Source organism: Artemia sp. Qi Xiang Cuo, chromosome 15 (genome assembly GCF_049724085.1).
Source record: "Artemia sp. Qi Xiang Cuo chromosome 15, ASM4972408v1, whole genome shotgun sequence".
In the NCBI taxonomy this organism is placed as follows: Eukaryota; Metazoa; Arthropoda; class Branchiopoda; order Anostraca; family Artemiidae; genus Artemia; species Artemia sp. Qi Xiang Cuo.
In genome coordinates this window covers 31,443,272-31,587,450 of record NC_142808.1, presented here as the reverse complement: position 1 = coordinate 31,587,450, position 144,179 = coordinate 31,443,272, and the positions used below count along the sequence as shown (strand labels likewise).

The 144,179-nt window shown below is 35.4% G+C and overlaps 1 protein-coding gene across 3 annotated transcripts; it reads left to right on the top strand.

Moving 5' to 3' along the window:
• The first annotated feature begins 33,389 nt into the window (after positions 1-33,389).
• On the top strand, positions 33,390-95,186 carry LOC148943552 (GATA-binding factor C-like). Of its 3 annotated transcripts, none has more exons than XM_089101504.1 (6): positions 33,390-33,693; positions 53,870-54,328; positions 62,792-62,937; positions 70,681-70,806; positions 90,426-90,767; positions 93,678-95,186. In XM_089101504.1, exons 1-6 carry the CDS (start codon positions 33,480-33,482, stop codon positions 93,708-93,710), a joined length of 1,320 nt encoding a protein of 439 aa, XP_088957630.1. In that variant the 5' UTR covers positions 33,390-33,479; the 3' UTR covers positions 93,711-95,186. The 3 variants fall into 3 exon arrangements, with proteins under 3 accessions (XP_088957630.1, XP_088957628.1, XP_088957629.1); XM_089101502.1 differs by having other exon boundaries at positions 53,870-54,490; XM_089101503.1 differs by lacking the exon at positions 33,390-33,693 and adding an exon at positions 48,159-48,299 and having other exon boundaries at positions 53,870-54,490.
• The last annotated feature ends 48,993 nt before the right edge of the window (positions 95,187-144,179 follow it).

Sequence of the window (144,179 nt, the reverse complement as noted above, 5' to 3'; positions counted from 1 at the left end):
AAATTACGATATTTATGCACAGTTTCAACTAACTACGGCTAAGTATCTTAAAAGGTTAGGTATTTTTCTTGCGAGAACACAAAAGATCATTAAGTGGTATTAATGAAAATGATGATAATCAACCGAAAACCGTCAACGAGAACACCGATTAACAATCACCAAAGTGTCACAATGCCGTCAGTGTGTCAACGCCCCTCGGAAAATAGGGGGGTAATGGTCAACTGCGAAGATATTTAGCCTACAGAAAAAAATTGCCCATTGTTCCTTTAGTAGCCACGCAATTAGACTAAAAATTATGATATTTATGCACAGTTTCAACTAACTACGGCTAAGTATCTTAAAGGCGAGCCATTTTCTTGCGAGAACACAAAAATCAGAACACATCACACACAAAAACTTACACACACACAAAAACTTACACACACACAAAAACTTACACACACACAAAAATTTACACACACACAAAAACTTACCCACACACACAAAAACTTACACACACACAAAAACTTACACACACACACAAAAACTAAAACACACACACACACAAAAAAAACACACACACAAACATACACACAAAAAAAAAATTACACAAAAACAAAAAAATACACACACACAAAAACTTACACACACACACACAATTAGACAAAAATTACGATATTTATGCACAGTTTCAACTAACTAAGGCTAAGTATCGTAAAAGGCGATGTATTTGTCTTGCGAGAACACAAAAAATCATTAAGTGGTATTAATGAAAATGATGATAATCAACCAAAAACCGTCAACGAGAACACCGATTAACCATCACCAAAGTGTCACCATGCCGTCAGTGTGTCAACACACCTCGGAAAATAGGGGGTAAAGGTCAATTGTGAAGATATTTAGCCTAAGAAACTAGAATATGACATTACAACCCTTCGCTAATAACTAGTGAAAACCAAGAACTCAAACGCAGATGAACTACTGTTCGCTATTTACTACATTGCAACTACTGTTGCAACATGATAACATGATAATCATTTCTAATTTTAACAATTCCTTGCATACATCCTTCAAACATAATAAACTCAGCCTTGGAGAGATTTGAGATTGAACACTAAATTAAACAAATGAAAGAATTCACATTTTAGAGTTAAAAAGTGCGCACAGAAAAAAAAGTAAATATAATAGTCGTTTAAAATCCACAACCCCCCCCCACCCCCCACCCCCCCAACCAAACTCAAAAATTTCTGGGGGAACGTATTTTCAAGGTTTTCTTCTAAGTGAACGGTCTTACCTTTTCAGGAGTGAGGAGTCCTTCACAATTGATTGGGAATAAAAGTCAAACATATGCACAAAGAGCAAGAAGTTTCAGTTTTGCTTATTACTTACAACTGAAAACATATTTTTAATTTTATGTTTTACCATTTTTTCAAATCATGCCATAAATATCCGTTTGAATAGACCCTCACTTATCAGTTTAACACGATTCGAGTACCGGTTCGATTCGAACAGCAAACATTCTTTCTAATCTTTAGACTTTTCAAGCATAATAAACTTGATTACGATATGTAATTTGTAGGACCGGTCGTCTTTTCCTTCAAAAACTTTCTCGTACAGCTAACCGTTGATGTGAAACTATAAAACTAATTCATTTTAAATATTTGCAATTAAAATAAAAAGCAAATTCTGTGTGGATGTACTAGCTACCACAAACACAGAAGGGCTGAATTCACATTTTAGAGACAAAAAGTGCACACAAAAAAAGCAAATATAATAGCAATTTAAAATCTCCCCCTCCCCAAACTCAAAAATTTCAGGGGGGGGGGGGCATATTTTCATTGTAGTTTGTATATTTTCTTTAGAAAACGCATCGAAAAGCCATATCAAGAGCTAAATTTGTGAGTTTTTTTTCACTGACAATTCCTTTTTTTTTGCCAAGCCTTAACCTCCCTAATTGAAAGATATGAATTACAATCAAGGAACATAGTTCATCATATTTTACATATTTTTGGATGGAAAACACACTGAAAAGACATGTTATTGAACTTACATCAAACGTTGGAGGGCATACATTTGAAGAACCTTCCATTATTTTCTATCTTGTTCTATATTTCAGCCTATGCTGAATTTTAAACCTTTCAAAGTCCTTGAAATATACTAACCTAACAGTTATTTATTCACTAAATAGTGCAAACTGATGAATTTAGAACAATAATTACCTTTATATATATCACTTAACACTCAATGGAATTGCCACTTATCACTCACGGAGAAAGGATTCAAAACAATACTTCTTACATCACATAGTCTAATTGCGTCAAACAAGACCTCTTCAATGCAGATTAATTAATTGTTACGCCCGATTTTGTTTTGGACATAAGAAAGCGTCGATGGGAGTGAGAATTTCTGTAAAACTATCAAAGATTGATCAACTCTGTGATTTCACAGTTCTTGTGTAATCAGAAAGAAAACAGAAGAATAATTGATAAAAGATATTTTGAAATATGCTCCAAAATCAGAGCTATTACAACTTAAATGACGCGAGGGGGGGGGATCAGGTATAAGAATAGCCTGGAGGTATCATGTTTATAAGATCTAAGTACACACAAAAGGAGTCATCGTAGAATCTTTGAACAGGGCTCATTTGATTGATAATTAAAGTGGCTAGCCCCAAATTCACAGCAGCAAATGTGTAAACTATGGTTTTAACTTTGATATACAAGACTATAAAGAAAAGTTCTTAGGTATGGGGCTGCGCCCCGCCTCAACCTTCGCTCTTGAAATTCCTCCCCCCCCCAACTCAACTTTTCTAGAAAGAAACGTTCTTGGGTTTGGGGCTGCCCCCCACCTCAACCCTCGCTCTTGAAATTCCCCCCCCCCAACTCAACGTTTCCAGAGGATTTCAAAATCCCCCCCCTCCCAACTCAAAAATTTATGGGAACGTATTTTCATCATATTTAAATATTTACCTTCGTACGCATAACTGAGGTTAGATTAGATTAGGTGAGAGACAGGCAAAAAGTTAGGTGTCTAGTTAGGTTAGGTTAGATTATGTTAGGTTAGGTTAATTTAGGTTAGACTAGGTTAGCCTACGTACGCGCGGCTACGTAGGCTAACCTAGTCTAACCTAAATTAACCTAACCTAACATAATCTAACCTAACCTAACCATACACCTAACTTTTTGCCTGTCTCTCACCTAATCTAATCTAACCTAAGTGATGCGTACGTGGGTAAATATTTAAATATGATGAAAATACGTTCCTAAAAATTTTTGAGTTTGGAGGGGGGGGATACTCAAAATTTCTAGGAACGTATTTTCATCATATTTAAATATTTACCTACGTAAGCATCACTTAGGTTAGATTAGATTAGGTGAGAGACAGACAAAAAGTTAGGTGTATGGTTAGGTTAGGTTAGATTATGTTAGGTTAATTTAGGTTAGACTAGGTTAGCCTACGTACGCCGCGCGTACGTAGGCTCACCTATTCTAACCTAAATTAAACTAACCTAACATAATCTAACCTAACCTAACCATACACCTAACTTTTTTTCTGTCTCTCACCTAATCTAATCTAACCTAAGTGATGCGTACGTGGGTAAATATTTAAATATGATGAAAATACGTTCCTAGAAATTTTTGAGTTTGGATGGGGGGGGGGGTATTTTGAAATCCTCTGGAAAAGTTGAGTTGGGGGGTGGGGATTTCAAGAGCGAGGGTTGAGGCGGGGGGCAGCCCCACACCAAAGAACTTTTCTTTCTAGTCTTGCATATCAAAGTTAAAAACCATAGTTTTTACGCCCCCTCCTGTGAATTGGGTGCTAGCCACTTTAATTACCAATCAAATGAGCCCTTTTCAAAGTTTCTGTGATGACTCCTTCTGTGAGTACTTAGATAATATAAAAATGATACATCCAGGATATTCTTAAACCTGATTCCCCCCCCCCCCGCGCGTCATTTAAGTTGCAATAGCTCTGATTTTGGGGCATATTTCAAAATATCTTTTATCAATTATTCTTCTTTTTTCTTTCTGATTACACAAGAACTGTGTTTTATAGTTTCACATCAACGGTTAGCTGTACGAGAAAGTTTTTGAAGGAAAAGACGACCGGTCCTACAAATTACATATCGTAATCAAGTTTATTATGCTTGAAAAGTCTAAAGATTAGAAAGAATGTTTGCTGTTCGAATCGAACCGGTACTCGAATCGTGTTAAACTGATAAGTGAGGGTCTATTCAAACGGATATTTATGGCATGATTTGAAAAAATGGCAAAACATCAAATTAAAAATAATTTTTCAGTTGTATTTAAGAACAAACAATAAAACTTCTTGCTCTTGGCGAATAAGTTTGAATTTTATTCCCAATCAAATGTGAACGACTCCTCACTCCTGAAAAGGTAAGACCGTTCACTTAGAAGAAAACCTTGAAAATACATTCCCCCAGAAATTTTTGAGTTTGGTTGGGGGGGTGGGGGGTTGGGGGGGGGTGGATTTTAAACGACTATTATATTTGCTTTTTTTTTCTGTGCGCACTTTTTAACTCTAAAATGTGAATTCTTTCATTTTTTTAATTTAGTGTTCAATCTCAAATCTCTCCAAGGCTGAGTTTATTATGTTTGAAGGATGTATGCAAGGAATTGTTAAAATTAGAAATGATTATCATGTTATCATGTTGCAACAGTAGTTGCAATGTAGTAAATAGCGAACAGTAGTTCATCTGCGTTTGAGTTCTTGGTTTTCACTAGTTATTAGCGAAGGGTTGTAATGTCATATTCTAGTTTCTTAGGCTAAATATCTTCGCAATTGACCTTTACCCCTATTTTCCGAGGGGTGTTGACACAGTGTCGGCATTGTGACACTTTGGTGATGGTTAATTGGTGTTCTCGTTGACATTTTTCTGTTGATTATCATCACTTTCATTAAGACTCCATAATGATTTTTTGTCTTCTTGCCAGAAAAATACATCTACTTTTAAAATACTTAGACGTAACTACTTGAAACTGTTCATAAATTTTTTAAATTTTGTCTCAATTTATATGAGTGTGTGTATATAAGTGTGTGTGTGTGTGTGATTTTTTTTTTCTGTAAGTTTTTGTGTGTGTGTATGTTTTTGTGTGTGTAAGTTTTTTGTTTGTGTGTGTGTGTGTTTTTGTGCGTGTTGGTATTTTTTTTTTTGTTTGTAAGTTTTTTGTGTGTGTGGGTAAGTTTTTTTGTGTTTGTAAATTTTTGTATGTGTGTAAGTTTTTGTGTGTGTGTAAGTTTTTGTGTGTGTGTGTGTAAGTTCTTGTGTGTGTGTGTTCTGATTTTTGTGTTCTAGCAAGAAAATTTCTCGTCTTTAACATACTTAGCCGTAGTTAGTTAAAACTGTGCATAAATATCATAATTTTTAGTCTAATTGCGTGGCTACTAAAGGAACAATGAGCAATTTTTTTCTGTAGGCTAAATATCTTCGCAGTTGACCTTTACCCCCCCTATTTTCCGAGGGGTGTTGACACACTGACGGCATTGTGACACTTTGGTGATGGTTAATCGGTGTTCTCGCTGACGGTTTTTGGTTGATTATCATCATTTTCATTAATACCACTTAATGATTTTTTGTGTTCTCGCAAGAAAAATACCTAGCCTTTTAAGATACTTAGCCGTAGTTAGTTGAAACTGTGCATAAATATCTTAATTTTTGTCTAATTGTCTGTGTGTGTAAATTTGTGTATATGTGTGTGTGTGTAAGTTTTTGTGTTTGTGTGTGCGTGTGTATGTGTAAGTTTTTGTGTGTGTATGTTTTTGTGTGTGTGTAAGTTTTTGTGTGTGTGTGTGTGTGTGTGTGTAAGTTTTTTTGTGTGTATGTGTAAGTTTATGTGTGTGTGTGAGTTTTGGAGTGTGTGTGTAAGTTTTTGTGTGTGTGTAAGTTTTTTTGTGTGTGGGTTTATGTTTTTATGTGTGTGTAAGTTTTTGTGTGTGGGTGTAAGTTTTTGTGTGTGTGTGTAAGTTTTTGTGTGTGTGTGTAAGTTTTTGTGTGTGTAAGGTTTTGTGTAATTGTGTAAGTTTGTGTGTGTGTGTGTTCTGATTTTTGTATTCTCGCAACAAAATGGCTCGCCTTTAACATACTTAGCCGTAGTTAGTTGAAACTGTGCATAAATATCATAATTTTTAGTCTAATTGCGTGGCTACTAAAGGAACAATGAGCAATTGTTTTCTGTAGGCTAAATATCTTCGCAGTTGATCATTACCCCCCTATTTTCCGAGGGGTGTTGACACACTGACGGCATTGTGACACTTTGTGATGGTTAATCGGTGTTCTCGTTGACGGTTTTCGGTTGATTATCATCATTTTCATTAATACCACTTAATGATTTTTTGTGTTCTCGCAAGAAAAATACCTCGCCTTTTAAGATACTTAGCCGTAGTTAGTTGAAACTGTGCATAAATATCGTAATTTTTGTCTAATTGTGTGTGTGTGTGTAAATTTGTGTGTGTGTGTGTGTGTGTGTGTAAGTTTTTGTGTTTGTGTGTGGGTGTGTAAGTTTTTGTGTGTGTAAGTTTTTGTGTGTGTAAGTTTGTTTGTGTGTGTGTAAGTTTTTTTTTTGTTTTTTTTTGTTTGTGTTTGTTTAAGTTTTTTTTTGTGTGTGGTTAATTTTTTTTGTGTGTGTTAGTTTTCGTGTGTGTGTTATTTTTTGTATGTGTGTTTAAGTTTTTGTGTGTGTGTAAGTTTTGGCGTGTGTGTGTAAGTTTTTGTGTCTGTGTGTTTGTAAGTTTTTGTGTGTGTGTGTAAGTTTTTGTGTGTGTGTAATTTTTTTTGTGTGTGTGTGTAAGTTTTTGTGTGTGTGTGTAAGTTTTTGTGTGTGTGTTTAAGTTTTTCTGTGTGTGTGTAAGTTTTTGTGTGTGTGAGTTTTTGTGTGTGTGTGTAAGTTTTTGTGTGTGTGTCTTTAAGTTTTTTTGTGTGTGTTTTAGTTTTGGCGTGTGTGCGTGTAAGTTTTTTTTTGTGTGTGTATGTTTTTGTGTGCGTGTTAGATTTTGTGTGTGTGTGTGTGTGTAAGTTTTTGTGGGTGTGTGAGTGTTTTTTGTTGGTGTGTGTGTGTGTTTTATTTTTTGTGTTTGGGTGTTAGATTGTGTGTCTGTGTAATTTTTTGTTTGTTTATGATTTTTGGTCTGTGTAAGTTTTTGTGTGAGTAAATTTGTGTGTGTGTGTGTGCAAGTTTTTTTTTTGCGTGTGTAATTTTTTGTGTGCGTAAGTTTTTGTGTGTGTGTAAGTTTTTTTGTGTAAGTTTTTTGTATGTGTCTGTAAGTTTTTGTGTAAGTGTGTAAGTTTTTGTGTGGGTGTTAGTTTTTGTGTGTGTGTGTAAGTTTTTGTGTGTGTGTGTGAGTGTGTGTGTGTGTGTAAGTTTGTGTGTGTGTGTGTGTGTGTGTGTGTGTGTGTAAGTTTGTGTGTGTGTGTGTGTGTTTAAGTTTTTTTGTGTGTGCACATTTTGAAGTTTGAAAATATTTATATTATTTGGAAAAATGGAAATGATCAATAACTAATTTCTTTTTCATTGAAAAAATTCAGAATAGAAGTTGAACTTTTCTTCACTTCGTTGAGAAAATTAAAAATTGAAGTAGAACTTTTTATCTTCTGGGAAAATATTCACAAGTATGCTTTAGCTTTTTCTATCTACTACGGAAAAATTTAGAATAGAACTTTGAATTTCTTTTATGTCTTTGGTGAACTTAAAGCTGAAGTGGAAGATTTTTATTTTCTCTGGAGAAATTACAATTGGAGTATGTTCTTTGGTAAAGTTCAGAAGAGAACTTGAACTTTTCTATCTTCCGTGAAAAATTAGGAACAGTATATAAAATTTTTTCATCTCTTTAAGAAAAATTTTATCCTAAATGAAAATTTTTTATATTATTCTGAAAAAATTGAATTGATTAATAACTAATTTCTTTTTCATTGAGAAAATTCAGAAGAGAACTTTAACTTTTCATAACTTCATTGATAAAATTTAAAATTGAAATATAACTGCTCATCTTCCGAGAAAATATTCGCAACTATGATATAGCTTTTTCTTCTTCTAAGGAAAAATTTAGAATCTGTAAAATTGGTTTAAGAAGGTTATTAAGAAAAGAACTTGTACTGAAAAGATATAATAAAGCCTTTTGGAAAGTATTGCTTGATGTTTGGGTGTGCAAAAAAGTCGTAAAGTAAAGTTGGGGGGAAAAGATAGGTACTTCAACATGTAAAATGGGCTTAGGAAGGATCTTAAGAAAAAAACATGTTCTGAAATGCCTTTGAAAAGTATTGCATGATATTGGGTAATTCAAAAAGCCTTATAGTAAAGTTGTGGGGGGAAAGATAACTACTTCAAGTTGTAAAATTGGTTTATGAAGGACATTAAGAAAAAAACTTGTTCTGAAAAAATATAATAAAGCCCTTTGAAATGTGGGGACCCTTCTGTGTCTCAAATGCACAAAAAAGTATTAACAAAATGGGGATGGGGCTCTTTGGGGACCCGGAGAGGGCGTTTGGGGATCCGGAGGGCTCTTGAGGGCTGGGTGGTCCTTTGGGGGCAGGGGAGGGCATTTGGGGGCCCGGGGAGGGCCTTTGGGGGTTCGGGGGCCCTTTGGGAGCCTGGGGGACCTTTGAGGACCGGGGGTGGGCCTTTGGGGGCCGGGGGAGGGCGTTTGGGGATCCGGGGGCCCTTTTGGGAGCTTGGGGGACCTTTGAGTCCCGGGGGCTTCCTTTTGGGTTGGGGTCGGGGGATTGGAACCCTTTGGGGTTGGGGTTGGGGGATCGGATTTCTTTGGGGTTGGGGTAGGGGAGCTCACGACACTGTTAAAATACAACTTGTGTATTATAACGACCACAGAGTTTTACCCTTAAATTCTCTTCTAAAATCATCTTTTAAATCATCTTTTAAAATGTCTCTAACTGTTTCGCCGAAATAATTCCCTAAAATAATAATTTGTTCTGAAAAGATATAATAAAGCCTTAAAAAGTATTAAAATGGAGGCTCAGGAGCCTTTGGGGCACCGGGGGCCCTTTGGGAAGCCTGAGAACCTTGGCGGGCGGGGGGGTCCTTGGGGGGTTGGGGTAGGGGGATCGTATCGCTTTGGGTTTTGGGTAGGGGACCTCACGACACTATTCAAATACAACTTGTGTATTATAACGACCACAGAGTTTCACCCTCAAATCTTCTTCTAAAATCATCTTTTAAATCATCTTTTAAAATGTCTCTAACTGTTTCGCCGAAATAATTCCATAACCTGTATAAAACGGTTTCGCCCAAATAATCCCTAAACATAATTTCAGCGTGTTCCTTTTGTTTTTGGCATCTCTGCGCTGACGCATTTCAAATTACTAAGAAACCTGATTCCCGCGCTAAATCAATTCATCGCTAAGATGTTTCTTGGAGAATTGTTTCCATGGCGTTTGGTTATTAATATCTTTTGGAGTTCGACCAGTAGAGTTGTTTCCGAGGCAAAGACATTAATGACTTGGATCTATTCCTGGAGAATCATTTCTAGGCGAAAATTTTAAAGTGTGACAGATGATGTCATTGGTTGATTGATCTGTCAAGAAAAGGGAATTAATTTGTTGTTTCTAAGGGGAATTATTGATTCACGATAGGGGAATTGAGGTCGACAGCACAGGTGTTCCAAATTTCTGGAAACTCATAACATTTGCCTCGAGCAACAACATGAAGGAAGTGTCATTGACCTGCCCCCATTAGACTCAATAATCCATCAAAGTGAGAAAGTTCCTGTTTTTCCATTCTCACTGACAACAAACAGCCATTAAAGTGAGAAAGTTTCTGTTTTTCCATTCTCACTGACAAAATCCATAAAAACAGACATAAATGTGAGAAAGTTCCTGTTTTTTCATTCTCACTGACAAAAACCATAAAAACATCCATAAATGTGACAAAATTCCTGGTTTTTCAAGTGAGAAAAATACTGTTTTTTCATTCTCACTGACAAAAACCAAAAAAACATGCATAAATTATGTAAAAAAGTTGTAGGTGGCAGTGGAGATTGTGTCAAAACAGAGCGGCATTTTCATTAAAAATTGACAGAAGTCAGTAGACACTTTAAACCACAATAGAGAATGGCTAAAATTTAACGAAAAGATAATTATTTCAATTTGCGAGAATTTGGTTGTAAAACAGTGAGGGGGGGGGGGTTAGGTTTTGAGGGTAAAAACAAAATGTTTAAGTTTTCCTTCGATTATAAAGATTGTAAAGTGATGTTTGTATTATATGGGGGGGAGGGATTTACCTAAATATAGTAGAGGGTAACCGATGAAAATAATTTTATTTCGAAAATAAAAAATTTACTCACATTGCTAATTGTGGCTGCCAAGGCTTCAAGTTCATCAATAACATTCATTGTTGTTTCAATTGTGTCACAATACTTTCTGATAATTTAATCACATTGCATTTCCGTTATATACGAAATCTCAAGGGTGAATTGTTATGTAATGGGGAAAACCATATGTAACAAGACCTCTGATTGGCTGAAAAGGGGGATGTATCCGACTCGCTGATTAGATGAGAAGGAAACACGTGATGTAACTGTTTCCGGGAAACTCATAACATTTGCTGAGAGCAACAACATGAAGGAAGTGTCATTAACCTGCCCCCATTAGACTCAATGATCCATGAACGTGACAAAGTTCCTGTTATTCAAATTCTCACTGACAAAAACCATAAATCATCCATAACCATCCATGAAAAACATTAAATAAATCGACCAACACACATAACCGTCCATGAAAACAGACATAAATGTGACAAAATTCCTGTTTTTCAAGTGAGAAACATACTGTTTTTTCATTCTCACTGACAAAAACCATAAATCATCCATAACCATCCATGAAAAACATGAAATAAATCGACCAACACACATAACCATCCAAGAAAACAGACATAAATGTGACAAAATTCCTGTTTTTCAAATTCTCACTGACAAAAACCATAAACCACGTGGGTCGCGTGGGAGGCTATGCCCATATTTGGTGTTAAAAAAAGTTGTAGGTGGCAGCAGGGGTGAATCGTCGGATCAATTGAGGCCCTTCTACTGGAACGGGTATAGAACAGCACTCTCAAACAAGTTGTCGAGAATCCAACCCATGGAAGCTCCAACAGCAGAAGAAATTGACCGATTGGTCGACGATAGCGCATCCATCATCAGAGAAACTGCTAGTGAAATCTTGGAAATTCAGACCCATTCGGATATACCGTGGATCACCCCGAAATCATTGATCAATGTGTGCAGAAGCGCGCCCATGCTAACAAGGTAGATCGACAAAGTAAGGACGAGTACAAGAGGCTGAAGCGCCTAGTAGAAAAGAGAACTCGGCAAGCTTTACGACACTACTCCAATGAAAAATGTCGTGAGTGTGAAGAAGCCCTTCAAAAAGGTAATAGCCACTTCATGTACAAGAAAGTCCGTGAACTGTCAAAAAAGAAGTCCTCGACGCTCCTACACTGTTAGATAGCCATGGGCTCCCAATCACGGACTCAGAGGAAAGACGAGAACGATGGAAGGATCACCTCAGCGAAAAACTGAACCCCACTATAACGCCCGACCCGAATATCTTATATCTTTCTCGCTACCACAGTACCCAGTAGACCCAAGCCCTCCTTCACTAAGAGATGAAGTACTCTTAGCAATAAAATCTCTAAAAATGACTAAAGCCCTAGGCCCGGATGGTATTCAGTCAGAACTATTAAAAACAAGCCCAGAAGAACTGGTTAATATCTATCACAAAGTCATAGCAAGTGTCTGGGAAGCGGGCCACTTCCCCAGAGCTTGGGCGAAAGCCACTATTGTCCCCCTTTTTAAAAAGGGGGAAAAGGGCGATTGTAACAATTACATACCAACAAGTTTAACTAGCCAACCGGCGAAGATTCTTACAAATATTCTCCTTGACCGTCTGAAATCTCTGACAAACCGTATCTTAGAGGAATACCAAGCTGGCTTTCGAAAAGACCGCTCTACCATAGACCAGATTTTCTCCACTCAGCAAATGATGGAGAAGTATATCGAGTTTGTGAAAGACCTGCTACTACTCTTCATTGATTTCAAGCAGGCTTTTGACTTGATATGGTGAGATGAATTATGGCACATCTTGCTACACTATGGAGCCCGTGAAAACATAGTAATCCTGATAAGAGACATGTATTCTCATTCGTCAGCCAAGTCCAGACGCCCGAGGGATTGACAAAGGAGTTTCTGACATCAGCGGACGTTTTTCAAGGTTGCCTCTTGTCACCCCACCTCTTTAACCTATTCCTCAACGCTGCGCTATGATTTGCTGAAACTGTTGACGGTGCAGAGATGGGAGGGAAGCTTATCGATAAACTGGTATAAGCAGATGACATCGAGAAATTCAATAGTCAAGAGCATATACTCCAAGCTGACACCGACGATCTAGTGTCAGCAACCGAGGCCTTTGGGATGGTCGTTAATACAGCCAAAATCAAGGTTATGTGGGTGTCTAGAGACCCTGTTCCAAGAAACGCGCAGATAAAAGGAGAGCCAGTAGGAAATGTTGACTCGTTTGTCTACCTAGGGAGCCTCCTAACTTCTGATAAAGACTGCTCGAAATCAATCAAACGAAAACTCGGCCTGGCAAGCCCCAGCTTCAAGAACCTCTTGCCAATCCGGAAAAACAAGACTCTGTCAAGTTCTCTGGAGGTGCGACTCTTCAACTCTCTCATAATCCCAATAGCTTTATACTCAAGTGAAACTTGCTCAATAAGGGCTGATGATGAGCGAAGAATATCCGCTTTTGAAACTAAATGCTTTAGACACATTGTGGGGATTATCTACATGGACCGGGTCTCAAATGAAGACCTCCGAAAACTACTCCGTTGTCCCCGCACTATCATGGACCGGGTCAGAAGCAAACAACTCCGCTGGCTTGGCCATACCCAGTGAATGTCGGCCAACCAGCTTCCAAAATTCACATTCGAAGGACGGGTTCACGGCACTCGCCCCAGAGGCCGACCTCGTAAGAGATGGACCGACAATTTTCCGGCCCACAACCTCCCCCAGCTACTTCGTCTAGCGCCAGACAGATCGAACTTCCGTCGCCACATTCATCATTTGCTCAGAAAAGAAGAAGCCCCAACAGAGCCACAAAGGCCGGACAGGACTTAAGTAAAAAAAAGTCATAAGAGATATTGCACATATTTATGTCTTTCATATAAATTCCACCATCATCAAGTTCCAAATGGCACTAAAAAAGGCGCTTTTGGTGTCGTGTATCAAGTGGAAAAGCTGGGGCTATTGGGCTAGCAGAACTTATAAAAGTGATGTTTAATGACTCATTTAAAAGCTATTGCTCTTATATATGTTCTTTTTTTTTATCAATTTTACATTCGTAAATGCGATATAGCACTGAAAACAAATCTTATGGTGCCACTTATTAAGTGGAAAAGCTCTGAAGTACAAAACAGGTATCATTGTAATAGTTATCTTCCAGAATCTTTAACTGGAGGTTCACAAGAACCCCTCCCGTACGCTCCCCTCCCAGCCCCCTTAGTAAGTTTCATAAATCTTTTCATAAAAGTTTGCACATCAGTAAGCTACTGAAACATAAGCAGGCTACCACGCCGTCGTAGATTGATGTTTAATGGCTCAATTATAAGCTATTGCTTATATTTACCAGGTTTTTAAAAATCCCACTATGTATTAGATTTCAAAGATTTTAATGTTAACTAGTTTCTGAGGAGAATTTGCAATGAACTCTTTGTCATGGTTGAAATATTAGCTGCAACCTAGTAAAGAGCGAACCACAGCGCATAGTAACTAAAAGTTAAAAAATGTTAAAACACTCGTTTTCTTCTTTATTCCAGGCCTAGCGGGTTACTAGAACATCATAGAGAGATGCTTAAGAGCTCATTCAAAAGATATTTTTCATATGTACGTGATTTATATAAATTTCACCGTGTGCAAGTGCCATATGGCACGAAAAAAGGCATTTTTATGCCGTTTCTCAAGGGATGGGGTTAGCGGGCTACCAGGACATTTTAGATAAATTTTTGATAGCTCATATAAAAAACATTGCTCATATTTACATTCGTCATGTAAATTCCACTACCTGAAGTTTCAAATGGCACTAAAAACAGCACTTTTGGTGCCATGTCTCAAGTGGTAAAGCTGGGGCTAGCGGGTTACCAGAACTTTTTAGAGTGACGATAATGGGTCGTTTGAAAACTTTTCCTCATATCTACGTGCTTTTTATCAATTCTACCGTTCGTAAGTGAGATACAGCACTCAAAACAAAACTTTTGGTGCCAGTTTTTGAGTGGAGAATCTTGAAAGCATAAAACGGTATCATTGTAATAATTATGGTCCAAAACCCTTAACTGGAGGTTTGCAAGAACATCTCCCGCAAATTCCTCCAACAGGCCCCCTTGGTATGCTACACAATTAAAGTCCTACAAACACAAATCTATTAAATTACATTATTAGAGGCGTGGTTCAGCTAGTACAGCGCTGGACTTCAAATTAGATTATCATGCGTTCGATACCAGCTTGGATTTTTTTTTTTCAATCATGGTTTGTCCCTTCTTATGATTACTTTTCAGATTATCCACTATTTTTGCAAATATGAGGGACTCATTTTTAAGATCATATCTCGGGATGCCTCATTTTAAACCTATTACTCATATATACGTGCTTTTTATCAATTATACCATCCAAAAGTGCCATATAGCACTAAAAATGGCACTTTTGGTACAACTTCTTAATTGGAAGAGTTTGGAAGCATAAAATGATACCATTGCAATAATTATGGTCCAAAGCCCCTAACTGGAGGTTTATTATACCCCTCACATATACTCCCCTCCAGACCCTCTTAGTAAGTTTTGTAAATCGCCTACTCATCTTAAAACTAAAAGATTATTGCGAAAAAAATTAACTAAAACTAAAAACTTTTCAACTGAAAATCTACCAAAAATTTAGCTTGAACGATCAACAGTTTTGAATTGAACCTTTAAACTTCACTCTGCGATGAAGCCTGTATGCTAGTTCTAACGGCGTTAGTTGAGGGGAAAGGACGTTCTTGCCCCCTTAGTTTTTTCTCATGCCTTGGTTTTGAAAAACACCTTTTTTTGGTCATTTCATTGCAAAAGATACTTTTTTCATGAAAAAAATGGGGGAAACAACCGAAAGTGCACTTTATGGGAATGTGCTATCAAGTCAAATTTGTGAGAAGCGATTAGGTATAAATATAAGCTTTTAATGAGCCCTTAAGCCGCTCTCTTTTGTTACAGTAGCCTTCTAGTTTCTGCTAGTCAGTAGGTGATAAGGCCCTGTCTTCATTATGGCTTTTTCAGGGGAAGTCGGTCGAGTAAAAACTGCTGTTTGCTCATCGAAAAACAAATGTTTCTGAAAAATATGTATTGCTTATCTCCTCTAGATCGGTGATAATAAGAAACTACAGTAAAAATAAGTTTCCAACTGAAACTAAGGAGTGCCATTAAAACTTAAAACGAAGATACATTATTCCGTATAAATAAAAAAGATCATGGCAACGTTGTTTCTACCTTAAATTTTAATCAAAACGAACAAAGATTAATTTAAAAAAACAAAGTTTTTCCGCAGGAAGTAAAGTGCAAAGTTCAAACTTAAAACGAACAAAAATTATTACTTCACAGCCTATCTAACATATATCAATAAAACTAGTATAAATAAAGAAACTAATTGTGCTTCCCTATGCTTTTAGGATTATGCAAAACTAGTGATTTACTGAAGACACAAAAGTCAAGTATAAAAAACAAGATTATTTATTTAAGAGTCAAAAGTGAGTATGTAGCCTGACAACACTAGACGAAACGATAAAGCTTTTCATAGTCTTACACTAGTTTTGACATCAGTAACTTTCACTATACAATTAAAATTATCTTAAAAACATAGACGTAAAATTAAATATTCTTCTAATAACTACGAAATAATTGAACAGTATTAAGACATATTGGGCGGCTTTATCAAGCATCATGTTGGTCTCGCCAGCTAAAATGCCAAGATTGGGTAATATACAGTCTTAAATTGTAAGAAATATGCTTTAGTATTACTTGAAACGAAGATCAAACAAGACCCAATGTGAACTCTGGAAATCCGATTATTTCTCTATATACAACAGTGAATTTCAAAGCTATGCTACGAATTCTAAAGCTATTATGTAGTCCTAATTCTATCAAGATTGCTTTGATTCGATCTTTTGTAAAAATTTATTATGACATGTCCTTTTCAGAATCAAAACGAGAGCCAGACATTGAACTGAGCCATTGTGCAGAAGTAATACCAAATTAAACGTAAAAAAATAAAGCAAAATCCTAAAATGGATTGTTACTTTATCTTAAAAGGGATTGACAATATTTGTATTCTGTAAATTTATCCTAAATTGGTTTGCTTTTACTGTACCAAAACTCCTATATTATTTTGTGTTTTCAGTAAAGCGCTAGTTTTGTATAATCCTAAAAGCATAGAGAAACATAATTAGTTGTTTATTTATACTAGTTTTATTGATATATGCTAGATAGGCTGTGAAATACTAATTTTTGTTCGTTTTAAGTTTCAACTTCCCTCTTTACTTCCCTCGGAAAAACTTTGTTTTTTAAATTAATTTATTTAGAGGGATAACCCATGGTTTTTCAAATCTAATTTTACAGATGTCTCTGCGGAAAAAAAACTCTAATGAATGTTCAACGAATTTTAAGAATGAATTTTTATTTTGAACTCTTGTTATTTTCTCTGGATGTAACCTTTCTTAAATTATTTTGCACTTTTTGAAGTTTTTACTCTGTTTTAATATCTTGTATGTTCATTGGAAGATGCGAATTCAGCTCATCAAGAGTTACAATAGTCCAATAAAAAGAATAAACAATAAATAATCTTATCTAGTGGTTACGTCAAGTTTTAGTTTCTTTCCGCTAGAATGTATTTGAGCTTGTTTACATTTAAACCTCTATGTTCGAAATCTCACTATATAACTTTCTAAATAAGTGATAAAACTTTTCAAATATTGTTCTGAACATCGGCCTCTATCTTTCGATATTTCGTTCAGTATATTGATATCAAGAATCTCCAAACATTACTTTATTCATTGCCTTAGAAATAGCACAATATCCACTTGAATATTCCTGATATTCTTTAAGTTTTAATTATAGGATGCATATACCGAAAATTACGTTTTCACATCACGCTTTCGTTTGCAATCCGCTTTGTCTGAAGACGAGTTGTTATTTTTGTTTTGCACAGAGGATTCAAAATTACTTCAAAATTTTGACTGATTCAAAAGCTACCCTTTATTGAATTATTCTGTCTGTACCTGGCGCCAATTATTAGCCCTCGTTTATTAGTAGACTTCAGGGAGTGCTCACTCCTAATTGACAGCTCATCATTATTTCAAGCAATACTTAGCTTCTTCGTGAATTGCTACACGCTTTACAGTTACATAGCAACGTAAACATGACGAAGATAATATGCTACATCTTATTCTTTGATAAGATACTTGATTATGTTTTGTCTAAAAGGAAATAGGTTGGATAATGCATCTTTAAGTAGCTTTCGTTTACCTATGATTAAGCGAACATTAGGATTGCTATGGCTCTATTTGGGCTAAGAGGCTTATAATTGCATCGCTAAGTATAAAATGATGTGTAAAATTTTCCAAACTTCCTCACCTTATTACGCTAATTTTGAGGAGTGAGGTATGCATACAGGGTGGGGAGCAGCGGCGTAATTTCGTAAAAATCCGTGGGGGGGAGAGCAAAGTTGGAGCCAATTTTCCCAAATCAAGTAAAAATGACAGTGAAAACTTAAATTCGAGTCATATAGTAATGACATACTAAAGAAAACTGATTTGTTTCTGTGGATGATTGAATTATGCAGGCTTGCTTAGTTTTGACAAGATTTTTGGAGGAACCAAATTTCAGCTGGGGGAAAATTGGGGTCTGGGGACAAACTGAAGTCTGGGAGGGGTCGTTGCTCCCCTGTCCCATAGAAAATTACGTCCCTGGTGGGGAGCCTTTCACCCAAGATTTTACCATCCACTTTTATTTATTATATTTTCCTCACAATTCCCTTATTTGTGTTTTATATTATTGTGCGATTAATCACACCTTTCGAAATGTTTTCAGGCCCCCCTGAAATAAAATTTCGTGTACGTTTCTGTTAGTAGACTCCTTTTATAATCTACATCGGTATGGGCCGGAAAAATATTTGTTTTTACTCTGTTTTCAACGAGAAATGATACGGCTGAACCTCATTTTTTGTTAATGCGATCTAACAGAATAAATAGATTTTGGATTTTATTTTGGACGTGGATCATGGTTCCCCTTAGTTTTGGGAAATATTTTTGCACTGTGGGAGGGGGTAAAGCCGTGCCTACCCCTCTTCTGGATGTCTGTGGCTAAGTGAAATGTTATGCCATAAAAATGGATAACCGTATTATTGGACTCTAAACAGTCTTTTCGCCGAATTCAAGCTACAGATTAGACAAGCTACGTAAAAATTTTGCAAGTTCTTTTACAAGGAAAACGGGTAACATGTCCACTTTCTTTCAAGAAAGAAAAAAAAAAAAAAAAAAAAAAAAAAAAAAAGCTGGTACGTAGACAAGAATTAATTTTGGTCTGGCGGGACCTCAGGAAAACGCAAAGATAGGGTGATTACTGTATTATTGTATAACGCAAAGATATGGTGATATAGTATGGTAGGTATTATATTTAAAATAGGTTGATTGTAAAACATTTTCGAAACCCCGCGCCATCTGCCTGCTTTAAGGCCCAAATAAAAGCTAATGATATGCAGCATGCACAATTATTCATTCTGTTTTGCTTTTCGTGTGGGTATTTGAAACACAATTTTCCATTATATCTATAAATGTTTAGCGATCATTAGCAAGGATAGTATGATATTGTTATTGACAAGAATAATCCAATTTTCCCAAGAAAAAACCGTGAAACCCATTTGCTAGAGTTGTGAAATTTTAGGGTATCTTAGATAATAGTTTCTGAAAACAATTCCCTAAGCTTAAAAACAAATCGTAATCGTAAGTAATATCTACACAAAAAAAAGACTGGCAAATTATAAGTAAAACATCGCATTTTCAAGGATACTTACTGGAGAGTAGTTTTGTTTACCCTTTACGTCAGGAGGCATGTAATCTTTTTTTTTTCATGAATTAAATAAAAAAAAACAAATTTTTTCAATTGAAAGTAAGGAGCAACATTAAAACTCAAAACGAACAGAAATTATTCTGTATATGAAGGGATTGTCCCCTCCTTAATACCTTGCTCTTCACGTCAAAGTTTTTAGCACTTTTAAAACAGCTTCCTAGACTAATTAAACGACCCTTGTGTCTCAGGAGTCGTTCTTAAAAAATTGGGACAAACAGTCAAACTTTAACCTAAAGAGCAAGGCATTGAGGAGGAGGCAATCCCTTCATATACGGAATCATTTCTGTTCGTTTTGAATTGTAATGTTGCTCCTTACTTTCAGTTGAAAAAAAATTATTTTTTTATTTGATTTCTGATTGTTTATCAAATAATGCTGGTAAATCTGGTTTGCCCTCTATGAAAAATTCCCTCCCCTCACGGGAAACTCCTCCGTGGAAATTCTCTCCCACAAAAAATAAACCCCACTTAATATTACTTCCAACTAATTCTATCCTCACTGAAAATCCCCCTCCCCCTCTTCGCAAAATTTCTTGCAGACGAATCGGTCACAACTCTACTTTTTCTTGTCACAATTCTAGTTTTTAAAACAATAAAAAACTTTAGCGTAAAGAGCGGGGCGTTGAGGAGGGGACGGCCCCTTTCATATACAGAATAGTTTCTGTTTGTTTTAAGTTTTAATGTCGCTCCCTACTCTCAATTAAAGAAACTTTTTTTTTGTATTTTTTATTTAATTTCTCAATTTTTTTTTCAACTAATGCATGTTCAAATTTGGCTCACCGCACATGAAAAAAAAGCATATTAATTTTGGCAGATTTATTCCGGATATGAAGGGTTGCCCCCTCCTCAATACCTTGCTCTTTGCGTTAAAGCTGTTAGCACTTTTACTAAAGCTTCCCATTCTAATTAAATGCTCCCCGTGATTCAGTTTTAGTAAACACTCAAACTTTAGCGTAAAGGAGGGGGCAACCTTTCATATATGGCATAATTTCTGTTCTTTTTTTTCAATAATGCCGGTAAATCTGGCTCACCCTCTATGAAATATACCCCTTCTCCTCATGGATAACTTCTCTGTGGAAATTTCATCCAACGTAAAATACACCCCTCCCCCGTCAAATCCCCTCCAGACAGTTCCATCCTCGCTGAGAATAAGACAGTTCCATCTCCTTTTAAAGTTGCTTGTGGACGATTCATCCTGAAAAATTATCCTTAGCATTCTTTCATTAGAATAAGAGTTTAATCTCTAATTGGTTTCTCGATCACTCCAGAAATGCCTCCTTCCGTAGAAATTGTTTCCCACAAAATAAAACACGCGGAAAAAAAAACTGTATAATTCCCCGGAATATCTCCACGCACAAAATTCGGCAAAGAGAATTTAAGACTATTAAAAAGAATTTCGTATAGTAATTCTGTCCAAACCTCCAATGTAACATTTCCCCTGGAATATTCACTCCCCATAACCACTCCCCCAAGGAAGATTCTCCCCATTGAAATCTGCCCCAAGCAAAACCCCTCCCCCCCCCAAAAAATGGCTATATGCTTCCCAATAACAAATACTATATGCAAACAATGCGCAAAGTTCACAACATGCAGCCCTTCCCCCGGGGACTGTGGGGGTAATTTTACACCTAAAGACATACTTATTAGATTTTTCGACTATGGTGAACAAAATGGCTATCTCAAACATTTTATCGTATGACTTCTGGAAAAAATTTGCGTGGGAGGGGGCCTAGCTGACCTCCAATTTGTCTGGTCACTTAAAAAGTGCACTAGAACTTTTAATTTCCGTTCGAATGAGCCCTCTTGCGACATTCTAGGACCACTGAGTCTGTACAATCACCCCTGGGAAAAACGAAAAAAAAGGAGCATCCGTGATCTTTCTTCTGGCAAAAAATACAAAATTCTTGACTTTCGTAGGTAAGAGCTTGGAACTTCTACAGAAGGGTTCTCTGATGCGCTGAATCTGATGGTGTGATTTTCATTAAGATTCTATGACTTTAAAGGGGTGTTCCTCCTTTTTTCACAAATAAGGCAAATATTCTGAGGCTCGTAAATTTTGATGGGTAAGACTAAAATTGATAAAAATTTATATATTTGAAATCAGCATAATAATTCAATTCTTTTGATGTATCTATTCGTATCAAAAGTCCGTTTATTAGAGTTTTGGTTACTATTGAGTCGGTTCGCTCCTCACTTATAGTTCGTTACCACGAACAGTTTGGTTAAGCGAATCCACTGATTCCATCTGACCAAAGAAATGGGCCAATAGTAGCAGGAGACCTACGGAATAAAATCTGAAGAGTCCTAAGAAATCCCTGCCTTCGGTAACCAAAGCTGATCTTATGATTATTAAGTCAAGTGCATATAAATTAAAAAAGTAGTGAGTGAACTTAGCAAGCAGAGACAAATTTGTTCCTCCAGCTCTCGTACTCTTGAAAGCAAGGATTTAATCTTCAAACTCACAAATACAGCCCGTACAATTCTACTGCAATTCTGCCTCTGACCCAAAGCCATAGATCAGGAAAAATCTTTCTAGATCCATATTAGGTGACTGAAGAATAATAGGCTATATAAAGGAAGATGGAAGTGCTGTACTCTGTTAGAACCCTATCTAGTGACGAAAAGACTGTACCCACGGAGGAGGGTACAGTTCTGGGCATTTGCACTTCTTGATTTCCAAGATATTATTTCCCCAAAGTTTTGAATGACCATTACAATTATTCGATGATTGCCAGAAAGCGGAGAGCCTTATCTTACATTCCGTTTGATCAAGAGGCGGTATTCTTTTATTTGTTGATCATAAGAGATATTTCTGAACCTTCAAAGCGTGTGGCTCCTTCATAGATTCCCTGCAAGTAGATTTTTTTTTTTTGTAGTTTCCAAAGAAAATAACTCCTGATATAAACGTCACAGAGGAAAAAAATAATCGGAAAACAATTAAAATTTTGGATTTTCAACTGTTGTGAATACCGACACAGTGGGGCCATAGCGTATTTGTGTAATGTTGTTTTTAATACTGAATCTGTAATACCCTTAGAGCTCTCAAAACAAATCATTAAGAACATATTGGAAAAGACGCGGACTTTTTTTGAACGACATGAGGCTGTTTTGAAGAAACAAAAGTTGAGATTTATTGGGACTTTTAAAAATTAAAAGCTAGCTGCTACCATCATAGCAATTACTCTGGAAGTTATAAATGAAAGAAAATTCTATACATACAATTACAGAAACCCTCATCAAACCTTGTTTATTAAAGTCGATAAAAGTAGTTCTGAGGGACAGTAAAACGTTTAATGTATCTATATCCAACAGAACAATTCAGAAAGGAAATTCAGACATGTGCGTAGATGCGGTGGAGGAAATTTTTCTGAAATGAAGAGTCCAGAGATGCTTGTTCTTGTTCCCAAACACCCGTTCTTGTGAGACATATCTACATAGAGCATACTAAAGAAGATTTTCTGTTTTGTAGAAAATCAAAACTATACGAAAGGTAATTCACTGGGATGATGAAATCAGTTTTTGAAAGCAGTGGCTTACAGTTGAAAATTTGTGAGGAGTACAGATCGATAGAGCTCCAGTCATGCTTGGATCAAGCAAAGGAAATGTATTCACCATTTGTTCTTGCTGCCAAGACTCTTGGTAGCTTGGTTTAAAAGGCTCGTCAGCCAAGTATTTGAATTAAAAATGAAGTGAGGCAGCTCCTAGAAATGAAAGGCAAACACGAGTCTAAGAGACTATTTAATGATGAGACCTAGATTTAGAGATTGGATTATTTATCTGACATGTTGGAACAGCTAAACTTAAAACTACAAGGTAAAGAAACTCAAAATATATATCTCAGAGAAAATATTGGAGCTTTCATATAAAGGTTACAAAATTGGTGCCGAGAAGTAAACCTTGGGAACTTTGCCATATTTGAGCACCTTCTCACTAAAACTGGACAATAGGATATATGAATTATAGTTCATCTGTGCGAAGCAATTGATATCTCCAAGCCCTTGAATCTCAACATTATTTCCCAGATTTTCTTAGCAAGATGCAGCTTTAGTTTGAGACTCATTTCATGTATGCTTGGTGTTGCCGACATTCTCGATGAAGAACAGGGTGATTTTTTAGAGTTACAAAATGATTCCTCGGTGTATAACACATTTCAAAAAAGATATTTCAATTTTGGGTGTATTGCATCATACATTTCCAAAGGTTTTCATGTTACTATTCTAAATATTAGTGCCATGTTCTTCTATTTACCTCTGCCGGTCAAGATAAAACCCTTGAATTAGCTGGATATTCAAGATGACAAAAAGTCGCCCTGATCAAAACTCAACCAAGAAATAAAGCTTGTTGAGCAGACGAAAGCTCAATTGTCTTTGATGTCTGTTATTTTCATTTGAGATTCGTAGTAATGCTTGTTGTCTTATCTCTTCTATTTTGTTATTCCATGCCTTTTGCTTTAGCCGTTTGGATTCGTTCAAAATTGTTTCCAACAAAAAAAATATGCATACATACATGCATAGATAAATATGAAGTTGCTCGTTTAAAGGAAGTATATATATATATACATTATTTTTTAGTTTTAAGTCACGAGGTGTTAATTAAGAAATTTCAATTGAGTTAAGAAATTTTGGCGTGAATAGAGTTCCTCCTTCCTGTTCGTGCATCAAAGAATCATCCATGTTATAGAATCTGTTTTCTTTAGGGATTCGTTGTAATTCTCGCTGTTGCTTCTCTTCTAACCGCAGATTTTATTTACGATTCGATGTGTTCGCTGTGATGCTGCTTGTGACATGTCCTCTAGACGCAGATCTTGTTTGCGCATCATTTTCATGCATCATTACCTCTGGCTTTGGAATGTTCTAATGCCTATGCCCTCTGAAGTATCTAAAGTACGCCTTGGCAAAATTACCGTTTAATTTTTTTAAGTTCAAGGGTGGCAAATCAGCAATTTCAGTTGTATTAAAAAATTCTGTCGTGAAGTCAATTCCTCCCTCCTGCTTATCCTTTACAGGCAATAAAATCACGGTGCTTATTCAACTGTAATTTTCAGAAATATGTAAATTTCCCAATAGCATAATTTTCGTGTTATTCTTTAGTTTTAAGTCTCATTTCCATTTGAAACTAACCGTAAAATTTCGTTGCACAACATTTTCGTTTATGTGATTTGTTGTTGTTTCTTCTTCTATGGCTTTTTCATTAGCTGTTCAGAGTCATTTGTCATCTTGTATTATTTTGCACGTGTCATGGATACTAAATATTAATTACTCCTTCTTGTTTATCTCCTTCTTTATATATATATATATATATATATATATATATATATATATATATATATATATATATATATATATATATATATATATATATATATATATATATATATATATATATATATATATATATATATATATATATATATATATATATGTATATAATTATATATATACATTTAAATCATCTGTTTTGTGTTTGGTGATTTATCAAATATTACGGAGAAAAGAGGGGCCATAAACACTTTCGAAAGCTTTTGAAAGGGTTAAAATAAAGGAAAGGTCGGAGACCATTGGTCTAAGTGCGTATCAATTATGCTAAAGAGGAGCCATAGACAATTTATTCCTGTTATTTTTTTTTAGGAAAGTGTTGAGACCAGACCTGTCCTTGCTGAGGAATCCCTCTGCACAAGACCTGGCGCAGCGTGCAGGCACCTCGAGAAAAATGTTGGGAAAATACTGAAAATTCAAGATGTTCCGGGTATTTTGTCCGATGACTAGCATGTTAAGATTTCATTACCAATAGGGAAAGCTGCTGACCAGTGACATCATTTTGTAGGTTAGGGGCATTGTCGCTTCAATAAGACTAAAGAATTTCTCATTACTTTATTGGAAAAAAAGTGTGCCTGGAAAAGGTTAGAAGCAAGGTCTTCCATAACCCCCTCCCGTCTTCCCAAGAAAAATGTTTGGCTTATACCCATTCCCATCTCCAAAGAAAAACAAATGAAGTCCCTCCTCTTGACCTTCCTCTTACGAGCATGGACCTAGTAAGTCTATATTTATAAGTTGAGAGAACATGTAATAATCCTAGTATGAATCTCTTACTAGGTTGCTAGCTACCGCTGCAACCCGGACTTAAAAAGTTTGGATATTTGCTGACTTCTCCAAAGCGTATCACCCGTTTTTTTTCTGGCTGGCCGAATTAATTCAAAAGTTATAATTTTTATCAAAATGTAAGTTCGGCAGGCTATCTCTAAAAGTCTTCAAAATTCTCCCGTTTTCAAACCACTGGTCGTTTAGAACAACGAAAATTTAAATCATTTTTCATATTTTTCGTCTGCTGTAAAATGTTTGTCTTGTAAAGTCAACTCAACTGCACTGATCTAGGACTTCTCGTTTTCTGAGATTGTAAAATTACATGCGATCTTTTCTGGGGGCTAAACCAACCTTTTTCGAAACTGTCAAACATTCTCCACAAGTATTTGAGGACATTAGGAATTAGCCCAGTGTCTGAAATAAGGAGAAAGATGTCCTATTGTCTATAATTCCTGTTACTATATGGCCGTTGTCGTGCTCTGTTTGTTGATTTTAACCTTTTATAGAAAATTAAAACCTATTTTACACAATGTGGATTCTCTAATTTAAAAATTGGTATATAAGCAAGGCCGGAGGAGGGTTAGGTGTATCCAGGGGAGGAGGGTTAGGGGGTTCGATCTCCCCCCGAAATTTTTTTCCGACACGTAAAAACGAAACAAAAATGAATATAAACACATTTTTGATGTGCTTGAAAAAAAATTGTAAGCCCCCCCCGAAAATAATTATGTTGTACCCCCCCCCCCCCAGCCTTTGAAGAAGAATTCTGGATGCGGCCCTGTATATATGAATGTCATCCTTCCACGATCTTCACGCAGAATTAATCCAAACAAGCGTTCAAGTTCCAAACGCTATTGTTAAAAATGCTGCTGTGCTCTTTTTCAACTGCCATCTCATTATGTAAACTGAAAAAGGAAATAAATAAAGGGTCCCTAGTTCCCATGGATTTCGGTGACTCTCATTGGTTAAAATGTTGTAGAGTCATTTGGGTAAAACAATTCCAGTCGTAGTTACGGTAAACCACAATACTGCTTTTTGTCATGCAATTATACGGCAGGCATTTCCGTTGCATTTTAGTGCTCATGCCATTCGGACAGTTTAATGGGCTCTTTTTGCTTTTTTATGTTTTGGCTCAGGATGTAGTCACCTAATGGACCTTGCTTTGGATATTTTCTAAAACCTATCTATGGGTTTTGCCAAGAAGCATGTTACTACTAGCAAATGGCTAGCCCAAGGTGTATAAAGGACTTTTAATAAGTAGCCTATGCAACATTCGGTCATCAGAGTGGGGTCAATACAAAATGGAATGGGTGATAACTTGAGCTGAAATGCAACTATTACCTGTCGATAATATGACAAATTATATGTAACTTTCGATACTTTGCTCAAACGAAGGTCTTCCTTACATTTGTCAAAGGAGGCTTTGAATATTTACGAGGAATAACTTAAGATGTTTTATAGAGAGAAAGGCTCTAAAAGGAATTTATAACTTGATAAGATTTCTTGAAAAAGTTTCTTAGGAATCTTATGAATCTGAAATAAGGGCGTATCCAAGATTTTTGTTTGGGCAGAGGGGGGAGGACTTATAAAACGCATCAAAATTTTGTTTCTATGCATTTTTGTTATGTTTTTACGAGTCTAATACAAGCAGTAACGGTCCAACGCACCGTGAAAGATAAGACCTCACATGAAATAAGCTAAGCCTGAAATTAAAAAAAAAAAAAAAAAAAAATATTAACACGAAAATACGCTGGGAAATCCTAACCCTAATTCTCCCACGATTTTTATGGTGTTTATTTCATGGGTTCCGAGATATGTGGGCTTTTTGCAAAAACCATCATATGTTTATTATTTTTAGCATATACTGTGGAAATATTCATATATTTTGGGAATTTGTGTCAATCGTTCGTATGAAGGAGCTGTAAATAAAAACTCTAAAAAAGAATATTTCCATAAAAATATATAAATCAAAACAATTAACATTTTATAGTGATTCGAAATATGTAGAATGTATTAAGTTTAAACTTGTTCGTCAAGGTCCTGAGAGAACCTACTTAATTTTATAAAAAGAGGAGAAACACCTCAAAATAGGGATCAATCTTGATTAAAATAACACCATCAGATTCAGCATATCAGAGAGCCCTGTTACATGAGTTTCAAATTCCCACCTGCAAAAATGCAAAATTTTGTATTTTGTCGAGAGTGATGGTCAAGGATGTGTGCTTATTTGTTTTTTCCCACGGGTGATCAAGCCCATCGCCTTAGAATATTGAAAGGGAGCTCAGTCGAATGGAAATCTAAAATTACCCTGCCATTTTTAAGCAGTAAAAGAGAAAATCCGACCCATTCCCCCTGAAAAATTTCCTCCCGGGGGAAATTACCCCTCCCCGACGATTTCCCCTGGAAAATTCTCCCAACATGTAAAATTGAGCAACCAAAGGAAATTAAGACAAATAAAAAAGAATGATTAACAGAAGGGATTAGGAATAGGATATTCCAGCTATGTAGCCTATGAAGGGTGTGCAAAAGCACGGGGTGGCTGCCCCCCTCATTGCACTTCCTGACTGGGGGGTCACGAAACGGAGATCAGAACCACCGGTTTCGATTTTGAGGGTCTATAGTGCCGTCATACTTACTTACTTATACTTATTCTAACTATGTTTTAAAACTCATGCAAAATAAATGGTGCAGAATCAAAGAGTTTATAGTATACAGGTGACTCGGGTCAATAGTAATCAGAACTCTAGAAAACAGGAATTTTGATGACGATTTATACACTAAAAGAATCGACTTTTTATGCTGATTCCAAATACATATAGTTCATAAAGTGTAATACTACGCATCAAACGCTAGAGAAGATTTGGCCGATTTCCTAAAAATTTAGAAAACACCACCAAAAAGGCAATTGATTTTAATGAAACTCCTATCTATGGAAATGCGGAATTTTGTGGTTTTTTTCCAGGAGAAACATACCGTATACGTGTTTACTTTTTCTCAAGGGTGATCGTATCACACCAATGGTCCTAGAAGATAGGGAGGGGGGTCATTCAAATGGAAATTAAAAGTTCTAGAGCCCTTTAAAAGTGACCAAAAAGATTGTGCCATGTGGAAAGCGGCGTTTTCTGCCATTTTGTGGCACAAAACTACTATTTTGCCCATGGAGGAGCAAGTTGCGAGCAATTAAAAATTCTAAATTAGCCAATCGGTTGAAAAGTATCAAAAAATTGTATATTAAGCTTTCCAGTTGCCGAGGAAGTAAAACCAAATGGTTTCGCATTCTTTCCGGATAAGTCACTTAGTCAATACAAGTAAAGGTACTTCAGACTGGAAAACCTTCTGATTTATGCCTAGCGGACGACACCCAATACTTCTTTTTGTGAACGGGGCTTGACGACCAAAGAAATTAAGTTATTATTAATAGTAATGTCACCCAAATTAATCAGTAAAAATGATAAGCCAGTCGGCAAATCCACCCCACCCCCCAACAAATCCACTTCGCGGAAAGTAAACACTCGCACTTCTTAGTCTTTATCGGTCGTCTCTGTGCACATCCGTCAGTCTTTTGCACTTGCCACTAATTGTACACTATCAAATTTATTTTCTGTAACCTTTATCTTAATCTGCTATGATGACTCAACCACCGAAAACACGAAATAAGAATTTAAACATTTACTTCTATAAGACATTTTACATCACTCATTCTGCCTGTATTTTGGAATTTAGGTAGAATATTCAAAATCCCTACTCTTTTTCATTATTTGTACTTGGTATACTTTCTTTTTGGCTGCACAATTTTGTAGTGAGGTGTGTGTGTGCAATCTCCCATGGGGGGGGGGGGGGGGTGAAGCAATACTCCTTTCACCGTAAAAGAAATTATATCGCAGAAAACTGATATTTCTTCCATTTTGAGGCCTAAAACAACATTTTAACTGATAAGGTAAGCTTTATTCATAACAAAATATACAATATTACCCTTTACTATACCCCAAAGGCCCTTTGGAAAGGCCGTATCCAGGGGGGTTGCTCCCCCCCCCCTCAAAATGTTTGTCTGACTCGTAAAAACGTATAAAAATGGATATAAACAAATTTCTTATGCGTTTTTTTCGTGTACACCCCCCACCGAAAAAAGTCTTGTGTAAACAGACCCCGGATAACATCCTGGATACCGCCCTTCCCTTTGGCCTATGAAAAAGAAGAAAAAACCAGTCAATAACTCAGAGAAAAAAAAATCACTTACTCACACAGACGAAAGAGCAAAAAGAAAAAAACTATAGAACACAGAAACTAAATCGATTAGATAAACTAAGAAAATGAAATAGATTAAATAAACTCCAATACAATAAAATATAGAAAATCAAATAAATAGATTGAAATAGCTTCTAAGAAGGCAAAATATTTAATCTTTTTAACAAACTGAAGAGTGGCACTTCGAGCTGATTCAGGCAACTTTTTCTATACAATATGAGTCGCCATTAAAGGATTGAAATCTAACCTTGCACTAGGAGTAAAAGGAATTTGAATATGATTTGTTATATTGCGAGATGAGAATTATTTTGGGAATGACAATGATAATGGCGAGGAATAATGACGTCATTATCATCGATATTGATAATGACGAGGAATGACGAATGAAATGATAATGAGGGAATGACAAGGCATAAAAGCCATAAAATGACGTTTTGACCCCAAATTTATTTTTCACAGATGCTGTGAATTGAAATTGAATTCAACTACTTATAGTGACGCTTTTTGACTAATTGAAACTTATTATTTGTTTGTATGTTGTTAGGTAATTGTTACAATACTGTGCGTCAGAAACAATATGATAAAGGGCACGACAAGAATCAGGGAACTTTGCCCCCTCTTCGAACAGGTGGAGGCTATTCATTGCCATCCATTGAACAGACCATTGAATCCCCCGAAATTTACCTTAGATGATAAAATGAATAGCGAATCTAAAATAACTAGGTTTCGAAATGAAGATGACAGAACTTTCAAAAACTCAATTCGATTGTAAATTTGTCTGCGTAACTAGAGTAAGTTTCCAGATGTTATGGCTGAACATTGCATTCACGTCAATAGCCAAGGCCATACCCAGGATTTTTGATCGGGAAGGTGGGTTAAATTTTTTTAAAGCATCAAAAAATATTTCTATGTGCCATTTTGTTATGTTTTTACGAGTCCGACAAAAATTTAGGGTGGTTCAAACCCTGAACCCCTCCTCCCAGGATACTGCGTTGTCAGTAGCTAATAGATTCTTTATGTTATTTTAATTAAAATCATCACGGTCACTTTTCTGACGATGAACCCCACGTCCCATCTCCTGATCCTGATGGTCCCATTTATAGCCAGGATACATCAAAAACTAAAAGAAAGCAGTAAAACAACGAAATGCTTAGTTTGTAATATGCCGGATATTACTATTAATCCGATCATCATGTTTCTACCGATTGTTATCCGCTATTTTAAAATCTTTTCAAATAATAATTTTATCCAATTTTGCAATGAATCACAGCCAAACCAAGATTTTATCAAGTCGAGACTTTAAAATCCGTTTTAGCCAACAATTTACGACCTACCACGAGATTCAGTTCACAGATAAAGATACTATTATGGCACAACAAGTGACTATCAAGGGGGGGGGGGGGTATATTGCAGGGGCGTAATTTGTTATGGGGCAAGGAGAGGGGGTAACTGCACACCTACAGGCCCAATCCCCCCAGACCCCAGTTTGCCCCAGCATCTGAAGTTTAGTTTCTTCAAAAATCTTGTCTAAACTAAGATAAGCCTGCATAATTAAAGCATCCATAAGAAACGGGTTAGTTTTCTTTAGTTTATCTTTGCCTTTATGGTAGGCCTACTATATGACCCATTTTTCACTGTAATTTTCACTTGAATTAGGGAAATTGGCTCAAACTTTGCCCCCCCCCCGTATTTTGACGAAATTACGCCACTGGTGTATTATCAGAAAAACAACCGTGATATAGGCCTATGTAAAGAGCAAAAAATAAGGTATCTAACGGTGGCTTAGCAATTTTATTTTATTGGCGTGCTTCCTTCAGAAGCAAAGGCGTCGTTTTAGGGGGGGGGGGCAGTTGCTCTCAAATAATGTGGAAAAACAAATTATTATAGCGTATATCCCATGTTCAAGGCCGTACCCAGTATTTTTTTTTCGGAGGGAATTTTACTAAAAGAAAATTCGGGGGGGGGGAGGGGGCTTACACAAAAAAAACTCAAAAAACGCATACAACATTTGTTTATATCTGTTTTTGTTAAGTTTTTACGAGTCAGACAAACATTTCGGAAGGGGCCCCCCTCTGGGCACGGCCTTGCCCATGTCCCTTGAATATACAGATATGGACCCCCTGCCCCCCCCCCCCAATAAAATGCTGCAGATTGATCAGAAGTGATCAAGCACTAAATATTTAGGCCTACTTTTTCTGGCATTCTTGCTAATATTTCTTTAAAAATTGATATTCCATAAAATTTTTCATGACAGCTTTTCATTTGCTCTACATTTTAATATTCAAATACTTATTTAATATTTAATATAATGCCTTATAAATAATTAAAATTTCACTAAAGCTTCCGCATGTTATTTCCGTATTTAAGTTATTGGAATCATTTGCACTTGCTAAATTATACTATGGATGAGCTTTTATCCTATTCAGCATAAATAATATTAAACAAGTACTTTTCACACTGTCTGGGCTTTTCACACTGGGGTGAAAGTGGGAAGGTCAGGCATCAACCTCCATGTCCATTAAAAAAACAATATTTTACAACACTAAGAAAAGCAAAAATATTTTTGGATGATTTTCTTTTCTAAACCTTGACCAGGAATAAAATTATCGATGGCTGTCCCCTCCTTGAAAAATATTTACGCATGAAAAGTTGAGAGTACCAGAACGTATCCATTTTTTTGGATGGCGCTCCCTCCCATAGGGTAGGGGGTAATTTTTTTTTAGATTTCTATTATATAACATTAAAAGAGTCAACTAGACCAGGTAAGCCCCCCCCTGGAATTCAGCCTATGGGCGTTCATGCCGGTACTCTATTCTGATCTATACACTTCATAAATATTTCTATTGATAATAAATCATAACTATAATAATAATATTAAATTATTCATAAATTGACAAGTGCCAATACATATAGCCTACTACAGCTTGAAATCATCCAAATTTAATAACTATGTATTTGTTGATTACTGGAGCTTCTGGTTAACTACTACAAAGCAGTGGCGGATCCAGGGGGAGGGCGAGGGGGGCGCGTGCCCCACCCCTAACGTAGTCTAAACTAGTGTAATTTACTTAATTAACGCAATTTTGCGTTAAATAAACTTGCTCCTAACGCAAGTTTTCAGAGCCCCCTATTTTGCCCCCCCCCCCTAAGAAAATCCTGGATCTACCCCTGCTACAAAGGTCCTTGCGTCGGCATTGTGGCAGTTGGTGTGCAAATTTATAATAATTTGCCAGCATTCTAGGAAAAAGTCAGCAGGCTTTTCCATGAAAAATTAGCTTATGATTCACACGTGTATTCTCTTTAAAATCTTGAACAAATCCAACGTCTCCCTGTTTTTCAAGTCCAGAATAATAAATAACAAGTGGAAAATGCAATTTATTATTCTTTAATTATTTTGAGTTTCTAAGTTTTATTTCAACAACGCTGACAAAACAGCACAAAAGAGACACTTTTATTTAAACCAACAACTATGCTTTTAAATAGTTACTTTTTGTTAATTTCTGTGCATCAAGTTTTGCTTATTGAGGGAAATCGACTTCAAATCGATATTTAAGCAAAATTCAGAATTCTATTACCATGCTAAGACTTTTCAATTAAAGTTAGTATTATTACTGTGGTATCTGACATTTTGATTCCAAGATCTGATTTGCAACCTTACTTCAAACACATTCTATAAATTTAGACTATCATTGAACTTCTAGACTTACGATGGGACGATAAAATCACTAGCGCAACTCCTTATCAAACATAGAAAAGATTCGACCAATCACACGTCTGCGATTATAAGGACTTGGAGCCATGCTGACAAATAATAGCCAATGAAAATGGAGAATCATCTCTTAGAAGCAGAGGGCGTGGTCAAGATCTCACAGCGGCTAAACTGATAACATTGCCCGGTAGTTCGACTTACGAACGGTGGCTGATAAGAGATAAGATCCTAAGTCTTATGTTGATCCGGTATTATTTTTATTGCTACTAGTTCAGATAAGAGGTTACTGTGCGAACTTTCAAAAATATGGCTCTAATGGAACCTTATAGAAATTATTATGAGAGCCAAGCAAGGCCAGGTGATGTAAGTGCTGGAGAAGATATGGAAAGTTTTTTCCATCCTATACACGGCCATGGAATGGTTGCTGATGTGAATGGCCAAAGAGGCCCTCCCGGAATGCGATATTTTGCCCATCAAGCTGCTGCCGCTGCAGCCCAGATGTCTGCATATAATACACACGGTATGATATAATTTGGTTTTTATTAACATTACATTGCTAACACAATTACTTGTAAAGGGCTAATATTATCACTAACTTCAATATACATTTAAAAGCCTTAACACTATGGATCAACTAATCCTTAAAATCATATTTCCATTAAAGCCTGAACACACTCTTAATTCCAAACTAGGTTAAATAAGTAAACCAAAGGGACATGTTCATACCCAAACCCGTCATCCCTCCGAAGCTCCGCGCCGACCAAAGTGAGAGAAAATTCTCTCACTTTATATATTGCCCACCCTGGGAAGACATCTTCCCTCAATTTATTCAACTTCTTATAAAAACCCCACGACTGAATGATTAATTTTGACCATTTTGTTTGAAATTTGGGAATTAGAGTTGAGTTGCATATATTTTTGAATTTTCCGATATCTCTTTTTAGTTGATTCACCTTTAAACTTGTCTCCCATTATTGGCTTTAATTTCCACCAGGGGCATAATTTCCCAAATTACTGGGGAGGGGCAAACCAGACGTCGGTTTGCACCTTCCCAGTTTATCCGCCCCCTGCTGAAATTTAGTTTCCTCAAAAATTTTGTGAAAACTAAGATAAGCCTTCATAATCCAAATATCCACACAAGGCCGTATCCACAGCAACGAGTTAGTTTTATTTAATATATTCTTACCTTTACGGTACTATATGGCTACATTGTCATTTTTCCCTTGATTTGGAAAAATTGGCTCCAACTTTGTCCCCCCCCCCCGATTTTGATGAAATTATGCCACTGATTTCCACTTTGAATTTATATGAATCTTTAAAATACGATACAGAATAGGACATGTCAGGAAATCAGAAATTTTAAGTCAGACACAAATAGTAAGCAACATGTTTTTATTCATCAGGTTATAATGTTTCCTTCCATTATTATACATTTTTTAAAATCATTTTAAGTAACATTTTATCCACATTCTATTGTAATTTACTCAGGTGAAACAAACCCGTTTGAACGAAGAACCTTTGGCGTATCACAAGATCCAATTAATGGGGAAGTATATTTTAGGGCTATGTTTGGAACCATAATAAGAGGGGGGTGCATTGTCAGAAAAGTGGTCATGATATTTAGAAACAGCATAAAACACGCAATCTAATGGTGCTAAATTTGTTTGTTTAGCATATCCTTCATAAGTGGCCAATCGCTTGGTATCTACCCTGGTCAAACAGTTCGTGGTAACGGACTGTAAGTAAGGAGTGATGCGGCTCAATAGTAACCGAAACTCTAAAATACGGAATTTTGATACCAATAGATATATCAAGTTTTATAACACGCAATAAAAGTCAAAGAATTTTAATGAAAATCACACCATCAGATGCAAAGTATTAGAGAACCCTGCTATAGAGACTTCAAGCTCATATCTGTAAAAATGTAGAATTTTATAATTTTTGGCCAAAAGAAAGATCACAGATGCGTGTTTATTTTATTTTTTCCCAGAGGTGATATAATCGTATGGACCCAGTGGTCCTAGAATATCGGGAGAGGACAAATAGAACGGAAATTATAAGTTCTAGTGTCCTTTTTAAGTGAATAAAAATACTGGAGGGCAACCAGGCCCCCTCAGACGCACCTTTTCTTCTAAAATCACCCACAATCCTCCCCTTTCCTTGTGTACATGTCGATCCTGAAAATAGTCGCTGTGTCTCATTGACCAGTATTCGTTGGATTTCTCTTCTTTCACAAGCCCAAAATCTGTTTTCTAATAAAAATTTCAACGAACATTGAAAACCCCGTGTGCGTTTGCATACGCAATGGTTATGGACCTTCGCCTTCCTATCAAGATTCTAGTGATTTGAAGTTCAACCCCCCCCCCTCTCTTTCCACCCGAAATCAATTTCTGTACGCTTGCCGCGTATTACAGTAATATTTTCTTTTACCTGTATGCTTTCTTAGGAAGTATGTAATTATAAAGTTACTCGTAGGCTATATGTGGCTTAATGTACAAATGGGTTATGTTTTTCTTCAAAGTTAGTTGAAATGAAATGAATATATGGAACAAAATGGCTGTCTCACAATTTTGATCCGGGAACTTTGGGAAAAATGAGCGTGGGATGGGGGCCTAGTTGCCCTCCATTTTTTGTTTATTTAAAAAGCGCACTAGAACTTTTAATTTTCGTTCGAATGAGCCCTCCTACGATATTTTAGCACCACTGGGTCGATACAATCACACCTGGGAGAAACCAAACCAACAAACAAAAAAAAAACAAACCAAATAAACATGCATCCATGATCTTTCTTCTGGCAAAAATACAAAACTCCACATTTTTGCAGATAGGAGCTTGAGACGTCTACAGTAGGGTTCTCTGATACGCTGGATCTGATGGTGGGGTTTTCATTAAAAATCTATGACTCTTAAGGGGTGTTTCCCCCTTTTTGCGGAAATAAGGCAAATTTTCTCAGGCGTGAAACTTTTGATTGGTAAGAATAAACTTAATGAGACTTATATATTTGAACCCAGCATAAAAATCTGATTCTTTTGATGTATCTATTGGTATCAAAATTTAGTTTTTTAGAGTTTCAGTTACTATTGAGCCGGGTCGCTCCTTACTTACAGTTCGTTACCACGAACTCTGTGATTCATTTTAGTTTTCCTTCCGTTTGCTCTGTTGCTTGGCTGGCATTTACTGCTTTTATTGATCTGTTTTGTCCGTGGGTTAACAGCTTTTGAATCAAATAAATTAAAAAATAGAACCCGTCGGTAAGCTAGTGATGTTTTGCAAATTTTCAAGACTTGTTTTCCTGCAATGTAGGTCCGGTTTACATTCATTTGCATTAGGTTTTATGGTAGTCTATAGCAGTGGAAGTCAAACTGTGGTACGCGTACCCCTTGGGGGTACGCACAAATTTTTAAGGGGTACGCGGCCGGCCAACAAAAATAATAAAACAAGCGTTTAACTGACAATTGTATTTATATTTTAGCTGTAGTTTACCGGTAACTGAGAAGGAATGCCTACAATTTTGTGTCGGTAAAAAGGGGTACGGCGTCGAAATAAGTTTGAGATCCTGTAGAGTTTATAACCAAGCTCGTTTAGAGTAATATCCAAGAGCTCTTTTTAGAGTTTGTGTTTTGCAGTAGCCATGGAACAGGAACACTGTGCAAAAGTGAACAGTTTAGTCAATTAACTTTATATAATACATCGTTTATCTGCTATTTTAATGAAGAAAAGTCAAAAGCAATGCTGCTTGTTTTGGACAATAGTCAGGAGTGTCATTTGAAGGGGGCAGTCCCCCCCCCCCCGCAATAATGCAGATAAAAAAATAATTATATATCCCATGCCCCTTGACTATCCGGATATTGACCCCCCTCCCTTCCCCAATAAAAATGTAGGAGATCCGCCCCTGACAATAGTAATGGAATTTTTACGAAAAACACAGATTTGTTCAATACGTAATAGATATTTTCAATACAAATGGCAAAAAATTAAAATTTGTAGTAGCCTATAACATTACTGAACAATTTGCCTGGGTGACGGTAACTAAATTTAAAGTTTTTCTCATGACTGTGAAACAGCTATGGCTAAATAATGTTAAATTTGATAATGAAACCTATTTAGATAGCCCCCCCCATAAAAGTAGGAAGTATTTCCATAGCAGAACGCAATGACGAATATAAACATTGTCACTCCTTTGTTTGCGTCTTTTCATGCTGGGAATTTAAATTTTGGAAATTGATTTTTTTTTTTTTTTTTTTTTTTTGTATGGGAAATGAAAGAGTTTGGACAAATTTTATATAATTTGTTATAGTGTGGAAACAGGAACGACTCCAATCACTATTTTATGTTTACCGTAAGAAATTTCTTGTATTTGTAACACATATTTTAAGATTTGCTTCTGGAAAGTTTAAGCTTTAACTACGTTTAGCTTCGTTCAGCCTGATTGTTTTTATTCTATTTGCTACCAAAAGTTGATCTATCTTTAAAACAAAATTCATTGCGTAGTTGTGTATTAAGCCATATTTAACATCATAATAATATGCTTTGAAGTAGTAAAACAGCCGCAAAAATATTTAACAGAACATATTGTAATAATAACCACGGGAATTCCAAATTCACCAAATCTTCTTACAGGAAAAAAAATAGTCTCTTGCTTGTTTGATCGGATTAATTGCTTTAGATACAGGACAGGTTATGAAATGCTACTACTACTATAGACAACTAACCGCAGCTCCAAATATCCCGAGGCCAACACTGCTATGCATGCTTCTCCATCCCAATCTGTTGAAAGCTTCAGTTTTAACCCCCTCCCATAGAGCTTCAATTTTCCTTAAGTTCTTTCTTAGGACAGATTCCCAACGCATTACGGGACTACGTTCTTTTCGGTCTTCTCCAGGCTGATGGCAAAGAAACATTTTGTCATCCTTCTTTCGTAAGTTGTGTAAACCATCATAACTTTCTTTCATTATAGCCCTAGAAACGGAGAAACGGGGGGATTTTTTTTGGAAAACAAAACATCAACTGCGCATTAGTTAAAAATCATTTCGGAGTTCAATCCATAATTTTACACTTGCTCTTTTCATATTGTTCCTTTCCTTACAACTTTTTCTCTTTCTCTTTGGCAAGTCCTGACTTTGGGTTTAATTCACACTGTTGTCGCTTGTTTAAATGTAAATGAACTTCCTTTCTCGCTTTGGGCTTTCTTTATTTCCTTTTTTCCTGTTAGTATTGTGTTTTATGCCCATTTTATACATTTATCATCTTTACTCGCTACTTATTTTTTATCTACCCAGTCTTTCCTTTTCTTCTATTATGAGATATAGGGATGAAATACTACGTAAATCTTATGCTAAGAAAATGGAACAAAAGGGTTTTTCCAAAATAAAGATAGATGTTTCATAATACGTATTTTGTGTTCTATTTGATCTCTTTATTTTTCAGTGTTATTTATATTATATTTGTATTGTGTGATCGTGAAGTTTTTATGTGTAGCTTAATTGATACTCAATATTAGCCTATTAGTATACGTGTGATCACTTTTTTGTTCGCAAATACTGACATATTGGGTAAAGTTTTAGCAAATAAAATTTATAGAATGTAAGTACTGCAACCTCTTTAAGGTGGTATTAGGCTACTGAAACCAGTATGGTTTGACGTAATATTTAAGACCTCTGTAATAAGAGGCATATTTTTTTTTAGAAAGATATCGCATTTGTGTATTCGTTTATCGTAGCGATCTCGCCTAAAATAAGAGGCGTATTTTTTTTTTTTTTTTTAGGAAGATATCGCAGTTTTGCCAAAACCGCATGCTATTGCTATACCCTTCTTTGTAGCATCAATCGGGATTGGGACAGAGGGGTGTGTGCCCCCTAGATCACCCCCCCCCCCAGATTTTGAGAAATATCTTTCTTTGGAGAATCTTTATTTTAAAATGCCTTGTTTGATATTTTCAGCAAAAAATTTAAAAGAAAACCGAAAAGTTGGCCCCTGTAGATTTTGTAAAATAAATTTTTAAATCCATCCCTCTAAGTTTTGCAGGATTGCCGCCATTGACTGTTCTTGAAGGAGAGGATGGTCGGGTAATTTATGTTCAACTTAAAGGGGGGCGACAACGAAGAATTCATTAATCTACCCATTTGAAACCTTCAAAATGTTTTTTTTTTGGGGGGGGACATCCAACCTAATTATAGATCACGGTCCTTGACGGTTATTGGAAACACCCAAGAAGTGAAGTTAGGTTGATCCTAATTAATAAAAACAAAACATGATGATAAAATAGTGCCTTTGAAACAAAATTATGGAAACCTAACGTAACTTAACCCAACCCAACCCCCCCTCCCTTTAATGTGCAAGTATAGGGCCTAAATTATACAAATCCAATGTATTCTGTCTAAGTCCAATACATTGTATCATCCATCACTTTTTTAGCTATGAAATCGGTTTTCTGAGATGTAACTGAAGCGTAATTCTTAAATGTGTTTCCAATAACCGACAATTACCTACATCAAAACTAATTATAGAAAACCTGGACATTGTCTAGCAGCATTTTGACACAGACAGTTTTTTATGCTTTTCGACGAAAACAATTTAAAGCTTAACTAGGTTCGTACAATTCTGTTATGGCAACACATGGAACTTACAAGACTTCTGTAGGCCAACTACTGCTTTACATTATACTTCCTAGCCAACACTTTTTGGGCTTCAACTCCGTTTCCCGCTTAAAATATAAAACGTTCTTTAAGAGGAAAACAGAGTAGGCCTGTTGACTATTTGTACTTATATTTCAAGGAGGATTTTTAAAATAAAATAAAGTAAGTGTCGTTGCTACTGACATGGACACTAGCCAGTTTTCCATTTTATGTACTTACTAAGGAAATCTGGTACTTATGCATAATATGGTACCCACAAAAGAAGTTTGGTTAATGCTAATGAAATATAATAAAATAGGATGAATATATATTAGTTTAGAAACAAATTTGGGCTATATATTTGCACATTAGGGGGGAAGGGGTGGGAGGTAAAGCATATATTAAATACGTAGCCTAACCTAGGTACTTCCCCCCCCCTAAACCCCAAAAACCAACAGTTTAAATATCGTAAACATAGTGAAAACCACGCTTTGTATTCCATTTCTCTATTGCAAATATCTGTTTGGTGGGTTTTGTCTCTCGTTTCCTTGAAACAGTTATAGCGGTGAGTACCAGATAGTGCACAAGCACCGGAAATCTTGTCGTACAGGCGAAAATCGTAAACACCTTAAGATTTCGGAGTTAAGATCCCGAATGCATCTATTCCATTGGTTCTTGCTTCATTTTTTATTTGTCAGTTCATAAGACATTCCATTAAGTTTTGAATTGATGGGCTAGGTATATGTAATCAGTCACGGTTTTATTTATTTATTTTTTTGTACCAAATCAGACATTTGTGAATATAAGTGAACTTGGAACAATTTAGTCAAAGATATTACTATCTAATTAAGGGTTTATTCATAACTGTTTTCAACTTACTGCTTTTGTTTCTATGCTGAAAAAATCGTTTCTAGACACAAATAACTCATCGAAAACATGTCATGTCAAATGATGAGTATACACATTGCATTTTTTGTTCCTTTGGATGGATGTCTATATATTCTCCCTCCCCCTCTCTACCTTAGTTATTGCTAAAAACATTAAACGTAGTGATACCTTTTATTTATTGGAAGCTATAGAAATGTCATGATATGGCTGTAAAGGTTTTTAAGTTGCCAACGAATTTAAAGTAACATGTACAAAATTAATTGTGCCATTGCTATTGTAGATTTTATTTACGGTTGTAGTTTGTATTTCAAGGCTACCGTGGCCTATATAGCAAGAAAAATATAAAATTTATACTGCTAATATCAAAATTTGTTGCTTTTCACATGGCAACATTGCTGAAACTAGCTTAAAGCAGAAGATTACAGATTTTTCTTGTTAAAATCCTAAAAGAACAAAATGAGATTTATTTCATCTACCTTCCTTTTTTAAAGTTGTTTTAAAACTAACTTTTTTTACATGGATACCTTCTGACAGCATGTAAAATATTTTCTGCTAATATTTTTTCCTAAAATATTTTCTAACAAATAACAAAGTCATTAAAATTTAAAAATTGTTAAGAAAAAGTTAAAAAAAATGTTAAAAATTGTCATTCTCTAATGTTCAAGACATTCAGAAAAAAAATCATCAGTTTATACTTTCAGTTTAGTAGGAATCAATCAATCTTATTTCGTTGCAAAGTTACTTAAAACTCATTCTGATACTTACATGCATATCTAATGTAAATTTGAAGGTCTAAGGGGGGCAGCTTCCCCCCCCCCCCTGCCCCCTCCCTACGCCGATGGATACTTATTTAGTAGCATCTTTCCTGCTACGCCAATGTCCAGGACTTATTCTTGCGCTACAAATGACATCATTTAAAGAATTTACGATTTACAAGAACATTAAATAAATATCGCCACTGGTGTATTTCTTTAGGCATAGTCTAGTAATCAATACTCTTTTTCCTTATCGTTTTACCGGATGGTAAATTAATAAAGCCTTTTCAGTAGCTAGAAAGAATGACAATTTGCATATTATTGTTTTATTCAAAATATGTGTTCAACGATACACCAAAAATTGAATGAATTTTAAGTGGACTCGGGGAGTTTCATGGCCAACGGATAATTTATGGCAACCTATAGTCACATTTTCCAACTTGTATGTTTTTATGTGAGTTTCAGAAAAGCAATCGCTTTAAATGGTTATATAATTAACTAGGATGGTAACAATATCCAGTTTAAAGGTAGTCAAATACACTTTTAGTATTTATGTTTCAAGGGGTATACAAAACGGTCGAAATTTGGCAATAAAATTTGACAGTTATGGATCTGCAAACGGCTCTTTCTTCAGTTTTTAACACTGTTTATTAAATTAACTTTGGAGTACTTTTTTGAAAATGAAGATATTTTAAAGCTATTTATAAAGTGTCTGAATGCTATTTTCCTAGTTTTTTTTTTAAATGGGTTCTTATTTTAATCTCAGAATCACACATTTTTGAATACGGATATGTTTTCAACTTGATTACAGCGGCTTCATAATACTCCTAAGCAAGACTTTGAACCTCCCCAGGATACGATTTACTCGTCAAAAATTACTAAAAACTACCGAAAATTAACAAAAGTGTATTTTACTACTACTACTAACAATTCCCTGCAGCATCAAGTCGCCTGAGGCCAACAAAGCTGCGAACGATCTGCCTCAGTCTATCTGAAGCTCACACTTCTACCTCAGTCTATCTAAAGCTCATACCTCTACCTCAATCTATCTAAAGCTCAAAGATCTACCTCAGTCTATCTAAAGCTCATACCTTTACCTCAGTCTATCTAAAGCTCACACCTCTACCTCAGTCTATCTAAAGCTCATACCTCTACCTCAGTCTATCTAAAGCTCATATCTATAATTCCTATTATGAAGGTCGAATTTCCTTTAAATCCTTTTGTATGACCAGGGTCGTATCCAGGATTTTTTTTCGGGGGGGGGGGGGGTTAAAGAAGGGATTTTTTCAGGGGGAGAGGTACAAAAAGTTTTAAAAATTCATCGACAATTTGTTTTTATTAATTTTTTGCGAGTCAGACATACATTTCGGGAGGGAGGGGGTTAAACCCTACCCCTGAATAGGGCCTTGTGTACGATCTATTCTCGCCTTATTCGGGGATGACCTGCTTTTCGTTTAGCCTAAGATAGATGACCATAAAGCACAATATTTGGGCTTTCTGTCATAGGTAAACGTATCCTAGCTATCTCGACCTTTCTTTCATTAACAAACGTGGCAACGAACTGTAAGGAGCAACTGGGGCCCATTAGCAACTGAAAGTCTAAAACAAGAATTTAATTAATACATCACAGCAATTAGGTTTTTATGCTGATTCTAAATATATGCGAAATACTAATTCATTAAGTTTAATGTTACCCATCAAAAGCTACGAATCTGAGAAAATTTACCTGATTTTTGAAAAACGGGGGGAAACAACCCCAAGAAGATAAGCGATCTTAATGAAAATCACACCTTCAGGTTCAGTATGTGAGAGAACCCTGTTGCAAAAGTTTCAAGCCCCTCTACAAAAAAAGTGGAAATTCTGCTTTTTTGCCAGAAGAAAGATTTGTTTAGGCCTATTTGTTTTTCTTCTTTTTTTCCATGGGTCATCGTATCGAACCAATGATCCTAGAAAACTAGAAGACTTATCTAATCAAAAATTGGAAGTTCTAGTACCTTTTTTAGTGGCCAAAATTTCAGAGGGTAGCCGGTACCCCTCCCACGCTCCTTTTCCCCCCAATGACATCTGATCCGAATTTTGAGATAGCCATTTGATTCAGTATAGTTTAAAAGTCCAATAACTGCCTCTGGGGATGACATGACCCCCATAGCCTCTGGGAAAAGAGATAGCCTCTGGGAAAAGAGTAAGCCATAAAATTTGCCCCTTGTTAACATATAGTATTTGTTATTGTATAATATAGCCTACGGAAATCTTTCGGGTGGGATTTCTCAAGGGGAGAATTTTCTGTGGGTAGGAAAATTTACACGGGGAATTTTTCAAGTTAAATTTTATACGGAGGGAGTGGGGTAGAACGGTCAAAAGTTAAGGAATTTGTCCATTGTTTACATATAATATTTGTTATTTCGAGGGGATATTTCATAGGAAAATGTCCAGGATTTTCGTGGACATTCTTTCGAGGGGTATTTTCATGGTAAAATTCTCCACGGAGTAAGAAATTCCCGGCATGATTAAAAAAAAACACGAGGAAATTGACTTTAAAAACTCAAATAAAAGGAAGGAGAATTTTTCAGAGGGAATTTTCAACAAGGAGGGTATGGCCCGGGGGAAATATTTCGGAAGGGGGTCATTTTTTTTGCGAGAGAATTTTTCGTGAAGAAGTGATTTTCCGAAGGTGAATCTTCACGGAGAGAGGAGGTGGGTTTGTCAGATTTGAAGAACGATCAGAAATTAAATAAAAAAAAATACAGGTTGTTTCAACTGAAAGTAACATTAAAACTTAAAACGAACAGAAATTATTCCGTATATGAGAGGAATGTCCCTCGCTCTGTACGCTAAAATTTGACTTTTAAGCCCAATTCTTTAAGAACGACTCCTGAAACACAAGGGCCGTTCAAATGGAATAAGAAGCTTTCTTGAAGCACTAGAAGATTCTAGCATAATAAGCAAGGGTTGATGCAGGAGCCGCCCCCCCCCCTCATATACGAAATAATCTCTGTTCGTTTTAATGTGTAATATTGCTCCTCACGTTCAGTCGAAAACGCTGATTGTTTTTTAATTTAATAGAAAGTGGGGTCGAACCACGCTTTTCGTGCAACTTATTGTTTGACATTTATTGTTTAACATCTATTGTTTGACATACGGTGAGTCAAAGGGGTACCAAAAACTATCCTTAGAGAGTTCCTACGGAAAATATGAAACGTTACATCGTCAAAAAACAACTATTGTATTGACATTTTGACTGGAAAATGCGTATAATATGTTTAAAATAGGGTAGTCAATAGTATGTTGACCTAAGAATAAACATAGTGAAGAAAGGGCTTGAGAGAATTGAGACTCTATTTTGGTTGAAAATGACGTGACAAATATATTGCTGGGTTGAGTACAAAAAATCATTAAATTTCGATTATTAAAGTTTGTGTTGCGTCAAATTGACGGACTTGTCAATACAGTAGTTTTGTTGATGTTTAGAAAAGTGAATTGAGCCATTAAATCACAAGGACATCGATCTTATTTTGATCTAAATCCCCTATACGCACTATCATCTGCAAGGGTCAGTCGCACTCGACGTTAATTCCACTTAAAATTAGAAACTGACAATTTTGATTACCATTCGGTCTTAACTATTAAACAAAGTGCGTGACGTTTATATCCATACACGCCCACGGAGAGGGAGAGGAGGGGAAAATATAGCCTAAGCCCTACGTTATTTTTTATACTTGTCAGTGATCTCGCAATAAACTATTAATGGCTTCCTTCTCCGATGAAGCAAAACGAGAGCTGGATTTTATTTCCTGGGAGGGGGAACATATCTTAGAAAACAACAATAATAATAGAAAATTAAAAAAGGTATAGAAAAAATAATAATTTCAGAGGGACATGGTTTTGAAAGCACCCCCCCCCTCCCTCCTCCAAAAAGCGGACCTGCCTCAGATAAATACAATAATGCAATTTGTTGCATAAATATGTTGCCTTGTAATGTTTTCAGTAGTTTCATGACTAACGAAATGGGCCTATTAGGCTATTAAGATATGTGTGGATGACAGGGCCGTATCCTGAAATTTTTCCGTGGGGGTACAAGAGATTTTTTCGGGGGGGGGGTGTAAAAAAACTTTTAAAACGCATCAAAAATTTGTTTATATGCATTTTTGCTGCATTTTTTTACGAGTCGGACAAACATTTTGTTTTTTTTTGGGGGGGGGGGTCATACCACCTAACCCCTGGATACAGCATTGGTGGACGATTCACTTTTTACAAAACAAATGTAGGTTTTCATAAATACTAGCCTATTATTGTTGAGTAGATGCCGCTTCAGATTCCCGATAAATCTCCTTTCTAGCTCTTACCATTTTAGCGTTTTCCTGTCCATTCACAATTCTCCTATTGGGGGTGAACTTGAAATCTCTTTTCTGGACATATAAGTTGACAACACAAACAATATTAAAGCAAAAAAAGGGTTATTGTTAATAGGTCGTTTATATTCAGCCTTAAAGAGTTGATTGCTACTTCGCAACTCTTTCCATTTTCGTTTAGGGAGGATTCTTTACAAGGTGTTAGGCCACAGCGGGACAACCGCTATGATGTCAATAAATAAAGAATCAAGGAATGCACTTCATTTATCGGGCTATAAACTCCAACGGATTACCAATTGCGATTTAGTTCGTCAACTACTGATTTACAAGCAATTCTTGAATGATGAATGTAATGACGGCCCAGCATGCCGTTATTCATTTCAAGTCAAAATAGTTAACTTGGATCAATCAGTTCTTTTTCATTTTCTCGATCTTTAAATTTTTATAGTGTCTATGGGCAATAGTTCACACGAAGCATCTATCGTCGACATCCAATATGTCAGGGGTAGCCTATCTTGCTTAATGTAAAAGTTGCATGCAATAAGTTAATACTGAGGGCCGCAACACAAATTAGGAAGATTAAAACTGTTCTTGCTTGCCTTTCACATTAACTATTAGGAGAAAACAAGTTGTACAAACGTATTGTCGTTTTCACTCCTAAAAGGCGTATCTGATATTTTCACACTTCTGAGATTTGCTAATCAGTTCTGAAAGGGAAGATTAACTGAGCAGTGTGTGTAATCCCTCTTTGATCTTCTTGATCTATATTCTCCTGCTGATCATCACTTGGACACAACATAGCAAACGGTTTTTAGCAATTATCTTGGAAGTGTGAAAATATTAGGTTAGCCTACAATCTTAAGCAGGGGCAAATCTCCAAAATTTTGATTGGAGGGGGGCAAGAGGGGGTCCATATCCTGATAGTTAAGAGGCACGTGATATATAATACTTTTTTCTCCACATTGTTGGATGGGGCAAGTACCCCCCCCCCCCTTAACGACGCCCCTGACCTTAAGGTCTGACAGCAATGACTTGTTCACGAGCCTCATATTAAAAAAGCGGGGATTTGCCCGTGACCTACAATTTGGCTACCTTGCCTCTATTGCTCTCCCTCCTGGCTGCGTGCCTTTTTGACTCATTTCACAATGAAACTCAAACCAATTTTCTCATTAATTACCGTAACAAATAAATAAATAGACTAAAGCAAAATTATCTGGTAAGGTCAGTGACATAGCCTTTGTAAATCCCTGCTTTCTTTTCATTTTTTTCATTTCTAGACATAGCCCAAGGCCGTACCCAGAGGGAGGCAGGGTGGTTTGACCCCCCCCCCCGAAATGTTTGTTTGACTGTTTACGTTGAAATGTTCACGTTGAAAAACGTAACAAAAATGGATACAAATAAATTTTGTATATGCGTTTTTTGAGTTTTTTTGTGTGACTCCCCCCCCCCCCGAAAAAAAATCTTTCAGTAAAACCCCCTCCGAAAAAAAATCCTGGGTACTGCCTTGACATAGCCAAAATAGTATTTATGTGTGTCAGCATGTTTGACATGTTTTGTTAGGGGAGGGGGTCAAAATTTTAGGGAATACATGCCCCACCCTTCAATTGACTTCATTGACCCTCACACATTGCTTGTTTCACTTTTACTTTTTTTTCTAATTTTTGTTTGAGTAGGCTAGGCAAAATTATTGCAAACTGAGTAAAAAGTCGGAACACAATGTGATGCAAGTTGTAAATTCGTATTATACAAAGTCATTCAACGACGCAAATAATGTTTTTATTACTTAAAATATATCTTTGTTAACCTTTCTCTTCTTTTTGAGACAACTCATCTCATACATTCATCTCATCTCACTCATCTCATACATTAAAGTTTTTTTCCATTTAGACTCTATAATTGTCACGTGCACAAGTCCAGAGTTTATTTCATGGCAAATCTAAGTGTTACAGTTTAATCATCTAGTTTGATATTTTATTCATATGAGCTGCTGCCGGACAAACTTGACCCCAGTGATTTTTGCACCCCACGACTCATTCCAGTCCCAATATCCCACCCTCTGTTAAATTTATAATAAATCTTCTACTGGTAGTCGCTGTCTAAATGGAGATTGCTCTGCGTGTAGTAATTGTAGAGTTAGGTTCAAGTTTTAAAGGAGTGATTCATTCTTGTGAATAAATTTTCAGCCTCCCAAGCAGATACTTTGAACGAGTTTATCCAAGTTCTTTCTCAAGGGAATTACCCAATTGATATTCAAAAACTAAGTGTTATTCAATTTAATTGAGCGTGCACCAATGATTTTCTTTTTTTTAATTTGTTAGATGGTCAGTGTTTAAGCAGAGGTTTAAGAGAGATGATGAAGTAATTTTACGGATTCTTTAATCGAAAAGGGGGATTTAAAATAAATGGAGAGGTCAACTGACCATACATGGAATAATGGGGCAGCTTGGAGTTATGTTAACGAACCATATACACAGAATAACGGAGCAGGTTGGAGTTATGTTAACGAACCGTATGTTAACGGTAAGATATTATTCTTGGTTAGGCATTGTGAGAATATTTACCGACCATTTTATTATCTGTCTTAAAACTATAATCTTGTTTTAATTCTCATTTTGAAGAGTTTCTCGCAAGGGCGGATCCAGGATTTTTTTTCGGGGGGGGGGGTACTAATTTTTGACTCAGTTTTCGACTAATTTTACTGATTTTTACCTAGGTTTTACTAATTTTCGACTTATTTTCGACTCGGTCAAAAATTTCGGGGGGGGGGGTGTTCAAACCGGGTAACCTCCCCCCCCCTGGATACGACCTTGGTTTCTCGGATGTCCAAGGTTGTCAACTGTTAGGAATGAACAGGATTTTCCAGTTTTGCACCACTCAATCCTGAGAAAATTTAAACACCAATGTTTACCAATACATGATACCAATATACAGGTAATATATATATATATATATATATATATATATATATATATATATATATATATATATATATATATATATATATATATATGCCAGTCCCCTCTGAACTTTCGCACTGTACGCTCAGTGTTGTTAATTCACCAAAAAGTGGCGGGCGGGGCGAAAACTTTTGAAAATCTAGGGGGGGGGGGGTTTCGCTCTTTTTTCAATGAAAATACCAAAAAAGATGTCCTTCAATGAAAACATTGAAAAAGAGATATTTTCAAAATGCAGGGTGTTCACAATATAAGCAAAATACTACATAAGCACAATACAATATAAGCAATATATTTTCAAAAAACAATCGCCTCCCCTCCTCTTCCACAAATTGTCGTCCTGGTTTACATTGAAAGTTAACTTTCCATCTTCTTGAAACATTTTAGAATGCACAAAATATATGGTTACAGGTGTTTTGTTTACTGACTGTATTGTAAAGCTAATATACATAAACAATTTATTAAAGCAAATACAATTAAATAAACTTTTAGATCCTTGAAGTATTCTGTTTCAAAAAAGTTAAATGATGGCCCGCATTGCTCTTGCGTTAGAGTATTCATCTTAACAATAGCCATTTAGAACTTTACCGCAAAGACTGAGGAGGGGGAAAGAGTAAAATTGACAATAATAGATTTTCAGTCTGTAATTTAAAAATTCTTTTAAGGAATTGGAGTGTCCACGGACAAATAGTGTCCTTAGTGGATGTCACCAACCCGTTTTATCCTAGTCCAAAAATTTGGAGATGTCGCACGCATAGTCCAAATATCTTCCTTAAAATGAATGGATTGCAGGGGGCTAAATCTCGTCCTTTGCTCACCATTCTGGTAGGAAGTACCGAGGTATCTCTTAGTTGCCGCCACCTGGTGTATATCTCTGAGCGCTACATGTTCCGCACTGTTCTAGCATGTGTGGCACAATTCCGCTACACGTGGCACAGTCCCCACAATACTTGGTACACTTTCTCAGCACCTGGCAGGCGCCACCTGGTATACATTATTTCTGGAATTCTGAACCCCTTCGTGAAAAAAGGTTACGGAAAGTTTGAAGATTTGAGCCCAAAGGGCATTTTTAGTAAACATGTGAATATAATCTTTCCTATATTCACAACATTTCACTATAAGACGGGAGCTGTAATCCCCTCAGCACTTATATTGCACACTCATTCCAAAGATGTTCTTCCATAATTGGGAGGCTAGGTGTTAAAGTGCCCCTCTCCTATTCCTCTATTTTGATTTTTTGTGGGTTTCATGACCTTTCAAGGAAGTTGGATAAATAGGACCCGAAATGCACCTTTTGAGGCACCCACCACAGAATACCACCACAGAATAATCCGCTAACCTCCTTCTCTCTCCGTAGCCAATATTTGACGTTCACCTACGTAATGTTGCTCATAAATGAATCGACAATGAATCAACTAGATTTTTAAAAATTCCTTTTTTGGGATATTTCTAAATAAAAAAAACTTTTTTGTGGTAAATTTTCATACATTAAGTAAAAAATAACAACAAAATGCCCCCTCCCCCCAGGTTTTGAAAAATACGTTTTGCCCCCCTTCTGCCACATTTTCGTGAATTTGAGGTTTGCGTCCTGTTAAACATTTTCAAACAATATCCGTGAGTCTGGTTGCATATACAAATATATCGAAATTTTTGGGATCGAGAAGAATATTTTAGCCTCTCAGAGACCAATTTGACTGAGACTGCTTTTTGTAGTTCTCAGTATCAAAGTGCTTGATTGACTTTTAAGCCTGTAGACAGATATTCCCAATAAATAATGGTTGATCCAAAGAATAAAAGTACCTTTTTGCTTCATCGAGCACTAAGTGATACTCTTGAAGCAAATTTGACGTTCAGACTAAAATGCACTTAAGAACATCTTCCATATTCAGAAACATAAGCAAGCACCGACCAGAGCATTGGTGTTTTAATGGGAATTTCTCCGTTGTTTGTGTTACGGACTTCTGGCCTTCAGGTCAATAATTTATGCTGCACTAACCCGTTAGGTGTTGGCCCTTTTCTAAAGAATCGGCTAAATTCACATTTATTTATTGCAAAAGGGTTCTATGAATGAAAGTCGCCAATGCGCGCCGACCCTTAAGGCTGCCCGAAAGAACCAATTGTTTAAAATAAGGGCATTATTTGCCTGCTAGAAAGATTTACGATTTTTCACCGGTGCATGGACAAAAATAGCAGAATATTGTTTGTAATTGCGGAACAATGTTGCTCCTGCTGCCTCCACGTCAAAGAAATTACATTTTTCATTTATTGTTGTCTCTGTTTTTTTTTTTACTTACATGATGAAAATAACTATCCAAGTCCATAATACGTGGCAGGGTTCTAATAGTTTGTTTTGAATTGGATCACAACCAGCCCCCCCCCCCTGTAAAGGCGAAGTTATAGCTTTCCTGAAAATTGAACTGTTTGCAAAGGATAAATCAGTGAAACTCAAGGAATTTGTTTGCAATCGTGCAACTATTTTCAGCTTTCGTGTTTAAATCTGGAATAGTCTGTCTATTTGCTGACTGTAGCCCTTTTCCCCATGGGGGAAACTGTGAGAACTGAATCGCAGGAATATAACCGGCTAAATCAACTTGCCCCAAGAGCTGAAGATTGTCAACGTCCTTACGTTTTCTTACAAGGGGAAGTTCTGCCTGTCCTGAAAATTTACTGGTTCTCACCTGGCCGATGAGCAGAATTTGTTTATAATTATGTAACAATTTATCACCTTCTACTGTCGTGCATTATGTCTTGACTCGGTTTATTTCTTATCTGTGACTTATTTTTCTTAGTGGTGGTTTTAGGCCTGGGCAGGGGTTAGGGGGCAGCTGTCTTCCCCCATTTTTTGACATCTGAAACTAAATTCCTTTCATTTTATATTTTACACTTCTATGGTATACCCTCCCCTCCCCCAGATTATGAGGCCTAAAACCGCTTCTGATTTTTCCACAAGGAAACCCAGCAAGACTAGTACGGAGATTTTGTTAAAACCTCATGTCTTCAAAATTTAATTGTTGTACAATGTAACGATTAAATGGGTTTTGAAACAAGTAACTTCGTCTGGGGTTCCCAACTTGTAATACCAGTTTCTCTAGTCGAATAACTAAAAACTTTTAGTAGAAACTTGATACGATTTTAGAGTATCGATTGCTTTTGAATTAAAAAAAGGAAAAAAATGTTGTGCCTACTGAATCTGGATTCTTGGGCTTAAGCCCGGAGTTCTTGTAATCGTAAAAGAGAAAATGTATTAAATAACAGTAGCGAAGCTGTGAATCAAAAATTAATTACTTCTTTAGGTACAGGTTCAATCGAAACCAACAGTGATTATTTTATAGTATTGACAGACACATATGCAGAAGCAGAGTGGGGGTGTATTTTGGAAAAGAGAGCGCATTTTTGAAAATGCAGAAGCATGTGAATTGTATGAAATCAAAGAATTTACGAAAATCTACTGACATTTAGATTCCTGGGAGCGGGATGAGCACTCCTTTTGTACCTGCTGGCCTGCATATTAAATGAAATATCGTAAGAAAGCCGAATATTTCTGGGGGTTGGGTGGAAACCTCCCTTGTACGCTGAGGTCAGCATAAATTCAGAAGGTGTTGGGTTAAATTTATTACTACACTGAGGTTTATAGCCCACCCTTTTTGGCCCAGCATGCTGTATGAGCTTGCTCGATCGTCCGGCTTTTTTCTGTATCTTTTTTTCGGTTCTTAAGATACTTAGATGAAGATATGCATGCACGTATTTATTTTGGAGAGGGGTGAATTCGAAAAAATGTATTATGTTATGAATTTTAGCATATAATGCATAAGGTTATATTTAGGTAATCGTAGAGCTAGAGGTAATGAATTCATTTCACCCGATCTTTTGTAATTTATAAAAGAAAAAAAAACGCTTATGTGACTAGGGAAAAAATAAATTTGATAAATATTAGTCATATAAAAAATAAACTAAGATACGTCCTTTGCATTTCGGACATGACATTTTTTTCCCCTCAGATTCTAAGCTTTAGGATAGTCAAAGTGAGTTTAGCGCACCAGCATCAAGTTTGCTCATGCTTATTGAGAGAAAAAGTCTATAAAAGCCATGCGAGAAATGTAATTTACTTTTTTGTGAACAAAAGACATCCCATTTCGCTATCATCATTGCAAAAAAAACATTTTAAATTTGCTAGCGGTTCTAAACTTGGAAAGGCCACCTCAATAATCACTAGTATTCGCAATCGAAGTACTTTTCACAGAACCGTTCAATTGCATGGCTTTATCCTGGCGCCCATAGTACAATGACTGTCGTCTAATGAGTTTTTTTGTGGTCCGTACATGGTGTTCAGCTTAGTCAAACAAAAATTTAGTTTTGGTCCCCAAAAACCCGGTTGTAAGATGGTTGAATGTGTCGTTAGTTGTCTCTTAAAATCGTCAAAGTTTGGGGCCATAAAAGCAGTCACATTTGCCTTTTCAAAAAACGGCGCCGAGTAAAATGAAAACGGGTTCCCAGATTTCTATTCAATAGAATGTCAACCATGGTCGTAAAACATGCAAATTTTATGATTATAATTTGCAAATTTTTTTCACAATTTGACATCTTACTCGAATATGTAAATAAATTTATTTAGCATTTGCAAAATACGTGTGAAACTCAGCATTCCTTTAAAAGAACACATAGTTTTTAAAATATACTCTGTAAAATTGAATTTAACCGCGTAAACCCATTTTTCTATGTCATTCAGATGCTTTAAAACAACATATGGAAATGTAATTTAGTATACTTTTTTTGGAAACGGGTCCCTGAAATTCTCATTTTCTGTTCAGTGTTTTTTTTTCTGTTTTACCTGTTCACCATTTAAGACAAATATCCTCGCTATTTCCTCAATTTATTCATAAAAGATTATCAAAATAGTAAAAAAAAATCTCAAATTAGTCTTGCCCCTCTTCCCGAATATGAAGTGGTGACTCGACTTTTGAAAAGAATTAACAACATTTAATCTCTTCTTTTTATGTGTATGTGTTTAAGCAAGGTATGTTTAAGTTTTATAATTTAGTAGCCTAGTTAGTTCTAAGAATAGCTTCACACCGCTGTGGTGGTGTGAAATATTTAAAAAAGTATTTTAGTTAGTTTATGGCTTTTATTTCTTTTTAGCTGCTCGTCTCAGCGGTTCTCAAATGTGCCGTCCTTCTCCTCACATGCTGACGCCTTGGTTGCAGAGTGATTCAAAGTCTATGATGGGAGTTAATGCTCACCAAGGTCATCCAGGATGGGGCACTCACTTTTCCATGACGTCGCCATCATATAAAGCAAGTCATCCTCATGGTAGTCCACCGTCAAGTTTCTTTCCACCAACACCCCCTGATGAAAATCCCGATTTACCAAATAATCAGTTAATTCAACGAAATGGAAGTCCTTCTTCTGATGACAGTAGTTCAGAAATAGAACAAGCGAACTGTAAAGAAGAAGTAGGTTATGGTGGAACAGCACCTATTGACTTGAAGACTCAAGGACTTTGTGGATTAAATTCTGAATTCAGCAAAACAGCAGGAATGGTTTTTGGTAGCTTTCATGGATCCTTTTCAGCTTGTGCTGTCACCAAGCCCCGAGAAGGTACATCTCCTTACCCATCCCCAGGGAATGCAACAGGGTCAGGTTATTATAATGGGGATTTACATCCTGCTGCATATGGGTTTCACCCTGGTGCTGCAGCGGCACTTAATTCTAAGTCACTTCAAACTGCAAGAGCCAGAACGAAAACGAGGTCAAGTGCCGGTAAGACTACCTTATAGAGCACTGCTTACATTTGGTGACGGAAAAAATTTCACTAATTTAGTTCAGTTGATTAGTAAAATGCACAATTTAACAGCATTATCAGCAATGTAGTAAGCTGCATTTTATCGATGAAACGTGGTAAATTTGAAATTATATTTGTGCTAAAAACCTAATCAGACATGTATAAGAGTAACGATACTAGAGTATTAATGTTAAACAGAATTAAATGCAAAGTATAGAAAAGCTAAGGTCCGTCTCACTTCTGCCAAGGCCGTAGAGACAGATTCAGGCATCCATTTTATGGATACAGAATCCATTTTATAATTCAGTTTTCTCTTGAAAGAAAATGCTAAGTCTTTGAGATTAATAAAAGCTATATGTAAGAATATAGAGAAGGGCCATTCCCATTTTCAAGACCATTGATATCTATTGTTTTTTATGGAGTTTTTTTTTGTCCTTCTCCTTTAATTCAATGGAAGAACTTTTTTGGAAGAAATAAATGAACTAAAAAATCAGAAAAATTATTAATTTGATAAATCCCTTCGAGCAGCTCGATTCGACGTAAAGTACAGTCCCAAAATATTAGCTAACAAAAACAAAACAGGATTTTTTTACATTTCCAACCTTTTTAAGTTAGATGTATGCTTTTAGCCCTTGTGGAGATGGCTGGATTAACTTTGCTTCTTTTAGTATTTTTTAAGTAAAATATTTTTCAATTTATGATATATTAAACCATTCACGATAAAATGCAGTTTTAGAGGGTAGATGTAGCATTATGCCGTCGTTTTCTTCTCTGGCTTCCAAATGCACACTAAGGTAAAGATATTCAAATTTAGCAGGTGCCCAGTAGAGAAGGCTATAGGACCGGGCACTCTTTGCGTAATTTTTATATGATTTGCTAATTTTTGGTTATTTGGTAATCCCCCTCCCCCCAAAAAAAACAAAAAAAAAGAAACAAGTTTTGGTTTACTTTCCTGGACTGTGTTTATATGCATAATTACATTACTATAGACTAATAAGATTACAGCAGCATGCCATGATTTAATTTTTTCTATTTTTTTCCAAATCGATCATTGGAAAGTCTTTAATTCTCCATAAATTGAGGTCCTTTCTTTCCTAAATTTGAATGCCTAGAAACCATTCTGATATTCAAGGTTGTCTACAGAGAAAGCTGTGAAGGGACCCTCCTCCTAGAAGAGACCCGTAAGAAGTAGAGAACTTTATAACAATAAAAAAAGTTGTATTTTCCAGCTAATAAAAATTATATTCAGTCAAGACCGCCGTATCCAGGGGAAGGATTGACGGAGTTTGACCCTCCCTCCCTTCCCAAAGGTCTTTTCGAACTCGCTAGTTAGAAAATACAAATTAATAGATTTTTAATGTGTTTTTGATGTTTTTGCTGTTCCCTTCTGAAGGTTTGATCATAATATCCATGTCAAGCACAAAACGCCTCTTAGAGCACATGGAAGCCAAATATCATGCTTTGCAACACAAGAAATTAATAGTACTTGGCGAGGGCAAGGCTATACCTACTTTTAAAAGAGGTCTGTTGTGCCCCAATTTTTACAGACACTTTCAAGAATTGTTTCAAATCTTATTTCGACTCACAAAAGAACTTGAACATTCGAGACTTTTCATGCAGTAGGATTTTCACGCAGTTTGGCACAAGATATTGACTGCGTCCGTAGATTTCCAAATGTCTCTGTTTGGCAATTTCATTCGAAGATTCAGAGCATAATGTACCGGCAGAATTCGTACAAGCATTCGGTAAGGCAGTTTTTTACAAAACAGAAGAAGCCGTACCTGAAACTTGGATAGGGGTATTGGTGACATCATTCTAATCAGTCAGACTGGCCAGTGGCGTCAATTCACAAAATTTAGGGGAGCGATTGTTTTTCGAAATTGCTGTTTTAAAAAATTATCCCTGAAAATGCCGATCTTTCAATGAAAATATCCAAGAAAAAGGTATATTTCAAAATTAATGGGGACAAGCCCCCCTTCCCAATTGATGCACCTGGGGCTGCCACCAAACGTTTTGCATTTTCTAAGAAGATCATCAGGTCTTCGCAATAGTTCAGCAACTTTAGAAACAAACCTGCTGGTGTATGTGCACCATTATTATAATTATTATTCTCTTGTTTTCATGAACAAAACTTCATAATATGCATCTCTTTATTGTGCAGACATCTATCATAAAAAAGAAAAAAGGCGAAAGTGCAAAAATTTTGTAAGAGCTGTATGCAGAATTTTGCTCTTGGTAAATTTAGAAGTTTCAGAAAGCAAAGTTACTGAAAAAAAATATTAAAAAATTGGAAGTCTTCTAATTTTCAGGGGGTGGGTGGGGGGCTAAACCAATTCGTTTGGCTGTTTAATTATGTGCGTTTGTATTAGTGACATACACTGTTGTAAAGATTAGTCGGAAGCAACATATATGAAATCTGAGAAATGCGGGTCTATATGATCTAGAATTGATGGAATAGGAGATAAAACCACTTAAATTCGTGCCATATAGATCGCACGCGAACGACACGGGGGGCCACACATATGGGTGGTTTATTGGGTTGAAATTTTAATTTGAAGGTTCTTTTGTATTTTTATCAGTTTTTCTAGTGGGCATTAGACCATTCGGAAGGAAATTAGACGCTATCGAGTTTTGACTCCTGTTTCCGCTGCCTCATAAACTATTAGATAATTGTGAGGGAAATTCTTAGAAAATCTTAATAATTGGCTATGAAAATAAGAATGAAATATAAATTTGGGTGGTCTTATGGCATATTACTTAATTGCTCATGGGGTCTGTCCCATATCCTAAAATTCTCCGTTTAATTTCAAAATATAATTTTTTTTACACTATTAGATGAGGGTAACACGGTAAAAAATACAAAATCGCAGTGTATTGGATCATATAAATGACTTGCATGCGTGCAAGATTTTTGCCAGGGGGTAGGGGGAGAGGGTAGGGTTGATTGTCAAAGCAAAGTAATAAATGAATACTACATGCATAGCTCAAACTACGATACAGTTAGAAAAAATTGTAATAATTTTGTGATTTGCTAAAATTTTCTATTATTTCAGGAGTTGGGTCTTAAAATATTCCATTATTACTGCTACTCTAGTTACAACTCTACTTACAAATTGGTTTACCAGAACTTTCAAAAATGTTATGAAAACACAGAATCCTCAAAACTGTTTTGAGAACTATCTACTTAAAGAGTTCTAGAATTATCATTAAAATGTCTACTTACAGAGTTCTCAGAAACGTTTTGAGAACTCGACTTACAAATTGATTTACCAGAACTTTGTGCTCCAGAACTATATGCAATATTTTCTATGAAAATTTTAAAATGCACCCAAACTATTAAGCACCGTAGTTCATTGCCAAAATATTGCTTTTATTGATAACAATATGTATTTAAAAGCATTTAACCAGCAAACGAATGGTGTAGAAACAAGATCGATAAATTCGATTTAACTAGAGAAAATCAATTAAGTAAGGCATAAGGAATGACTGAATGTATCGTTTTTATTAAGTTATTAAATAAAAAAAAAACAAGTTTTTTTAGCTGAAAGTAAGGAGCGACATTAAAACTTTAAACGAACAGAAATTATTCCGTATATGAAAGGGGCTGTCCCCTCCTCAACGCCTCGCGCTTTACGCTAAAGTTTTTCATTGTTTAAAAAAAAAATAGTTGTGTGAAAGTCAAACTTTAGCATAAAGAGTGAGGCGTTGAGGAGCGGTCAGCCCCTTTCATACACCGAATAATTTCTTTTCGTTTTAAGTTTTAATGTCGCTCCTTACTTTCACTTAAAAAAAACTTGTTTTTTTAAATTTAATTTTTGAACTTTTTTGAATAAATGCAGGTTTTGATTTTGTCCCACCGTATATGAATAATTAAAACAAAATTTGCATACCAATATTACTTTTATTTGGTTAAATGGCTTTCTCAAAACTTGTTTAATTTTATTTACGAACGTTTTTATTAGTAATAAATATTTGTAACTTACGAATTAACTTACGTAACGAACTTCTATATTCATATTTATTTAATACGTATATTAAGGGGTTCACCCCCTAGTCAACACCTTGCTCTTTACGCTAAAGTTCAAATTTTGTTCCAATTCTTTAAAAATGACCGCTTAATCACAAAGGCCGTTAATTAGAATAAATAGCTCTTATGAAATTACTAAAATATATTTGGCTTAAAAAGCGAGGTATTGACTAGGGGGTGAACCCAATCATATATGTAATATTTTCTGTTCGTTTAAAGTTTTGATGTTGCTGCTGTTGTAGTTGAAAAACTTGCTTTTTTATATTTAATTTCTGATATTTTTTTAAATAATGCTGGGAAGTCCGGCGTCCCCTTCATAGCAATGTTCCGTCCCCCACGAAAACTTCCTTCATGGAAAGATCCTCCCACATAGCCCCATATCCACCCCCCCACCCCCACTACCAGGAAAAATCTCCCCTGAAAACGTCTGTATACTTCCAAAAATACAACACTATATGTTAACATTGGGTAAAGTTCATAACTTTCAGCCCTCCCCCCGGGAACTTCGGGGGATTAAGTCATCCTAAAAGACATAATTATAATATTTTCTAATATGCTGAACAAAATGGCTATCTCAAAATTTGGATCAGGTGACTGGGAAAAAAATGAGCGTGGGAGGGGGCCTAGTTGCCCTCCATTTTTTTTTGTCACTGAAAAAAGTCACTAGAACTTTTAATTTCCATTCCAATTAGCCCTCCCACGATATTCTAGGACCACTGGATCAATGTGATCACCCCTGGAAAAAAAAACAAAGAAACATGCACCCGTGATCTTTGTTCTGGCAAAAAATACATAATTCCACATTTTTGCAGATAGGTGCGTGACACGCCAACGGTAGGGCTCTCTGATACGCTGAATCTTATGGTATGGATTTCATTAAGGCTCTGTAACTTTTAGGGGGTCTTTCTCCCTTTTTTCGAAAATCAGCCAAATTTTTTTCAGGCGCGTTACTTTTGATGGGTAGGAATAAACTTGATGAAACTTATATATTTGAAATCAGCATTAAATTTGATTCTTTTGATGTATCTATTTGTATCAAAATACCGTTTTCTAGAGTTTCGGTTACCATTGAGCCGGGTCGCTCCTTCCTTACAGTTCGTTATCACGAACTGTTTGATATAAAATTGTCTAATTCTGACTCCTATCTTAACAGGGAATCTTCATTATATTTTGTTTTGCAAGGATCATTACTTATTTCTAAATTTCATTAGTTTTTGGCTGAATTATTTAGAGCTTTTACATTTTCCCATATGTTCTGGCAATATCTTTTTTACAGAAATGGGGGAAATTTTGGTACTTTAGTATTAGATAGTACCCAACGCGATGTATTGTATAGGGACATGCTAAAGTAAACTAGTCAAACAGGTATCTATCATTGGATAAATGGATCGCATACGTGGTTTTTCACTGCGTTTACAATATTTAAACTATTGTTTTTTGGGGTTTAGGGGGGGGGAAGGTACCTAGGTTAGGTATTTAATATGTGCTCTGCTTTACCCCCCCCCTAATGGGCAAATATATAGCCCAAATTTGTTTCGAAACTGTTATATTTTCATCCTATCTTGTTTATTTCATTAGCATTAACGGAACTTTACTTCTTGCGTTGGGTACCAGCTAATATCAAAGTACCGAAATTTTTCACAAAAACGTTTTAAAAGCTAAACATGTTGAAAATAAATAAAAAAAACTGAACTTTAAATTAAATTTTAACCAGTTAAAAATTGTTAGATTTAAAGAGCTTTCGGAGCAACATTCAATGAAATTAGGTTAATAACATGCACCTCTGATTGATGTAGTGCTTAACCCCTTGGCAAGACCTAGTTTCAGGTATAAATGTGAAACTGTCAACTTAGCGCAATGTTAGACTTTGACCACGAAATAAGGGGATTTCTAAATTAGCTTTGGACTTAAAGTCACGTGACTTCCGTATCCACTTTCACTTTTTGTCCCATAGGATGTGGATTTGCATGACTTCATGGCCTATCTTTTTTTAAATCATTCGACCTTGTCCGCTGTCACAAAATCAACTTCACTTGATTTTTGACTGTTCTGTCAGCATCCATAATAATTATAATAATAACTGAACAAAATACTATATATATACTATATATTTAGTATGTCTTTTTGTATATGGCTTTAGTTGGCTTTTAAATACAGATTATTATTATTATATTATTATTTGAAGCTTTTATAAAAGCCATGCTCAGATAAAATTCAAGTATAAAGGATATAATACTAAGTAAATTTTACTTCATTTAACATTCTTCCCTATAATACGAAGTTTCCTACTGCCACTACTAGGATATCTAGGTTCCATTATCCTTTTGAACCCGCAAACAAATAAAAAAATGGAACCTCTTATGAGAGAAAGCTGTCTTCACTGATGGAAATAAATTAAAATTAAGCCATAAATACTCGAATAACGCGTCTCCTTTTGGGAATTGACGCAACTCTATTTTCATGGAAAAAGGGAAAGTGCAATAATAACGATAATAAAGTTCATTATAAATTTCCAATATTGTATTTTATAGTAAAAATATGAGTACAGCATAGCCAACAATTTTTAAATTTCAATCTTAGCGGTTATTGATTATAAAAGCAATATGGAAAATAACTCCTATTCTTCTGAAAACTTTGTTGATTTGAATTGTTAGAATGTCAAGGCACGAGTTTCAAAATTAAGCCAAATAAATAATGTCAAACCTAGGAAAGAGGGGGAATAATCAGTAATGGTATTGTTTGCGGTAAAGGGCTGACACGTGGTTTGATAGACCATAAATGCAGCAGTTCCGACTTACGTATAAAGGGTTAATTGTTACTTTATTCTATTGAAAACACATGCTTTTTATCTATCCATATAGCCTACTGAACGATATTTACTTAGAACTTTTTGGGTCTTCTCTTTTTTTGAGTTGGCATTGGTTTCAGACAAAATTCTGAGTTTAACCACGAAGGGTTGAATCTGTCAGGTGGGTACACTGACCTTAAGGTCCTTTTGCTCTACCACTGCAAGAATAATTTCTATGAACTGCACATGACCTCCAAGGCTAAACGGGACTTGGCCGACAAGCAATGGAATTTAGTCGACATGTATAGATGTCTACGGGGGCGGATCTAGAGCAAAATCTTGGGGGAGGCCCAATGTGACAAGGGCGCCAATCAATAAAATATTGGGGGGGGGCAATGTGACAAAGGTGTCAATAATTAATCAAATTGACAAATTTATTCTAAAATAAGAATGAAAAATAGAAAAAAAGGGAAAGAGTGCGCCAGGAAAATCTTGGGGGGCCTGCAGTCCCCCCAGCTCCCTGGATCCGCCAGTGGATATCTATGCGAGGAAACATATGAACCGCTTCTGCTTGCATACACCATTCTTCGATGAGACAATATACAACGCATCTACAGTATTGCTGAAAGACAGTGTTTAAACTTGTCAGAAGCTAGAGAAATTCATTTCAGGAATGGTCAGAGAAGATATAAATGAAGCTGATTTATTCAGTCTATTTTGACCGAGCCAGGTCAGTTGAGAATGGGCAAGAAGTTATTTTCTAGGGGAAGGGACTGATGAAGGAATTCCAAAAAAATATTTTCTAGGTGAAGGGACTGATGAAGGAATTCAAAAAAATTCCGAAGTTATATATGCATATTAGGAAATCAATACAATTGCGGGATTTTAGGAATCTGGCTATTAAAGGTGAATTTTTTTCAATCATTAGGTACCACGTGCAACAGGCACGTATGTAGAGGGGGAGACAGGGTGGGTTTTGTAATTTGTTGGTTTTGTAATTGTATATTTCCCGTTAGCCCCCCCTGCCAAAATGCTAGTCCCCGGTCTACAATAAATCCTTGTGTATGTGCCTTTTGTACGACTTATTTCGGACGTCCTAGCCAAAACACGTCCCCGAAAAATAAGTTCTAAGCTATGGCAAAATTTAGATTACTAGGCTAAATTCAAATTATGTAGATATCAGATTCTTAATCGGAATAAATTGAAAAGGAAATATGTAAGTTTCTAAGACCCGACCAATGCCAGTAACATCACTTTACAATTTATAAAAAGCCCCAAATACATATCTTTTTATTCGTCTGAGCATGATGGTTAATGCCATATTGAATCACTTAGCTCTTAAAGTACGTATGTCTACATGAAACAAAGAGGCTCGTGCTTGAAGCAACTTTTTGTTCTGTCGATTATTTTATCACCGCTAAGTATTTCACGAGAATTTGTTATAAATTTAAATTGATTTTGCAGAAGGACGAGAATGTGTCAACTGCGGTGCAACCTCCACACCCCTGTGGCGTCGTGACGGGACGGGACACTATCTATGCAATGCATGCGGCCTCTACTACAAAATGAATGGACAAAACAGGCCTCTAATCAAACCGAAAAGAAGACTGGTAAGTATTTGAGCAATCCATTTAGATTAATACCCAATAATAAAGTTAAGGTGTGCTTGCTAGTTCTGGTCAAACCAAGTAGGTGGCCGTTACAATCTGGGCGTCGCCTTTTTATTTAACTTATTTTGTTTACACCAGGGAAACTTAAAAAAGAAGTGACCTAATTCTAGCATTCTCAAATTGGTTAAAAATTATGGTACTGTTCTGTTAGCTGGAAGACACGCGAGAAGTGAAGTTTGGTTAATGCTAATAAAATAAAACAAAATAGGATAAAAATATAGTTTATAAACAAATTTCGGCTATATATTTACATATGGGGGGGGGGGGGGTCAGGGGAAAAACATAGCATATATTAAATACTTAACCTAACTTAGGTACCTTTTTAGCCCCTTCAACCCCGTTTCCAACCCGTTTTATTCAATTCCACTCTAACAACTGTTTTATGACCGGGTATCTGTCCCGGTATCTGTAGCATCTCCAGTTTGACACTCCATATATAGTATATAAAAGAGTACGTTTAATACACTAGTATCAGAAATATAAACAAAATCAACAAAAAAGAGATAAAAAAAACTACCAACAAAAATTTTTCATCTCGCCTGTTAAACACTACCACAATCCTTACATAAAAAAAAGTATGAGCCATTACTATTTTACAGGCGAGTTTCCATTTCAGAAAATTGTATTTGACCGAGAAAAAATGAAAGAAATAGAAGATATTTAATAACTTTGCAGACCCAATTGATTTATATACCAGAATCAATGATTGTAGCCTACTAGGTGCGTCTGATTTAAAACTGCGTTACAAGAAGCGGGTTTTGATTTTGAACACCTGATTAAAGATATTTCGGCACTTGTCAATTAGCTGGAACCCACGCAAGAAGTCAAATTTGGGTAATGCTAATGAAATAAAACAAAATAGGATGAAAATATAATGGTTTAGAAACAAATTTGGGCTATATATTTGCACATTAGGGGGGGGGGGTAAAGCATAGAATATTTCAAATACGTAACCTAACCTAGCCTAACCTAGTTATCTTTTTCCCCCCTAAACCCCCAAAAACAGAAGTTAAGATATTGTAAACGCAATGACAAACCACGGTTTGCAACCCAATTCTCTATTTTAAGAAACCCGTTTGACTAGTTTCTTAAGCATATTCCGTATAAAATATATCGCGTGGGTTCCCGCTAATTGACAAGTACCGATATTTCACTAGTAATAGAAAACCAGGGGCGTCGTTTGGGGGGGGGGGGGGGGGTAAAGGAGGTAGTCACCCCCACCAATAATTTGGAGAAAAAATCATTATATAGCCCATGCCGCTTGACTATCCGGATATGGACCCCTCTTGCCCCCCACTAAAAGTGCTGGAGATTTGCCACTGTAGAAAACCCAAAGCTCGGCAATAACAGCTGTTCGGACTTCCTTATTAAGTTTATCTGCTTTGGAAAATCTTATTGGCCCTACCCCCTAATTTTATTTACTCATCTAAATATTAATATTTGTATTAATATTTCACGCTTGCTAGTTACTCGTAAGCTAACTCTATCTACTTTCAGGTTTTTTGGTCTTGGCAAATGTTTGATTGTTCTTGTTTTAAATGCAGAAAATCTGGTAAAAGAAGACTTGGTCCCTGACCCGTCAGTGCCGATATTATCTCGAATTTCTGTAGAGCTCAGACTCTGTTTGTCAACCTTTACCATCAAGCTTATTGACTAATGATAAGCAGATTAATTATTTTAAAGTCACTTTAAAATCCATTAGCTTAGGATTGATTACCACATTGTTTCGGGTTAAAAACAAGACTAAGCAAACAAGGAGTCAAATTTTCCATAAACGTGGTGGCAATTGCTATTATTTCGCCTGTCAAAATTTTAAATCTGTCACGGTCATAGAATGGGTAATTACCAGTTTGGGGCGCTAATGATCACCCGAAAGGACAATTTTCATCGAAAACCTGACTTTCCTTAATTGTTAGGTTAAGGCGCCCGTATATTGCTACTGGCTGCCAGTATACCTGTAGAGTTTAGCAGGGGTCTTGCTACCTTGACACAACGGGGGTTGTCGCGACTGTCTTTTGATTTATCATAGGGTATATAGTCTAAGGGCCCACTGAAGCTACCTGTGGTGTAACTATTAGGTATCTAACTTGGGGTAATTGTGACACACTCCGGTGACTAATATGATAAACTAACCTTTTGCCAATTATTCAAATTCCAGAAATACGATTACCCATAAAACACAATTTTGCATCTGTCGCGATTTAATAATTTAGGGAAAGGGTTTTGTGTCGTGAAATTTGAATATTGAACATTTATACACCCCTCTGTGCCTTTTGCCAAGTTGTTAGAGTCAATGCAACTCCTATAAATTATGTTTTTGAATGTCCTATAGAATTTTCCATTGAGGCTTGTTTGAAAAATGTCGTGTCAGTTTCGTTCCACACTTTTATTGCTTAATTCGTGGTCGTTATTCTAAAACGAGTGATTTAACTATCTATTTATTGGGAATTTAAATGGAATTGCTTAATGTGAAATCAAATCTAGGTGCAAGTGATTTTTCAGTACCCTTCTTTTCATTGAAAATTAGTTAATAGGTTGCATAGTTTTTTTGGTAGATCTGTTTAATTGATAAGTCTGTCCCTCCGAAAAATTTGATTTTTCTGTAAATCATTTTTCACTACCCCTTTTTTATGAAAAGTAAATTATTTGCCCGTTTGCTTTTATTTCGGTGTTTAGTCGATAATGAACAGAATTGAAAGTCCAAAACTCGATATTCTTTTTGTTTTTGAATTGTTACATTTATTTTTTTGCATTAAGCACCATACTTTTTCTAGCAATTTCTGCACCCGAATTTTTTTTCTTCCTTTGTGATAGCAGGTAACTGTACGAAAAATGCCATTTATTTTATTGCACCAGTTTTAGAACATTTACAGTGTTTGTCAACTTTGTTGAAATTGTGTTCGAATTTGTCGAAACAGTGTTCAGGTTGTTTGTTAAACGCTTTGCCAGGCCTGTTATTTTTGTATGGTCATCAATGACTTTCCGGCTATTAAAGCAACATTAAATTTTTTTTTCTGCTTATGTTTTTACGACAATTTAAGTTTATATATATATATATATATATATATATATATATATATATATATATATATATATATATATATATATATATATATATATATATATATATATATATGTATATATAAATATATATATATATATATATATATATATATATATATATATATATATATATATATATATATATATGTATATATATATATATATATATATATATATATATATATATATATATATATATATATATATATATATATATATATATATATATTGCATAGGCTGCGGAGCAATAGTTTATGTTCATTTTAAGTTTCAATTTTACTCTTTATTTCCATCAGGAAAACTTTGTTTTATAAAAATATTGCAAGAAACTAATTGAAAAATTAATTTTTTAACCATCTCTCTACGATTTCCCTGTAGTGGCTGCTGTATAGTAGATTGTCTTTGTTTGTTAAGGGGTGGGACAGTAAACCATCAGTCAACGGGTTTTTTATTATGCCAATTTCAATGGCGCACTTCTATTTTGATTTGAGGTCACGTCATATTTCAGGGGCATCAGGCTCTTTTTGAAAATTTCAAAAATTGGTGTTCGTAATTGGAAAAAAATTATTCTGTCAAATCTTCTTCTTAACAATAGTTCTTAGGAATAAATTCCTAAAAACTTCTAAGGAAAAATTCCTAAGGCGTTAAAATAAAGTGACATGTCAGTGTGACAATATGAGTGACAACAAACTTTCTGTTAAAGGTTTTTGACGATCACAATTTCAGTGGTGTGTTTTTATTTATTTGACATCAGTCGTTTTAGGTTGAAATTCTCAAACATTTGTTTTCATAAGTAAAGAATAGTGTTCTCCTAAATTCGTATAATAGATGCTGTTTCCAAATTAACGTCAGCTAGATTTTTTTTCGCTTAATAGTTTCTTTGAAAGTGTGTTTAAAAAAAATGCCCTAGAAAGCAAAATTTCAGTAAATGTAATGGTAGTTTTAAGATGAAACTTCAGCTCCCTGAAAGTTATCCTACCTATAGTGTTTATCCATCGTGTTCTTAAATGATTGATCCATTCCAGACGTAGTAACCGAAATTGTTCTGTGAATTTTGTTGCTGATTACAATCGCCAACGTTTAATAACTTCACTTGTAATGGAGATTAAGTATGAACGGGAAAATGGCGCCCCACAAAAACAATATACATGTGAAGCGCTATTTTAACAATTAAAGTTAATGGAAATACTTAACATATTTTTAATTTTGAAGTGGCTATTTTCTTCAAATATGTCAGAATCCAGTATAGTCATTTTCAATCTGTCTAGTGCATACCTCACTCCCAAAAAAGCAATAATAAGTTAATACATTCTTAGGTTTTATTTATGCATATAAGAAGTGTTAATAACAGGTTACTATGTCCTATGTTGGCCAGGGTAGCAATCTGACCACTCTAAATCTGACTTTTTATATGACCACTAATTTGCAGGTTTAGACCGCATGATGCTAAAAAAAATATACAGCAGGTTGAATGATGCGTTCCTCGTGCTTTTTTCATTATCATTTTTTTGCATGTATCTTAGAATGCATAAGCGAATCTCCTGTTGACATTTCCTTCCTATTGAGCTACGTTTTATGCTTCCTGGATAAGGTGCTGATGAACAGGAACGGATTAAAATCTCAGGGATGATACTGGGAGACTATTTGCTGTAAAATAAACAGGGTCGCAAGATAAGGACCCGTTGCCTTTGCGTCTACCCCGAAGGAAGAGGGTTTATAGGCTCAATTTAACAAGGAAGAGGTATGAGAGATTGCCTTGTAATAGGTAGGACTGAACTATGATATCGAGCAAGCCTGAGGAAGTAAGAAGACGTGACATCGGGTCTAATTATCACATTTGGGGTCTTAATGTGTAATATTATTTGATTCATTTATCTGCCAGAATCGCCAGACAAGGACTTGCAGCCTTCGTGACTGCCAGGAGGGTGTATTGTTTGGTGACTGAATTTTATATGCAGTGTAAACCTCTATGTAGTTCTTTATTTGTATGCCTTTTATATTGGCAGATATAATGGTTTACATAAATTCCAAAGATAGACGATAAACGTTGGTACATGGTCTTTATTAAATAACGTGAGAATACACATAGAGAAAATAAGGTAGCACAAGAACAACTAGCTACGACGGAGGCGAAAGATGGACTGCCTTTAGAAATGAGCCAAGAATGTAACTTTCCTGGAACGGAAGTTCCAGCTATTGGTTGTTCAACCATGCCTGGGAACGGGCCCTTTTCAACGACTAGCTTTAATCCCAAAAGCCCCCCCTGGACTATTTTTGTTGACATATACATGACCATCTCTCTTTGAAGCAAGACACCCGGCAAATGCTACTTGAATTTGTGTTCCAAATACTTTACAGATTCTCCTCCCTGTTTTAAGTTAAATTTCCCAAATTTGGCTTATCCCCTTATGATTAAACCCTCAAACTTTAATTGAATTCAAAACATTCAATACCCTTCTCAAATTATTCACTCCTCACCTACTAACATTCTACAGCATGAAATAGTAACAATTACATTATATAAACACTACACAATACTTGTATAAGTAAAAATTTATATAGTATAAACGAACCACACCAATAACAGTAGTCGGAAACTGGATATTTTAACACTTCATTTCTCTTCGTATACTTTAAAATAGACTTGTTCCCCATACCCCTGAATTTGATGAGGACAAAGAAAGTTTTAAGGGATTATGCATAAACTTTTAATTAGGGCAAAAGGAATGACCGGGAAAGGCTAATTAATCCTGAAAATACCAGCGACAGATAAATGAAATTGCAGAAACTCTAAAAATCATACCATGCAGCAATGACGTTAAGATATTATTCCCAATAAAATCCTCGGGGTTTTATTGCTGCGGAACGCCTCGGTTTAGACCTATTTGGCTTTTCTCTACTAGCTTGTGGTTCGACAAATGGCAGTACTACTGTTGATATCTCTACATAACTATTAGCGCTACGCATTAAAACCATTCCGTGAGGCATCAATCTCATCCCACTGGACCTCAAAACCAGCACCCTTTTCCTGGGTATCCAAACCGCCCTGTGAGGCATCAGTACCATCTCGCAGTGCAGCAACAAAAATCATCCCGTGAGGCCTCAGTACCATCCCACGGGACCTCAAACCCAGCTCCCTTATCCTGGGTAGCCAAACCACCCTGCGAGGAATCAGTACCAACTCGCAGTGCAACAAAAAAAACCATCCCGAGAGGCATCAGTACCATCCCACGGGACGTCAAAACCAGCTCCTTTTTCTTGGGTAGCCAAACCGCCCTGCGAGGAATCCGTACCAACTCGCAGTGCAACAAAAAAACCATCCCGTGAGGCATCAGTACCATCCCACGGGACCTCAAAACCAGCTCCCTTTCCATGGGTAGCCAAACCGCCCTGCGAGGAATCAGTACCATCTCGCAGTGCCTTCTCATTATCATTGAGTCCAAATTTCACCCTCGTCAGCGCAAAAAGAAATTCATCGGAAAAAGAAGACGTGTCTCCTTTCCCCACTATCTGTTCTATCTGTTCATATTGTATTGCAACCTTATACGCATTACCTAAACAAAAAAAAAATTCTGCACTATTCTCTAACAAATACCGTTTGTAGGACGGTCTGATCCACTCCTTGAATAAATTTAGAGCAAATCTTCCAAGAACTACACCATCATCCCTGGCTTCTAAGGACACCCTACATGACCTTCCTAATTTTTGCATCCTTCTATAGAATAGATATACTGGCAGATATAATGGTTTACATAAATTCCAAAGATAGAAGATAAACGTTGGTACATGGTCTTTATTAAATAACGTGAGAATACACATAGAGAAAATAAGGTAGCACAAGAACAACTAGCTACGACGGAGGCGAAAGATGGACTGCCTTTAGAAATGAGCCAAGAATGTAACTTTCCTGGAACGGAAGTTCCAGCTATTGGTTGTTCAACCATGCCTGGGAACGGACCCTTTCCCACGACTAGCTTTAGTCCCAAAGCCCCCCCATGGACTGTTCTCGTTGACATATACATGGCCAAATCTCTAAGAAACGAGACACCAGAAAAAGCCTTCTCGAATTTATGTTCCAAATACTTTACAGCAGCATAGGCAGAAGGGCCTAGCAACAATATTTCACTGATACCTGTATTTGCTGAAAGTTCGTTGGATGAAATTTACTAAGTTTTTCTAAATATACAAACCACTGTATGCATCATAGAAGAGCAATTACTTGTTAGTACAGGGGTCTTCTGAAAACCGTCAATCAGTATCAGTAATTAAACATTTGTATTTTGAAACTGTTCTATTTGGGTTCTAACTTCTAGTTTGTTTATTCCAAAGTTAAAGGTGTTTTTAGGCCTATATTGTATACCGCAAAATGGGAATGTTTTGTGCACCTTGAAATGATGGTGTGAATAAAGCCTTGCTGTGTTCTATCTAGACTCTTGATACCAGTGTTCCCACATATTTTACGATTATAAGTTTGTTTTGGTTTTTGCACCAAGCAAATCATTTTTTTCGTAAGGACTCTGGATAGTCGCTTGAAAATTGTTTCATAGGAATTTTTTCAATATGACAGAATGCTTCAAAGTGGAACTTAAAAGTTACCTAACAAAATATATATTTTTTTAGTCAGCCGCGAGGAGGGCAGGGACAACTTGTGCGAATTGTAAGACGACCATGACTACTCTTTGGCGACGAAACCCGAACGGAGAACCAGTTTGCAATGCCTGTGGTCTCTATTTCAAACTACATAATGTAAGTTGCTCTTCTTTTTAAGTTGCCTTTACTTTTGCTTTACTTTCGAAAGGAGCAAAAATCGGCTTCTTCTGCACCAAAATACTCAGCCACACATGTGTAATTGTTTTAGTGGGGCCTGAAATAGACAAATTCTATGGGAAAAATTTGAAAAATCCTTTGGAGCTCCTGATAACCATGCTGGTTATCAAAAGGGCGTGTCAGCAACATTTCAGGATCGAGTGAGCGTATAAAGTTGAAACTATAGAGGGAGGCCATCTACCCATCTTTGACACATAAAAAATAAAGAAGCGTTGCAATCTATTTGTCACTTTTTGTCAGATATCCATACCTCCTAAAAAAATAAATAAACTCCTGTGTCCAAGCCTGGCTACTCGTTGGTAAAAACAAATTATAGGCTATATTATAGACATGCCTAAGTTAACACAGCCATACATGTGTAATAGTTTTAAGGGGGCCTGAAAAAGACAAATTCAATGGAAATACAAGAAAATATTTGAAAAATTTCTTGGAGCTCGAGAATTTGTGGAGGAAGCATGGGCCCAAAGGTTTTCTTACTTACGTGACTGAGCTAAGTACCAAATCCTATGTTCCGGCTTAAGTTGTTTTGGAGTAGCCTATAATTTGTTTTTACCAACGAGTAGCCAGGCTTGTACACAGGAGTTTATTTATTTTTTCAGGAGGTAGGGATATCTGACAAAAACTGACAAATAGACGGGTGGTATAGAAAATAGACGGACATATAGAGAAACTTGTGGAAATTTCACTATTTTGTGTGAGGTAAGACCAGAAGGTTTGGAAACTGCTCGTAAACCTGTCTTGAACCTTTAAATTTTAATATCCGAGTGTCTTCCCAACACAAACCGGGTTTGATAAAATGGAATGAGGGATGGTAATTAAATACGCTATTAACAGGAATTATCGCAAATTTAAGCAAGTAATGGATTGTATTTCATTTAAATACTAAGATAAGGCAAAACAAAAAATGAACAAAAAAATATATTTAACGTAGAAATGCACTAAGCACTACCTGAATCGTCTAGACTACTCTGTTTTCCAATTTGTATTTTTCAAAAGGTCTAAGCTATAAATTGTAAAAAACAATTTCCATCAAGCCAATATTAATAATTATTTTAGAACACTATTTTAAAAAGACTTATGGATTTATTGGGCTAATATCTTGTCTTATGAATAAGGGACCAAAACAATGATGTTTATTTTTGCTGGCATGTCTGTCTAAGCAGGTTTGACATATTTTGCCCGTGTAATTTGATTCAAACAACCCACATGTCTACACTGGTGGTCAACCATATTAATCAGTCGGACAGACACTTAGATCGAAAAGTGCCCATTGGAAAATTTAAGTCGTTTTCGAGTGATTGATTATTCAATCGAAATTTGAAGTTGTGACATTTTTGCCAGTCACTCTGTATATGTTTTATACTTTGTTCTTTGAAAAATAAAATACTTAACATGAGGATTCAAAACTCTGATAGGTGATTTGTCCAATATAAAAACAGTATTTCTAATATAAGGTCTTACTTAGGATTTGGATTCAGGGAGAGGGTAGGGAGGGAGGGGGCAACTACAAAATGTTCATTTTGTTCAACTAATGAATTGGAAAGTCTTTTTTTTATTCATTAATACCACTCCCCCTGATGGGGTTTGGAGTTTTTTTCCAAATAGGGATTCTACTAATACCGGGATATAGCTTGCACGAATTTGAGCTGATCTGAATTTTTTGTATAACTTTTCAGCCAATAAGGAAATTCCATGAAAAATCTGATTGGCTCAAATTAGCGCTAGCTAAATCTGGGTTTTAACAAATCTTATTATGAATGGGACTTTACGGTACGCAATGTTAATACATCTAATTATTGGACACATAAATACGTACTAGTGTGTATTACATCTACACTAGTAAAGTAAACTTCTTCCTTGCTTAACAGAGCTTGAGGCTAACGGTACTCATTTAATTAGCAAAAAATACCTTAATGGAATTTTTTCCGTGATTAACTCCTTAAAGTTTTGAATCTACGATTATCGAGGGCAAGACCATATCCGGGGGGTTTGACCCCCACCCTCCCGAAATGTCTGTCCAACTCATCAAAACGTAGCAAAAGTGCATTCAAAAAATTTTTTAATGTGTTTTTAAGTTTTTTTGTAAACCCCTTCCCCAAAAAAACACCCCCCCCCCCAACAAAAAAAATCTGGATACGGCCCTGATTGAAACTAAGGTTATCAAGGACTAGGAAGAAAAACAATATGATTGAGCTTTTGCAAAATGTGTCTTTATCTGCTTCATTTGAAAACTTGCGTAAAAAATAAAGGGACTATATAATATATTACATGAGGCTACCCAAGGAGCTTATGCAACTTTTGACCTACCACTAACGGATTAAGAACATCTTATGATTGGATTGGAAATCCTAAGATCTTGGGGAAAACTCTAAGCAATTCTATGACCATCTCCCATTATTAAGAGGCACAGCTCTGTAAGTTTCGGAAGCAAGCTAGTGTCCCTTCTAAATGAACCATCGCTAACTGGCGTGGTTCTAAAATCTGTCACAGATAAAAAATTCAAAACCTCAACAGACTATTAGTTTCAATTCTCCTAAAACTGGAGATAAACTGGTAAAGATCAAGTTATCATCACTTACAACCGGAACAATGAATATCAAGTCCGTGCCGACACTAAGTGCCGCCCTCATTTAAGCACCCTGTTGTCAGATTTTTATACAGCGGCCGAGAAATTATTACGTCCCCGGCGTCCTTGCGTCGCGACTCGGCGTCTCTCAGGAGCATGGCTCTTTGTAGCTCTTATTACAATGCTTCCAGATCTTGGAAAATTTGCGGCATTAGTTTTTCTCAGGGTTTGAGATCTGATAAGTGTCATACTTGTCATAGATGACATGATGTCCGCAAGTCAGTGGAGGAAAGATAACATGATGGCTATGAAAATAGAATGTTTCTCTTTTGTGCATCTGTCATCCACCGTGAGCCTCGCCGTGGAATGATGCACAATAATTTTAAAAACTAAGTTTCTGCTTTACAAAACTAAGTCTTTCTTTGCTAGATCTTAGTGATTCTGTCAGTTTATCAAAAGATTAAACTTTAATAGCAACTTTATTGTTATGATAAAGCTACAAAAAAAACATAATTATACTAAATTGTTAAGTTGTCATTTTCCTTAAGCGTAGAAAATGGCAATAGATCAGACACTACTGTAAACCTCCCATCTTTCGCCTTCGTCTTAGTTGGTTGTTCTTCTGTTACTGTTACTGTTACATGTTTTGTTACTGAATTCCACTTAAAAGCAAAAAAACGTTTTGTTTAGTGTTTTGGGGATTTCAATTTATCCTGCTCTCATTTTGAAAGTATCATAATTTATTATCAACTATCATAATCTCTGAAATTTTACGGAAGAGCAAGAAATCTTTTATTTGATTTTGTATTTCTGAATTATCTTCCTGTGTCAAAGCTATTAGCAAATATTTTCGTTACAAATTTGATGCATTGTTCCACTCGGAGAATAATCGTTTCAATGACTTATTTCCCTAAAATGGGTTTCGTAAAGCAACACAGAATATCTTTTATATTCTGTGCTAACTTCCATCTGCTAGTTCTGCAATCTTTTTTTATTGATGTTTAGTCGTTTAGCACGCTCAGTCATGGCTAATTGGGTCCTTTCCCTACTTCACTTTACACATAATCCATTTCTCCGAGTTTCCGCGCATCGACGTGTGTAATGAGGAAGATACAGGATTCCTGGAGTTTTGAAGTCATGCTCACGCGTTAAATGGTGATTGATAAGAGTAGCCTTTAGCCCCATTTGTCCGGTATACCTTCAAAGCCAAAATATTCGGATTTCTTCTTACTGGACAACATCCGATATGCTGCTTTTTCTTAAATGGGTTAAACGAAGGCGATCTGTCTTTGCCAATGATTTAATCATATTTTAATTTAATTGTATAGCATGAATAAGTAGGAATCTGAACATTTTACACCCTTTTTCTATTTAAAATATATCATTCATGTTTTTATATTTTCTATTTGTGACCCCCCCTAAAATTTTTAGCCCTCCTTCTATGAAATAAGTAGCTGTCCTTTAATCCAAAATCATTTAGTCCTTTCTTGTTTAATTTCTGTAACTGATAGGCCTAATAAACCTTGAAAATATGGATTATTATGCTGGAATTATGTGCATAGATGACAAGATTTTACACAGTATAGAAAATAAAAAGAACGAAAGGGAAAGTTCAGATTCATGCAACTTCCCAGTAAGGCCGTATCCAGGGTGGGGGTTTACCGGGTTTTGAACACCCCCTCCCCCTAATTTTTGTCTGACTCGTAAAAAGGTAAAGAAAATGCATATAAACAAGTTTTGATGCGTTTTTTATTTTTATTTTTAAAATTTAATTTTCGTTTTACAAAAGTTTTGGCCGCCCAAAACCAAACGAATACCCAAGACAGGTACCCCTGGAAGGGCCATCTTCGTGGAGGGCACATTCCAAAGCTCAAAAGTTAATTATAGGAAAAACATGGGAAATTATTGGATGAGATAGTAGAATGTATTGAGATTTGGGAGGTGGTGAAAGAGGACCTAGCTGTTGAGCAATTGTCGTTCAAGATTGCTAGGCTGCGCTAAAAATGGTATTGCTTTTTGAAAGAGAATGAACAAAAAGGGAGACGCTGAGTGGCGTTTCTGACGTCACCATTAAGTGGCGTAGTGGCGTTTCATTTTTTGCGGCTTGGTTTTAAATATATTTTTGGAATTTGGTTTAATTTATTGGATTGTCCTACATCTTTTTTTGTTTGGGGGTGGGGGAGGGGGGTATCATAAAAATCCATTTTCGTTTGGGTCTTTTAATTATTGTTTTTTTTTCTCTTCCTTGTTTTGTTTTGTGTGTGTGTGTGTGTTGAGTATTTGAAATGTTTAAATGCATTATGTTGAAAATACTTTTTTTTTCTTTTTTTTTAGTTTTTATGCTATTTCGTTTTTTACCCTATTTTTTTCCTGGCCACAGAGCCTTATAGGGTGTTCTATATTGAAGTGTTTTTGTCTTAAATTTATTGGTTGATTAAATTGATTGATTGATGGATCATAGGGTAGTCCACACGGAATAAATTGATTGCTTGGTAGTCCCCTGTTTAGTTTTTGATTTTTGAATTTTTTTTTCTCTCTTCTTTTTTTATGTGGATCATTGTATTTTATGATTTTTTTTTCTTGTTTATTTTTTCTGTTTATTTTTTTCTTTTTTTTCTCTTGTGTTGAGTCTCTTAAAGGTGTGAATGTATGATGTTGAAAATGTTTTTGTTTTTTCTGTATTTGTTTCATTTTTGTTTCTCCCCTGTTTTTTTCCTGGCCATAGAGCCTTACGGGGGAGTTTATATTGAGGTATATTTTGTTAAGTTTATTGATTGAATAAATTGATTGATCGATTGACCTACAGACGGAGCTGGGCTGAGAACCATGCATGATATGGTGCTTTTAACTTGAATCCATCTTTAAGAACGAACGTATTTTGATTTTGGACAACTATTTTCCTGACACTCCAAGATACTTTTACACTTTTAATGGAAACGCATAAATATTGAGAAACGTTTAATTAATTTTTTAACTTTTTCTGCATCCCGGTTCACTCCGTTTTCAATTAAAAATATTACAGGAAACTAACCAGTTTCTTGGTTGCCGGAAAACTATCAATTCAAAATCCTATCCGGTTACATACTATTTGCATATTCCCTGATTTGCGAATTGCATGACTTCTTACTCGCTATTTCATCCGTATTAATTATTGGTCTCTTCTGTGGTAGTGGCACTGCTTGTCTATTTCATTTTTTCTCTCATGTTTTTAACGAACTGTGTGGTCGACCATGTTAAGTTAGCCTTCACTAATATATTAAATTAACTTGGTACTGTGATGTGTCTTGTGAGGATTTGCTTTCCCTTTCTAGAACGTAGCTGTGGGTCAGTGCCAGTCAGGTTCTGAACGTTGTTAAAGACAGTTTTTTGTAAGGGACTTTTTCTCTTGTCTCCCTTGACGGAAAATGGTTAACTTATCGAAGATTTTTTTTTAGAATCATGCTAAAGCATTTGAAAATAGACATGTTTCGGTGAAAAAGGTAACAACCTTCAGATAAAGATAGAATGATAAACAAGCCATAATATTTTTGCTTTTTTTGAAGGAGATTATTATTAGCGACTGGTGATTGGCTGCTTAGTCTTCCCGACCAACGTCGGTATTTTGGAAAAAGTTTGGTGTAAATTGATAAAACTTCAGTGAAATCGCCGGACTTCGTGCAATAATTTTATCATCACATTTTTTTCTGAATGAATGAGCCCATTAGAGAGATGGGGGGGGGAATTCCTCCCATGTGAGACACTGAAATTGCGGTTTAAGGACTCGTAAACTTTGTTTTGAGGACTCGTATTTACGACTTTGCTGTATCAGAACACCTATGGAGGAAAGAAGAAATTCAAATAATTTTTTGACAAGAAGTGCACTCAAACCACCTGCTCTAATCCTTTTGAAAATGATTAGCCTTGTACACAAGGGCACATTCAGGATTTTTGTTGTTTTTGGGGGGATTTTTTTTGGGGGGGGGGGTGTACAAAAAACGCATCAAAAATTTGTTTTTGTATATTTTTGTTACGTTTTTACGTGTTGGACAAAAATTTCAGGGGGTTCAAACCCTGCACCCCCTTCCTCCCTGCATACGGCTTTGCTGGATACACATGCGTATCAGTCCCATCTTTGAAGATTGTTGTTGTTAATTATGTTTAGGAATTGGGCTAACCAAATATAGATATAAAGGTATATGTTTCTCGAATTCTTTAACAAATTGCTTTTCATAATGTGTTTTGTTTCGCCGTTTCTGTTTCAAGTCGGAGTGAGGAGAATTTTAGTTTGGTGATTTCCTGCGGGGAAACCAAAACTCCGTAAATGTCTATTTGTAAGCAATCAGGAAAAAATATTTTTGCGCCGATATATTTTATTGATCCTTCGTATGAGAGGGAAAGGGGTATGGCCCCACTTTTGCTCCCATTGACAAAGACCCTATTAAGTATTAAAAAAGAAAAACATATTACAGGTCAATGAGTTTTGCATACATTTTTGCTTTTAGAAGCATACTTGTTACACTTTTAGATGTTGATGCCAAAAAATAAGTATTTAATGTTTTTCTTTTACTTCTGTTTCATACAATCACATTTGTCTGTCATTTCAGCTGCATTAACTCACGATGAGAATCCTACATAAGAAATAATTATCCTTATTTGCCTTAGATTTATACCCATGGGTTTAAAAGCTTATTTATGTACCACGTTTTAGACCTTCTCAAACGCCATGCCTGGTTGGTTATAATCCTCACCAATCCTTAAGATGAACCTTAAGAGGTATAACGGTATTACGGCACACGTCTCGAGTTACACAGAAGATCCATCCTACCTGTCAATAGGAACTGGGGAAACAACTTGAAAAATTCCGAGTCTCGCGACGAGTTCTTTCAGACGACGCATCAGATAAACCTCTTCATTCAATGTATCATCTTTTCAAAAAAAGAACTATGAATAGGTCTGCATTCCTTTGCAACTTGTCACACTATAGGTCGCCCTTTGCTACTGTATACAGGGGGGCGACACTTCAATGCGGGTTTACTCATACACAGTAACCCCCCGATGAGTATGTTTTTCAGGGACAATTGGGGTTAGTATTGTGATCCTTGAGGATGAAGGGTCAATATAGTGAACAATGGCCTGACGACTTTTAAATGATAGTTCAACATGTGGTTATTGTTATATTGTAAATCGAACGCTTCATTCATCCGTAATATAACTACACAGATCAGTTAATCCCAAGGCACGACTAATCTTCGTCGTCTTTATTTGTTGAATGATTGAAAATTATAATAAACGTAATTGAATCCTTTTCAGACACACTTTAGGCTGTAGAAGTCTAATAGGAAATAAAAGATTTGTTCCAAACGGAATTTGGAAAAGTCAAATATCATTTTTTTTTTTTTTGGCAAGGGGGCTGCCTTCTAACAAATAGATATTGTAGGAGAAGAATAACAAGATATTAGAGGATAAATCGGGAACATATGAAACTTCCATGGTGGAGGACACGGGCCCAAACTTGTTTGTTGTTTTTGGTTATTATTTCTGAAGGCTTTTACTTTATTTCCGCTATAATTTTCATTTACTTTGTAGACGTATTATATTTCCATGTTTTTCTTTGTGGGCTTATTAGCGGATTATAAATAAGTATGTTAGCAATTACAAGTTAAAAAAGTACTAGCATACAGATTAAGAATTATAATAAATGCAATCAATTTTTTTCAGATAAATTATGCTATTGTAGTGTAATAGAGTAATATGTACTAACAGAGAGGAAGGATATTATAGATATGATACTAAAAAAAAGTAAATAAAATGTAGGCCTACATGCATAAAGTTGCTATTCCTGAGATGGACACTCCGAGCTTCTTTTAACGATATTTAACAAAAAGTTATAAAAGTTACCGCATTTATATATTTTACAAGAGCCATAAATAACAAGTATATACACTAAAAATTCAAGTAAATGTTATTGAATTTTTTTTCAGGTAAACAATAGGCTACGGCAGTCTAACAGAGTAATGTGTACACAACTAGCAGGAGAGAAAACCATTTTAGATATGATAGACTTAAAGTCAACCATGAAAGAGCAAAAAGTAAAAAAAGAATGTAAAAAAAAGTCAAAAAAGAAAGAGAAAAAAATATGCATAAAATATAAAGTCGCTATTTCTGAGATGGACACTCTGAGTTTTTCGAACGTTATTTAAAAGATGTAAGTAAATCTAGCGCCAGCTGGGCTTTCAGTCAAGTATTTTAAAATTACTTGGGCACTTGTCTAGAATCCAGTAGTTACGCGAGAAAGACCGAGATGCTACATGAAAAACAGATTTTCTCTGGCTTGTGAGGTGTTGCTCATTCCGTGACAAAGATTTAAACTTTAGCTTTTTGGGTTTAGGGGGACTAAAAGGTACCTAGGTTGGGTTAGTTGCGTATTTAATATATACTATGCTTTACCCCCCCCCCCTAATATGCAAATACGTAGCCCAAATTTGTTTCTGAACTATTATATTTTTCATCCTATTTTGTTTTCTTTCACTAGCATTAACGAAACTTCACTTATATAACGTGACTACTGGATTCTAGACAAGTACATTACTTGTTCTGCTATTTGGAGTCGAAGCCGTAAAAGCGGCACCGAGTTTTAAATGGTATAGAAAATCTTAGAGAAAAAATTTGACCTATTTTTTATCTAAAATCAATCATAATACCTGACTTTTAGATAAATTACAACTCTTATCTTTAATGGCAGAAACCAGTGAATTTCTACTGCTTTTGACAGTTGAAGTTCAGCTGCTAGTCGGGAAATATTCCGTGAAATTTAGACTTTGTAAATTGATAAGAGAGAATTTAGATAAAATTTCTACTCGGGTCTAGAGATAGATGACACAAAATACCAATTTGATATTTAAATGCTCCCATTTCGTATGTATACATTTTGTATATCGCTGCATGTTTGAGGCCTAATCCAAACGGAGTTATGGCCTTCAGTGTTTGGAATGGGTATACACTGGTTTTTAAACAGCCTCCATTGGCATCTTCAAGAAAACAAATATTTTCAAACCCTTTATTGAAGCTAAATCCGATAGTTCTGCTATTCAACCAAGCCTTTCAATAAGTCCTCCACCTACTCATATCTTCTTTTTGGAATCATTTTGTACACTTTCTTCGTAATTTTCGACTTATTCGTTCTAGGAGATAAAGGTTTGATTTTAATCGGATGTTGTCATTTAATTTTGGCGTTGGTCTTTAAACCATTCTGATTAGCAACAATGTTACATTGGACATTCTTTAATCGAAGAAAGAAAAGAACGCTAATTAAGCCGGCATTTGCGAAGTATTTCGCCCCCATGGTTTCATCTAAAAGAGTTAGAGTCAGAATGCGCATGATCACAGTACACCCGCAGTTTGCTCAAAATGTCGGCTCCGGTGACTTGCTTACATGCAGTGAGCAAAAAACACAAAATCATCCAACATCATCTACCAACTCGTCTGCAAACAGTGCTCTTCATGCTACTTGTTTCCTTTCTTTATGATCTGGTAATGACTAGCAGCAGAACATAACGAAGAGTTTCTGCCTCATCATCAACAATCTTGCCCTGCCCTAGTTATACACGGCCTATATGTTAAGCCTTTAGATTTATCGGCTAATTTTTATCCGATTTTTTTACAAACCGCCTGTGATTATGTCATGAATATTAAAAAAAGCTGGAGGTATTACAAAAAAGCAGAAGGTGATGCAATTGATGCAAAATACACTTTCACGTCTCATAAAGTGTTTCCGATATAGTGGCACTTTCGGTCACATACCTGGAAGTGAGTAACTCACCTGTTATTTGCCATTTTCAATCCCTCCCCCAAAAAAGAGCTCTAGCCTGTACGCCTGGCTCCTAAGGTCAATAAGTGACTTTGGTTATACTTCAATAATGCTTTAGAACACATAATCTAGTGGTTTTTATTTCCAACTGGAATAACTCCAGTAGCTTTATCATTTTCTGCTGAATCATTTGAAATATAATACTTTACCAATTAATTTAAATCTAGATTGATGGGTTCAGCTATCAGACCCTCAATCAGATTCATAAGACAGGGTCACAGAAACTAACTATTCCTGTTGCTTCGTTTATTTCTGGTAAAGTTGTCTATATGAAGAATTGCCTGGATAATGTATGTTTCTGCTACGATTTGCCAAAGGGCTACTTTAAAGTATGCGCACCAATTTCAGGGTGGTATTTGTAGTCTAACCCCGCTTTTGGGAACGTGTGCTAGAGTCAGTGGCGGATCCAGAGGAGAGGGGTGCCCTCCTAAAGTAGTGTAACTTACTTAATTAACGCAAGATTGTGTTAATTAAACTTGCTCCTAACCCAAGTTTATCGGATCAACCTTTTTTGAGCCCCCCCCCCCAAAAAAAAAATCCTGGATTCGCCCCTGGCTAGAGTCTGTTCTAATCCAAATTAGTGAGCTTCAGTCAACATAGAAAAGGGAAAAACCAGCCACCAACATTTCAAAGAAACATGGATCAAGAGTTCTTTTTTGAAATCTTTCAGTTCTTAAATAGTATCATTTCGGGGTAGAAGGAAAGTGGGTACTAGTGCATTAAACGTACTCTTTTATATACTGTATATGGAATGTCAAACTGGAGATGCTACAAATACCGGGACAAATACCCGGTACTAAAACAGTTGTTAAAGTGGAATTGAGTGAAACGGATGATCTAATATGAATGTTAAAATTACAATTTGGAATTTGCCATTTATGTAAGTCTTATAATTTTGTTCATAAACCATTATAACCGGGTATCTGTCTCTCGTTAGGTTACGTATTTAATATATGCTATGCTTTACCCCCACCCCTCTCCGACCCCCTAGTGTGCAACTATATAGCCCAAATTTATTTCTGAACTATTATATATTCATCATTTTTATTTTAGTCCATTAGCATTAACCAAACTTGACTTCTTTAGCAGTATATAAAAGAGTACGTTTAATACACCAGTACCGGAAAATGTCCTTGGTATTCCAATAATTTCTAATTTAGTTAATTGAATTATTTCTAACGGTTTTGAGAAGTTTTGTCATCTCACCCTGGGAAAAGAAAATAAAAGTTATTATTTTTCTGAAACCTTACGATACACACACCAGCTAGGATTTCTGAAGTAGCAACAAGACACTAAAAACTACGAAACAAAATCCTTTTAAACATATTTTGTAAAATTCAATGAATGAATAAATGTACAGAAGAGATTATTGCAGATATATTTTAAGTTACAACCTTCCACTAACACCGATGACGAATCATTAAATTGTACAAAATAGAGACTATTTTCGATCTCCTTAACAAGGTACACGTCGAGTTGTTTTGCTTATTCGAAATTCATGATCAGATTAGTGTTTTTAAGTCCTAAATTCAAGAATATTGTTTGTCCAAATTTTTCAAAATACCTTTCGGACATTTTTTATCATGGTTTGAAACCAAGGATCCAAATCAGTAGCATAATTTTTTGTACTTGTTGCGCTTCCAGGCTCTTCCCGGGATCCAAAATTTGTCGGCATGCAGCTTTTCATGGCAGACTTTCAAGTGGTGTTAATTTTTTTGGAGCATGTCATTGGTTCCATATGAATACGTATTCGAAATTTCGTTCTGGAGAGGGGCACAACTTCAACGAAAAGATAAAAATGCATGAATTTACCAAACATAAAAAGAAAAGATAGTTTTAATCGTCAAGAACAAAGTGTGGGCCTGAAAACCCCCTTACATACATATCCGGTTGCTTATTCTTTTTTGATTTTTAAAAACCAAGCTTGTCAACTATTCCCTGCCTCAGTTGCTGCAGCCTTTTCCACCTATCCTGATTGATCAAGATTCCTGGTACTCTTGCATTATGCGGGCCTTTCTAAAAAGTCAAGTTTGGTTAATGCTAATGAAATAAAATAGGATGAATATATAATGTTTTAGAAACAAATTTGGGCCATATGTTTGCACATTAGGGGGGGGGGGGGTAAAGCATAATATATAAAATACGTAACCTACCCTAACCTAGGTACCTCCCCCCCTAAACCCCAAAAACCACAGTTTAATATCGTATACGCAATGAAAACCACGCTATCATTGTCTAGTCAATAGCGGTAAACATGTCAAAACCGGGTTTTATCATTGCCTACTCTATAACGGTAAACATGTCAAAAACGGGTTTCATCATTACCTATTCTATAGTAGTTAACCCGAGAGGCCCGCATAATGCAAGAGTACCAGATTCCTCAAAAGCGGATCCCCAGAACCTTAAATTCCGTTTTATTGAAATTTATTCAAATAAAATTTATTGGTTTAAATTTTGCAGAAGTTCTCGAAGACAAGTATTTATTTTAAGGTTTTATAAGGATTAAAGGTTGAACAACAGTGGTCTAGATTTTGCTCTAAATATGAAAACATTTAACTAAAGTAATTCCAAGGTTTTCAACGAGAAATTGTCTCTGATAACATTACTTAAGTTGAAATTTCAACTCTAATTGATTCATCCTGGAAATCTCAGCTGACGTTAAAGAAGGAAACATTAAATAATGTCTACTCACCAATGGTGATAGATTATCAATATATATTATATTTTTTCGTGGGCTTTTATTTTAGTGTAGGCCTACCCATGTTGTGGTACCCTCTAACGCTCCTCCTGCCAAGTATTTTTTTGTTTTTTTATTAAAAGAGTTAATTTTCGTTATTATTATGATTATGACGTGATGTATTATAAGACATTTGAAAATGGCAGGAACTGGCTAAACTACTTTTAAGAAAGCATCTGTGAAAAAAAATCATTTATATTTATGTAGATCTTAGTGTTATTTATGTAGATTCAGTTTAGTCACTGAATAGCGGAAAGAAAAAATAATCCATATTCTTTTGTAATATGGGGGAATATATTTGTTAATCCCCTCCCCCCCCCTCGATAGTAAGACCTATAAGATGGTAATTATTTAGATGAACATTTAAGTTTTCAAGCACATAGCACAAACATGGGCGCCCATAAGCTGAATTTTAGAGGGGGGCTTACCTGGTCTAATCGGCACTTCCAATGTTGAATGATAGAAATATCAAAACAAACATACAAAAATATAAGGCACCAACATTCAGCCAGGGGGGGAGGCTCGAACCCCCCTCTCCCCCCCCCATATGGGCGCTCATGAGTACATACATAAATACATTTTCCTATACCCTCCCGCAAAGCACCACGGAATGGAATGGAGAGAAAAGTATTTTTAAGTATTTTTGCAAGCAAAAAACAAGATATTAGACGTTATGGCAAATCCAAATACAAATTTGAGGTACTTGTCTGTTAAACGAAACATACTCAAGAATTACGCTCTGCAAGACAAAAACCGGTTTGCCTAATGGTTACTCCTAATGAAATATACCGAAATAGGTACAAACAAGTACCAAATTTGATAAAACCTATCGTTCCAGTGCCCTCATTTCAGGGGTATGGACTTGAACCTCATCTGAGAAAGATCAGATAGTACCTTATACATTTTTCCTTAGCAGCACCGTAGCCGCCAAGCGGATTTTACTCTTAATGTGGGCTAAAAGCATGAAACGGAAAAATATGAGGAAATAGCTTGACAGAACGGATCGACATTTGGCTAAGAGCCTCGTACAAAGCCATATTCGAAGGCTTTGATACCTGTTTTATCACTTCCACAATTTTCTGGATCTCTTTCTCTATACCCCTTGATCAACAAGGAAATTATGGGAACTCCTTGACAGAAGCTCTCAAAGGACCACTTGAATTCATCCTATTTTTCGATGCAAACAATAACAGTTGAGTTTATGGTCCCACAGTTATTTTCCTAGATTAATTGAAACTTGATACTGTGACAAGCAGTTATACTTTGAATGCGACAAGGGTTTCCCAGTCTTAAGAACGTGACTGAATAACAACCTAAGATCCTCGTCTTTATTTGAGCACGTACAATTGCAATAATAATTTGGCAGTGTTATTAAAGAGTTCGTGGTAAAGAACTGTAAGTAAGGAGTGACTCGGCCCAATAGTAACCGAAAATCTAAAAAAAGAATTTGATAATAATTGTCTCATCAAACAATTAGCTTTTTAAGCTGATTCCAAATATATAAAATTCTTTAATTTCAATATTAAAAATCAAAAGCTATCAGCCTGAGAAAATTTGCCTGATCTTGGAAGAAGGAGAAAAAACCTACAGAAATTCAAACGATCTTAATAAAATCACACCATTAAATTCAGCATATCAGAAAACCCAACTGTAAAGGTTTCAAGCTCCTTTCTACTGAAATGTGCAACTTTGATTTTATATCAGAAGAGAGATCACGAATTCATGGTTTTTTTTTTTTTTTTTTTTTTTTTTTTTTTTTTCACTAGGGGTGATCGTATCGAACCGATAGTCCTAGAATGTCGGAAAAGCGTTTATTAGAACGGAAATTTTAACTTCTAGTGTCTTTTTTAGTTGACCAAAAAGACTTGAGGGTAGGTAGCCCCCCTCCCAAGCCCCATTTCCCCAATGACATCCGATCACTATTTTTGAATAGCCACTTGATTCAGCATAGTTGAAAATTCCAACAACTATGCCTTCGGGGATGACATAGTCCCACACTATCTCTGGGGAAAGGACCTTAAGCTATTCCCTTTTGCCCATTATTTACATATGGCATTTGTTATTGGGAAATGTATGGACAATTTTTCGCGGGGAATCTTCTCCGGTGGGGAGTATTTTCACTGGGAGAATTTTCTGTAGGGAGGAACAGTTCTGGGGAAATTTTAGTCGCGGGGAGGGGGGGTGTCTTAGCATGGTTTGAAAAATGGTTGGAAATTCAATTAATTTTTTTTCAAGTGAAAGTAAGGAGCAACATTAAAAGTTAAAACGAACAGAGATTATTCCGTCTATGAGAGGAACTACCCCTTCCTTATCCCTCAGTCTTTACGTTAAATTTTTATTTTTCGTCCCTTATCTTTAAAAGCGACTCATGAAGCACAAGGGCCGATGAACTTGAATGACAAGTATTTTTAAAGAACTTTAAGACTTTAGCATACACAGCGAGGGCTGAGGAAGGTACAATCCCCCTTAAATATGTGGAATAATTTCTGTTTGTTTTAACTTTTGAAGTTGCTCCTTACTTTCAGTTGAAATTTTTAGTTTAACAAGGCTCAAGGATTTCACTCTTTCGCTTCTGTTACCTCTATGATTTTTTTTTTTTTTTTTTTTTTTTCACAAACAGAAATTGAAATTTTAAAGTATATGTAATTCAATTACCAAATCTTTTATATTTATTTTTAGTTAGTTGATTTGGTTTGTAAAATGCTTAATTAACAAATTTTCTTTATTTCATGATACTCTTTCAATTCGCGAGTTTTCTTCAAAATATTCGAATGTATGTGAAATATTCGTTGAAGCAATTTTGTAATTTAGGCTAAGTTCCCCACCTAGCTTTCATAAGGTTTCAGATTAATCATATAGTTAGGCTGAGTAAGCTATATAAGGCTATCAAGGGCTCCGGTTTTGATCTGGGTCACTTTAACTATCGCTTGTGGGATTTGCGCAGGCACGTGAGCCTCTGAAATACGATTTTATTTGTGCGGGGATCGGGAACATGGAGCGTAACATTTTCTGTGGGGAGTTATAGAAAATATATTTTTGCCATATGTTTCGTAATTTTCAGAACCTTAGCGATATAAGGCCCCACTACCCTCTTCACTGCAAAATTTGTGTCTTTCGTGGGGCTACTGATATTACTAACCTACTCTCGTTTTTAAACGTTGGTCTATTCACATTTTAAACTCAGCAAACCTTTTCGTTTCTTTTGAAGTATGTTTATAGCAAACACACCTTATTAACCTGACATTGTTTTGAACATTTTTCAAAAGCCAACATTCTAGGCATAACTCACGCTGAGAAAATAGTGTTTACAATTAATGACCACGGGTGCGAACGATGCCATTTCTTAAGCGTTAACGAGCCTGCATTGCCATTGACGGGTTATGAACAAAAGAGTGAAAAAAATTTACGGCGACCCTATGGCCGTTTCGCCCCCAAATATACAAGCATACATCCTCTAAGGGCATGATTTTATTACATTTTGATCTTGTTTATAGCCTTGTCAATTCATATTAGACACATTCTTAACTAGATATACCTTCGTGAATGGACCACCAATATTTTGCTCATTGTGTTATTACTACCGAGGTTGGATTGACAAATCATCCGTAAAACGGATCAATTCAAGGCTTGGGGAAATCAATAGAGTTAAAGATACAGGATGACTAATTGAGTTTCATGGATTTTTGGTTCTTTTAACTGTTGTAGTCATGCCGTATAACAATCATTGTTTTTAAACGGTGTAAAATACTTGCAATATCATTCAGTTGCGGTTTTATTTAATTATGATTTTTATTATTAATACTTCGTCCTTTGTCTATGGATAGCTGTAGTCAGCTAATCGGCCACACGTGTAGTAAGCTTATTGGGCTCTTTTATGTTAAACGCACTCTTTTATGTATGTCAAACTGGAGACGCGACAGAAAACCCGTTTTGTATGGGTTAATTCAATACACTGCAATACAGTAATGAATGCTTAGCGTGGTTTTCAATGCGTTGGTGATATTTAAACTGTTGTTTTTTGGGGTTTAGTGGGAGAAAAGGGTTCCTAGGTTAGGTTACGTAATAATATATGCTATGCTTTACCCCTCCCCCCCCCACCCCCCTAATGTGCAAATATACAGCCCAAATTTGTTTCTAAACTATTCTATATTTATTTTATTTTATTTCATTAGCATTAACCAAACTAGCACTATATAAAAGAGTGCATTTAACATAAAAGTACCGCTTATTGCTATTAATTTGTGTATTGTTTTTGTTGTTTTTTTGCGTTCAATAAGCGTTTGCAACTTTTATTTCCAGAAAAATGATTTTAGACCAAGAGTTCGGTTTTTTGTTGGAATTTCATTTTTCGATTTAAATTCTCTTTCTTCTTGAAGCGGTTGAGGGCTTTTGAAAAACGTAATGTCTTACCTCAAGGTACTCAACGTGCCTTATTGATGTATAGCATATCATTATGGTGAAAATCGATTTTTGTGGTGAAATGATGATGATTGAATTTTTGTTGAAATTTCATTTTTCAGTTTAAATTCTCTTTCTTCTTGAAGCGGTTGACGGCATTTGGAAAACATAATGTCTCACCTCAAGGTGTCCAACGAGTCTTATTGTTGTATAGCCTATCATTATTAACAACCGATTTTTTTTATGATTTATCTGGTGATTTTCCTAAATGGTGGAAAAATACTTGCAATATCATTCAATTGCTGTTGTTTTTAATGCTTCTTCCTTTGTCCAGGAAAAGATGTAGTCATCTAATCGGTCACACGCTTAGTAAGCTTATCGCAGTTGATTATTATTATTTTTTTTGTTCAATAATCATCTGCAATTATTGAATTACTTTCAATATAGTGCTTATTGAAACCTGTGAATTTAATTATTTTTTATTCTGCGTTCAGTGCTCAATAAGCAGCCATTCGTTGTTTTTTTTTTCTAAGTAGACAATTCTTGGTGTATTTAACTGTCGGGATAAATATAAAATCCTCCTGTTCAAACCTTCTTTAAAAGCGACTGTAGAGTTGCAACATTTTCATTTCAATTCTAATGTTTTTTCTATTTCAACTACATCTTTTGGTATAATACCAAAACATAGTCGTATAGACTTTGACCAGTAGAGTTTGACTGTTTCTTTCAATTTTCAAATTCCTCGCGTAGAATTAATTTTGCTGTCCAAATGGCGTGTAATATAGCATAATAGTTGCGATTATTCAATAAGTATTGAATTATAATAAGCTATATTGAAAACGGGGTAGGACTGACAATCTTGTCTGGGGGGGAGGCTTGAGTGTGGTTGGCAGCACCACAGATCAGCAACATGTTGTTTTTCCAAAAGGGTTATTTTCAGTCCTGCTGAGGATGGGTAAGGTCATTTGGCCATTCCTTGCCTTACAATTATGAACCAATGTTAGTTTCTGGGGCTGTTTGGCTTCGCCGGGCTAACCATCAGGCAGTGTCTTTCTACGATCCAACCAAAAACTAGAACTAGGTAAACGACTAGCGACATATTGAACATTTGTGACTGTGACACCACACGTTGTGTTATGTAAGAGAAGATACTGAATGACTAGGATATTAAGTATGGGGGGGGGGTCTCCATCAAAGCTTGTCACAAACCAAGGCTTTAATGGACTTTTTTACGTTTATTTTTTTATTTGTATTGCCCAGAGAGGGCAGCTACCCACTCTTCGCTCCTTATTACGCCCAGAAGACACCCTAGACGGTCAATCGAAATCGATCAAAAGCTTCCGTCAATCAATTGATTAAAGCATGATTGACCGTCTGTTGAGTCATTCAAACTTTCTATCAATCACCATTAACGCTTGACTCAAGCGTCGAACAGGTTCCTAGACGGTCAATCATGCTTTAATCAATTGATTGACGGGAGCTTTTGATCAAAATGAATCACCGTCTAGGGTGTCCTTAAAATGCAAGTATTTGATATACATACACTGTTTTGTGTTGATTGAATTATATTGTATTTCAAACGGAAAAGTACATAAACCTGAACCCCACCCTCTCGGAGTACTTAGTATAAAAGTACAGACATAAAGAATTCATAAAAATGTCACTTTCTTGCTGAAAAAATTCCAACGTGTACGGTGAACACCCTTCAATTGGAAATTGTTTACCACGGAAAATTTCGTGAATGCGCGTTAACTTACCTAACGCTATCAATGACAAAAGCCCAAAAAAATCGTTTAAAATTGAGTTTATGTTATCAGCTCAGGCTATTCAACCAGTAAAAGAACAATCGACTGCAGCTTAACTCATGAAAATACTTTTTTCTCAAATCATTGCCACTAATTTCAGAGTCAACCTTTGCATGAAAGAAGATCCCTATTTTTACGTAGGGATTGGTCACTATTTGCGAGGCTAAATGTGTAATATTTCTTCAGGTGAACCGACCGTTGACAATGAAAAAAGAAGGTATTCAGACACGAAACCGCAAACTATCATCAAAGTCAAAGAAGAAAAAAGGCTGTTTAGGATTACCAGAAATGCTCGGCTCATTTGACAAAGGGTTTGCAACATTTGGTGCCCCTGGTGGGGCTAGCGCAAGCTCTTATTATATGTATAATCAATCAATGCATGGCGGAGGTCATCCTGGAACAGGGTTTATGGGAACTGGCGCAGCTGGAATGCATCATATGTCTGGTATTGGAGGTCTCAGTATAGGTGCCTCCTCCTCCTTTGGGCTTGGCGGAGGTTTTGGTCTAACTGCTACCTCTGGCTCAATGGTGAGTATTATTTTGGTAGTAGAGCATAACATTTGTTAAAGGAAGATTGTTGAAAGTTACACGTCTGCTATGCCTTATTAGTAACTACGTCATTTTATGTAGTGGCTATATTTCTAGCCAAAAAGTTGCACTTACTTTTTTTTCGACTAAAACTTAGTTTTTGCTTGTAACGACTTTTTCTTTTGTTTTGGCCTACCGCTTTCTTTTTCTTGTAATTTTCTCTTTCTTCTTTGGGCTTGGTGGAGGTTTCTTTCTTAGTGGCGAGTAAAATTTTGGTAGCCATTCATAAAATTTATCTACAAAGCCGTATCCAGGGGGGGGGGTTACCCGGTTTGACCCCCCCCCCGAAATTTTTGATATAGTCGAAAATTAGTCTAAAAAATACCTGTAAAGACAAAACCTTACCAGAAAAAAGATGCTATAAAACAAATCGGGGAAAATTTGGGTAACCCCCCCCCCGAACAAAAATCCTGGATACCTGCTTGTTTAGCTAAACAGTTCTACAATCTATCTTGTAGTTAGATTTTACATTTTGCCTAATTAGTTGTTTATTAGTATTTCTATTCAAAATTTTTGTAACCAATGGCCAAAATTTTGCTTGTGGCAAGTTTTATTGTTGTAACTGTAAGCTTTTTTTGTTGTCATTATGACTATTTTTTTTAAAAACGATGCTCGCATCTTTGAAAGGGTAAATTTTCTTTGACCATTGTATTAAAATAAAGCGAGCCCTTTTAGCCGGGTGGTTAACGGGCTAGGCTTGAAACCCGGTTCAAGCCTTCAAGGTTCAAGGTTGAAACCCGGTTGACAGCGGTTCAAGTCCTGGTTTCACTGGTTATTTGGTTTGGAACAGGGGTCAATTGTGTAATTCTCTAAGCTCAGCCAGAGTCGACTTCTAAATAAATACCTCGAGAAATCTGGGGGAAAACACAGGAAGCGTCATATGATATGCCCCCAACCATTCATTCCACTCTCGGCCGAAGGCAAAAAAAAATCTGGTGATCAGCACCTGCGCTACGCAGACCACTGATCAGGGTGCAAAAAAGTTTTTTGTATTGTATAAAAGCCATAAATTAAATTGTAGGATAACTTTAAGTCAGGATCAGTTATAGCCCGAAACCAGGTTGTGACAAAAAAAAAACAAAAAAAAAAAAAAAACAAACAAACAACAGCCATAGCTTCACCAACATTCTTAGAGTTCATAAAAATTGAAAAAGGAAACATATCATATCGATGTATAACAATTTTTATGATCATAAATTTAGAGTTCAAAAGCATGCATTTGATAAATATTAATTGCATCTAGCCAGGCCTTTTTGGATAAGTTTTTTTAGGAGGACGAATTTTAAAACACAAAAAGAAACAACAAAAAACAGGCAAATTATTGTCTGCACGCAGATCAGGGCAGAGGGGGCAAAAGATGAAAAACACTGAATCATAAGAATAATGCTAGAAACTGTGGACAGGGTGAAAATATGTTAGGGTTTTTGGGGGCTCATTGAGGGCCAATGATCCCTCCTCCTTCTGTGTTAAAGAAATTGACCCGGTGGCACTTCTCTGAGGAAATCCCGATACCCATTCCACCCCACCCCTGTCGATGATTAAACTTTGGTGGATTAAAAGAGAAAGAAAATCTTATAAGCTCATGAGATCCTCAGGGACTAAACTGAGCGGCCCTTTCTTAGCGCATAAACACACCTTGCACAACAGTTTACAAAGATAATTACTTAGATGCATGAGTAACCTGATGTCAATAACAGCCAGGTGACAAGCTGTTAAGCTAGAGTAGTTTGAACTCAAGAGACCAAATAAAGGATCAAACAGATGCCACGTGCAATTTGCTTGCTCTCATAGTTTGAAGCATGTCTAACGACTGAGTTCAAATGTTTGTGGCGTAAGGTATTACTAGGCAGATTTAAGGACTATTCAAGATGTCGCTCAGACAATAATGAGTGCAACCAGTGATTATTGTCTCTTACCCAGAGGCAGCTTTTGGAGCTACTCGTTAGTTACGTCAATCAAAGATAAGTCTTATTCGCGTAAATAAAGAGGATCAAGTATAATGATGTTGAAGTAGAATTACCCAGCGAAATATTTAATTATAGGAAGCCATGACTTGGATGTCCAATTTTGAGGTCTTGAAAAATATAATTTGATATAAAAGTGAATAATCCTAAATAAGAGGCAGAAACGAGTATGAAGATTTATTAAGGGACATAAAGGTCCACTAAAGGCATTTTGAGTCTCTGTAGAATGGGAAACTATAATTAGTGAAATTGTTTTTCATCAAACTGTGAAGTTTCTGCTCAGTGATTCCCTGGAAATTCCTACTAAAACATCTTTTATGGAGACTATAGCCCAGTGGTTCTCCGACTTATTTAGACACTGTTTTTACCCACAAAACATTTTAGGCACCCCTTCTCAGTTACCGTTACTAGGTAAACTATAGCTAAAACATAAATAAAATTGCCAGTTCTAGAGTTAAAGGGTTTAATTATTTTTTTTGTTGGCCGGCCGTGTACCCCCTAAAAAATGCGTAGATAACAATTTTAGTTTCTTTATTATGTGTTTAATATCGCATTTTATCAACTAATGCTCTTTGTATCTGGTTTGAAATCATACACTCTTTTTTTTTGTTATCGCATTATATTGGTGAATAGGTCACTTTCAAAATAGCGCTCCCATGGAGGGGGCCTTTTGTTATAAATGCGGCACCAAGTAAGGATTTATCACGATTATACCCGAAACTTATTTATTCAGACTTTAAAAAGTATGAATGGCTTTACTTGCTTCATTCACGAAATTGCAAAGTTGTTTCTCTTATTGTTTTCCTGTAGAAACTATTTTTTCGTTGTTGAAAATAGCATAATTTTGTCGAGTGTATTGAAACTTAATAAATGCTTTTTTTTTCAGCAACCATCTTGGAGAACAGATTACGGCAGCTAGTCCCTCATAACCTGTACCTGATCAGACAATTGTGTGATATATAAAAGAATAGATGGGCTTAGATGGACCTTGGGCTTAAAATAGATGGCATGAAGGTATTTGAGCCCATTGGATTCTTGCCATTTTCGTTAGAGTTCCCGTGGCAGTGTACTATGAATGGAATGACTCTGTACTTATGTTTGAGTGATTTTAGCTGTTAGTGTAAACAGATAGGCGGCCTTCTTTAATATTTTTTTTAGGTTTGGAATCTCTTTTAGATCCAGCAACACCAATGCCAAATTCGTTGACCAAATTTTGCTTTCTTGTTTTATTTGTATATTTTTCGACAGAAAAGTATTTTTGTTGAATTAGAAAAATATGAGATATTATTCTAAATACGGAGTGTACTATTAGAGTTTTCCATGCAGAAATACTGCCGTGCTAAGATTAAAACATGCATTTCGAATTTTTTTTCTCATCTTCAAAAGGCGTACTTTACTTTAAAATAATTTAAATCTTCTGGCTATAAGGTACATCAAGACAAATTTATGCAGCATACAATGCAAATCAAAAGCTTTTTTATAATTACTGAGTTCATTTAGACCAATAGTATGTCATACGAAAGACGAGAAAGGTTAAAAGAGAAGCAACAAATCCAAACAAACTAAAATCCTTCAATCAAAATTAGAAACAGGTTTAGAAAAAAACGAAGCATAACAGTAAAAGGAGAGTCAATTTTACTAGGACACCAATTATGATTTTATTAGAACGATTATCGACAAAATTAAAGCTTCTCGAAACACATTTTACCACCGTAGGAATTTACCAAAGAGTCAGTCTAAATAATAATACTAATAAATACTCCACTTCAATAAAACCCCAAAATAATAACAAAAATACCAAATATTGTACTAAATGGGTATAGATGATGTTATTCAGAATGTATAATCTACAAAATCCAGGAATATTGAGATAAGTCTTTTTTAAGCTTAGTACTGCAGAATGTGTCTATTTTTTTGTTTTACGAATATTGACTAGTCAAACAAAAGCATGAAATAATTGAGATTTTGATGCAAGCTACTTGTAAACATTAATGGTAATCTTCTTTGAAGATATGTCTAAAACTGAATATAGGCACTGCATAACAGATTTAATTTTGTTGATGTCTTAAAAAACATTAATGGTACTGGTTCTTGTGAAGCTAAGAGTAAGCCAGATTTTCCTTTTGCAATAGAATATAAGCACTTTATACACTTGATGAATTTGTACCATCTGAAATTCTTTATCCTAACTTTGTTTAAATATTTTCTGTCATTTAGTCAAAATGTATTATTATAATTGTATAAACTGTATATTACAAATTTTAGGGAGTATATTATGGTTTATTGTTAATTGCTGTCAGATTCACTCGTAAGTTGTTCTTATTCAGCGAATTTTTGTTCTATTGTTTGAATTCGATGTTGTATGCAGTTATATTAAATTAAAATAGTGTTTATTCAAGAATATTCACTTTCTTGTTTCTCTATTTTTTACTAGGATCTTGACCTGAATAGAGAGCAGGCTAAAAAAATGGGTAAAGAGTAATTGCAGCATGATAGGAAAGGATACGATGCACTCGGTGTGTGAAAAAGTTTTTTTGTGTGTGGAACACATAACTCATTATAGTTTTATTATAGTTATTGCAAATTGTGTGGACCGATTAGGTTACCTAGAAAATAAAGGCAGGCTAAAAATGAAAACTGCGACACTGCGGCCTTTTTCTGCTTTATTGGAAGCTGCGTATGTGGCACAAAAATACGCTATTGCAATTCCAGTCACCGTGGTCACTGGTGCGCTTTGGTCTTTTTAAGCAGATAGGGTTCAACCCAAAGAGTAATGGCCATTTAAAAGAGCAGAAACTGCCACTAGGGGCGTCAAAAAAAAGAAAAAAGCTATATAATTTCTGGCGTTACTTGGTATTTCTAAACGCTTTTTTATTGTGTGTTTTTTTTAGAGAATGAGATCAGACACTTATTATTACACTAATTTTGTCTTTTACACTAATTGCACTAATATGGCCTTATTGTTACAGTGAAAAGATGCCAAGAAACAACAAACACTAGATGGTGTCGTTTAATTTTCATCGATACTAGTGCCAATTTCCAATATTGTAAGTTACCCACACTCTTTGGGTCAGGCTGAATGTCACTCGTTTGCAGATCAGCCTGGACCTAGGAGGTGGTTTCGTATGGATTGTTACAATTTTTTTCGGGATACTGGTTCCGAGATCATATATGCTTCTCATTTTTTCATTGGTAAAATAAAAATCTAGAATATTGACAAAATATTAAAATAGTGAGCATAATAATAATATTATTGTAAAATAATGGAATATTAAAATCTATAAAATCCCAAAACTATAAAATACTACTACTTAACATGCCTGTGGCTGTGGTGGTCTAAGTGATTTTACTCAATTTTACTTTCGCACAGGGAGGCGACACTATACTTTGCTATGCTATTATTTTTGAAGACTTACAAGCACTGTCTATTGGTCTGATGAAGCTAAAATTTTCAAAATCCAAATATTCAAATTTGTTGAAACGTTCATGTTCAAGGCTTGCACGCGCGTCTTTAAGAAGGTGGCAAAACAATAAATATCTTTATCGAAAGATAATTTCAATTCTAGTTGATTCAAGCTTTTATATTGTTCTACTTTCTTCTTTCGTAACTTATTGTCTTTATAGTCTTGAGCTGGGTAAAATAAGGCAAACAATGCGGCATTATACTTTACAGTCTCCTGGCAGTGCTGATCCATTTCATGACCCTTCAGCTAGGCAGTGCAATGGGGGGCTGGGGTCAGCCATTGAGTGCTTTCGCCCACCCTTCTCGTTCACCTTCCCCATATTTATCCAGGTGCCCATTTAGAGCTGGGTTGACTCTGGCTAAGCTCACGGTGTCACGCCACTAACCCCCATTCTGAACCAAATAACGCACCACACCAGGGCTCGTGCCCCTGTCCTCACCGACAAAAGATTTCAATTTAGCTAGCTAACCGCTTGGCTAGGACGGCTCAAATTGTGTTAATAGGGTATTGTGAGACTACGCGGTTACTGAGCTTGAATTGGAGATAACAGCATCAGGTACTTCACAATGGAGTAATCTATGGACGGTATAGATGTGCGAATGAAAGACTTTTCTGCCTTTGAGCTTCGCCAAGGATTTTCACTTGGTACCCAATGTATAGTAGGACTTGTTAGGTGGTTATTGATTACATTGCAGATAGGTACTGAGAAAAAAAAACTTCGGATCTTAGGGAAGGGAGGGCAGGTTGAATTCCCCCTATATATAGAAAAAAAAAATGCTTTTTTAGTCCATTGATTTAAAAAGATCGAGAAAAATCCTTACCCCAACATTCTGTGACTTGGTGCCACTGATTAGCGGGAAATTAGCTAAAATGTGGAGCCAAAGAGTACAAAAAATTATAGTCCAGTTAAAATGAGAGCTTAAAATATTGTGACAATTTATGTAAATTTACTGTAATTTCAAATGGCTAGTTTAGCAAAGTTATAATTTCAAACAAGTGAGATTTTAACATTTTCCGATTAAACTAAATGAAGTTCAAAAAGGCTTATTTAGGAATTTATAATTTGAGTGACTAAAATGAATGACTGATTTTTCTTATGGTCTGTAAACCTGGCAAATAATTTGCAATCTACTTCGAAATAGAAGGCAAGATAACTATGACAAGTACGAAAAACAATATACTAAACCTAGGCCAACTGGATTTAGATTACTATGGATCTGAAAGACAACCCTATTTTCAGAGCACTACTGCAATATCTTAGGTAAAACATGAATTACAGTTTAGTTCGAGATTAGGCCAGAAAATACTGGGTTTCATTAATGTTATAGGGCATCGAAGATTTGAAATTAAACTTGAATATTAATTACTGAGGCTTTCATTTGGTTACGTCACAAGTTCCATTTTACTTGTATTACTCGTATTATTGGCATACGGTCAACTATAAAACCAAAACAAGTGAAATTTAGAAAAAAATGATTCAGAAATTAAAAGTTCGGTGAAAGAATTTTGGGTCATAATATAATAGGGAATTATAATTATTGGAAGTTTTTTTTCCAATACATAGTTAAATTTTTTACTTCATGATACTTTAGAAATTCTCAAAAGATATTTTTCCGTGGGATTAGTGGGAGCTCATTAGCGTGTGCTATGGCAACGTGTACCGCGTACTACGCTTAAAGTTTTACATATAATATTGTCATTGGAATAAATTAATTGGGGGTATAAGTATATAATTACGCCATACGAAGTATAGCGGGTATAGGAAGACCATACTGCCTTTTCATCGTAAAAAAAACAAGGTAATATTACGAGGAAATTAGTGAAGACAGTGAATAACGCAGTAAATACAACCTAAACAGGTATTTTGGCTATATATGCAACAGCCGTCATCAATGAAATGCAATATAAGACGAATAAAAAGAAACAAACCTACTCCAAAAATCTCATCGATAAGACAAATTTAAAAACTAAAACCGCAGAATGGTTTTTTCAGAGTCTAAGCTTCCTCACCTCACATAAGAATAGACTTTAAAAAAATTATAATTTTAGTTTTAAAAATTGTTTTATAGAGGAGCTTTTTGGAGTAAAATTGTTTGGGCACCTGAATGCACATATTGTCTTTTTATTTGGTTCAACATCCATCTCAATATTAACTGAAAGCTTTAACTTATCACCCGTATCCTTTTCGGACACCCAGGACCCAGCGAGCCCCCCTTGTTCATTGTAAAATCGGACTGTAAACAATGGGCAATTTGTAAAATTTACAGTCCTTGCCGTAGAGGCTATGGGGGTAATATCACCCCTTAAGATAAATTTATCGGACCTCTGTATTATTATGAACGAGATGGCTGCCTCAAAAGTTTGGTTGGATAACTTTGGGGATAAAGGGGGTAGCTAAAGGGGCGTGATGGGAAGGGGTAGCTGTCCCACAATCACTTTTTACTATGAAGAAGGCACTAGAACTTTCAATGTCCAATCAAATGAGCCTGTTCGAATTTTCTACAACCACCTTTTCCATACAAACTGATCTGATTCAAAATACAATAGATGAATTAAATATGGCAGCCACTTTGCTCTTTACTCAGGCCGAAGTTAATTAATGCAATGACCATGCCTATGATTAATGCTAGACGACTCAACTGGAAATTAGTTTCAATATTGTCATGAGTGTCACGCACTGAATAATTCAAGCTCTTCGCGAAAAATGAAAAAAAAATATTGTCTGAGAAATCTTAATTTAAACAATTTACAAGGAAAACTGTAGTACATACGGCAACATTTTCACGTGACAGCTTGTTTCAGTATTTGCAAAGCTGTCTCAACCATTGCAATAATCTTTTTTCATAGCAATTTAGCCGCTTTTGAACCCCTAAACCTGGAGTGTGTTCTGCATTTAAAGAAAATGTTTATCTGAACAAACTTATTAATCACCTCAATTTTACGACCTTTTGTCTAACCTTTTGTTTTAGTCCATGACTCACATCTAAAAGAAGAATAAAAAAAAATGAATGATCTGCGTTATTTATTAGTCTAATTTACAATACCATACTTATGGGCCTAAAGTATTACTTTTAGTTACAAGGAAAGTTTAAAGGATGGTTTATTGTTTGATTTATATGTGCAGTGTTTTCGGGGCGGTCATATGCAAAACATTCTGTCCATTTCCGTTATACTTTATTAGCGAAAGATCTGCCCATTTTTTCTCCAGTTTAAGCTGGGATATCAGAAACCGCCTACCGAGTATCGATTCGATGTTGTTTATGAATATACATGTAGATATATTTAATTTTGTTCTCTCGCTTTTTACTTTCCGTAGTAGGACTCGGTTTTCTTCAACGCCTGTAAATTCTACTACGCTACGAACGAATACAGCAGACCAGTGTTGCCAACGCTTTGAAATAAACTGTACCAATTTTCCGATTAGAATCGTACCTCAAGAAAGTAATCTGTATCATTGGAACAGCAGGTTAAAAATTTGCCATAACAATAAGAACATTGTCAATAAACTAAAACTTGGAACAGATGTTTGAGTCAAAAAGGAGCAAGTAAAACCTAATTGTATCGGAAAATATGATTGTACCAAAAAAGTTCCAAATGTACTGCGCTGTGCCAGGACCTCTAAACTGTACCAAAAACGGTACAATTATACGGCGTTGGCAACGCTGCAGCAGACTGATAGAAATAATATTTTTGGTACTTTAACATAGACGTAATAGAAATTAAAAACTTCTATTGCCATTGGCGATGTAGTTTTAGAGTTAGACAAAATTAAGCTACTTTTAATGTTTATAATAATAGCGCCACAAACAGTACAGTGATACAAGGGCAAAATTAGAATAACATTGATAGCTGTAAGGATTTGATTGGAAATGATCGTTGCAGTTGATTCTTTTTTCTCGGAGTTGATCAAACTTCTCCTCGTCAAAGATTGTGTATATGAAAAGTTTGTTAAGATTTTGTTAATACAACAAAAAACAAAACTAAAAAGTCAAATGCCCCCCCCCCCGCAAGCCTCCAATGTTTAGGTATACCCAGTATTGTTTTAACGTCATAATTTTTTGAAACGTGTTCGGTAATTGAAATCAGCTTCTTACTTGAGTTAGAACATACACTAATTGAAATATAAATCGTCACTGTGTTAGATTTAGACATTGCAGTCGAAAGTGTGTAATATATATATATATATATATATATATATATATATATATATATATATATATATATATATATATATATATATATATATATATATATATATATATATATATATATATATATATATATATATATATATATATATATATATATATATATATATATATATATATATATATATATATATATATATATATATATATATATATATATATATATATATATATATATATATATATATATATATATATATATATATATATATATATATATATATGGACTCCGGCGCCGCGCCGGCGGATCGACCGAACGCCGCCGACGAGAGGCTCGGTTGACTGCCGCCGAAATGTCGCTACGCCGGCGGCGCGCCTTAGGCGCACCGCCACCAGCAGAGGCGGCGGCGTTCGGCTGACTTTGAATTAGTTTTACGGCAATTTTTATTGCGTCAACCACATAGTCAGAGTTTGTCTTTCTCGTGTGGTTTAGTATTTGAATTTTCCTGATTAGAAATCAAGCAGGGCTTGAACTATTCCCGAATTTTTGGGTATATCCCCCAAAATCTATGCGTCACCCCGAAAAAAATTGGTTCCCCGAATCCTCAAAAATCACCCAATCACGGTGCCACCCCTAGTGATTTATCACCAGTGACTTTCCCGGCCAAATATTACTTTGCATACCATAATTCTTCACTACTCTCTTGTTTGTTAATTTCTCTTTTCTAACTTAGCATAAAAACAAAACAGATGTAATTGCAATATACACAGTTTCTCATATGTTGACAAAAAAAGTATCGTCTTTGTGAAATGAGAGTAAGTCATTCCGGATGCACCTTCCCAATCTCTATTTCTTACATCATTTGTAGTCAAGAATTTTATTTTTAAGTTGAATAGAACGCATTCAGTACTATACAGCTTCAGTTGTATTTTGAAATTGATTAATAAAAATAAAACTTTCCGAAAAATAAGTTTTTCAAAGAAAATAAAGGTAATTTTAAAATTAGTCTAATAAGATACAAATACATTTTATAATTCAAACTCAAAACGACCATAAATTATTATTAGAGAATAAATGAAACCCAAAACAAACAGGAATTAAATAAGCGATCATAGCAAAAACATACAACAAGTAATAATATAAATGAATAAATAGATATTAAAGCGAGTAAAGCTTAGATTGAATGTAAAAATCAAGCTTAAAACGAAAAAAAAATATTTTCGTATTGAAGTATAAATGAAACTTAAAACGAACAGAAATTAAATAAACAATCAATGCAAACAAACATAAAATAGATATTAATGTAAATTAATAAATAAATCTTAAACCGAGTGAAACTTAAATTGAATGTGCAAATCAAGCTTGAAACGAACAAAAATCACCACAAACAAGAGTTTGGGTATGACCTCCTTCTCTCACTGTAAAGATCTAAAACCTGCTTCGTCATTGGCGCTTTAATGAAAACCAATTTTATAACAAATATTTTCTTTTGTAATTAATATTGAAAATAAACTTTAAAATTATAGTAACATTTTGAACTGACGAGCTTTCAGCAATTAATATCATTCTACATCAAATATTCAGTTTAATTTATTAGCTCTTTTTAAAAATGTTAAAGACGAATATAGTTTCCCTACAAACAAGGGTTCGGATACTGCCTCCTTTCCTTACTGTAAATAAAAACCAAAGGCCTACTGTTTCATTGGCGCTTAACTGAAAACGAATTTTATTACAAATACTTTCTTTTCCAGTTCTTGCAGCATTGAAAATAAAAATACAACCACAGTGAAATAAGTTCTTGAACTGGTGGATCTTTCAACAATTAATATCATTATACATCAAATATTCAATTTGATGGTATTTATACTTTCCAAGACTGTTCAAGACGCATATGGTTTTCAGTAAAGAACCAATAACGTAGTAGATTTTAGACTTTTACAGTGAGAGAAGGAGGTCATACCCAAACTCTTGTTTGTAGTGATTTTTGTTCGCTTCAAGCTTGATTTGCATATTCAATTTAAGTTTCACTCGTTTTAAGATTTATTTATTAATTTACATTGATATCTATTGTATGTTTGTTTGCATTGATTGTTTATTATATTTCGGTTCGTTTTATGTTTCATTTATACTTCAATAGGAAAATATTTTTTTTCGTTTTAAGCTTGATTTTCATATTCAATCTAAGCATTACTCGCTTTAAGATTTATTTGTTCATCTATATTATTACTTGTTGTATGTTTTTGCTATGACTGTTTATTTAATTTCTGTTCGTTTTGGGTTTCATTTATTCTCTAATAGCAATTTCTGGTTGTTTTTTAGTTTGAATTTTAAAAGGTATTTGTATCTGCTAAGCTTAAGTTTAAAATGGCCTTTACTTTTCTTTGAAAAACTTATTTTCCGGAAAGTTTTTTTTTTATTAACTTTTGTTCGTTTTTGATTGCGAAAAATTTCATATTTTTAAAAATTCCTTATTTCAAATTCAAGGTTAAATAAAAAATCAAATATTCATCAAAGTATCAAAACTGGTACTGGAGGCTAGCTGCCCTCCAATCACTTTTGACTCTTAAAAAGTGAATTACAACTTTCAATTTCCAATCAAATGAGCCCTTTAGGAATTTTATACGAGCATCCCTTCGATAACAACCATATATGCCCCCAGGGCATAACTTACAATGTCTACCCCCGGACCCTGGGGGGGCTTTGTCGACACCGTAGTTTTTTGTTATCAGAACTTTGAGCTATTTTCAACAAAATGTCTATCTCAAAATTTTTATCTGATTCATTTAAGGTGTGGAGGAGGGAGGAGGGCTAGTTGCCCTCTGATCTCTTTTGACTCTTAAAAAGTGAACATGAACTTTCAATTTCAAATCAAATGAGCCCTCTCCAAAGTTTATACGAGCATCCCTTCCATAAGAACCATATATACCCCAGGACAACACTTACAAGATACAAGGCTTAATACTAGATACCAGGCTTTCTTCATAGTTAAAAAATAGTAATATCATACATGAAGACCAAGGAAATTTTAGATAAGATTATCGGACAGTAGATGAAGTGTTTATTTTAGAAGCATTGATTTATTAGCACGAAAACGAACTAAATTGTTTATATGTTGGTTTTCTGGACTTCCACAACGTGTTCGACCGTGTTGACAGAAAGGTATTGAAGGAAGCCCCGTTTAGAATTTGCTTTCCTCATTTGTTTTTGTGGTTGATATTTAGTATGTATATTTGTGTGAGTGGAATCGTGTTAGTTGGTAACAGGTTTTCTAGGTATTTTAATATTAAGCTGGGTGTAAAACAAGGCAGCACTCTTTCTCCTAAATTGTTTAATATTTTTATAAATGATGTTGTTGATTATCTAGAGAATAGATGGGCTCCGAATGTTAGTCTAGGGACCCATAAACTATCACTACTGTTATTTGCAGATGACATTGCTTTGGTGGCTAGCACACCGCAAGATCTGCAGACGCTTTTGAGTCTTATAGAAGAATATTTGCAGATGAAAAAATTAAGGCTGAATGTTGAAAAGAGTGAAGTTGTTATTTAAAAAAAAAGGAAACCAAGTGGCGAAGATAATTATAAATTTAAATTTAATGATAAGGAACTGAAAGTAAGTAAAAGAATCAAATATTTAGGATTTGTTTTATCGGAAAATGGAAGTTTAAAGAGTCATGTTGATGAACTAATTAATAGAGGTAAAGTGGCCATTTCTGCAATTTTTAGAAATCCGACGTTAATGGGAATTAAAAACCTGGAAATGATTAAAAGAATATTTAATACAAAATTTTACCAGTATTAGAATATGGAGCGGAGAAGCGGCACAGAAGTTGGAGTCCCTCCAGCTCCAGTATTATAAAAGACTGTTTAGATTACATCAGACAACTCATTCACAGGTTCAAAAAGGTGATATGGGCCTGTTTTCGTTAGAACTACGTAGGTCTATTTTAATGCTTAAATTTTGGTTGAAGATCATTAGGTGTAATGAAGATAGACTAGTAAGTGCTACTTATTATCAGATGTTGAGCTATGGTTCGAAAACGTCGTGGCCATCCCAAATTAGGTCATTACTAGAAAGAGTGGGAATGGCTTACTTATGGAATGACGGTCCTGGTTCCCCTGATCTACCAACAAATTTAGTAAGCCAGGTACGATTTATCTTAGAGGGTCAAGAAATTCAGTATTGGCAAGGGCTGGTTTTAAATTCTGCTACATTGAATCATTATAATCAGGTTAAACCTAGTTTTGGAGAGGAAATTTATTTTAAATTCAATTTACCGGCTATGTCGATGGATTCAGCTTAGGGCGAATTGCCTTCCAATCCAGAGCAGGCAAATGGTGTTCGACAGGGGGATGGTACATCCTGATGGTCGGTATGTGTGTCCTCTTTGTAGGGATGAGGACGAAGATTTGGACCATTTTCTCCGAAAGTGCCCGGTGGTCTCTGATTTAAGGGAAAATTACCTACATGGGATTGTTTTGCTGCTTCCAAAAATTTTACAAAGTAGTAATCCAGCCACAATATTTCGTATTGGTGCGTACATAGAGAAGGGATTAGAAAGAAGGAAATGTTTTTACAATTAATTATTATTAATTATATGGAATTAAAGTTTTTTTTTGGTAATTTACCAGAAGATATTTTTCGCTATGTATCATGTTAATGTGTGTTTCGTAATTTGCTCTGTTGTAATTTTTCTATTTTTCATAATTTTTGTGTGTAGCCTATATGGCTTTTGGGCTTTTGAAATACACGATCTATCTATCTATCTATGCCCTTAGAGGATTACTCATAACGCCTGCCTCCGGGCCCTGGCTGGTTCCGTCGACACAGGAATTTTTATTATCTGACCTTTGAACTATTTTTAATGAAATGGTTATTATAAAAATTTTATTGGATTGGCTTGGGAAAAAAGGGTGTTTGGTGGGGGGGGGGGGCAGGCTAGTTGCCCTCGGATATCTTTTGACTCTTAAATATTGAACTAGAACTTTCAATTTCCGATCAAATGAGCTCCCTCTGAAGTTTATACGAGCATCCCTTTCATAAGAACCATATACGCCCCCAGGACAAGACTTACTACGCCTATCCCACGGGCTCTGGGGGGCGTTTTTTGTTATCTAACTTTTGAACAATTTCCAATACACTGGCTATCCCAAAATTTGTAGTGGATGGGTTTGGGGAAAAAGAGCGTAAGGGGGGGGGGGGTAGTTTAACTCTCTTGATTCTTAAAAAAGTGAAGTAGAACTTTCAAATTCCAATCAAATGAGCCCTCTATGAAGTTTATACGAGCATCCGTTTCATAAGAACCACACATGCCCTTAGGGTATAACTTAGAACGCCTTCCCCTGTGCCCTGGGGGGTTCTATTGACACCAGATTTTTTCTAACCCGATCTTTGAACTATTTTTAACAAGATGTTTATCTCAAAACTTTCATCAGATGGGTTATGACAAAGAAGGCGTGGGGGAGGGGCTAGTTGCCCTTGGATCTCTTTTGAGTATTAAAAGTGAGCTCGAACTTTCAATATCCAATCAAATGAGCCCTCTCTGAAGTTTATACGAGCATCCCTTTCATACGAACAAAAGAGGCCCCAGGGCATAACTTACAACGCCTGCTCCCGGGCCCTGGGGGGTTGTGACGACAGCTGAGTTTTTGTTATCTGACTTTTGAGAAATTTTTAACTTAATGGCTATCTCAAAATTTTTATTGGATGCATTTGGGGAAAAAAGGCAGTAGGGGGGGGGGGCTAGTTGCCCTCCAATCTCTTTTGACTCTAAAAAACTTAACTAGAACTTTCAATTTCCAATTAAATGAGCCATTTCTGAATTTTTTGCGAGCATCCCATCAATAAGAACCATATATTCCGTAAGGGATTAACTTCCAACACCTGCCCTCGGGCCCTGGGCGGCTGTGTTGACCCAGTTTTCGTTATATGGTCATTGAACTATTTAAAAAAAAGATATCTCAAAGTTCTTATCGGATGGGTTTTAGGAAAGAAGGGTGTGGAGGGGGGGGGCTTGATGCCCTCCAGTCTTTTTCGACTCTTAAAAAGTCAACTAGAACTTTCAATTTCCAATCAAATGATCCCTCTTAGAAGTTAATATGAGCATCCCTTCCATAAGACCCATATATGCCCCCAGGGCATAACTTACAACGCTTGCTCCCGGGCCCTGGTGGGTTGTGTCAACACCGGAAGTTTTGTTGCATGATCTTTGAACTATTTAAAAAAAGTAGTTATCTTAAAATTTTTTATTGGATGCATTTGGGAAAAAAGAATTTGGGGGGGGGGGAGGGGGAAGCTGGTTACCCTCTAATATATTGTTACCCTAAAAAATTTGATTATAACTTTCAATTTCCAATCAAATGATACAACTTTGAAGTTTATATGAGCGGTTCTTCCACAAGAACCATATATGCCCCAGGGCATAACTTATAACCCTTGCCCCTGAAGACTGGGGGGGACTGTCCTGCTCAAACATATAATGTTCAGAACTTTCAACTACGTTGAACAAAATGGCTATATCAAAATTTTGATCGGATGTGTTTGGGGAAATAATGGGCGTGTAAGGGGTGTCAGTTGCCTTAGAATCACTTTCGACTATTAAAAAGGGAACTGGTCATTTAAATTTTCAATCGAATGACAAAAAACCAACAAAGAGAAAAATCTCTAAAAAAAAACAAAACAAAAAAAAACAAACAAACGAGACTGTGGCCAGTGGAGAGAAAAGAAAAACAACAGAAACAAAACAACGCGGATATTTCGCCTGTATACAAACAAGGCTTCTTCAGCACGAAAGACACAAAAAACAAACAAACAAGATAAAAATAAAAACCAATAAAACCACCACCAAAAAAAAAACAAAAATGTATAATCGGCGCAAACTAATCCACGTAGGGAAAAGATGCAATATAGAGTTACTTCAGTGAGGACACCAGAGTAACTGAGGAAAAATAAAAAACTGTAAATTACTTTCACTATTCATTTGCGAAACAATCCTTTTGTTTGCTAATACTGAAACAAACCATTTTGGTCTAGCAGGTAAAATAGTCCCCTGGTGATTATTTAAAATCTTTACTCCCTTATTGACAATTGATTCACTCTTTAGAAGGTTATCATAAATTGGGTCAATATTTAAATTACCCATGTCCCTCTTTATGGAAAGGTTAGCAAACATGTGTTTTTTAATTTCTATGGCTTCCCTGGCCCATTGGGTGTACCCCTTATCATTAGAAATAGCCAAGGCTTCATCAAATTTTACAAAATGATCTGGTTGAAGCCAAATATGCTCTGCTAAAGCTGAAACGAAAGTTTCTGGAGGCTTGCTTAATTGTAGGGTTTTTTCTATTGAATGACGGTGTTCAATAAACCTTTCAACACATTGTTGGTGAGTCCTACCAATATAGAACTTCCCACAAGAACACGGAATTTTATACACCCCACTTACTAAATTTCCCCGAGTTAAATCCTTACCAGAACTAAAAAAACTACTCATTGGCCTCAGCGATTGGAAACATGTATCAATACCAAATTTACGTAAAACCCGTGAAAGTTTCTCCCCAAACCAGGTACATATGGTAATGAAATGAAGCTTTTTGATACAACTAAATCTAAAGACTGAGAAACCTCAATAACCCTACTACTATGTTTGGCCCGTCTATTTTCAATTATTTTATCAATGAACTTAATTGGATAACTATTACAAAATAAAATATCCCTCAAGTATAACAATTCTGAATCCAGAAACTCCTGGGAACAGATTTTAAAGGTTCTATCCACTAGTGAAATTACAACCCCCCCTTTTCACCGACATAGGGTGGCAAGAATGAAAATTTAAATACCTATCATTGTACGTAGGTTTTCTGTAAATCGAGAAAAGTAAATGGAAATCCCTTTTAATTAATAAAATATACAGAAAAGGTAATTTATTATTATCCTCAAATTCAACTGTAAATTTAATATTATTATCAAAACTATTTAAATGCTTACAAAATAGGTCTAAAGAGTACAAAACATGTTTCCAAACGTACACCACATCATCCATGAACCTACCTCAGAAGCAAGGGGAGATTCTAAAACTGTTTATAGCGGAGGTTTCAATGGCAGACCAAAATGGCAGACCTGTTAGACCAAAACGATTTGCTTCAGTAATATCTAACAAAATGATTATTTCGCAACTGAATAATTAAATTAATTTACAGTGTTTTTACTTGTCTTCAGTTCCTCTGGTGTCATCACTAAAGTAACAATGTATTAGCATCTTTTCACAACGTGGAGTATTTTGAGCTATGTTTACATTTTTGTTTTTTTTTTTGGGGGGGGGGTTGGTTTGGTTAGTTTTATCTTGTTTTTTTTTAGTGTATTTCGTTCTGAAGACGCCTTGTTTTTATAAAGGCGAAATATCCGCGTTGTTTTGTTTCTGTTGTTTTTCTTTTCTCTCCACTGGCCACAGTCTCGTTTGTTTGTTTTTTTTTAGAGATTTTTCTCTTTGTTGGTTTTTTGTCATGGCTGGCCAGTTCGGCTTAAGATCTTTCATTCGTTCAATCGAATGAGCCATTTCTGAAGTTTCTGCGACAACGTTGTCTACACAAAACCTTATATGCCCCCAGGGAATAACTTACAACCCTTGCCCTGAGGGCTGTGTGGGAATTGTCATTCTCAAACACCTAATTTACAGAACTTAAAACTACGTTTAATAGTATGACTGTCTCAAAATTTTGATTGGATGTTTTTGAGGAAAAGGTGTGCGTGAGAGGGGGGGTTAGTTGCCCTAAAATAATTTTCGACTATTAAAAAGGGCACTAACCCTTTGAATTTCCAATCGAATGAGTCTTTTTTGAAGTTTCTACGACAACGCCTTCTATAAAAACCTTATATGCCCCCAGGGTATAACTTACAACCCTTGCCTTGAGGGTTGTGGAGAGTGTCCTCCTCAAAAACATATTTTCTATAAGGAAGTCAACTACGCTGAACAAAATGGCTATCTCAAAATTTTGATTGGATGTGTCTGGGGGAATGATAGGTCCGGGGGGGGGCTAGTTGACCTCCAATCACTTTCGATTATTAAAAAGGACACTAGCCCTTTGAATTTCCAATCGATTGAGCCTGTTTTGAAGTTTCTACATCAACGCATTCTATAAAAACCTTATAGCCCCCAGGGCATAACTTAAAACCGTTGCCCTGAGGGATTTGGGGGAGTGTCCTCCTCAAAAATATATTTTCTATTTGGAAATCAACTACGCTGAACAAAATGGCTATCTCAAAATTTTTATTGGATGTGTTTGGGGGAATTATGGGCCGGGGGGGGGGGGGGCGAGTGGCCCTACAATCCCTTTTGACTCTTAAAAAGGGCACTAGAAATCTTGATTTTCATTTGAATGAGCCCCCTTTGAAGTTTCTACGACGCCCCCTTCCATATGAAGTGCCTCTGGGAAAAAAAAAAATAATAAAACATGGAGCCGTATAGCCTTTACTATAAGCAACGCTATAGTGTTGCCTCTGAAAGTCGACAGATTGTTTCTACAGCTGAATTGTAAGTTTGCAGAATTTTGTTTTCTTTTGTTGTTTTTAAATATGATTTTCTTAATGTTTAACACACAATTGTTGAATGCCTGATAGTTTAAAGAAAATACAATCTTTTTTCTTAAAAATTTTTACCTCCCACCCCCTCCCCCCAAAAAAACAACCTTCTATTGAGACTAAAATTTAGCTATAGACTAAGCTTTGTAAAAGGTTGGGGAATTAAAGATTGAAACGGAAGTTACTCCAAAAACATGATACATAAAAATTGTAAATTATTGCCTATAGGGGGAGGGGGGAGGGATAGGGGGCTATCTTTTTTAAATGATAATACCTAATTTTTCTTAATTGGAAGCAGGGATGCCAAAAAGATAGTTATTTTTTCATTTAGAGTGGAGACGGAAGAAAATGATATTAAATTCCCTGGGAAACGATTGGAATATTTTGATAGACCTAGGGCCCCCCATTGGGACTTGTTCGTTGTCTTGGGTATTTTGCAATTTCTCATAGGCTACTGGCCTAATTTGGCTTTTGTGTGTGCTCCCTTTAAATTGGATTCTTTGGATCTTATTGAATGCCATGATGAATCTATGACTCAGTTTTCCAATAATTTGAGGTATATCTTAATAATTTCGACATTTTTGTTGTTGTCATTGTGCTCCTTTACTCATACCCTCAATTTTTTTTTCAGGGAACACTAATCTGTTTAACGTTATTTCACGTGTTTGTTAGAACCATATAGTGACCTAGTTAATTATTAAATAAATTATTTTTTTAATCTAAAGCTGAGACGGTATCCTATCAAGGTGGTATCCAGGGGGGGGGGGATATTACATTTAAATGATAATATCTCGGCTTTTTATTGAAAGCAGGGATGCCGAAAATTTAATTATTTTTTTAATTTAAAGCAGATACGGTATCCTATTGTAAAGTATTTGGAACATAAATTCGAGAAGGCTTTTCCTGGTGTCTCGTTTCTTAGAGTTTTGGCCATGTACATGTCAACGAGAGCATTCCAGGGGGGGATTTTGGGACTAAAGCTAGTCATTGGAAAGGGTTCGTTCCCAGGCATGGATGAGCAAACAATAGCTGGAACTTCCGTTCCAGAAAAATTGTACTCTTGGTACACTTCTAAAAGCAGTCCATCTTTCACCTTCGTCGTAGCTAGCTCTTCTTGTGCTACCTTATTTTCTCTGTGTGTATTCTCACGTTATTCAATAAAGACCTTATACCAACGTTTAATGACTATCTTCGAATTTACATAAACCATTACATCTGCCAATATAAAAGGGCATATAGAAAGAACTAAACAGAGGTTTACACTATCATGGTGGTATCCAGAGGGAGGGGGGAGCTATCATATTTAAATGATAATACCTCGATTTTTTTTTGAAAGAAGGGATGCAAATAAGTTATTTTTTTTTTAGTTTAAAGCAGAGACGGTATCCTATCAAGATAGTATCCGGAGGGGGGGAATAGGGAGTTATCATATTTAAGTGATAGTACCTTGATTTTTTTTTATTGAAAGCAGGGATACCGAAAAGTTATTTTTTTTTTATTTAAAGTACAGACGGTATTCTATCAAGGTGGTATCCTGAGGGGACGGGGGGGTTAGGGAGGTATTATATTTAAATGATAATATCTCAAATTTGTTTTTTTTAAAGCAGGGGTGCCAAAAAGGTAATTACTTTTTTTAATTTAAAACAGAGACGGTATCCTATCAAGCTGGTATCCAGAGGCGGGGGGGGGGGGGGTAGGGAAGGATTATATTTAAATGATATTATTTTGAATTTTTTTTTGAAAACAGGGTTGCCAAAAAGTTATTTATTTTTTTTATTTAAAGCAGAGACGGATCTTATAGAACATTATATGGCTGCTTAAAAAAATACAAAAGGGAGTGTGAAGGGAGGTGAGAGACTTTTACAAGAATATGACAGTTTTGTTGCTACCAGTAGCTAATAGGTGGAGTATCCTATGAAAGTGTACTGTCAATGAGCAGAGAAAGTAAATTTGTAAATTTAAGTTGTGATTTGAGAAAGACTGATGAAAACATTAATGTTTGCGGTCAACATTGATTGCGCTGGCGGCGCGCCGTCGCTGCTGTTTTTGGCCCCGCCGCCGCCGGTCTTCCTTCATCGGCGCGGCGCCGGGGTCTATATTTATACGGCAGATTCAGAAGCACGGCAAAAAAGTAGTGAAGAAAAAGGTCGAGTTAGAGTCTCTTTACTTATCAGCAGGGGCATCGTTTGAGGGGGGGGGGGGGTCAGTTTCCCCCTAAAATTTGGAGAAAAGTTATTATATACCTCTTACCCCCCCCCCCATCCCAGAAAAATTGATGGAGCTACGTATCTGCTTATCAGGACGGTGTAAGATTATCAGGCTTTTTGAATAAGTATCATTCGTCAGTTTTCCTTATTTCATTCAATAATTTTTTTCCTGTTTTGATTTCTGTTTGCTATCAGTTTACAAACATCAAAGGTACACCTTTAATGTGTGTATCCTGGTAGAAAGTGGCGTAGAAAACTTTTATTGGAACTCTAGGATAACTTAAGCAAAACCTTTAAAACTGATCGGTTATTAATTCTATTTTACGCAGTTAATAACAAAAAATTCTTCCTCAGATTCTTCATCACTCAAGACCTCAGTGATTTGTGATTTATGCTTAAGTTATAGGTCTCTAGGTTTTCTCCTGTTTTGCATTAGAACGCTTTAAAACCATTTAAAAGGCATGAAACCCTAACTTATAGGTATTATTTACGCCAAACTAATTTGTTGAAGTGAAATTAATCGGTCAATTTTATATTTAAAAAACTGTCATGGTAGCCCAGCTCATAGAACCCCAGAATATGATCCCTAAGGGGATCAAAGGGTCCAACAGAACAAACCTTCGGAAGCAGTGTAATGCTAAACTGCACTGTTAATTATTCTTCGTAAAATCGATATTATAAGTTTTATATAAGTAAAATCAGTTACTTTTAGAGCTGTGGCCTTTGGACTTTTTTTTCGTGCTTCATATCCTCAAAAGTTGTATGCCTGTGTTGGTAAGACACTTACAGAACCACCAGCATAATACCTTCGTTTTGGTATTTCTTATTAGAAAAAAACTATAAAAAAAAACAAAATACCCTCTTCCCCACATATTTTGAAAAACATATTTTTTTGAACCTTCATTAAACAAAAAGCCAAAAAAAGCCTTGCCCCCCTTAAACATTTTTTGCGAATTGACACCGCTGGATCCTTATCGTACTTTTGACAGAAAGTTGAAGATCCTTCACATTGTCTTTTGGCGTTCCTATCTTCCTTCCATATAGGAAGGAAGATAGAACATCGGAAGATATAGGAAGGAATAATGAATATCGCAACGCGTGAGACCTTACGTCAGCCTAACCGTTTCGAGATTTGACAGAAGCTGAGTTCTGACTTTTTCTTACGTTAACGTACCAAGAGTTCAAAAGAAAAGAAAACTAATTAGTTTAAGGTAGTACAAATGTATATCTATTTAATTTATAGTTTCTGTGGATGATGATGAACTGAGGATTCTGTGTATGTGATGCTGGTAAACTTCTGTCAGATTAAAATAGTGTCGTATTACTATGGAACAGTGTCGATGTGAAGGAAGATGGACGTAAAAAACTGTAATATGAAACGTAACAACCATAGCACTAAGTATAACGCAATTTCTGATGCGTGCAGTCTGAAGAGTCGTTTAATCTTTTTTTTAATCTGTATTTTCGAGTTAATATATGCTAACCAAATGACTATCTCCGAAAACTTGCTTAGTCTCACCCTATATCTAAGAATAAAAATTGTTGTCATCGAGGTAATACCCCGGGGGGGTTGAACTCCCCCCTAAATATTGTCCGACTTGTAAAAATGTAACCAACTGAATATAAAAATTTTTGATGCGTTTCTTAAAGTTTTTGTACTCCCCCCCCCCCAAAAAAAAATCCTTTTGCGCAAACATTGAGCTGCTCTTCAAGTTAATTTCGTATACTGTATTATATCTCACCTGCCTGGTTCTTTCATTATAGTCAGCTTGACTACACTATTTGGTGACTAAGTAGAAAATCTTTGATATTTGGGATCTAACGAATTCACAACCATAAATTAAAAAGGTAATAAATTTCTAAATTTTCTGCTTTTGCAAATTAGATTCTGATATCATATTCTCGGTCAGAGCAACCAACTGTGTTAAAATAAGCGCAAGTAAGATTACTCTAAAAAAATTTTCTGCATTTCGCGTAATCTATTCAAGACTTCCCGGCAAAATCTCAAAATTTTTTATTGTTCCAATATTCTGAAACCGTTTACATTTTATTTACACAATTTAATTCAATGACGGAGGGGAACACTTCCATTCGATTTAATTTTATGTCAATCAGTGACCGCAGCTACCCGTCTCATAAAAATATGTTTTGGACGAAAATCTTCTTAGGAAGTCAAAATAATCCATCAAAGACAAAGCAATTTGTAAGGACTATGGAAGCAGGGTCAGAACAGCGGAGGCACAGGTATATAACTTAAGAGGGCCGGGGATCAAGGCCGTATCCAGGGGGGGGGGGGTTACCCGGTTTGAACCCCCCCCCCCCACCTCGAAATTTTTGACCGAGTCGAAAATAAGTCGAAAATTAGTAAAACCTAAGTAAAAATCAGTAAAATTAGTCGAAAACTGAGTAAAAAATTAGTAAACCCCCCCCCCCCCGAAAAAAATCCTGGATCCGCCCTTGCCGGGGATAGTTTCAGAAGCAGATATTTAGGTATTTTAAAAATGACAGTGCGTAGCCCCTTGACCTATATTCCATTTATTCAAGCACTCTTTGCATACTTTTAATGGTGGTAAGAAAAATTAGTACTCTTATGTTAAACGGACTCTTTTATATACTGCAATAGAAACCAGTCACGAAAAACCTGTTTCTGACGGGTTGATTCAAGACACCGCTATAGGTTAAACCAATGTATAGCGTGGTTTTCATTGCGTATACGATATTTAAACTGTTGATTTTTGGGGGTTACGGGGGGGGAAAGGTACCTAAGTTAGGTTAGGTTACATAATAATATATGCTTTGCTTTCCCCCCATCCCCTAATGTGCTAATATATAGCCCAAATTTGTTTCTAAACTATTATATATTCATCCCATTTTATTTTATTTCATTAGAATTAACCAAACTAACACTATACAAAAGAGTCCGTTTAACATAGGAGTACCGAAAAATTGATTGATGGCTAACACCCAAAACGGGTGGTGACAAGAAAGGAATAGACTGTGGCAAGGAGGCAGAATGGTAGCAAGAGCCACTTTCTGAGCTTGCAACTCCTTCAGGACTTAATCAAAAGTCGTAAATGTATTCTTTCATTATGAGGAGGGCTATTACATATGGTATTGTAGTCACCGGCGTGCCCTGTTATTAAAACCTCATTTAATCTAATCTGATGGATTACCTGTCACTAGATTTTGCTAAGGATTTTATTGAAAACTAACATACAAGAAATATGAAATGGACTAATGCGCTATTGCAATCAAAATCTAAATACGGTTAAGGTAATTGAGATCATTGGATTGAACATAGAAAATCTGGAAATGGGTGTGTGAATTGTTGTAAGGAAAATACTGCTTCAATATTTTTCAAATAAGAATTCCTAGGAATGTATGCTGCAGCTGGTATTCGAGTAGAAATCTCATTTCTTTTTGTTGATTTCCTATTAAATATTTCTTTCTCTTAAAAAAGAGAATTCTTTGTTGTTTTGAAATAAATCGTCACAAAAAATATAATTGATCCTTTAATCACTTTAGAAGTTTGTTACTAGAGATTTGTACGCACTAACTTTACTTACTAATAATAAAAGACCAGTAAAGGATCAAAATAGTCATCAAAACAGTAATATTGCAGAATTATTATAAGAATGTGGCTGTTTGGAGAACTCCCTCTCCCCTAGCACATATGTAGCTAAGATCCCAGGGTTCTTACAGCCGTGTTTTTTTTTATGTAGACCTGCTGTTCAGTCACAAATGACAAGTAAATATTAACAAGTAAAATCACTTTCAGAGTTTCAAACATTCAGTATTACATGGTAGCATCATAAATTTAGTGAGAACAAACATTGGGTCCCACCTCCCGAGCCGAAAAATACACTTGACGATTGTGTATAGGTATCTATTAACTTAGCATACATAATACTAGTAAAATTCCGTGACCAGAGAGCACAGAGGCCTCCCTCCAGAATACAGTTGTTTGAATTGTGTAGATTTAATTTAATAAACATGTAAGCAAATAAAAGTAATAACACTTTAAGTTAACTGGCAAGAAAAAGAAGTAATAAGCTCTCGCGGATAAACACGCTGTTGGAAAACTGAGCTAGGTGTGTGCAGCGATTAATTTCAAAATTGGCTTCTATTTTCATGTCATTTGGCAACAAATGACATGGCATTTATGGCAGGTTTATGGCTGTTTATGGCAACAAATAGTACGATAAATATGAGTTTCATTAATTGTAATAAAAGCTCTCAAAACGGGCATTTTAAAAACAGCACAAGGAATTAACCGAATACAGTCTTTATGCTGATTTTAAATATGTGAAAATTGCAAGAAACTGGTCAAGCAACTTCTTTACACCAGACAGTTTGCTTTGGCTCAGTTGGAAAATAAATTGTAGCTATATTTTCTTTCAGTATTTAGTTGGTATTTTGGTTCGGTTAGGTAAGGTTAGAATAGGTTTGTTTATGTTACGTATATAATATATGCTATGCTTTACCCCCGCTTCTCCCTAATGTGCAAATATACAGCCCAAATATATTTCTAAACTATTATATTTTCATAATAATCTTGTTTTATTTCAATAGCATTAACCAAACTTCACTTCTCGAGTGTGTTTTATATAATAGACATGTACCATTATAAAACTTAAAATCATCAGTCAAAGGAAAATAGCATATGAACAGTGGTCGTAAAATTTTAAGAGAGGGCTAAGTATAAATGGTAATTTAAATTCTAAGACTTTTTTTTTAGTTACAAAACAGATGAAGTCGCAGCTAGCCTCTGTTTATGGTAGGAGTCTTTGCCATAACGGGAGTAGAGATGCCTCAGGAGGTCCGAGACGACACCCCTGCTGCCACCTACAACTTTTTTTTACATAATTTATGTCTGTTTGTTGTCAGTGAGAATGGAAAATTAGGAATTTTGTCACTTTGATGGATGTTTTTTTAGATGGTTGTGTGTGTTGGTCGATTTATTTGATGTTTTTCATGGATGTCAACAGTAATTTATGTCTGTTTTATGGTGTTTGTCAGTGAGAATTTGAAAAACAGGAATTTTCTCACTTTTATGGACGTTTTTATGGTTTTTGTCAGTGAGAATGAAAAAACAGGAACTTTCTCACATTTATGTCTGTTTGTTGTCAGTGAGAATGAAAAAACAGGAACTTTCTCACATTTATGTATGTTTGTTGTCAGTGACAATGAAAAAACAGGAACTTTCTCACATTTATGGATGTTTTCTTGGATGGTTATGTGTGTTGGTCGATTTATTTGATGTTTTTCATGGATGTCAACAGTAATTTATGTCTGTTTTATGGTTTTTGTCAGTGAGAATTTGAAAAAACAGGAACTTTCTCACTTTTATGGATCTTTTTATGGTTTTTGTCAGTGAGAATGAAAAAACAGAAACTTTCTCACATTTATGTCTGTTTTATGGTTTTTGTCAGTGAGAATGAAAACACAGGAACTTTCTCACTTTGATGGATTATTGAGTCTAATGGGGACAGGTCAATGACACTTCCTTCAAGGTCTCTTTCTCCAGGTGTGTTTTTGGCCAAGTGCCCGATAGGGGAGAATGTTATGATCCAGAAATAGGAAATAGATTGTTTCCGGGGAAGCTAATTAATGTCTGACAGATGACGTCAAGTTAATTAATGTCTTTGGAGTTCGACCAGAATTGTTTCCGAGGCAAAGTTTAGATCACACATGACAGATGATGTCCTGATTGATTGATTGACATGAAAGGGGAATTAATTTGTTGTTTCTAAGGGGAATCGTTTCCGAGCGAATGTTTAGATCCTAGCGATGAAGTGATTAGCGCGCGAAAGGGTTTTCTTTGTAATTTCAAATCTGAAAGCACAGGGATGTCAAAACAAAAGGAAATCGCTGAAATCACGTTTAGGGATTATTTGGGCGAAACCGTTTTAGCCATTTTAGGAAATTATTTCAGCGAAACAGTTAGAGACATTTTAAAAGATTATTTTAGAAAAGGTTTTAGAAGAGAATTTGAGGGTAAAAATCTGTGGTCGTTATAATACACAAGTTGTATTTTAACAGTGTCGTGAGGTCCCCTACCCCAACCCCAAAGGGTTCCGATCCCCCTACCCCAACCCCAAAGGGTTACAATACCCCGACCCCAACCCCCAACGAAGCCCCCAGTCCTCAAAGGTCTCCCAAGCTCCCAAAGGGCCCCCGGACCCCCCAAGGCCCACACCCCGGCCCCCAAGGTCCATCGGACCCCCCAAGGCCCTCCCCAAGTCCTCAAAGATCCCCAGGCTCCCAATGGGCCCCCGGACCCCCAAAGGCCCTCCCCGGGCCCCAAAGGCTCTCCCCCCGTCCCCAAAGGTCCCCCGGGCGCCCAAGAGACTACCCAGCCCTCAAGGGCCCCCGGATCCCCAAACCTCCTCTCAGGTCCCCAAAGAGCCCCAATCCCCATTTTGTTAATACTTTTTTGTGCATTTTAGACACCGAAGGGTCCCCACATTTCCAAAGGCTTTATTATATTTTTTCAGAACAAGTTAATTTCTTAATGTCCCTCCTAAGCCAATTTTCCAACTTAAAGTACTTATCTTTTCCACCACAACTTTACTATAAAGGCTTTTTGAATTACCTAATATCATGCAATACTTTTCAAAGGCAGTTCAGAACAAGTTTTTTTCTTAAGATCCTTCCTAAACCCATTTTACAAGTTGAAGTACTTATCTTTTCCCCACAACTTTACTTTACGACTCTTTTGCACACCCAAACATCAAGCAATACTTTCCAAAAGGCTTTATTATATCTTTTCAGTACAAGTTATTTTCTTAATATCCTTCTTAAACCAATTTTACAAATTCTAAATTTTTCCTTAGTAGAAGAAAAAGCTATATCATAGTTGCAAATATTTTCTCGGAAGATAAGCAGTTCTATTTCAATTTTTAATTTAATCAATGAAGTTAAGAAAAGTTAAAGTTCTCTTCTGAATTTTCTCAATGAAAAAGAAATTAGTTATTAATCAATTCTATTTTTTCCAAATAATATAAAATTTTTTCACTTCGGATCAAATTTTTCTGAAAGAGATGAAAAAAATTTAAATACTGTTCCTAATTTTTCACGGAAGATAGAAAAGTTCAAGTTCTCTTCTGAATTTTACCTAAGAACACACTCCAATTGTAATTTCTCCAGAGAAAATAAAAATCTTCCACTTCAGTTTTAAGTTCACCAAAGACATAAAGAAATTTAAAGTTCTATTCTAAATTTTTCAGTAGTAGATAGAAAAAGATATAGCATACTTGTGAATATTTTCCCAGAAGATAAAAAGTTCTACTTCAATTTTTGATTTTCTCAACGAAGTGAAGAAAAGTTCAAGTTCTATTCTGAATTTTTTCAATAAAAAAGAAATTAGTTATTGATCATTTCTATTTTTCCAAATAATATGAATATTTACCAACTTTAAAATGGGCACACACAAAAATTTAAACACACACACACACACTCAAAAACTTACACACACACACACACACAAAAACAAAAATAAAAACACACACAAACAAACTTACACAAACAAACACACACACAAACTAACACACACACACAAAAAATTACACTCACACAAAAACTTACAAACGCAAACAAAAACTTAAACACACAAAAAAAAACTTACACAAAAAAAAACTTACACACACACAAAACTTACACACGCAAAAAAAAAACTAACACACACACACACAAAAATTTACAAACACAAAAACTTACACAGACAAAAAAACTTACACACACAAAAAAAATTACACACACACACAAAAAATTACACCCACACACAAAAAATTACACACACACACACACACACACACACACACACAAAAAAACACACACACACAAAAAATTACACACACACACACAAACACTTACACACACACACAAACTATCACACACACACAAAAACTAACACACACACGCAAAAACTTACACACACACAAAAATTTACACACACACACAAAAACTTACATACCCACACAAAAACTAACATACAAAAAAAATTACACACACACACAAAAACTTGCACACAGAAACAAAAACTAAAAAATACACAAAAACTTACACATACGCACAAAAACTTACACCCACACACAAAAACATACACACACACAAAAGATAAGAAAAACACAAAAACTTACACACACACAAACAAAATTACACACACACAAAAAATTAAACACACACAAACCCACAAACACAATCTTACACACACACACACACAGACACACACAAAAAATTACACACAAAAAAAAAACTTATACACACGACGGCTAAGTATGTTAAAGGCTAGCTATTTTCTTGCGAAAACACGAAAAATCAGAAAAAATTATCATTGTTCCTTTAGTAGCCACGCAATTAGACTAAAAATTACGATATTTATGCACAGTTTCAACTAACTACGGCTAAGTATGTTAAAGGCGAGCCATTTTCTTGCGAGAACACAAAAACCAGAACACACACACACAAAAACTTACACACACACAAAAACTTACACACACACAAAAAATTACACACACACAAAAATTTACACACACACAAAAACTTACACACAAAAAATTACCCACACACACAAAAAACGTACACATACAAAAACATACACACACACAAAAACTTACACACACACAAAAACTAACCCACACACACAAAAAACATACACACACACACACACACAAACACAAAAACTTACACACACACACACACACACACAAATTTACACACACACAAAAACTTACACACACAACGGCTAAGTATGTTAAAGGCTAGGTATTTTCTTGCGAAAACAAAAAAAAATCAGAAGAAATGCTCATTGTTCCTTTAGTAGCCACACAATTAGACTAAAAATTACGGTATTTATGCACAGTTTCAACTAACTACGGCTAAGTATCTTAAAAGGCGAGATATTTTCTTGCGAGAACACAAAAAATCATAAAGCGGTATTAATGAAAATGATGATACATCAACCGAAAACCATCCACGTGAACTCCAATTAACCATCACCAAAGTGTTACAATGCCGTCAGTGTGTCAACACCCCTCGGAAAATAGGGGGGTAAATGTCAACTGCGAAGATATTTAGCCTACAGAAAAAATTGCTCATTGCTCCTTTAGTAGCCACTCAATTAGAATAAGAATTATTATATTTATTCACAGTTTTAACTGACTACGTCTAAGTATGTTAAAGTCGAGCCATTTTCTTGCGAGAACACAAAAATCAGAACACACACACACACAACCTTTCGCACACACAAAAACTTATACACAAGCAAAAACTTACACACACACAAAAATTTACATACACAAAAAAAATTAAACAAACACACAAAAACTAACACCCACACAAAAACTGACCCAAAAACAAAAACACTCACACACACACACACAAAAAACAACCAGACAAACAAAATTACACACACACAAAAACTTACATACACACAAAAATTTACACACACACACAAATTTACACACACACACACACAATTAGACAAAAATTACGATATTTATGCACAGTTTCAACTAACTACGGCTAAGTATCTTAAAAGGTGAGGTATTTTTTTTGCGAGAACACCAAAAATCATTAAGTGGTATTAATGAAAATGATGATAATCAACCGAAAACCATCAACGAGAACATTGATTAACCATCACCAAAGTGTCATCATACCGTCAGTATGCCAACACCCCTAGGAAAATAGGGGGTAAAGGTCAACTGTAAAGATATTTAGCCCAAGAAACTAAAATATGACATTACAACCCTTCGCTAATAACTAGTGAAAACCAAGAACTCAAACGCATATGAACTACTGTTCGCTATTTACTACATTGCAATTACCGTTGCAACATGATAACTTAATAATAATTTCTAATTTTAACAATTCCTTGCGTACATCCTTCAAACATAATAAACTCAGACTTGGAGAGATTTGAGATTGAACACTAAATTAAACAAATGAAAGAATTCACTTTTTAGAGTTAAAAAGTGTGCACAGAAAAAAATCAAATATAATAGTCGTTTAAAATCTCTCCCCCCCCCCCAAACTCGAAAATTTCTGGGGGAACGTATTTTCAAGGTTTTATTCTAAGTGAACGATCTTACCTTTTCAGGAGTGAGGAGTCCTTCACATTGGATTGGGAATAAAAGTCAAACTTATGCGCAAAGAGCGAGAAGTTTTAGTGTTGCTTCTTACTTCCAACTGAAAACTTATTTTTTAATTTGATGTTTTACCATTTTTTCAAATCATGCCATAAATATCCGTTTGAATAGACCGTCACTTATCAGTTTAATTCGATTCGAGTACCGGTTTGATTCGAACAGCAAACATTCTTTCTAGTCTTTAGACTTTTCAAGCATAATAAACTTGATTATGATATGTTATTTGTAGGACCGGTGGTCTTTTCCTTCAAAAACTTTCTCGCACAGCTAACCGTTGATGTTGCAATTGGAATAAAAAGCAAATTCTGTGTCGACGTACTAGCAACCACAGACCCAAAAGGGCTGAATTCACATTTTAGAGACAAAACGTGCACACAAAAAAAAGCAATATAATAGCAATTTAAAATAGTTAAAAACCATAGTTTTCACGCCCCCTCCTGTGAATTGGTCACTATCCACTTTAATTTCCAATCAAATGAGCCCTTTTTAAAGTTTCTGTGACGACTCCTTCTATACGAAGTGCCCTGGCTATGAAGAAAAAACCAAAAACAATATATTGTCCCCACATCGTTCTTTACTTAGGTAGCACTAGCACTTCGGCATGCAGGTTTTCCAACGAAAATATTTAAATATGATGAAAATGCGTTCCTAGAAATTTTTTGTTTGGGGGGAGAATTGTAAAATCCTCTGGAAAATTTGAGTTTGGGGGCAGGGGGTGTGGTGATTTCAAGACCCAGGGTTGAGGCGGAAGGGGAGGGGGCAACTCCTAAAGACTTTTCTTTCTAGTCTTGCATATCATAAGTAGAAAGGGGGGTGCTACTCCGAACAGCACATAATTTATGCATGTTTTTATGGTTTTCTCACTGAGAATGAAAAAACAGGAATTTTCTTACTTGGAAAAACAGGAATTCTGTCACTTTTATGGTTGTTTTCATGGATGGTTATGTGTGTTTTTCGATTTATTTGATGTTTTTCATGGATGGTTATGGATGATTTATGGTTTTTGTCAGTGAGAATTTGAAAAAAAGGAACTTTCTCACATTTATGTCTGTTTTTATGGTTTTTGTCAGTGAGAATTGAAAAACAGGAACTTTCTCACATTTATGGATGACAACAGCAATTTATGTTCCTGTTTTATGTCTGTTCGTTGTCAGTGAGAATGGACATGCTCGACGCGAATGTTATGAGATTGTTTGGCTAACCTAACCTGAGAACTTGATTTACATAATCGCTAGGGGAAATTATTGATTCACGAGGGGGGAATTAAGAAAAATTATGGCTTCTTTAACCTTAGGTCTGAGGGATAAACGTTCTTTAGGTCAGAGAGAAAAATTAATCTTTTATTTTTAAATGGGGATTCATTGATCGTTAGTTTCAGGACTTATAAATGACATCACTTGTTATCTTGGAATTATGTGGGAGTCTAAAGAGATAGAAATTCTATTTTTAAATACGGCTTCACGGAGCTTTAAGTCGGAGAGATAAATTGATATTCTAACGAAACCTTAATAGTTTAGCTAGGAAAATTTATGAGATGAAGAGATTAACGTAGGAAAGGGTTTCCTAGAAATTTGAAATGCGTTAGCGCAGAGATGCCAAGCAAAAGGAACACGCTGAAATTACGTTTAGGGATTATTTGGGCGAAACCGTTTTATCCATTTTATGGGATTATTTCGGCGAAACAGTTAGAAACATTTTGAAAGAAGATTTTAGGAAAGGTTTTAGAAGAGAATTTGAGGGTGAAACTCTGTGGTCGTTATAATACACAAGTTCCATTTGAACAGTGTTGTGAGGTCCTCTACCCCAACCCCAAAGGGTTCCGATCCCCCACCCCAACCCCGAAGGAAGCCCCCCGTCCTCCAAGGACCCCCCAGCACCCCTAGAGCCCCCCCCCCCCCAACCCCCTCCGCACACCCACCCACGCCCACCTCTGGGCCTCAAACGGCCCCCGACCCCCCAAACGGCCCCCCCCGGCCCCCAGAGGTCCTCCCCCCGGTCCTCAAAGGTCCCCCGGGCCCGAACAGCGCCGCGGGCCAGGAATGCGCCGCATGGGGATGCGCCTCAGGGGGATGCGCCGGGGGTCGGGGGAAGCGCCGCAGGGGATGCGCCGCAGGGATGCGCCGCAGGGATGCGCCGCAGGGATGCGCCGCAGGGGTGCGCCGCTTTTTGTTAGAGTTCTAGTTTACTTTAATTTTAGTTAAGAGTTTGATGTTTTACCTTTGAGTTTCAGTTAGAGTTCTTGTTTAGTTTTAGTTAAGAGTTTAGAGTTTTTAGCTTAGAAGCTTAGAGTTTGAAGTTCTAGTTTAGTTTAGTTTTAGTTAATAGTTTAGAGTTTTAGCTTAGAGTCTTAGCTTAGAGTTTTTGTTAGAGTTCTAGTTTAGTTTGATTTTAGTTAAGAGTTTGATTTTTCACCTTTGAGTTTCAGTTAGAGTTTTAGTTTAGTTTAGTTTTAGTTAAGAATTTAGAGTTTTTAGCTTAGAGTCTTAGCTTAGAGTTTTTGTTGAAGTTCTAGTTTAGTTTAGTTTTAGTTAAGAGTTTAGAGTTTTTAGCTTAGAGTGTTAGCTTAGAGTTTTTGTTAGAGTTCTAGTTTATTTTAATTTTATTTTAGAGTTTAGAGTTTTAGCTTAGTCTTAGCTTTGAGTTTTTTGTTAGAGTTCTAGTTTAGTTTAATGTTAGTTGAGAGTTTGATTTTTTTACATTTGAGTTTCAGTTAGAGTTTTAGTTTAGTTTTAGTTATGAGTTTGGTTTTTTACCTTAGAGTATTATCTTATAGTTTTAATTTGAGTTCTAGTTTAGTTTAGTTTTAGTTAAGATTATAGAATTTTATCTTAGAGTTTTTTTTGTTAGAGTTCTAGTTTAGTTCAATTTTAGATAAGAGTTTGATTTTTTTTACCTATGAGTTTAAGTTAGATTTCTAGTTTAGTTTTAGTTAAGATTTTAGAGTTTTTAGCTTAGAGTTTTTATTGAAGTTCTAGTTTAGTTTAGTTTTAGTTAATAGTTTAGAGTTTTAGCTTAGAGTCTTAGCTTAGAGTTTTTGTTAGAGTTCTAGTTTATTTTAATTTTAGTTAAGAGTTTGATATTTTACCTTTGAGTTTCAGTTAGAGTTCTAGTTTAGTTTAGTTTTAGTTAAGACTTTAGAGGTTTTAGCTTAGAGTCATAGCTTAGAGTTTTTGTTTGTGTGTGTGTATAAGTTTTTGTGTGTGTGCGAGTTTTTTTGTGTGTGCAGATATCAATTCTATTTTCATAAAATATTATAAAATTTTCTCGTGTGTAAGTGTGTGTGTAATAATTGTTTGTGTGTGTTTAAGTTTTTATGTGTGTGTAAGTTTTCGTGTGTGTGTATTTTTTTGTGTGTGTTTGTAAGTTTTTTTTTGTGTGTAAGTTTTTGTGTGCGTGTTAGTTTTTTTGTGTGTGTCAGTTTTCGTGTGTGTGTTAGTTTTTATTTTTTTATAAGTATATGTTTTTGCGTTTGTGAGTTTGTGTGTTTGTAAGTTTTTTTGTTTGTGGGTTTAAGTTTTTTTTTGTGTGTGTTTTAGTTTTTGTGTGTGTGTATGTTTATGTTTCTGTGTGTATGTTTATGTATGTTTGTGTGTGTTTAAGTAATTGTGTGTGTGTATTTTTATGTGTGTAATTGTTTTTGTGTTTGTCTTTTTTTTTGTGTTTGTAATTATTTTTTTGTGTGTTTCTTTGTTTTTTTGTTTAAGTTTTGTGTGTGTGTGTAAGTTTTTTTTTGTGTGTAAGTTTTTGTGTGTGTGTGAGTTTTTTTGTGTGTGTAAGTTTTTTTGTGTGTGTGTAAGTTTTTGTGTGTGTGTATTTTTTTTTTTGTTTGTTTTTTTCTTGTGTGTGTTTTTGTTTTTGTGTGTTTTTTAGTTTTTGTGTGTTTGTTAGTTTTTGTGTGTATCAGTTTTTGTGTGTGTGTAAGTTTTTTTGTGTGTGTAAGTTTTTGTGTGTGGGTTAGTTTTTTTGTGTATTTTAGTGTCTGTGTGTGTGTGTTAGTTTTTGTGTTTGTGTGTTAGTTTTTGTTTATTTGTAATTTTTTGTTTTTGTGTTTGTTATTGTTTTTGTTTGTGTGTAATTTTTTGTTTGTGTTTAATTTTTTGTTTGTGTGTAAGCTTTTTTTTGTTTTTAAGTTTTTTTTGTTGTTTTTTTTTTTTTTTTTGTTTTATGTTAGTTTGTGTGTGTTTTTTTGTGTTGGTGTGTTTATTTTTGTTTTTTTTTTTTTGATTTTGTTTTTCTTTAAGTTTTTTTTGTTTTTTTAATTTTTTTTGTGTGTGTCAGTTTTTTTGTGTGTGTTATTTTGTTTTCGTTTGTAATTTTGTGTGTGTGTTTTTAAGTATTTGTGTGTGTGTAAGTTTTTGTGTGTGTGTAAGTTTGTGTGTGCGTGTAAGTTTTTGTGTGTGTGTAAGTTTTTGTGTGTGTGTAAGTTTTTCGTGTGTGTAAATTTTTATGTGTGTTTGTGTAAGCTTTTGTGTGTGTGTGAGTTTTTGTGTGTGTACCCATATCAATTCTATTTTCCTAAAATAATATAAAAATTTCCACTTCAATTCAGATTTTTCTCAAACAGATGAAAGAATTTAAAATACTGTTCTAAATTTTTCATAGAAGATAGAAAAGTTCAAGTTCTCTTCTGAATTTTACCAAAGAACATAATTCAATTCTAATTTCTCCAGAGAAAATAAAAAGCTTCCACTTCAGTTTTAAGTTCACCAAGACATGAAAAATTTAAAGTTCACTTCTAAATTTTTTCGTAGAAGATAAGAAAAGTTATACTATGATTCTGATTATTTTCCATGAAGATAAAAAGTTTCACTTTAATTCTAAATTTTCTTAAATTCAATTCCGACCTTTCTCAAAGAGATGAAAAAATTTAAAGTTCTGTTCCAAATATTTTCTCGGAAGAAGAAAAGTTCAACTTCGATTCTGAATTTTCTCAATGAAAATGAAATAAGTTATTGATCAATTCTATTTTCCCAAAATAATATAAAAAGTTTCCACTTCAGTTCAGATTTTTATCAAAGAGATGAAAAAATTTAAAATACTGTTCCAAATTTTTAATAGAAGATAGAAAATTTCAAGTTCTCTTATGAATTTTACCAAAGAACACAATTCAATTCTAATTTCTCCAGAGAAAATAAAAAGCTTCCACAGATTATTTTCCGTGAAGATAAAAAGTTTCATTTTAATTTTAAATTTTCTCAAATTCAATTCCGACCTTTCTCAAAGAGATGAAAAAATTTAAAGTTCTGTTCCAAATATTTTCCCAGAAGAAGAAAAGTTCAACTTCGATTCTGAATTTTCTCAATGAAAATGAAATAAGTTATTGATCAATTCTATTTTTCGAAAATAATATAAAATTTTACACTTCAATTCAGATTTTTCTCAAAGAGATGAAAAAATTTAAAATACTGTTCCAAATTTTTCTTACAAGATAGAAAAGTTCAAGTTCTCATCTGAATTTTACCAAAGAACATAATTCAATTCTAATTTCTCCAGAGAAAATAAAAAGCTTCCACTTCAGTTTTAAGTTGACCAAGACATAAAAAATTTAAAGTTCAGTTCTAATTTTTTCCGTAGAAGATAGAAAAAGTTATACTATGATTGTGATTATTTTCCGTGAAGATGAAAAGTTTCACTTTAATTCTAAATTTTCTTATATTCAGTTCCGACTTTTCACAGAGAGATGAAAAAATTTAAAGTTCTGTTCCAAATTTTTCATAGAAGATAGGAAAAGTTATACTTTGATCGTTAATATTCAAGTTCTCTTCTGAAATTTAAAAAAGAACATAATTCAATTCTAATTTCTCCAGAGAAAATAAAAAGCTTTCACTTCAGTTTTAAGTTCACAAAGACATAAAAAATTTAAAGTTAAGTTCTAAATTTTTCCGTAGAAGATATGAAAAGTTATACTATGATTGTGATTATTTTCTATGAAGATAAAAAGTTTCACTTTAATTCTAAATTTTCTTAAATTCAATTCCGACTTTTCTCAATGAGATGAAAAAATTTAAAGTTCTGTTACAAATATTTACCCGGAAGAAGAAAAGTTCAACTTCGATTCTGAATTTTCACAATAAAAATAAAATAAGCTATTGATCAAATATATTACCCCAAAATAATATAAAAAGTTTCCACTTCAGGTCAGATTTTTCTCAAAGAGATGAAAAATTTAAAATACTGTTCCAAATTTTTCATAGAAGATAGAAAAGTTCAAGTTCTCTTCTGAATTTTACCAAAGAAAAAAATTCAGTTTTAATTTCAATAGAGAAAATGAAAAGCGTCCATGGATTATTTTTCATGAAGATAAAAAAAAATATCAAATTGAAGATTTGAAATTTTAAACTCTGAATGTGATTATTTTCTATTAAGACGAAAATTTTCACTTCAGATTCACATTTTCTAAATGTAGTGAAGAAAATTTCAAATTGAATTCTCAACTTTCGCAATGAAAATGAAATAAGTTATTGATTAATTCTATTTCCCCAAAATAATATAAAAATTTTCCACTTCAGTTCAGATTTTTCTCAAACATATGAAAAAATTTTAAATACAGTTCCAAATTTTTTCATAGAAGATAGAAAAGTTCAAGTTCTCTTCTGAATTTTACCAAAGAACATAATTCAATTCTGTTTTCTCCAGATAAAATAAAAAGCTTCCACGTCAGTTTTAAGTTCACCAAGACATAACAAATTTAAAGTTCAGTTCTAAATTTTTCCATAGAATATAAGAAAAGTTATACTATGATTTTGATTATTTTCATGAAGATAAAAAGTCTCACTTTAATTCTAAATTTTCTTAAATTCAATTCCCACCTTTCTCAAAGAGATGAAAAAATTTAAAGTTCTGTTCCAAATATTTTTCCAGAGAGGAAAAGTTCAATTTCGATTCTGAATTTTCTCAATGAAAATGAAATAAGTTATTGATCAATTCTATTTTCCTAAAATAATATAAAATTTTCCACTTCAATTCAGATTTTTCTCAAAGAGATGAAAAAATTTAAAACACTGTTCCAAATTTTTCATATAAGATAGGAAAAGTTATACTTTGATTGTGAATATTCTTCATGAAGATATACAACTCCACTTTAAGTCTGAGTTTTCTCGAAGAAGTACAAGATTTAAAAGTTCTCTTCTTAATTTTCTTAGAGAAGAGAAAAAAAGATAACGCAATTCTGAAATTTACCATTGAAAATGAAAAAGCTTCCATTTCAGTTCCTAACTTCTCAAAGACATAAAAAATATAAAGTTCAATTCTAAATTGTTCCATAGAAGATAGGAATGGCTATACTATGATTGTGATTATTTACCATGAAGATAAAAAGTTTCACTTTATTTCTAATTTTTCTTAAATTCAGTTCATTCATCTAACCACCAAAAACAATAGGTTAGGTTAGGTATAAATAAATAATAGTAAATAATTAGAAACATCTCTCCATGTTTAAGTTAGGTTAGGTTAGGTAAACTTATCACGAGCGCTCATGATAAGCTAACCTAACCTAACTTAAACATGGTAAAAAGATTAAATTAGGTTAGGTTAGGCTAGATTAAGTTAGGTTAGGTTAAGTTAGGATAGGTTAGGTTAGCCTACGTACGCGCGCGTACGTAGGCTAACCTAACCTAACCTAACTTAACCTAACCTAACTTAATCTAGCCTAACCTAACCTAATTTAATGACAAAAACTTACACACACACACTAAAACTTACACGCACACACACAAACTTACACACACACAAAAACTTACACACACACATAAACTTACACACACACACAAAAACTTAAAAACAAAAAAAAAATTAAACACAAAAAAAAACTTAAAAAAAAAAAAAAAACTTAAACACACACAAAAACTTACACACACACACAAAAACTTACACACACACAAAAACTTATACACACACAAAAAAACTTACACAAAAACTTACACACACAAAAAAAAACTTACACACACACAAAAACTTACACACACACAAAAACTTACACACACACAAATAAACTTACACACACACACAAAATCTTACACACACACACACAAAAACTTACACACACACAAACACTTACACACACACAAAAAAACTTACACACACACACAAAAACTAACACACACACAAAAACTTACCCACACACAAAAACTTACACACACACAAAACCTTACACACACAAAAACTTATACACACAAAAACTTACACACACACAAAAAATTACACACACACAAAAACTCAAACAAACATACAAACTTACCGAAACAAAAAAACTTACACACACACAAAAATTTACACAGACACATAAAAACTTACACACAAACACAAACTTACTAACATACACATAATAACGCAAACACACAAACTTACACACACACACAAAACTTACACACACACGCACAAACAAAAAACTTACACACACACAAAACTTACGCACACACACAAAAACTTACACACACATAAAATTACACACACACAATGACTTACACACACACACACACACACACACACATAAAATAACAAACACACACACACACTTTCACACACACAAAAAAATACACACACACAAACAAAAAATTACACACACACACAAAAACAAACACACACACAAACAAACTGACGCACACAAAAAAACTAACACACACAAAAGAACTTACACACACACGAAAACTTACACACACAAAAAAACTTACACACACAAAAAAACTTACACACACACAAAAAATTACACACACACACAAAAACTTACACACCAACAAACTTACACACACACAAAAACTTACACACACACAAAAACTTATTACACACACATACACACAAGAAAATTTTATATTATTTTAGGAAAATAGAATTGATATGTGCACACACAAAAAAACTCGCACACACACAAAAACTTACACACACACACAAACAAAAACTCTAAGCTCAGACTCTAAGCTAAAAACTCTAAATTCTTAACTAAAACTAAACTAAACTAGAACTCTAACTGAAACTCAAAGGTAAAACATCAAACTCTTAACTATAATTAAACTAAACTAGAACTCTAACAAAAACTCTAAGCTAAGACTCTAAGCTAAAACTCTAAACTATTAACTAAAACTAAACTAAACTAGAACTTCAATAAAAACTCTAAGATAAAAACTCTAAACTCTTAAATAAAACTAAACTAGAACTCTAACTGAAACTCATAGGTAAAAAAATCAAACTCTTAGCTAAAATTGAACTAAACTAGAACTCTAACAAAAAAAACTCTAAGATAAAATTCTAAAATCTTAACTAAAACTAAACTAAACTATAACTAAAATTAAAACTCTAAGCTAAGACTCTAAGGTAAAACACCAAACTCTTAACTAAAACTAAAATAAAACTCTAACTGAAACTCAAAGGTAAAAAAATCAAACTGTTAACTAAAATTAAACTAAACTAGAACTCTAACAAAAAAACTCTAAGCTAAGACTAAGCTAAAACTCTAAACTCTAAAATAAAATTAAAATAAACTATAAATCTAACTAAAACTCTAAGCTACGACTATAAGATAAAAATCTAAACTCTTAACTAAAATTAAAATAAACTAGAACTCTAACAAAAACTCTAAGCTAAGACTCTAAGGTAAAACTCAAAAATCTTAACTAAAACTAAAGTAAACTAGAACTTCAACAAAAACTCTAAGCTAAAAACTCTAAACTCTTAACTAAAAATAAACAACAACTCTAACTGAAACTCAAAGGTAAAACATAAAACTCTTAACTAAAATTAAAGTAAACTAGAACTCTAAAAAAAAGCGGCGCATCCCTGCGGCGCATCCCTGCGGCGCATCCCTGCGGCGCATCCCTGCGGAGCCTCCCTGCGGTGCCTCCCCTGCAGCACTTCCCCCGACCCGAGGCGCATCCCCCCGCGGCGCATCCCCATGCGGCGCATTCCTGGCCTGCGGCGCTTCTCGGGCCCGGGGGACCTTTGAGGACCGGGGGGAGGACCTCTGGGGTCTGGAGGGGGGCCTTTGGGGGTTCGGGGGCCCTTTGAGGACCAGAGGAGGGCCTTTGAGGGTCTGAGGAGGGCGTTTGGGGGGCTGGGGCTCTTTGGGAGCTTGGGGGACCTTTGAGTACCGGGGGCTTCCTTCGGGGTTGGGGTGGGGGATCGGAACCCTTTGGGGTTGGGGTAGAGGACCTTACAACACTGTTCAAATGGAACTTGTGTATTATAACGACCACAGAGTTTCACCCTCGAATTCTCTTCTAAAACCTTTCCTAAAATCTTCTTTCAAAATGTCTCTAACTGTTTCGCCGAAATAATCCCATAAAATGAATAAAACGGTTTCGCCCAAATAATCCCTAAACGTAATTTCAGCGTGTTCCTTTTGTTTGGCATCTCTGCGCTAACGCATTTCAAATTTCTAGGAAACCCTTTCCTACGTTAATCTCTTCATCTCATAAATTTTCCTAGCTAAACTATTAAGGTTTCGTTAGAATATCAATTTATCTCTCCGACTTAAAGCTCCGTGAAGCCGTATTTAAAAATAGAATTTCTATCTCTTTAGACTCCCACATAATTCCAAGATAACAAGTGATGTCATTTATAATTCCTGACACTAACGATCAATGAAGCACTATTTAAAAATAGAATATTTATTTTTCTCTCTGACCTAAAGAACGTTTATCTCTCAGACCTAAGATTAAAGAAGCCATAAAGTTTCTTAATTCCCCCTTCGTGAATCAATACATTTCCCCTAGCGATTATGTAAATCAAGTTCTCAGGTTAGGTTAGCCAAACAATCTCATAACATTCGCGTCGAGCATGTCCATTCTCACTGACAACAGACAGACATAACACAGGAACATAAATTGCTGTTGTCATCCATAAATGTGAGAAAGTTCCCTTTTTTTCATTCTCGCTGACAAAAACCATAAAAACAGACATAAATGTGATAGAGTTCCTGTTTTTCAATTTCTCACTGACAAAAACAATAAATCATCCATAACCAACCATGAAAAACATCAAATAAATTGACCAACACACATAACCATCCATTAAAACAACCATAAATGTGACAAAATTCCTGTTTTTCCAAGTGAGAAAATTCCTGTTTTTTCATTCACAGTGAGAAAACCATAAAAACATGCATAAATTATGTGCTGTTCGGAGTAGCACCCCCCTTTCTACTATCATAGTTAAAAACCATAGTTTTCACGCCCCCTCCTGGAGAAACCTAACTTCTAACCTAACCTGACCGAGCCTAACCTATGGTTTTGGTATTTTTATGCAATATTGTGTAATTTTGTGGTTATGCTAGTTTAGACTAAACTTCAACTTTAGGGGGGGAGTTCAGGAGCGATGGTTGAAGCGGTGGGCAGCCTAAATCATGAAGACTTTTCTTCCTGGTCTTGCAGATCAAAGTTAAAAACCATATTGTTCATGTCCCCTCCTGTGACTTGCTCACTATCCTCTTTAATGTTCAATGAAATGAGCCCTTTTCAAAGTTTCTGTGACGACTCCTTCTATACGAAGTGCCCTGGCTATGAAGAAAAAACCAAACACAACATATTGTGCCCACAACCTTCTTTACTTAGGTAGCACTAGCGCTTCGGCAGGCATGATTTCCAACGAAAATATTTAAATATTATGAAAAAACGTTCCTACATATTTTGTGTTTGGGGGGGGGATTTTAAAATCCTCTGGAAAATTTGAGTTTGGGGGCAGGAGGTGTGGGGATTTCAAGAGTGAGGGTTGAGGCGGAAGGGGAGGGGGCAACTCCTAAGACTTTTCTTTCTAGTCTTGCATATCATAGTTAAAAACCATAGTTTTCACGCCCCCTCCTGGAGAAACCTAACTTCTAACCTAACCTGACCTAGCCTAACCTAGGGTTTTGGTATTTCTTTGCAATATTGGGTAATTTTGTGGTTATGCTAGTTTAGACTAAACTTCAACTTTAGGGGGGGGATTTCAGGAGCGAGGGTTGAGGCGGTGGGCAGCCCCACTCCTAAAGACTTTTCATTCTAGTCTTGCATATCATAGTTAAAAACGATAGTTTTCAGGCTCCCTCGTATGAATTGTCCACTATCTTCTTTAATTTCCAATCAAATGAGTCCTTTTCAAAGTTTTTGTGACGACTCTTTCAACACGAAGTGCCCTGGCTATGAAGAAAAAACCAAAAACAATATATTGTGCGCACAGACTTCTTTACTTAGGTAGCACTAGTACTTTAGCTTGTAAGTTTTCCAACGAAAATATTTATATATGATGAAAATGCGTTCCTAGAAATGTTTTGTTTGGGGGGAGGATTATAAAATACTCTGGAAAATTTGCGTTTGGGGGCCGGCGGTGGGGTGATTACAAGAGTGAAGGTTGAGGCGGATGGGGCGGGGGCAACTCCTAAAGACTTTTCTTTCTAGTCTTGCATATCATAGTTAAAAACCCTAGTTTTCATGCCCCCTCCTGTGAATTGGGCATTAGCCACTTTAATTTCCAATCAAATGAGCCCTTTTCAAAGTTTCTGTGACGACTCCTTCTATACGAAGTGCCCTGGCTATGAAGAAAAAACCAAAAACAACATATTGTGCCCACATCGTTCTTTACTTAGGTAGCACTAGCGCTTCGGCATATGATTGGTTGCAATTCCCTTTTTTTCTTATTTTTATGCGTTTCTGTTCTTTTCTGGTTTTAATCTGCATTGAACATGCCTCGCCTCTTGCAATTCGACTATATGATGTAGGAAGTATTGTTTTAAATCCTTTCCCCGTGAGTGATGTGGTAATTACCGCGAGTGTTAAGTGATAGATAGAAAGGTAATTATTGTTCTAAGAGCGTGACCTAGTACGATTTTCACAAATAGATAACCGTTAGGTTAGTATATTTCAGGGTTTTGAAGTTTTAGAAATCAGTATAAGCTGAAATATAGAACAATATATAAAAATAATGTATAGTTCTTCAAATGTATGCTCTCCAATGTTTGATGTAAGTTCAAATGATATGACCTGTCGGTGTGTTTTCCAACAAAAAATATGTAAAATACAATGAACTATGTTCCCTTGATTATAAAGACTTGGCTAAAAAGGAATTGTCAGTGAAAAACTCACAAATTTAGCTCTTAATATGGCTTTTCGGTGTTTTTTCCAAAGGAAAATATTCAAAATACAATGAAAATATGTCCCCCCCCCCATAAATTTTGAGTTTGGGGGGGGGGGATTTTAAATTGCTATTATATTGCTTTTTTGTGTGTGCAAGTTGTGTCTCTAAAATGTGAATTAAGCCCTTTGGGGTCTGTGGTTTCTAGTATGTTGACACAGAATTTGCTTTTTATTCCAATTGCAAAATCAACTGTGAGCTCTGAGAGAAAGTTTTTTGAGAAAAACACCACCGATCCTACAAACAACATATCATAATCAAGTTTATTATGCTTGAAAAGTTTACAGACTAGAAATAATGTTTGCTGTTCAAATCGAACCAGTACTCGAATCGAGTTAAACTGATAAGTGAGGGTCTATTCAAACGGATATTTATGGCGTAATTTTAAAAAATGGTAAACAATAAAATTAAAAAATAAGTTTTCAGTTGTAAGTAAGAAGCAACAATAAAACTTCTCACTATTTGCTCATGATTTTGAATTTTATTCCCAATTAATCTTGAAGGACTCCTCACTCCTGAAAAGGTAAGATCGTTCACTTAGAATAAAACCTTGAAAATACGTTCCCCCAGAAATTTTTTAGTTTGGGGGGGGGAGAGATTTTAAACGACTATTATATTTGATTTTCTTCTGTGCGCACTTTTTACCTCTAAAATGTGAATTCTTTCATTTGTTTAATTTAGTGTTCAATCTCAAATCTCTCCAAGGCTGAGTTTATTATGTTTGAAGGATGTATGCAAGGAATTGTTAAAATTAGAAATTATTATCAAGTTGTCATGTTGCAACAGCAGTTGCAATGTAGTAAATAGCGAACGGTAGTTCATCTGCGTTTGAGTTCTTGGTTTTCACTAGTTATTAGCGAAGGGTTGTAATGTCATATTCTAGTTTCTTAGGCTAAATATCTTCGCAGTTGACCTTTACCCCCTATTTTCCGAGTGGTGTTGGCACACTGACGGCATTATGACACTTTGGTGATGGTTAATCGGTATTCTCGTTGACAGTTTTCGGTTGATTATAATCACTTTGATTAATACCACTTAATTATGTTTTGTGTTCTTGCAAGAAAAATACCTCGCCTTTTAAGATACATAGTAGTCGTTAGTTGAAACTATGCATAAATATCGAAATTTTTTTTCTAATTGTGGGTGTGTGTAAATTCTTGTGTGTGTGTAATTTTTTTGTGTGTGTAAGTTTTTTTGCGTGTGTGTAAGTTTTTGTGTGTGTAAGTTTTTTTTGTGTGTGTGTGTGTGAGTGTTTTTGTGTATTTTTAAGTTTTTGTGTGTGTGTCAGTATTTGTGTGTGTGTGTCATTCTTTGTGTGTGTTTTATTGTTTTTGTGTGTGTAAGTTTTTGTTTGTGTGTTATTTTTTGTGTGTGTGTAAGTTTTTGTGTGTGTGTGTTCTGATTTTTGTGTTCTCGCAAGAAAATGGCTCGCCTTTAACATACTTAGCCGTAGTTAGTTGAAACTGTGCATAAATATCATAATTTTTAGTCTAATTGCGTGGCTACTAAAGGAACAATGAGCAATTTTTTTCTGTAGGCTAAATATCTTCGCAGTTGAGCTTTACCTCCCTATTTTCCGAGGGGTGTTGACCCACTGACGGCATTGTGACACTTTGGTGATGGTTAATTGGAGTTCACGTTGATGGTTTTCGGTTGATGTATCATCATTTTCATTAATACCGCTTAATGATTTTTTGTGTTCTCGCAAGAAAAATATCTCGCCTTTTAAGATACTTAGCCGTAGTTAGTTGAAACTGTGCATAAATATCGTAATTTTTAGTCTAATTGCGTGGCTACTAAAGGAACAATGAGCATTTTTTCTGATTTTTTGTGTTTTCGCAAGAAAATAGCTAGCCTTTAACATACTTAGCCGTTGTGTGTGTAAGTTTTTGTGTGTGTGTAAATTTGTGTGTGTGTGTGTGTGTGTAAGTTTTTGTGTTTGTGTGTGTGTGTGTAAGTTTTTTGTGTGTTTGGGTAAGTTTTTGTGTGTGTGTAAGTTTTTGTGTGTGTGTGTAAGTTTTTTTGTGTGTGTGTTAGTTTTTGTGTGTCTAAGTTTTTTGTGTTTGTGGGTATGTTTTTTTGTGTGCGTTAGTTTTTGTGTGTGTGTAAGTTTTTGTGTGTGTGTAAATTTGTTTATGTGTTTGATTTTTTGTGTGTGTGTAAGTTTTTGTGTGTGTGTGTTCTGATTTTTGTGTTCTCGCAAGAAAATCGCTCGCCTTTACCATACTTAGCCGTAGTTAGTAGAAACTGTGCATAAATATCGTAATTTTAGTCTAATTGCGTGGCTACTAAAGGAACAATAACCATTTTTTCTGATTTTTTGTATTTTTGCAAGAAAATAGTTAGCCTTTAACATACTTAGCCGTTGTGTGTGTTAGTTTTTTTTTGTGTGTAAGTTTTTGTGTGTGTGTGTGTGTGTGTATGTTTTTGTGTGTGTGTGTGTGTGTGTATGTGTAAGTTTTTGTATGTGTGTGTATGTTTTTTTTTGTTCTTTATATTTTGTGTGTGTGTGTGTTAGTTTTTGTGTGTGTGTAAGTTTTTGTGTGTGTGTAAGTTTTTGTGTGTATGTTAGTTTTTTTGTGTTTGTAAGTCTTTTTGTGTTTGTGTAAGTTTTTGTGTGTGTAAGTTTTTGTGTGTGTGTAAGTTTTTTTGTGTGTGTTTCATTTTTTGTGTGTGTGTAAGTTTTTGTGTGTGTGTGTAAGTTTTTGTGTGTGTAAGTTTTTGTGTGTGTGTGTAAGTTTTTGTGTGGGTGTGTAAGTTTTTGTGTGTGCGTAAGTTTTGGCGTGTGTGTGTAAGTTTTTGTGTGTGTGTGTAAGTTTTTGTGTTTGTGTGTAAGTTTTTGTGTGTGTATGTAAGTTTTTTTGTTAGTGTGAGTTTTTGTGTGTGTGTGTGTGTGTGTAAGTTTTTTGTTTTTGTGTAAGTTTTTGTGTGTGTGTTTAATTTTTTTTTTGTGTGTATTTTTTTTTGTGTGTGTAAGTTTTTGTGTGTGTAAGTTTTTGTGTGTGTGTGTGTAAGTTTTTTTTTTGCGTGTGTAAGTTTTTGTGTGTGTAAGTTTTTTTTGTGTAAGTTTTTTTGTGTGTGTAAGTTTTTTTGTGAGTGTGTTAGTTTTTGTGTGAGTGTTAGTTTTTGTGTGTGTGTGTTAGTTTTTGTGTGTGTGTGTGTGTGTGTTAGTGTGTGTGTGTGTGTGTCAGTTTTTGTGTGTGTGTGTGTGTGTGTGTAAGTTGTGTGTGTGTGTGTGTGTGTTTAAGTTTTTGTGTGTGCCCATTTTGAAGTTGGAAAATATTTACATTATTTGGAAAAATAGAAATGATCAATAACTAATTTCTTTTTCATTGAAAAAATTCAGAATAGAACTTGAACTTTTCTTCACTTCGTTGAGAAAATTAAAAGTTGAAGTAGAACTTTTTATCTTCTGGGAAAATATTCACAAGTATGCTATAGCTTTTTCTATCTACTACGGAAAAATTTAGAATAGAACTTTAAATTTCTTTATGTCTTTGGTGAGCTTAAAACTGAAGTGGAAGATTTTTATTTTCTCTGGAGAAATTATAATTGTAGTGTATTCTTTGGTAAAATTCAGAAGAGAACTTGAACTTTTTTATCTTCCGTGACAAATTAGGAACAGTATTTAAATTTTTTTCATCTCTTTGAGAAAAATTTGATCCGAAGTGAAAATTTTTTATATTATTTGGAAAAAATAGAATTGATTAATAACTAATTTCTTTTTCATTGAGAAAATTCAGAAGAGAACTTTAACTTTTCTTAACTTCATTGTTAAAATTTAAAATTGAAATAGAACTGCTTATCTTCCGAGAAAATATTCGCAACTATGATATAGCTTTTTCTTCTACTAGGGAAAAATTTAGAATTTGTAAAATTGGTTTAAGAAGGATATTAAGAAAAGAACTTGTACTGAAAAGATATAATAAAGCCTTTTGGAAAGTATTGCTTGATGATTGGGTGTGCAAAAAAGTCGTAAAGTAAAGTTGTGGGGAAAAGATAAGTACTTCAACTTGTAAAATGGGTTTAGCAAGGACCTTAAGAAAAAAACTTGTTTTGAAATGCCTTTGAAAAGTATTCCATGATATTGGGTAATTCAAAAAGCCTTATAGTAAAGTTGTGGGGGAAAAGATAACTACTTCAACTTGTAAAATTGGTTTATGAAGGACATTAAGAAAAAAACTTGTTCTGAAAAAATATAATAAAGCCTTTTGAAATGTGGGGACCCTTCCGTGTCTCAAATGCACAAAAAAGTATTAACAAAATGGGGATTGGGGCTCTTTGGGGACCCGGGACGGCGTTTGGGGATCCGGGGGCCCTTGAGGGCTGGGTGGTCCTTTGGGAGCCTGGGGGACCTTTAGGGAGTGGGGGAGGGCCTTTGGGGGCCCGGGGGCCCATTGGGAGCCTGAGGGACCTTTGAGGACCGGGGAAGGGCCTTTGGGGGTCCGGTGGATCTTTGGGGACCGGGTGAGGGCCTTTGGGGGTCCGCGGGCCCTTTGGGAGCTTGGGGGACCTTTGAGGACCGGGGGCTTCCTTCGGGGTTGGGGTAGGGGGATCGGAACCCTTTGGGGTTGGGGTAGGGGGATCGGAACCCTTTGGGGTTGGGGGATCGGAACCCTTTGGGGTTGGGGTAGAGGACCTCACGACACTGTTAAAATACAACTTGTGTATTATAACGACCACAGAGTTTCACCCTAAAATTCTCTTCTAAAACCTTTTCTAAAATCATCTTTTGAAATGTCTCTGTTTCGCCGAAATAATTCCCTAAAATGGCTAAAACAGTTTCGCCCAAATAATCCCTAAACGTGATTTCAGGGAGTTCCTTTTGTTTTGACATCCCTGTGCTTTCACATCTGAAATTACAAAGAAACCCTTTCGCACGCTAATCACTTCATCGCTAAGATCTAAACATTCGCTCGGAAACGATTCCCCTTAGAAACAACAAATTAATTCCCCTTTCATGTCAATCAATCAATCAGGACATCATCTGTCATGTGTGATCTAAACTTTGCCTCGGAAACAATTCTGGTCGAACTCCAAAGACATTAATTAACTTGACGTCATCTGTCAGAAATTAATTAGCTTCCCCGGAAACAATCTATTTCCTATTTCTGGATCATAACATTCTCCCCTAGCGGGCACTTGGCCAAAAACACACCTGGAGAAAGAGACCTTGAAGGAAGTGTCATTGACCTGCCCCCATTAAACTCGATAATCAATCAATGTGATAAGATTCCTGTTTTTTCATTTTCAGTGACAAACACAATAACACAGAATTTGATGTGAGAAAGTTTCTGTTTTTTCATTCTCACTGATAAAATCCATAAATACATCCATAAAATTGAGAAAGTTCCTGTTTTTCAAATTCTCAGTGACAAAAACCATAAAACAGACATAAATTACTGTTGACATCCATGAAAAATATCAAATAAATTGACCAACACACATAACCCTCCAAGAAAACATCCATCAAAGTGAGAAAATTCCTTTTTTTTCATTCTCACTGACAACAAACAGACATAAATGTGAGAAAGTTCCTGTTTTTTCATTCTCACTGACAAAAAACAGACATAAATGTGAGAAAGCTTCTGTTTTTCCATTTTCAATGAAGAAAACAATAAAAAGATCCATAAAAGTGAGAAAGTCCCTGTTTTTCAAATTGTCGACGACAAACTCAGTAAAACAGGCAAGAATAGCGGTTGACATCCTTGAAAAACATCAAGTAAATTGTCCAACACACATAACCATCCATGAAAACATCCATCAAAGTGAGAAAATTCCTGTTTTTCCATTCTCACTGACAACAAACAGACATAAATTATGTAAAAAAAAGTTGTAGGTGGCAGCAGGGGTGTCGTCTCGGACCTCCTGAGGCATCTCTATCTATCTATCTCTATAATATGCAGAATAATTGTACCAAACACATTTTTCATGCAGCTCGCTATACTTTAACCCCCCCCCCACCCCAATGTGCAAATCTATAGCTCAAATTTTTTCTAAAGTAACGAAGAAAATAACGAAAAAAACGGAATGTTCTTGAGTTCTACACAGCGTAAACTTGAGTGAGTGGCGCATAATAAAAAACAAATAAAAAACTCGAATAAAATTTTCAAATTTGGAAAGCCTTATTTTCCATGAGGGGGGGGGTATTTACCGGGAAGTATTTTCCGCAATGGGGTATTTTCCAGGGGGTATTTTCCGGGAGGTATATTCCTCGGGGGTATTTTCCAGGGGGGTACTTTCCGCGGGGGTATTTCCCACGGGGGAATTTTCCGAGGATATTTTCTTGGGGTATTTTCTGCGGAGTGGGGGTATTTTACGGGGGATAATCGCCGGGAGGGGGAACGTCTAGAACCATTCAAAGCATACCAGTTTCTGTGAATAATATACACCATATATATGTCACAAATATAGTCTAAACAATGTTAAGATAGATGAAAGTGGTATTGTGTCAATCTGTTTGTTCGGGCCCATAAGGCATCATTCCGAGCGGGCCCACAGGCTATAATTCCGAGCGAGCCCATAGGCTTTCATTCTGAGCGGGCCTATATCCAACTATCCTGGGTGGTGCCCATCATTTCTATGACAGCCAGCAGGTGTTATAAGAGAAAGATTGTCCAAATTATTGTATGCATAATGAGTGGCCCCATATGGTTTTATCTAAACTTCCGAGGCGATAAGTAGAATTCTCGTAATTGCCTTTATTTGTCAGAGAAATGTGCTTAGGTAAAAACAAAGAGGATACTCATAATATATTCCAACACTTTATTAATGCATGACAAGATTTTGTATTACCTAGCAAGATTTGGTAATATCATGTAGATATTAATACTGTAGTGTAAGGTGATTGATAATTTCAGACAAGATTTTGATTATATCACACAAGATTTGGAAACACTTGATAGTATTTTGAAAATACCATGCATGATTTTTTTAATAACATGCAAGACTTAGGTAATACCAGAGAGAATACTCTTAATATCTTGAAGACTTTGATAATGCAAGACAAGATTTTTTAATACCTAGCAAGATTCGGTAATATCATACAATGCATTAATACTGCAATGTAAGGTGTTTTGTAATTTTAGACAAGATTTTGATTTTATCACACAAGATTTGAAAAGATTTGGCAAGATTTTTATAATATCATGCATTTCTGTTAATAGCTTCCAAGACTTAGGCAGTACCAGAGAGGTTACTCATAATATCTTACAAGACTTTGATAATGCAATACGAGATTTCCCAATCATAGGCATTACGCTAGCGCTGCCTAAGTAAAGAACGATATGGGCATAATGTGTTTTTTGTTGTTTTTTTTCTCCATACCCGGCCACTTCGTATCGAACGAGTTAGACCCCGGCGTGCCGCAGGCACGCCACCACCGGCAGAGGTGGCGGCGTTCGGTCGACTTTAAATTATTTTTACGGCAATTCTTTATTGCGTCAACCACAAAGTTGGATCTTTTCCTTCTCTTGAGGTTTAGTATTTCCATTTTCCTGATTAGAAATCAAGCAAGGCTTGCACTATCCCCAAATTTTCGGGTATTTCCCCGAAAATCTATGCGTCACCCCGACTTTTAGACTTGATAGGAGTTCTGAAACAAGTTGGAAGTTGAAATTTCTTGCTGACTAAAGATTTTTTTTTCTTCTAAAAGGTGTAATATTCTCAGGCTCTTAGCTTATGACAGAAAATATTAAATCTAAGGGAATTTATGTATTTGTAATCAGCATACACAGCCAATAATTTTTATGTACCTATTGTTATTACAATTCCGTTTTTAGAGTTATGGTTACTTTCGGGCCGAGTTGGACTCTACTTTCACTTTGTTCCCAAGAACTGTTTAAAATTGTTTTTTTTTGTTATAGTTGTTTTGTTTTTTTGTTCGACTTGATAGAAATTCTGAAACATGTTGGTAGATGTTTTTAAAACTTTGGTTTTATGTGAACCTATAGTTTTTAATCATGTTTGATCCTCTTTCAGGATAAATCTGTGAAATTTCCTATCGAATATACCGCTCAGGCTTGGAATAACCCATTTTGTCGTAAATACCGGTCTACAGTGTTCGAATTGTTGAGCATAAGCACATGTGCGAACGTATTTCGTCTTAAGTGTAGAAGATGCAAAACCCCTATCATAGTTGACATGAGTAATGAACCTTTGCAATAAGTGCTGTCTTTGAAAATAAAACAAAATGGTAGATCATTTTAATTCACTGTATATTGATCTTGATTGGCTGCAAAGTCAGGGTCACATTAAATTTATTGTGAGATTACGATACAAAACTCGGCAAGTATATCAATAATGAAATTTATCGTAAAATGATATATAAGAGCTCTTCCGGCCCGATTTTCGATCTTTAAAATCCATTCCATAGAATAACCTCTTATGTTGTCTCTTAAAGGGCCTCTTTTTCTCTCTTCTTAGATCATATTCATCATAATATTCACTGTTATATCTTGCACTATGCATCTTTTTCTTTGAGTTTTCACCAGTGTCTTTTATACTAGATTTTGAGGTATCTCTGTAGAGATAGCCCTCTTTTCCTTTTTTCTTTTTTCGATCTTCTCTTCCTTTTCCTTCATATTGAACCTTATTTTATGCGAGCTTGCTTGCAATCTGTATAAATTTCTCTCCGTATCATGTATGATTTTTCTCCTCATTTCCACCAGATTTTTCTCTTCTATCCCTGCATATACACTGTCTGAGCACGCAGTAAGTTCATGAGAATGCTCAAAATCATGATAATGTC

What these genes read in the sequence shown, in the direction of transcription:
- LOC148943552 (XM_089101502.1), top strand. Translation starts at nt 33,480, where the DNA reads ATGGCTCTAATGGAACCTTATAGAAATTATTATGAGAGCCAAGCAAGG. An exon ending in GAAAACGAGGTCAAGTGCCG is followed by an intron (nt 54,491 to 62,791) that starts GTAAGACTACCT and finishes TTGATTTTGCAG; the next exon opens with AAGGACGAGAATGTGTCAAC. An exon ending in CTGCTACCTCTGGCTCAATG is followed by an intron (nt 90,768 to 93,677) that starts GTGAGTATTATT and finishes TTTTTTTTTCAG; the next exon opens with CAACCATCTTGGAGAACAGA.